This window comes from Sciurus vulgaris, assembly GCF_902686455.1.
Source record: "Sciurus vulgaris genome assembly, chromosome: 2".
In the NCBI taxonomy this organism is placed as follows: domain Eukaryota; kingdom Metazoa; phylum Chordata; class Mammalia; order Rodentia; family Sciuridae; genus Sciurus; species Sciurus vulgaris.
The window spans coordinates 173,024,293-173,168,471 of NC_136462.1; the positions used below are offsets into that span (position 1 = coordinate 173,024,293).

The window sequence follows — 144,179 nt, forward strand, 5'->3', positions numbered from 1 at the left end:
GGCCTTGAGCATATCAGGCAAGTGCTCTACCACTGAGCTACACCACCAGCCTTCAACATTATCTCTTTGGTCTAGCTCATCTCTCAGTGATCCCCCCCCCCCTTATACTGTCCCCTCCCACTGAATAAAGACCATATACGTGACCAATAGGATATTACAGAAATAACAGAGGTTGACTTCTAAGTCAAGGTTGTAAAAACAATTGTGGCTTCTCCTTTGTTCTGTCTTGAATTATGTACTTTGGAGGAAGGTAGCCAACATGTCTGAGAACAATGAAGTAATCCATGGAGAGGTTCTCATAGGAAGAATCTTAAAGTTCCTCATAATTGCCCACACTACATAAATTAGCCATCCTGGAAATGGCTTTTTCAGCCCCAGGCAAACCTACAGATAGCTATAGCCCCAGCTGCCATCTTGACTGCAGTCTCCTGAGAGACCTTGACCCAGAATCACCCAACTAAGCTCCTTTTAAACCCCAGAGAAACCATGACACAAAATGTTTGCTTGTTTTAAGTCAAGAAGTCCTTTTTGGTTGGGGGGTGGGTACCAGGGATTGAACTCAGGAGCACTCGACCACTAAGCCACATTCCCAGCCCTATTTTGTACTTTATTTAGACACAGGGTCTCACTGAATTGCTTAGGCCCTCACTAAGCTGCTGAGGTTGACTTTGAACTCACGATCCTCCTGCCTCAGCCTCTGGAGCTGCTGGAATTATAGGCATGCACCACCACACCTGGTTTAAGTCAAGAAGTTTTGTTTTGTTTTGTTTTTTTGTGGTGCTGGGGTTTGAACCCAGGGCCTCACACATGCTAGGCAAGTGCTCTACCACTGAGTTACATCCTCAACCTCAGGTCAAAAAAGTATTTTTTATTTTTACTTTTTTCCACATTTTATTATTGGTGCATCAAATATTGCTGGGATTTGTCGTTATATATCTGTACATGCACACAATATAACAATGTAATTTGACCAATATCACTCCCCAGCATTTCCCCACTTCCCTCCCTGCCTTTTACCCTTTGGTCCCTTTCCTCTACTAAGGTCCCTTTGATTTTTAGGAGACCTACCCCCACCTTTGTTTTCCTTTTTCCTCTCCAGGTTCCACACGAGAGAAAACATACAATCCTTGACCTTCTGAGTTTGATTTATTTTGCTTAACATAATGGTCTCCAGTTTCATCCATTTTCCTGCAAATGACATGATTTCATTTTTCTTTATGGTTGAATAAAATTCCATTGTGTAAATATCACATTTTCTTTATCCATTCATCCATTGATGGACACCTAGGCTGATTCCATAGTTTGGCTATTGTGAATTGTACTGCTATAAACATAGGTATGCATGTATCACTGTAAAGGGACTTTACAGTGATTTTTATTTTATTTTATTTTATTTATTTTATTTTTTACCAGGGATTGAACTCAGGGGCATTTAACTACTGAGCCACATCCCCAGTTCTTTATTTTTAATTTTGAAACAGGAAATTACTGAGTTGCTTAGGGCCTCACTAAGTTGCTAAGACTGGCTTTGAACTCGTGATCTTCTTGCCTTAGCCTCCTAAACCACTGGGATTACAAGAGTGTGCCACCATGCCTGGCATGACTTTAATTCTTCAGGGTAAATACCCAGAAGTAGTAGCTGGGCCAGGTGGTGGTTCCACGCCTTGTCTTTTGAGGAGTCTCCATAGTGATTTCCATAATGTCTATACTAATTTATCCTCTCACACATCCTCTCCAGCATGTATTATTGTTTGTATTCTCTATGAGTACCATGAAATCTCAGTGTAGTTTTGACTTGCATTTCCCTAATTGCCCGATCCAACAAGATTTGGGGTGAACTGTTTTATAGCAATGGATAACAAATATATCACTGAGATTGAATTACAGGAAGCAGTTCCACACCTCCCAGAGTAGTTTATGTATTTTAAAGAGGATTGTTTTAAATTCAGATATGTAACTGATAAATGTCAGAAAACAGAAAAATTGCTATGAAGGATTCAAGGTAAGGAGATAAGATCATTTTTATGCACATATGTGTGTTTTGAGTTAAGTAGGTCTTGACAGGAGGATCAAGCACCTCCTGTCCTGTATTGGTCAGAGTTTCTTTCTCCCTACACTTTTTTAAAAAGTCTTTTATTGAACTAGATTATAATGGCAAATTAAAAATAACCATTCTAGAAGAAGCCAGTCACCATGGAAGATGACTGACTTTGCTTAGCCTACCATGCTGTGAGGAAGCCCAACTTAGCCACGCAGAGAAGTTCTTGAAAAAGAGATGACTGACCGGTACCAGCTGTTTCAGCAGTTCCAGCTGAAATGTCAGACATGCGAGTAAAGAGGCCATCTTAGACATCTGGTCCAGTCAGGGTTTGAGCCAGTTGAAGCCTCAGCTGCCATTTGACTGCAACTGTGTAAGGAGCCCTGAGCAAGATTCTCCCAGCTAGGCCTGGCCAACCAACAGAGCTGAGGAAGAAAAGGAAATGGTTGTTTTAAGTAACTAAGTTTTGGAGTAGTGTCCTACAACAAAATTAATGAGGGGCTGGGGATATGGCTCAGTGGTAGAGTGCTTGCCTCACAATCATAAGGCCGCAGGTTCAATCCCCAGCACCAAAAAAAAAAAAAAAAAAAAAAAAAGTAATGAAAACAATGAAAGAGGCAAAGACTAGGAATCCTTGTTTAATGCTGCTGGCTGCTGCTGATCAGTTTGTAATGGAGCCATTATCTTTGTGACTTTCTTAACTTAGTTTCTCAGGTTTGGGAATAATAAAGAGTAGGGTTTGTATATGATTTTCTTCTTTTCTCTCTTTCTTTTTCTTTCTTTCTTTCTTTCTTTTTTTTTTTTTTTTTTTGAGACAGGTATTGCTAAATTGCCAAACCTGGCCTTGAATTCACAATCCTCCTGCCTTCATTTCCTGAGTAGTTGGGATTACAGGCCACTACACCTAGCAAGATGGTTTTTTCAATATGAGGCTTCAGCAAGTTCCTCTGACTAGCAACAAGATGGCATTTGAAAGACTGGGGTTTGGGGTTTGAGAGCCCTAGGTTTATTGGATGAATGGTTTCTACTGAATAGTCAAGAACTGAATACTTACTTTCAAGAAGCAAGGATATCCTATTAAGGGGGTCAGGACAATTCAAGTTGATTCTCTTGGTTTGTGCCACGCTTATTTTGAGGCTGTTCTAATTGGAAAGTGAAATGTGAGACTTGTTGTCTAGTATTTCTATGAAAGCAGTTTCAGTGTTTGCTGAAAGTTACCAACTCCACAACCACCACTCCCAAACTATTAAAACAGGCCTAAACCCATCCAGTCCGGTAAGCAGTTGTGATTTCACAAAACGAAGTGAGAAAAGTAAATGCTAATAGAATCCAAGATTTCCTTCGATAACTGTATTGACTAGGAGGAACAGACAGGTGTCTGCAGAACAGAGGTTTTAATCTCACCAAGTACCCAGATTCTCCCAACAGATTTGGGACAGAGACAAGAAAATATAAATACCTTACTACATTCACCCAAGCATGAGCCCATCTAAGTAGGAAACACTGACTTTCAATTTCATAAAAGGTTTAAAAAAAAGTCATTTTCCACATTCTTTTTCTTTAATTAAAATATTTTTTATTTTTACAGACACATTTTGATTCATTCTACACAAACAGGGTACAACTTTTCATTTCTATGGTTGTACGCAATGTAGATTCTACCCTGAAAATCAAAGCAGTCATAATTCTATAATCCTATTGCATCCAAGGAAATATATGTATAGGATAGTTTGTGAAACTCTCCTTCAATTTGAGAAACATTTTTTTTTTGTCATTTATAGAACACTTTGGAAGGCAAGAGTATTAAGTAAAATTAACTTTAAAGTTTGTTTTGTTTTGTTTTTCAGTGCTGGGGATCGAAACCAGGGTCTTGCACATACTAGGTAAATGCCCTATCACTGAGCTAAATCCCCAACCCCAAAATTTATTTTAAAAGGTATGATTTAGGGGGTTCAAATTAAGTTCCAATCTAGTATCTACCCATCTATTTGATGGACAATATTTTTAATACATCATTACAAGTGTTTAAATTCCAAGCTCTCCTCAATTCACAATAGCAAAACTATGTAACCAACCTAGATGCCCTTCAACAGACGAATGGATAAAGAAAATGTGGTATATATACACAAAGGAATATTAGTCGGCCTTAAAGAAGAATGAAATTATGGCATTTGCAAATAAATGGATGGAACTGGAGACTATCGTGCTAAGTGAAGTAAGCCAAACCCAAAAAACAAAGGTCAAATGTTTTCTCTGATAAGCGGATGTTGATCCATAGTGGGGTGTGGGTAGGAAAGAATGAAGGAACTTGGGATTGTGCAAAGGGGAGTGAAGGGAGGGGTGGGGTGGGTGGGGAGGGGAAGGACAGTAGATTGTGAGACAGGCATTATTACCCTATATACATGTACAAAAAGAATTAAAAAATATTTATCACTCAAAAAAAGTTAATGAAAATAAAATAAATTAATAAATGAACACCAAGCTCTCTCTCTCTCTCTCTCTCTCTATATATATATATATATATATGTATATATATATATATATAAACACATATACACAGATATCTGTGGAAAAAATAAAAATTTGTTTCCCCCACTATAGTCACTCAGCACAACACAGAATGTTTCTGTGACCTTGGGTTAACAACAAGAGGAAAGTATAATAAATTTGTTTGATTTATTATAAATAAATAAATAGTTTCAAGTTTCACTTGAAGGGAACCTTCAAATAGAAGATCCAAAGATGCAGGATGACCTATCCATTTATAATCCTTTTTATTTTTTATTTTGAAACAGGGTTTTGCTAAATTGCTCAGATTGCCATTGAATTTGTAATCTTCCTGCCTCAGCCTCCCATGTAGTTGGGCTGACAGGCCTGTAACTAAATGCTAATTAAATGTTTAAGTTTCATGAGGCAGGAGGACAAAAAATGATTTGTGCAAATGGAAGAAGATTGAGTGGGGAAACCCAGCAAGGCCTGTCCATTCAGATTTTTCTTGGGCCCTCAGCTGTAGTATTCCCTCGTTCTGGATATTGGGCAGGATGCCAATCAGAGTCTTAATTTCTTTTCTCTCTCTCTCTCTCTCTCTCTCTGTTTTAGTACTGGGGAATTGAACCCAGAGACAATTTACCACTTAGCCATATCCCCAGCCCTTTTTATTTTTGAGACAGGGTCTGGCTAAGTTGCTTAAGGCCTCACTAAATTGTTGAGGCTGGCCTCCAACTTGTGACCCTCCTGCCTAAGCCTCCTTAGTCACTGGGATTACAGGTGTGCGCCATCACACCTGACCAGAGTCTTAATTTCTTTACAGGCTGCTTTTTCACAGAAAGGTGGGAAAGATTAGAGTAATATCTTTAGGTTTTATGGCTGGTTTTTACAAAAGGGATTCTGATTTCTAGGACATGCCTTGGGAGGATTCTATTTTCTATGGCTTGCCTTGAGGGAAGATGAAGAGTGAGAAAGAGAGCAGAACAAGAGATCAGAGGGATATTTTGCTTCTGACACTGCTTCTGAGATCCTCACTTTGGGGTATCTTTTTTGAGCCCCAACATCAGCTATAGAAATAGCGTAAGTGGGGCCAGGTGTGTGGCACTTACCTGTAATCCCAGTAGCACGGGAAGCTGAGGCAGGAGAATTGCAAGTTCAAAACCAGCCTCAGCAATTTAGTGAAGCCCTAAGCAACTTAGTGAGACCACCTCCCTTTTATTTATTTATTTATTTATTTTTTGATATCAAGGATTGAACCCAGGGGCACTTAATCTCTGAACCAAATCCCCAGTCCTTTTTATATTTTATTTTGAGACAGGGTCTCACTAAATTGTTTACAGCCTCACAAAATTGCTGAGGCTGGCTTTGAACTTGGGATGCTACTGCCTCTGCCTCCTGAGTTGCTGGGATTACAGGCATGGGGATATGGTTCAGTGGTTGAGCGACCCTGGGTTCAATCCCCGGTACGGAAGGAAGGAAGGAAGGAAGGAAGGAAGGAAGGAAGGAAGGAAGGAAGGAAGGAAGAAGGAAGGAGGGAAGGAGGGAGGGAGGGAGGGAGGAAGGAAGGAAGGAAAGAAAGAAGAAGGAAGGGAGGAAAGAAGGAAGGGGAAGGGGCAATACCACTAGAGTTAGGTCAGTTATTCAAGGTCTCGCTACAAGTATGATTTGGAAAAAGGTGAATGGAATTGGAAGATATGATACAGTCTTGATGTTTGGTATTACCTTCTGTGTAAATATTTTCCCACTTTTGGTTTGTTTTCATGAGTCATTATGTAAAGTGACCAGTTAGTCAGCTGGCCTATAAAGATTGAGGAAGAAATATAAACCCAGGATTACAGCACCGGGTAATCTGCAGTGACTAGTACTTTTGTGTAATGGGTAACCCAATGATGTTGGATGCTACTATAATATTTTTTTTGTTTTGGGTACTGGGAATTGAACCCAGAGATACTTTAATACTGAGCCCCAGCCCTTTTTATTCTGAGACAGTGTCTTGCTAAGTTGTTTATGGCCAGGCTAAATTGCTGAGGTTGGCCTTGAACTTCTGATCCTTCTGCCTTAGCCTGCTGAGTTGGTGGGATCAGAGGAGCAACCATCACCGCCATCTATCTTCAGCATGTTTTCAGATTTGCAAACTGACACTCTACCCATTAAACGATTCCTGATTGCCCCCGTCCCTATCCTTTGGCAACCACCATTCTACTCCTAGACTACTTTTGGTTTCAGTCTCTCTTTCGCCTAATAAGAAAGAGGGTCTACTGCTGACCAATGCATATACATGATTTGAGTTTATTGTAGAGAAAGAGGTGGAGACAAATGATGTGGGCCTCCAATCCACGTTTCAGCAGCCCTGCCATGGATCTGCCCCATTCTTTCGCATCAAAAAGTTGAGCTTTCGAGCCATTTCCATGTTGTAGATCCACCGGCAGTTTTCATGGCTTTCTGGCTGTCCTTTGAGGCAAGGTTTCTCATAGTATCTGTTGTTTAATGTCCTCAATGAGCCCATCCATGCTGAGGATTCTGTTCAGGGTCCTGTATGCACCCTCCACGCTCCCTTCCTTTACCATCACAGTCCTGGCAATGAACTTCAGGTGTTTTGCCATGACCTTTGGATTGAAGTCTTTGCAGGACCCCGTCGCCCTCAGCACTGGCCAGACCTCCGGGCCTCGGCTTGTACAGGCATCACCTTGAAGTTTGGTCAGTGCTCCATCAACGAGAGCTCTTGAAAATATATTGCCCAAATCAAGTGCAGTGGTGCACGCTTATAATCCCAGAGACTGTAGGCTGGGAGGATTACAAATTCAAGGCCAGCCTCAGCATATAAAAAATAAAATAAAATAGAAAGGGCTGAGGATATGGCTCCTAGGTGCAATCCCCAGTAACAAAAAGAGAAAATATCTTGTATAATCCAAGCACCTAAGGGGACAGATGGAATCATAGGTGCAAAAGGCATCATTTAGAGCTTGTAAAGAACTGAAGAATTCCAAGCTTCATTTTGGAAATACTAATCCACAGTCTGCATTTAACAAGATCTCTGGATGATTTACCTGCATGCTAAAGTTGCTGGTAAAGGCACCACGGTTTGAATATATGTGTCCCCCATCCACATTCACCTGTTAAAATCCTAATCCCAGCCAGGCACAGTGGTGCACTCCTGTAATCCCAGGAGGCTACAGCAAAAGGACTGTGAATTCAAGACCAGCCTTGGAAATTTAGCAAGACCCTGTCTCAGAATAAAAAATAAAAAGCATTTGGGAGACAAAGCCTTTGGAAGGTGATTAAGTCATGAAAGAGGAGACCTTATGAAGGAATTTGTACCCTTATAAGAAGAGACCCCAGAGAACCATTTATGAACCAGAAAATAGCCCTTACCAGACACCAAATTTTGCCAGTATCTTAATCTTGAGTTCTTCAATCTCTAGGATTGTGAGAAATAAATTCCTGTTGTTTGTAGGCCACACAGCCTGTGGTAGTTTATTATAGGAACTCAAATGGAGAGGTAGGGTGGGATTTTTCAGGAACTGGGAATAGCTGTAAAGAAATAGCTGCGAATCAAGCTCTGAGAAGTACAAGAAAAACAGCACAGCTTAGGAGCTGTAGGAATGTATGAGCTTTCTGGTCAGAGAGCTCTATTAACAGAACTCAAGACAAGTATTCTCTGATTCTGGCAAGGTGCACCTGTAATCCCAGTGACTCCGGAGGCGGAGGCAAGAGGATGGCAAAATTCAAGGCCAACCTCAGCAATTCAGTGAGGCCCTAAGCCATTTAGTGAGACCCTGTTTCAAAATAAAAAAAATAAAATGGGCTGGAGATACTGCTCAGTGGTAAAGGGCCCCTAAGTTCAATTGCCTAGTAACAATAAATACATACATAAAGCCCTGTTTTCTAGGAAGCAGATTCTATTAGTGCCCCTGTGGTCCTCAACCTGCCCTACACACAACTCCCTTATGTTTATGGCTTCCTGCTTCTTCTCTCTGCACAGAAATATTCTCTGGCCACTGCCTTAAGTAGGGCAAGCCAGCAGGTATGCAAAAGTCATGCTTCCATAAGAGGCCCTCTAACAACTGTCTACACAGCAAGGAAGGCAGGTGTGGAAGGATTGGGCCCCAGTCTCCCAGAGCAGTAGGTCTCTTATGGGTTATGCTAGAGCCAGCTTACAGCAGCTCTCCATGGGAGACATTACTAAAATAAAGTCTATTAAAAGCAAAGGTAATACATATGCAAACTCACCAATGCTAATCACTCGTAAAGTTATTCATATCTATTGTATTCATTCGACAGGAATACTAAATAATGGTACAAAATCTCGCCTCTTGTCTCAACTCCACTCAGTAATGTCACATTGACGGCTGGAAAATGGCCATGGCAGAAATATCTATGTCATGAAAATCGGCAAATCCTACAAATCAGATTTTTTTCCTAGAGAGCCCGTATTAAACATTTACCATCTTTACACCACTGATTTACACACTCTTTACTGGCATTTCTCCTTTCCTGTCCCCTTCTTTGTGCCAATACTTCCCAAGATCATGTCATAAGCAAACTACTTTCCATACAAGACTTTGCCTCAAGTTTGCTCTGGGGGGAAATGCAAACTAGAACATCAGGAGGATCTGAGCCTGGTGGTATACACTTGTAATCTCAGAGACTCAAGAACCTGAGGCAGGAGGATCCCATGTTTAAGGCCAGCCTCAGCAATTTAGTGAGACCCTGTCACAAAATATTTTTGTGGGGAGAGGTTGTACACTGGAGATTGAACCCAGGGTCACTTAACCACTGAGCTATATCCCCAGCCCTTTTTATTTTTTAATTTTGAGACAGGGTCTTCCTAAGTTGCTTAGGGCCTCACTAAACTGCTGAGGCTAGTCTTGAACTTATAATCCTCCTGCCTCAGCCTCCAGAGCTACTGGGGGGATTATAGGTGTGCAGCATTGCACCTTGCCAACTTCTCATTTTTCTTCTGGTTGGTGAACATGCTTTTAGGAGTCACCTTTTGTTCCATAATGACTTTGGAAAAGTCATTGTGGTCAGGGTTCCAATGTTTTTACAGTATAGAAACAGAAAGTCACTCAAGTGAACAAACATAAAGAAGAAAATGGGCGAGTGAGTGGGGAAAGTGATGGAGTGGAAACTGCACTTTCCATTTTTCAGGGCTGTCCTGTTTTCCTCTGGACGTATGTTCTGCCTATTTCTCTGTTGATTCATGTTGGATTTGGACTGATTATTCACAAAGAATCTTCCTCAAATACTTTCTTCTTAGTATGTTATCAGGGTGAATTGTGTCCCTCAAAAGATTGTTCGAGTCCTAACTCCTTATCAGTGAATGTGACCTTATTTGGAACTAGGGTCTGAGATAAGATGATCGGCTTCCTTCTGATCAGGTGGTTACCCCAGAATCAATCGGAGCTCAGCCTAGCTTTGCTTCCCAGTCTGGGTAACTATGGATGAAGCAGAGTGATCTCTATGTCAAAATACAGGAAAGATGGCAAGCTAGGACCCACTGGAGAATGGTCAGCAAGCACAGCCAGGAGGTTGTGTGACAGTGGTCCACTTTATGCTTTGGATGTGGCCCTTGCTCCCCTGCCACTTTTTTTTTTTTTTTTTTTTTGGCGGTGCTAAGGATTGAACCCAGGGCCTTCTGCTTGCAAGGCAAGCACTCTACAGACTGAGCTATCTCCCCAGCCCTGCAACTTATCTTTAAAAGGGCATGTTTCTTTCTCTTCCTCTCTTCCTGCCTGACCCCACCCACCCAAATCTCAGAGGACACAAGATTACCTTTCTTCCCCATCCGAGGCAGAGAGTCATCTGTCCTTGAGCACACACCCACCTCAGGAATGAAGTAATCCAGATTTGGGGGATGGCACCTGAAGATCTAAGAAATGACTCTCTCCCAAATTAACAAATGAATTACAACTCCAACAGAGAACCGGTGAAATGTAACCTTCCAATCGCCTCTTTGAAAAATTCCTGATGGGGAGACTCACAGGAGATCCCCCGTGCTTTTCTTTTGCTTAACAAAGCAATAAACCCTTTTCCTTTTCCTTAAAACCATGTCCTCATTATTGGATTGACTTCGGGGACAAGGACCAAGTTTTTGGAAACAGTTGAAGATGTGGGGTGGGAGTGGGGAAGTAGGACTCTTACCTTCAGTCCCCTACTGCATTTAAGCTTGAGTTTCAGGAGGTCCTCAGTGAACCAATAGTTTCTCCATTTCTTCAGCCAGAATGAGGGAGGCACCAACGTTTTATCAGAGACAAAGCAAACTTTTCAGGGTTGAACACCAACCACTGAAATGATGTCAACTAATACTGTCCTGTTTTGATAAAATATCTTCATTTCCTTTGCCAACCATTCCTACAAGTATATGGTCCCACAGGAGAAGAAATATTGTCTGGTTAATGAAGTAGCCACTCCAAAGAACAAGTATGACAAACGAAATGAGTTATTCATAAAAATTATTAATCCGGGCCCTTTTGGGCAACAACAGGCAGTAAAGAGATTTAATAAAAACAAAAAAAGTTCATATCAACAAACAGGCTGTATGTAGAATATTGTGTTTTCCTAATCAGATTTAAACAGCTGAAATGAGAAAAAGTCTTTTTTTTTCTTTTTTTTTCTTTTTTTTTCTGGGACTGTTTTGCCATTCTTGGAATTCCTTCACTGGGAAAAGAGGCCTCATGACATATAAAGCCAAATTATGAATCACTCCACCTAAATAAATAAATAAAGCCTGAATTTGAGCCAGACTAGTATATCCATCATCTCTCAATCTAGGAAGTGTGGTGTGCTAATAAATATCGAACAACAGGCTCTCCAGGGAGAGAGGACCTGATTTGTGGGAATTTGTTTCTGACCCCCAATGTGGCCAATTTTAAGACTCCACACTGAAGAGAGTGGGCTTTAAGTTCAGAGGAGATGTAGTCAATCAGCATCTGAGCTAGCTCTTGCACACCTCTGCTGAAGGGTCTATTTTAATTGTACTCGACACCTGCAAAGAATTTAAAAAGAAAAAAAGTGCTGTTTTTTTTTTTTTTTTTTTTTTTCTAGACCAGGTGTTTCACACGAGAACTCCCTCACAGTTGGCATTCTTTTTTTAATCTTACATCTGATGAGGTAGATCCTATCTTAGTTTTATGGCCTATAAAACTGAGATCCCAAGAGAATTAGCGGTTTGTTTAAAGCCAAGCAGCCAAGCCGAACCAGGTAAGTTATTTAACCTCAATGGCTTCTGTTTCCTTTTCTGTGAAGTGGATTAATAATAGTATCTCAAAGATGGTCAGGAGAATTTAAGAATATAATACATGTAAAATTCCTAGCACATTGCCTAGTGTGCAATTTATTCTCTATTTGAAATGCAACAGATGTTCCTTGTAGTAAATGCCAATATGCCAAAAAGAAGAAAATTTAAAATACTATTAACTGCTAACAGAATTCTCTTCTGGCATGTTATGGTTTATGAAGGATCATCCCAGCAAATAAAATACTTCTTCAATGATGAAGCATTTGAGCAATTGTTGAAGGCAATTCTTTTTGAATTTTAATGGGACCTTAGGTTATGTACTGATGAATGCCAATTACTTTTTAAACAAATTAGAAGGGCTGGGGATGTGGCTTAGTGATAGAGTGCTTGCCTAGCATGCATAAGGTCCATCCCCAGTACCAGAAAAAACAAATAAACAAATACATAAAGTAAAGCCAGCATAGTGGTGTGTGTCTGTAATCCCAGAGACTCAGGAGGCTGAAGCAGGAGGATTCCAAGTTCAAGGCCAGTCTCAACAACTTAGCCAGGCTCTAAGCAATTTAGCTAGACCCTGTTCCAAAATGCAAAATTAAAATAAATAAGCAAATAAATAGAGAAGTAACAATAAAGTCATTGTCGCTCACATGTACCATGAAGTTCTCTCTGGAGTTGGAATACTAAAAAAGGTGATGCATCCAAAGTCCTGGATAGTTAATAACTGTGGATCTAATGTCTTTAAATATTCTTCATGAGTGCCACAAGAAGCAGGGGAAAAGAAATGAAGTTGAACACGTCAGGACAGTTTTACACACCTATAATTCCAGTAACTCAGGAGGCTGAGACAGGAGGACCATGAGCAGGAGGTCAGCCTCAGAAATTTAGTGAGACCCTGTATCAAAATAAAAATTAAAAGGGGTTGGGGGTATAGGTCAGTGGCAGAGTAGCCCTGGGTGGTTCAATCACTAGTGCCAGGGTCAGGGGAGTGAAAGAATGAAAGAAATTCCCAGCTAGACAGGGACAGCAAATGTATTTCTGCCAAGCCCATTCTGTGCCCCAGATGCTCCTTGGGGCACTCTTTTGAATTGGACTGCAGGGTTCTTCCTAGGGGCGGAACCGGGACTGTGTGAATTACCTCCACCTCTTCATCATCACACTAGGTTGAGGCTATAAAAGTGGAGAATTACTTAAGCTAAGAAAGGGGAAGAACTTAGAAACTACATATTCCTAACATAGTTATGGCACATCCTTGGCATATAAAATACAGAGAGAACGCACCTATATTATTTAAAAAGAGAAGTGAAAGGAGAAACATCTAAGAGGGAATCTTGGTTTGGCTCAGCCCAGTGAATTGCTGAATCAGCACTATTTTGAAGCCCGAGATTTCTGGGTGTTACAGGATATTCAGATTGTAAATTCAAGGCCAGCCTGGGCAACAAGGTGAGAACCTGTCTCAAAATGAAAAATAAAAAGGGGCGAGGGATGCAGCTCAGTGGTATAAAACCCCTGGGTTCAATTTTCAGTACTGAAAAGGAAAATTAAATAATTTTTAAAAAATCACTCTAGTGGGGTCACACAGTGTTGTTTCGTTATTTTAAATAAATAAAATGTAGACATCTAAAATTGACTAGCTCACTTAGTACTTTTTTCTGAAAATTTCGTTGCTCTCTATAAGCATGTTTACACTTGCTGTGCAACAGGCACTGTGCTGGGTGTGAAGAGACGCATGTCATAATTCTTGCCCTTCAGAACCTGATTATGGGAGGGCAAAATACAGATATGACAGATAAAGGCAACGAAGTGTTAGTTCTACCTCTCATTTTTGTTTTATGGGTAAAATAACAAAGGTATGATGTGTGCCGGCAAGTTAGGAGCAGAATAGAGAGCAGCAACATGGCCTCTAATCTTCTCATCAAAATCATGCACATAATTAATGTACCACCCGTGCCAAGAAGCCCCAACTCCCTGATTCCAGTCCCAGCTCGCTTTGGCTGGCTGCCAGTCTGGAGTTGGCAGCTGGGTTTTTGAGCCCAGCGCTGTTAGGCATCTTTTGTTCACAGGAAGGATATGTCCTGAGAACAGCAGCTCATTCTGTGGACAGTCATCAGTATTTTCACAAAAATGACAAAATGATGACTGACCAATTGTTGAGCCATTTAAGCAGGAAAGGGAATTACCTCCTGGAATCCATTTGAATAGGAATGCACAAGACCAGGAAACATTTGGAAAGATAAAATGGTAATAATAATAAATAGAATAGGCGGGACACAAAATGACTCAGTTCAGTGTCTTCCAATGTAACTTTTGCCTCTTAGTTTAATAAGGTCTTGACTCCTAAAGAGTCTATAGGGACGGTGTGTTCTAGTGTTACAGTTATGTTCATTTATGTTATATGTAGTAACATTTCTTTAAAGTTTCATGATATTGCTTTTACCTTATCTCACTATTTGGGATATTTCTGGAATGCTATGCTATCAAAACATGAAAACTTGAACTAACACTTTTATGGGTCAGGTAATCCTCTAGATGAAAAATTAAGTTAGTCAAAACTGAATGGAAAGTTTTTCCAATCAGTTGTGAAAAATAGTTATCCCATTGTCCCTTTCTGTGGGGAAAGAAACGCCATAGTAATGACAAATATTTTAAGAGTATTCTTCTATTAAGTAAAATTTAAAAATTCTTTTATGGTTATATAGATTTAAAATATGGGTAAACAGCCAGGCACAGTGGCACGCACCTGTAATTTCAACAGCTCAGGAGGCTAAGGTAGGAGGACCATGAGTTCATAGCCAGCATCAGCAACTCAGTGAGACCCTGTCTCTAAATAAAATATAAAAAAGGGGTTGGAGATTCGGCTCAGGGATAAATCACGCCTGGGTTCAATCCCTGGTACCTAAACAAATAAATAGTAAAAAATATAAAATATAGGAATTAAATCTAATTGGTAGATATTTTTATCTTCTTTCTGTAATCAAATAGCTTACTTGCTATAATTCTGTGATTCAGAGTGGGTATTACGTTGCTCCAGCTACTCTCAGACCTTCATAAGTTTTTCCTAAGTTATAAGAAAGTATAAAGGTATAGTTTAAAGAATAGCACATATGGATTCTTAGTATTGTCTTACAATCAAATCAAATTTGATGAACTTGGTGGTTTTGATAGGGAGGTTGGAGAAATAGCTCTATAAACTGATCCCTACATGTTTTCTTTTTCTTTCTTTCTTAATTTTTTTTTTTTTTTTTTAATGGGTACTGGGGATTTAACCCAGGAGCACTTTACCACTAAGCTATATCTCCCAGCCCAGTCCCCCCCCCCCCTTTTTTTTTTTTGGTACCAGGGATTCAACCCAAGGGTGCTTAACTATTGAATTACATTCTGAGCCCTTTTTAAAATATTTTATTTAGATGCAGGGTCTTGCTGAGTTTCTTAGTGCCTTGCTAAGTGTGCACCACCGTGCCTGGGTGTTTATTTTTTAAAAATCATTTACCTGTAGTCCTGCCTGGCTTGTCAACTGGATATGTTATATTGCAAACAATCTGTCATCCACAGGAGAAATGTAGGCCTGAAGTGCTGATGAAAAGAAAACAAGTTACCCCAGAAAGGGGACTTTTGTGACCCTTACACAGACCAGATCCCACAACTCAGGGAGATAAAGATAATTCTTCCTAATCATAAAATCTGTAAGAACTGGTTACAGTCTGCTGCAGTAACACACACCTGTATTCTTAGTGACTTGGGTGACTGAGGCAGGAGGCCCCTTTGGCAATTTGGAAAGGCCCTAAGCAATTTAGCAAGACCCTGCCTCAAAAAATAAAAAAGGGTGAGGATATAGTGGTAAAGTGCCACTGGGTTCAATCCCCAGTACCAAACAAAACAAAACACAAAACAAAACAAGCCACCACCACCACCACCACCCAAAATCAGGTTCCAATTAGAACTGGTCAGTGTGGGTCAAACAGACCTACAGGTGCCATGCCAGTGGGGACTTGGAAGTCTGTTATCATTTGCTGTAACTCAAGAGGTAGACCTGGGCCAAACTCTCTGGAAACTTCCTTGGGACCCTATAATGGTTAACTTGAATTGTCTACTTGATTGGATTATTAAGAGATGCAGAAGATTAAGAGACTTCTGGGTGGGTCAATGAGAGTATTTCAGGATGATAGGCATGTGAGATAGTGAACTAAAGTGGAGACCCTCCCTAAGTGTGGGCAGTGCCATCCAAGAGGTTGGAGGCTTAGGGGGAATAAAAGTTGGAAGAACAAAGAAGCAGCCGCAGATGCAAGCTCCACTGTTCTTGAGTGGTTTCTTGATTGCTGCTGCGATCACCTGAGGATATCAGACACTCACTCCTTCACTCTTCCAAAGCAGACTCTGCCCGTGATTCTCCAGGGAGTTTCCAGACGCCTTGGTCTCAGACTAGGGTATCTCCGTTGATCCCTCTTGCTCTGAGGCTTCAGCCTCTTGGACTGCGCAGCTACTGGTTCCTCCAGCTCTCCAGCTTGCAGACAGCCATTGTGGACTATCCAGCTTCTGGTCATGTAAGCCAATCTAATAAATCCCCTTTTTATAATCATACCTCCTGTTGGCTCTGTTCTCTAGAGAACCCTGATTAATACAGACCCCCAGTAAAACCAGAGGGCAGGAAGGGCATGCAGTTGTTTTCCTTTCTGAGAGGACCCACTCTCTCCCTTGAGAGTGTCCCCTATCCCTTCAATAAACTCATGCCTGCTCCTCTTAGCCAAATCTTTCTGGCATGATCACAAGAATTGGGGTAAAGAGGGGGGTCTTCATGTCTGCTTCAGTTTTATGGCAAGTCCCTGCCCCAGAACTAACTGTTCCTGTATGGAAGTGAGGTTCAGTGAAGCCTGGAAGGGACGTCAACATTTTGGAGGAGCAGGCACTGTGCTAGGTAGCTGCTGGGTGCCTTTTCAAACTTCATCTAAAAAACCTTGTGGTGCCTGAATTTACATTTCACTGAAGAGGAAATGAATCAAGAATGACAATTGAGCTTACCATTTGAACCTTTCTTGCTCCAAAGATTTTAAACCTATAATGGGCTGGGTTCAGTGGTATATGCCTGTAATCCTCACAACTTGGGAAACAGGAGGATCAGGAGGATCACAAATTTAAGACCAGCCTCAGCAATTTAGTGAGGCCCTAAGCAACTTAGAGAGATCCTGTCTCAAAACAAAAAAAAATGTAAAGAACTGGGGGATGTGGCTCAGAGATTAAGCACCCCTTAAATACCAAAATACAATAAAATGAACCTAAAATGAATTTGAGAACTCTGAAAGCAATATATGAAAAAGCTATAGTCAGTATGAAATTGTTTTAAGGTTCAGGTTTTTATTTTTGGTATTGGGGAGCAAACCTAAAGGCACTTTACCACTGAGCTACATCCCTAGCTCTTTCATTTTTTTTTTTTTTTTTTTTTTTTTTTTTTTTGAGACAGGGTCTTGCTCAATTGCCCAGGTTGACCTTGAACTTGCAATCCTCCTGCCTCAGTCTCCCACTTTGCTGGGAATTCAGGCATGTGCCACCACACCTGACTTGAAGGCTTACATTTAAGGCACTTGAATTGCTTTGGAACCCAGCAGTTACTTTGATTTCCTCTGATTTCTGGAGTGATCTTTATATGAAAGAATGATCAGAGTCAACACAAATATTTTGTCACTTTCATGAAGCATGAGTACTGCATATTATAAGATGGGAAATTACTCTATGGAGGCGAACAGAGGAAATGAATCCCTGAATTCCATAGAAAGGTTCTTTGAGGTAGAGGGCTACCAGTGAGTTGCACAAAACGCACAAAAGTGATAGCATTTGAGTCTGACAGAGGAGCAATTGAATTATCAGAGGAATATTCACCATGTTTCATAGATCGGGCAAGAGATAAGTATCAGCAGTTAGTCTTTTATCTAGTCATGATGAATGTTTCTGGGAGAACAATCAGAACAAAACTGATAATAGTTAAAACCGCCAAGGTAAAAATGTGCTATTATGTAAACATTGTTGGAAGAATCAATACTTCATGACAAAATACAGACTTACAAAATTAAACTCGGTAAAATAATGGCCACAAAAACAACTCACAGTGGTAGAAGCTATAGTTGGTGGTTTGTTTAAAAAATAATGGTATGAACATAAGGTAATTTTCTGTGGTAAAAATGCATATGAAAAATTTGAACCCAATATTTCAGCAACAAATAAAAATGGAACATATCTAAAAGACATAGTTTAAGCATGTCTTCTAGAAAAACTAGTCAGAAAATTAAATGGACTTACCAGTTTTCTATCAACATTTATCAATGGCAGTAAAACGTACTAAAAGTTTTATTTAAAATGTCACAGACAAAATGATGTAATAGTAAAAAAATAAAATGTCACAGACAGGGGATGAATAGAATACAAGTCAGGAGGCCTGGTTCCTAATCTTGCAGTTCTGATTTTAGCTGCAGCTCTAGTGGAAACAGTGAGGTAAGATTTAAATTAATGTCATCAACCATGCGCCTAAAATTTTACAATATTCCACAGAAAAGGCAAGAGGAAGGAACATGTTGTCTATGTTCTACTTCAATATCTGTATCATAACAGAATAAACAGGATAATCTAAAATATACTATATTAACAGTTTGTAAGTAAGACTGTAAACTAGCATCTCAGGAATCTCTTCTTTTCCTGTGTGGGTCCAAGTTCTATGTATAATTGAATGCTAGTGGCTTTTTTCATATCTTATAGAAATTCCTTAATTTTTGGCCCAGTGAGGAAATTTTTTTTTGGTTGTTGCAGTGCTGGGGGTTAAATCCAGGACTTTGCATATGCTGGGCAAGTGCCCTACCACTGAGCCACATCCCAACCCTTAGGACAGCTTTCAAAGTGTGTATACAGTTGTCCCTCTATATCCATAGGGGATTGATTCCAGGACTTCCTGGGATACCAAATGATCAAGTAAGTTCCTTACATAAATGATACCGTGTTTTTGTCTAACTTATGCACATCTTCCTTTATACTTTAATATCATCTCTAAATTACTTATAGTACTCAATACAATCAATGCAAATGCTATAGAACTAATTTTATACTCTGTTATTTAGGAAATGATGAAAAGAAAAAGAACTCTTTGCATGTTTAGTACAGATGCAACTTTTTTCTAAATATTTTTTATCTGTGATTGGTTGAATATGCATATATGGAGAGTCAACTATAATTGTTATTTCAAGAGGATTTAGGGAAGGAATGTGGTTTAGGTCTCTCATTTTGAACTATAAACAATTAGGCAAATAATAGCTTGAATTAAAAAAATAGCTTGACTAAATGGTGAGTACAGAAAATAAAGATCTACTATAAACCCTTAAAGGAAGCAAACATGAAAAACTTCATCACTTAAATATGACTAACAGCAGAGGAATGAAATCGATTCCAAGTTATTTAAAGAAATTGACAGTAGCAGAGTTCAACAAATAAAGGTAAATAATTAGGAGGAGAGTTTAATTCTTCAAGAGATTTGGGATTAAAATGAGTGCAATAAGAATGAAAAAATTGTATCCTGTGCACAGCAGAAAGCAAGCCCCCATTAATTATTTAATAACTGAATAAACGACTTTGTCAGAAATGTCCCAGGATCTAATCCAAGTTCAAATATCAAATATGTCCATAAACAATGCTGATTTATAAGACTAGAAGCTGTCTAAAGTGAGAGTTCTTTTAAGTCAAATGCCTTTTCAGAAGGCTCTCTTGAACTAATTTATAACTACATGTATCTCTTACTGAAGACCTTCAACGTCTCCCAAAAAAGTGGTTAATTTTCAATATCTCACTTTAAATGAAATATGCTAACATAATGTTTACATTAGAAGTTAAGCAGAGATTAACCTTGATGCTGGTTAACAGTTTGATAAATACTGATTAATTTGTTGAGGACCACCAAAGGAGAGGGAAGTTTGTTTTTTAATACGGTTTATTTTTAGAACATAAGGGACTACAATTTCTTCAGAAAGGGTCTTTCTACTTTTAGAAAAGTTCCTTCTTACTTTCCTTTGCATACAAATAACCTTGGGGTGTTGTTAAATGCAGATTTGATTAGGCAGGTCTGGGATTAGGCCATTCTGACTGCTGGCTCTTGATGATGCCTGCCTGTAGAATATATTTTGCATGGCAAAGGTATCAACTCTCAACTACCTTAGGTTGCCTGATCTTTATCTTCAACTTTAATAATTTGATCCCAAAGCGACTGCTTTGTAACGAAAGTTTCTAGGAAACATCAGGCCTTCTAATCTCCCTCACTATTACATGTGGAAGAACTGCAGCTTCAGCTTCCACCCTGACTGTTCCTAACGCGGCCTGAACTTGCTCAACCACGGCACGCATCTACCACCCCAAGCCCGGGACCCGAGTAGTCAGCGGGTCGCGGGGAACCTGGGAATACCCGTCCACCGTCGGCCGCCGTCGCGGGCCCTTTCCAGGAACGCGCGGGCCCGCCCCCCGCGCGCGGCCTCTGATTGGCCGGGACGGCGCCGGGAGTGACGTCAGGCCCCGCCTCGCCGCCCTTCGGCCCCGCCCCATGGGGTGGCCTGGCCGTTTGGTCTGGAGCAGCTGAAACCGGTTTGAGCGGAGGCGCTTCCTACCGCTCGGCGCTGCCGCGGGTCGCCTGGAGGAGCGCTGGCGAGGCGTGGACGGCGGGCGTCCGGCACCTCGGCCCGCGGCCCTCGCTCTCCGGCGCGGCGGCGGCGCGGACCCGCTGACCCCAGGACACGGCAGGTAGGGCTGGCGGGCCGGGCGCCGGGTGCGGGCCGCGGCGGCCGCTCACGTGGCAAGCCGAGGCGCAGGGCAGTCCGGGCCGGGGGCGCGGCGGGGCGGGGGGCGCCGGGCCGAGGGGCGGGCGGGGTCCCGCGGCTGCGGCCGGCGCCTCGGCGGCCTTGACGTTCGCTGCGGCAAGTCGGTGGTAGGAGTACTATCCCGCTTTTGTTCGCGACCACGATTCCGCCGGACTGTTCAGTGCTTAGTTCCCTTTTGAAACATATGCGGCCAGAATTTATTATAGAGCATAGGACCACCAAGAATATACACAGTACTAAGTTAAGGAACAAAGAAACACAAAATGCAGAAGTCCCTCGGGTCCCGCTTTCCCACAGCAGTCCCCTCTCCCACCGCCTCTGTCCCTAAGTAACTCAGTGTCTTGACAACTGTTTCCCCCCCCCCCCCCTTCCCACCAATTGCCTAAAATTAGTGACCACGGAAAGAAAACTCAGAGTGGCAGAGTGAGCATTTGATGTGGACTAAAAGTCTTGGGCTTGCTTGTGTAACTCAGTTATTCCGAGGAACCACAGTGCCTTACTTTACTAGGAATATTCCTATTCCAGGAACAGTCATCAGTGCCCTCGATAAAATTTTGAGGCTGTTGTCCTCCTCTTCTCTTAAGCTTTGCTTATTCCAGAGCTCCCCAAACCATCATGCTGACTTTTCGGTGGAAGCCTCAGTCTATTGGGCCCCTTCCTCCCTCACGCACTGCCTAGTTGCAAAGGAAATCTGGCATGAATTGTAGATACTTCTTTCACCTTGAGGCAGCTGTTGAGTCTTATGTAGTGCCAGCATAGAGGAACTGATCAAACCAAGCAAAAGCAGGATGTTTGGATGGAAGGGTGTTTTCACACTCCTTTCTGTCTCTCCCGATTTCTGCCGTGCTCCTACCAACTTACTCTACCTCTTAATGCTGCTCCTTCTATTTGCTACATTTCTAACAGTTATTACATAACTGAGAAAAATACAAGCTATCAGTCTGTTTCCTATTTTTAGTGCTGTAGATACAAATAGCACAAAATCAACAGAGGTAGAAGTGCACAAAGCCTAGTTCATTCCTGGTTTAAGATCTAGGCATTGGTTCTATACAAAATTTAAATCTGCAAAGTAAGACATAGGAAAATGGGCTAAAGAAGTGATGACCACAAAAGAGAATCCATAGTGAATAAAATTTGATACATACAAAAAGTAGATTGATGAAGCAAATTTTGTGTATAACTCAAACAGGAAAAGTGTATGAAATGCATAACAACATACATGTTATGAAAGTGTATGAAATATATATCAGAAAATGAAGTGGAAAACATTCGGAAAATGTTACTGCATTGTTTAGAAATTTGATTTGCAATTATTAATGTAGCTTAATGAAATCTTCAGAAATGCTTCCTAAATAAAAAATTGACTAATATGTACATATTTGATTAAAACATTGACTTAAAGTATGCAGAGGTCAGAAAAGTGGGATCATGATATCCTTCATCAAAAATAACAGCTATTAATGTAGGGATTTCATATGTTCTTTTACTGTAGCTAGTTAAGAGGATCAAAGTTGTTGGAGTCTAGGAAAGAGCAAGGCTAATTGGAAACAACTTTTTATTCCTTGAAGAATTTTGAAGGAAAACATTCTTTTTGGCCAGACTTACACACTTTAGCTAAAAATATCTGACGTCAGTTCACCTCTAAACTAAATGTTCCTGTACTTTGGTTTGCTTAAATCTTCCTTTTGTTTCCCAAGCTGATGAACTGGTAAAGTCAAGTGTTGGGAAAGTTTGTTTGACAAAAAGAATACCGTAAAGTTTATTTTGACAGGTAGTGTGAACTCTGAAATTTCAAAAACTCCAAGTTAATTATAATATTTTGCTAAAGTCTCCAGTTTTAAAAATGTTAAAATAGTTTTAAGTACTGCACAAACTCTTGGATGAGAATGCTGTTTATCTTTTAAAAGTGCAGTTTTTAAAAAAAAATTTTTTTTAAACAAAAAACAAAAACAAAACCTGTCTCAAGAAGTGTAGTCTGTTTGTGAGGTAATAAGTGAATTGGTTAAAATAGCTACATGGTCAGCTCGTGTGCCTACAGTTACTAGCATTTTTTTCATCTTATTTTTGTTTGCTGTTTATCTGGAAGACCTCCCCCTCCATGTTGGGATATTTTTTGTTTGTTTGGGAGAGGAAGAAGTACCAGTGAGTATGTAAATTTTGTGGTCCACAGTAGATCTGTTTTTTACTTCGTCATTGCTGTTTTGGTGGTAGCTGGGTGCCAAAACTGTATGCTTCAATCCTGCACCAGAATTTTGGCCTGTGTCCACGATCAAGTAAACTGCCCTCGAAGCAGCTCTTCAGGTTTTTTTATTTGGTATGGTATTTATTTTGGGGGGATGAAAATTTGAACTAGCTTGCTTGGTTGACTTGTCAATTCAAGTGGAAGGTGACGCTTTGTTGACTTTTGGGGAGTTTTTTTGGGGGGTGATTTTGTGCTGTGTATATAACTTTGTATAGTACATTTACTGCAGCTGTTTACTGCCAAGTTACTATAGCCACTTTATTAAATCAGCTGATTTATTTCCCTTTTATTTATATACATTTCCTGTTTGTCTTAATGTATTAGAAATCTAGAGATAATTTTATACCAGTTATTGGTTTTAAGACATAGAAATAGTTACATCTGATTCTTCTTAACTTGGTTGAATTGGTTTTTTAAAATTGGTCAGCAGTTAGCTATCAACTGTGTAATCATGTAGATGAGATTATCCTTAGTTGAGAAGTGTGGCAGTAAACACTGAAAGTACAAGTTATAGTTTAAGATTGAGGTTGACTATTCAGCCATTTTGTTGGATGATGAGGTTTATGCTCTCTCTTAAAATTAATTCAGTTGCTTAAAAGTCAAGATTTTCTTTCTTTTTTCTCTAGCTGTAAGTTTTCTTCTTGGTATGGTAGAGATGTTCAATTAAATGTAAGATTGCAGTGCTTCAGTGAACCATTTTATTAGAATAAAATATACTCTTAAGGTTATACTCAGATTCATATCATGTCATCTTAATAAGAATTATTATTCAGATAACAAACTAATGAGAGGGTGACAATCTAGAGTTCCAGAATTGGATGTATATACTTTAAATTGATGGAGTTTACTCTTAGACACAGAAAGTAGAACCATATAGCTTGGAAATTATTTTGATCAAGGACAAGTTTTCTCCAGTGCAGTCTTGAATTTACTAACTGAAATAGTAGAGTCATCAAATATGGAATTCTTTGTCCATGTACATCATGACCTAACAGTATTTTACATATATAAAATATATTTTCAGTACTATATTTTATAATTGATATAAATGTGATGATATACAGTTTGTAGCTCATATTGAGCTCTGACTCTTGATCCTGTTTAACAGCTCTCTATAGATATTATAGGTCAGGTTTCTGAACTTCAGCCCTATTGATATTTGAACCTGGATATTTACGTGAAGGGCTGTTCTGCGCACTGTAGGGTATTTAGCAGCGCTCCTGGCCTTTATCCTCTAGACTTTAGGAACATCCCTCCCAGTTGTGACAACTAAAAATACCTCCTGATATTGCCCGTATTCCCTAGAGGGCAAAATTGCCTTTAGTGAGAAACACTGATAATGGATCTGTCTCCCTTGACTTGGAGATGTGGTTAACTGTTGGATAGCAATATTTATTAAATGACCATTGTAGAGTTATGTATTTGTTCAGAGGGAGGGAAAGGGAGCAGAGAAGAAATAGAGGAATGAATAGCTATAAAAAGTACTTTAGGATTATCTTATAATTTATAGATGTAAATGAAATTTAGGTGGTTCATTAATGGAAATGATGCAGAATAAAGACATTATGATTCTTTTAGGAACTTTGATGGATTGGTATGTAAAAGTCTTGGAGGTGTTGGAGAAGTTATATAGAACATGATGTGTCCTTATGTAGAGTATGTTTTTTAAACTATGCGGCTATTTATGTGTGTATGTATTTACATATGTATGTATTAATATATATGTATGTATTTAAAACTATTTCCTGTCTTCCCTCAGTTGGTTAAGGAGGAGATGACTTATTTGAGAAAGGGAAGAAAGGAAAAAATGAGAAAATGTGCAAAAAAAGCAGTAAAAGACTCAAAATCTTAGAGGTTTAGATTTCTATAAATAATCAAAGTGATTCAAAAAATCACAAAGCTAAGGAAGAATATTCTAGTTGACATAAAATGTGTTACTTGGAAGAGATTTGGAAGCCAAAAGATTTGTATGTACTTAAGTGTGTGTGGTTTTTGTTTTGTTTTTTTTTTTAAACTGGGGATTGAACTCAGGACTTGTGGCATACTAGACAAGTGCTCTGTCACTGAGCTGCGTCTCCAACACTTGTACTTACGGTTTTGGTTTTGTTTTTGGTACTGGGAATTGAACCAAGGGTGCTTAACCACTGAGCCACATCCCCAGCCCATTTTATGTTTTATTTAGAGACAGACAGGGATGCAAGGTTGGTTCAACATCAGGAAATCAATAAACGTAATTCACCATATTAATAGACTTAAAGTCAAGAATCACATGATTATTTCAATAGATGCAGAAAAAGCATTTGATAAAATATTTAGAGACAGAGTCTAGCTAAGTTGTTGAGGGCCTCACTAAATTGCTGAGGCAGGCCTAGAACTTTAAATCTTCCTGCCTCAGCCTCCCAATCCACTGAGACTACAGGTGTGCACCACTGTGACCAACACTGTACTTATGATTTTAAATGAAGTTGATAACTAGAGAAGAATGGCATGGATGCAGGATCATTTAGAATCAACAGAATTGAAGTGGATTGTGTCAAAAACTCTAAATTCGAAGCTTGTAGAACTTGCTTAATAATATGGTTAATAAAGAGAAAATCAGATTATTATTTGTGGGAAAGGGTTGTTTTTCTTAAATTAGTTACATTGTGTCTTAGAAGCAGATTCTGAAACTTGTTGCAAAAATAACTAGTTTGTGTCAGTGAGAGATACTTTTCTTTGGTTGTTTCCTTGTTATTAAGTTCACAGAGCAGTGTGACCTGTAACCCCAGCAACTAAGGAGGCTGAGGCAGGAGGATTACATATTTGAGGTCAAGTTCAACAGCTTCACAAGACCTTGACTCAAAAAATAAAAAGGTCTGAGGATGTAGCTCAACATTAAAGCATCCCTGGATTCAATCTTCATTATCTTACACTCTGCACATCTTAAAGTAGAAGACCTCCCGAGTCAAACATTTTTCTATTTATAGTCCCCTCCCCACTACCACAACATGAATCTGCTCAGGAAAGATAGGTTGAATTCAGAACAGCTGCTTATCAGACGAGAAAGTATATTGCAGGAGACACTTAACTCCTTACAAGTTTGGACAGTTTTCTTAGCGATATTTAGGTAGGTACATCTTCCAGAAAAGGTTCGTTAAATCGTGTTAGATACTTCCCAATTAATGCAGTCGTTTTATGTATAGGGACTGTAAAATGAATCTTGTAGTCATAGTTGAGATTCATTTTCATTTTTTTGCTTTTTGACTTCTTTTCCTCTTAAAATGACTTTTTGAAAAAAATTAACTAGTATAAAGCTCCAAAGACATTAAATATTCTGTTAAAAAATGGAAACAGTTCCTGGATTAACTTGTTTTGTGATGGTGACTATCTAATGTTAGTGGTTTCATGTACTGTAAGTGACAACTTTTCTTTTTCTTCTTAGCAAGACATCCTAAAATAAATCCATCAGAATGACACCTTCTCAAGTTACCTTTGAAATAAGGGGAAATCTTTTACCAGGTATTGTAAATTTTACCTTAAAACAATTTTTAAAATTAAATGAGCATTTTTCTTATCTAAGTTATTTTAAACATGGAGTTGTTATTAGAGTGGTCCTAATTTCTAGACGAAAATATCTATAACCTTGCCTATCAGAAATGTCCTCTGAGAACAGTAAACTCTTGGGGAAAAACCCTCCTCGAAGTCTTATTCTCATGTTTGAGAAAAGCTTTAGATTCATTTAATTTTGCACAGAATGAAGATGGTTGGGCTGTGATTTTTACATTAACATGAAAATGAGGGATAATATGTTAGCTAGTACAAGAAGCTGGTGAGATATTTGGCTGAAATAATTTTTTTGGGTACTTGTAAATTATCTTTTGGTCTTATTGTATTTTTTGCTGTCTGTGGAAGCACTGTGAGATAATTTTTAGTTTAGATAGCATATCAAAACAGTGCTACACCTGAGTCGCGGACCTCCCTATTTCATATACTCTGGATATACTGGCCACCTTTCAGTTCCTCAAATCTGCTATGTTCCTTCTCCTTTCCTCTTGAATTTTTCTCAAATGGTTTCCTCTGTCTAGATCTCTGTCCCACCCCTCCCCTACCTCTTAACTCTCACATTCCACAAGGTGAGGACCCCTGCAAAATTTTCTCAGGTTGCTGGCACTATTTTGTAGCATATTCTAAAGAGTTTATAGAATCACTTTAGTAATTTTGTTTGTAAACAGATTGTAAGCTCTAAAAACATGACCTTGTCTTATTTATGTCAAATTCCTGCACCTAGCACAGTGCTTGGCACAGACTATGAATATAGTAAACATGTATTCAAAGAATAAATTAGTGACTCACTCTATATCTAACATCTTTGTACTAGCAACCTTCATGGCAGGTGGCAAAGTGTGTTGTGTGTGTGTGTGTGTGTGTGTGTGTGTGTGTGTGTCTGTCTGTCTGTCTCCAAGTTCATGTTCTTTGTCAAGATAATCTGGTACAGCTCTTCCTCTGGGTAGATTTTGCAGATTGAAGTCATCTGGTGTATTGACTCTCCAGAGGACCAAGTGCTCACCTCTGATCCCGTGTGTAGCCTCCTAGAGAGGAGACAGCAGAACTATATTATACCCTTTAAGGGAGTTGTAGATAGGCAGTTTTCGTTTGAAGGAGCTGGCCACATCAGGCAAGTAAACGAACCACAGAATTTCAGCTTTATGAGGGGAACACATTCTCAGGAACCAAGAAAGGAGATAATGGTGCCTATAAATGTAGATGATTCTGTAGGTGGGAAGGAAGAAGTAGAGGGACAGGGAGAGGGTATCGAGGGAGACCCCCCCCCCCCCCCATAGCATCCCATCATCTTGATTTCCTCTGTAGCACATTCTCTGCTGAATGTGGAGAGTAGGAAGGGCAGGGAAGGATAGTTAGAAAGAACAAGCAGTAAAAAGGGAAAGAACAAGTAAAAAGAACATGTAGGGAGTCCCTTTGCAAATATCTTTAGTTAGCAATCAAGTCTTTGTATTCTTTTAAAAATGAGGGCCAGTTGAAGAGAGAGGTGGATTTGTTTTAGTAAAATGTTTTCTTTTTTCAGAAGTGTATTCCCAGGGAATCAACAGAAAGACAAAGTAATACTGCAGGAGGGAATTGGTAAAATGCAGGCATACCATACAGGAACAAAGTGAACCACTGATTCTCGAAGTTTAATTATTTTCCCTTTGGGATACACCATTTTGGAACAAATAGTAGGAGCTTGTTTTGAACCAAATTGGCATTTGGACTCAATTCATTTTTTTTTTCCTTTATGAATTTTAAGTACATTAATTCAGAATGTGTTGATATAAGTCAAAAATTTCTGCACACTTATATCTAAGAAATTATAGACATCTACAAGCCTATACTGGATAGCAATATAGTGACTTTTACATTCTATCAATGAGAAGTGTTCAGGTGAAATAATAGTCATTATTGGAGTGAGGAGTACTGGATTTTTCCCCGTGTCTTTGTTTTGAGGGTTTTAAAGTTACATTGCTGCTGTCTTCTGACTTGGTCAAAGGACACACACCCAGTTGAACTAGTGCAATTGATTAATCTTGTTTCCTAAAACTGAAATTTGAAAATTTTTCTACTTAGGAAAAGACTCTTGTGTTTCTTTAGGTGAAGTTTTTGCAATATGTGGAAGCTGTGATGCTTTAGGAAACTGGAATCCACAAAATGCTGTGGCTCTTCTTCCAGAGAATGAGACCGGTGAAAGGTAAGCATGGCAATGTCAGATTACAGAGTAATTGTGGCATTCACTTTATAGATGTAGGGACTGCTAAGGTGCTTTACATATACTTTTTCTTTCAGTTTAATTGTCAGAATATCACATGTACATTATTTAAGGAGTGAAATAGTTTTACAAAGTTTTTGTAAAAAACAGGTTTCTCTGTTCCTCCATCTCTTCCTCTCAACCATGTAAAATTCTTGACTGGGTCTTTGGATACTTACCATCATATTCCTAAAGAGCAAAACTGAAGCATTATCTTTTTGCCTTCTCAGTATAACTTTTTTAAATTCTGGGGATCAAATCCTGGACTTCACACATTCATGTGCTCTACCCCTGAGCTATATCTCCAGCCCTCAGTTTATATTCTTGATAAGAGATCTAATTAATTTTGTTTTCACCTATGAGATTATATTCTTGAGAAGTATAAGATATTAATTAAAAAGAGTAGAGAGTGGAACACACACTTAGATAGCTTAGCTAATATAAAGGAATGCAGCATTGAACAGCATAGACACAGTAGGGTGGGTAAAGGGGAATCTGGGTGTTGGTCACCAATGTCCAGTTAACTAATGTTGGGCAAGTCTGATGTCTCAGCTCATCTACATAGTAAAGAGGTTAGACTAGTAGAAGTCAACAGAGGTGGCCTTTATCCCACTTCTTGATATTTGAAAGTGTTATGCATTGTCATAAATAGTGTACAAATACATCCAGTGCCACTAAATAGAGAAATACCAGCTAAGCCAAGTGCAATGGTGAATGCCTGGAATCCCAGCAACTCTGGAGGCTGAGGTAGGAGGATTGCAAGTTCAAGGCCAGCCTCAGCAACTTGGTGAGACGGTGTCACAATAAAAAATGAAAAGGACTGGAGATATAGCTTAGTGGGAAAGCATCTGTGGATTCATCCCCAGTACCAAGAAAATAAAAATAAATAAGAGAAAAGAAGCACCAGCAGAGGTGATTATTTAAGACTCCTTAGGCTCAAAGTTAATTTTCCCATAAAGCAGTGCAACTAAAAATATGGCCTGTTTATTTCTTTGTTTTAATTTATTTAATAGTTTTTATTAACATTCATCTAGTAAACTGAATTGACCTAATAGACAACGGAAAATAAAGACTAGATCTCTTGAAGTGCAGGGGCTAAAACAACTGTTACTTGTTTTAAAAAGCAAACATTGGATGGTATGACTAGGGTTTACACTAGTTGAAAAATAGGCCAAATATTGACACTATATTCCCCTCATGCATTGTTCTTCTAAAATAGTGAATATTAAAATATGTGAGTGCTACATCTAACCCACAAAAGGCACTCACAAATCTTAATGTACAGTGTATCAATTATCCACCTCATGTACTATGAAAGTTTTATTTATGTCTCATCATTAAGTCAAAGGTAATGTAAATAGTCAAATTATAATAGGCTAATGACCTGCATAATTTCATATGGATGAATGTCCATATATCTAAATAGGAAATAAATGGCAATCCTATATACCTATATTAAAAAAAAATAGAATATCTTTCCGGATTTTGCATACTCTTCACTTTTTAAAGATGAGGTACACAGGTTTTGAGGTTTCACAATCTGTCAGAAAAACAGCAGTTATTCCTACAGTATCTCCTTAGTATCTGACCCACTTATTTTTAGATGACATGATTTAGAAGACATATAAACCCATGAAAAAATTTGCAATTATTCTGAGATGGTTTCAGTGTTAACCCTAGAATCATTATTGGAAAGAATAGCAATGTGATGTAGAAGAACAACTAATCAACATTACTAAAAATATGCTTACTTTCAGAAAAACAATCTGGTCATCTGGAAAAAAATCACAGCTACAACTTGGGGAACACTCCCATGTAGGATACTGTTCTGGCCAAGGCACACGATTTCTAAGCAGAACTATCAGATCAGGGTGAATTTAGACCGCCTCTAAGGAACAGTCTATAAGATAGACCATAACTGGTCCAGTTCCCTTCAAACCATTATCTGGTACTATCCTTACCCACTTCAAAGTTTGAAGTTAAACTATGGCATATATATATACAATGGAATATTACTCTGCCATGAAGAATGATAAAATTATGGCATTTGTAGACAAATGGATGAAATTGGAGGATATCATGCTAAGTGAGATAAGCCATTCTCAAAAAACTAAAGGACGAATGATTTCGCTGATAAGCGGATGAGGACATATAAGGGGGGTTAGGAGGGGTTAGTGTTAGGGTTAGGGTTAGGTGTAGGGTTAGGGATAAGGAGGGTGGTAAGAATGGAGGAAGGAAGGACTGTATAGAGGGAAAAATAACAGAATGAATCAAACAATATTGCCCTATGTAAATTTATGATTTTTAATTAAGATTAAAAAAAAGTTTAAAGTTAGTTCAAACAAAAGAGTATATTGGAGCAAAAGTGAGCAAATGTGTAAACTCTAGCACATTCTTTTTGCTGTGTTAAGTTTGAAGATGAGCATACTTACTATAGCAGTATTGTTCCAGGAAGCAGGGTAGGAGGAACAGTGGTAAATTGGAAAACACTATTAATTGCACAAGTAATAGAAAAGTAAAAACATGTTTCAAAATCTACAATCGACCTGTATCCAAAGGAGTCTTATACAACAGCGAGGTGCTGGACTTTAGTTCTGTGGTACATCTTTGCAATGGACTCACTGGCCTATGGGTACCGCTCACTTCCTGCCTCCTGAGGGTGAATATGCTACACAGAGCTATGATGGTTTCTACTGAGTGGTAAAATTCACAGAAGTTCCAGATTATTCATATCACAATCATTCCTTGTGCAAAGTTTGATGTAGATGAAGATAAAGTGGTTACTTGGTCATTAACTGCAATTTCTTTCTTTTAAAGTCAGTGGGTTTCTTATATAGTTCTATTACAATTGGCCCAGGTTTAATCTCATCCATCTCCATGAAAGCAAAACACTTGGTGCTGGTAAGCCTTTTTTTGGGCTTGCAGTGTTTGAATTCAAAGAAGATAGCTGCACCTTTGGTTAATTTTTCAGTATGCTTCTGGAGTTCAGTGTCCACGTTAAAATGAACATATGTATCTTCTTTTCTTGAAGCCACAGGAGTATCTTGCACAGGAGTTAAATCTGTGCCATTCATATCCTTTACACTAACTGTGATATATGGATTGATACACCGTCCGGCGTCTTTCAGACCAGTTTTCTCAGTCCTGATAGTGAGCAATGTCATTCTGGGTTCTGATGGCAACTTTGGAACTCTAGCAGGAAAAGAATCAGGAGACCGTGCTCCAGCACCACCTTCTTCATCTTAAAATTCCAAATGCTCTTCCTCTCCAGGTGCTAAAATTCTTCTTAATGGGACAGGTTGAACATTAAGTGAAAATTCTTTATTATAGGTGAGAATATTCTTTAGAATTGGTTCTAACTTCTTCAGGTCCTTCAGTTTAAATTCTTCTTGGGACTGTGTGGATGGACTACAAAGCTGCACTTTGCAATTCCAAGCATGTTGCAATTTTGCCTGTGGTTTTCTTTTGCTCGTCTGTGAATTCAGAATTATTGTGTTGAGCTTGGGCCTCTTTTTGTAAATGTCTTGCCAATATCTGATACTCATCTATCGTCTCCACCAGCTGGCCCCAAGAGTCGAAGTCGGCGCCTCTCCTAAAACTGGCGCCCTAGCGCTGCAGTAGACTCTGGGTCACCTCCAACGTGGTGGGTCCTCACCCTGTCCTCTCCTGCCCCTACCCTAGCAAGGCAAGGCTCTAGGGCACCATCCTCCCTCCCCAGGCCTGATCCCAACATGAATAGGGTCAAGGAGGAACTGCTAAGGCCACCACCGCAACCCACCGAGGAGCCACCCAAGCCCATTTTGCCACCACAGCCAAACTTTTTCTCCACTGTTTTTTTAAGTAGAGTTCTATTGGTAGATGGTAGTTGGTATATATTCCTTATTAGATTCTCACAGAGGAACAAGATACTTATTTCTTTGAAGTGACCATTTTTCTTTGATTTTTCAGATCAGCCATTCCTATCTGAAGTGAAACCTTATGTCTTTCTGAACTTGTTTCCAAAACACCTCTGCTTGTCTTGAGCTGATTTCAGCCTTCCTAGTCAAAGTGATGTATACAGAATGAGACAGCACTTACCTACTGAATCTTAAGGGACCAGCCATTTATACATTGCTGATGTACATTGAAATAGAGTTGAGTCGTATACAGCAGATAGACAGTACTTCACAGGGAAGAAGGAAGTGCTTTTCCAAGAGTATAAGAGAGTCTACTTGCCTTCAGATGACTTTTTTTGTGTTTAGAAGTATGGCATATCTTTGGGATTTTAATGTGCTCTACCTCTAAGGCCTCTGTGTCCCTCTTGTTCATATTTTCTTTAAACTTCTTACTAGCTTTTGTCGCCAGATGGTAGCTAGAGCTCTGTTGGAACTTTTTGCCTACTTACAGATCATTTCAAGGTTATGGTATTGTTTCCTAAGAAGGGTGAAGATGTGAGTCACTTATGATTTTATTTGCTCTTTTTGGGTATTTTGTAACACTTTGGGGGTGGATAGAAGGGCATTTCAACCCTGTACTCAATCTCATTGTCCTTTTTCCTGAAATTTAATCAGAATACATTCAGTCTTGAATTCACTGAACTCATGAAATAGTTCTGGTTCTTTTTTTAACTTAAGCATTTGGTTCAAGAAGTGAGGTAAAAAGACTTGGCAACTTGCTTTTTCCATTTATTTAGTAGTTCTTAACCAGGGGATACAACAGAATCACTTTTTTAAAAATACACATACCTAGATCCTGCTGCTAGAGACTGAGAATAGTGGATGGGAGAGGAACACCAGAACATTTTTCAAAGCTTACCACTAATTCTTCTGTGCACATCTGGGGTTAGTTCCATATACTCTGGCTGACTGGATGAGATATTCCTGGAAATCTCCCCTGCCACCCACCCTTTTTTAGTTGTTTTGTAGCAGCAGAAATGAGTTAATGAATCTGCCTGAAGCCCTCTGTTGAAAAGGATTCTGAGGCTTATCAGGGGAAAAGTAAGGGTACCCGTGTAGAGTATTTGCTGTCTTTGTTTTGTAGCAGTGATAGGCAACTGGCCGTATACATTTGATTGGCCTGTAAAATTTTGTAAGTTCTATGTGGCTAGGTATCACCTAAGATCCATGAAGTTAGAATCTCCGAGGGTGGATCCTGGGCAGACAGGTGTACACACAGGCATCATTTGGAGCTGCAACTACACATGCTGAATATGATTGGGTAATGGGCTATGACAGTGGCACTCAACCTTAAGTGTTCGTCAGAGTCACCTAGAACCTTGTTAAAATACAGATTATAGGACCCTTAAGCTCAGGAAATAGTGCCAAGAGTTAATAAAATGGATGGCATCAAATTAAAAGTTCCTGCACAGCAAGAGTAACAGTTAGGAATGTGAAGAGACAACCTACAGGATTGGAGTAAATCATTGCTAGCTATTCTTCTGACAGAGGATTAATATCTAGAATATATAAAGAACTCAAAAATTTTTATATCAAAAAACCAAAATAACCCGATTAATAAATGGGCAAATGAATTAAACAGATACTTCTTAAAAGAAGAAATATAAGTGGCCAAAAAATATGAAAAAAATAATGTTCCAACATCATTAGCATTTAGGGAAATGCAAGTCAAAACTACACTGAGATTTCATCTTACTCCACTCAGAATGGCAGTCATCAGGAATACAAACAATAATACACACTAAAGAGGATTTGGAGAAAAAAAGAACACTTTTACACTGGTGGTAAGATTGTAAATACTATGGAAAACAGTATGGAGGTTCCTCAAAAGAGTAGGCATGTGACCCCCATATGACCCATCCGTACCAATCCTTGGCATTTATCCTAAAGAACTAAAAATCATCACACTACAGTGATACATGCATACCCATGTTTATAGCAGTGCAATTCTCAATAACCAAACTATGGAACCAGCCAAGGTACGCATCAGTGGATAAATGGATAAAGAAAATGTGGTGTATATACACAATGGAGTTTGATTCAACAGTAAAGAAAAATGAAATTATGTCATTTGGAGGACATTGAATGGAACTAGAGACCATTATGTTAAGAAAACAAGTCAAACTCAGAACATCAAGGGTCATGTATTTTCTCTCTCGGAAGCTCGAGAGGAAAAAGAAAGATGTGTAGTGGGGGGAATCTCTTGAAAATCAGAGATCAGTAAAGGAAAGGGACCAAGGGGCTGAGAAACAGGAAGGGAGTAGGGAAGTGCTGGGGGTGGGGTGATATTGGTCAAATTATGTTGTTGTGTACATGCATGAATATGTGACAAAATCTCATCGTTATGTGTAATTATAATGCACCAATTTAAAAATGTGAGTTTCTAATTCAGTAGGGCTGGATGAGGCCTGAGAATTTGCATTCACATGTTCCCAGCTGATAATGCTGTTCCTAGGACTCCACTTTGTATGTCAGTGGTCTACCATTGAAGCTAAAAAATCAGTTAAAATCACGAGTAACAGGGAATTATTTCACTGAGACAGCTGTTGAGCCAATGTTGTTTGAATAGCATAGTTCAGAGGAGAACATTGAGTTGAAGCAGGTTACAGATACTAAGTCCTTGACCTGTAGTATTGTTTGTTGGGCATGAGTGTAACTTGCCTGTGTTCATTCCTCACTTGTGACCTTAACCTTTGGTCCCAAAGCCTCTTAACAACCATGTAACATCCCGAGCTAAGTAGGAAGTCTAGAGAGGCTTTTGCCTTTACACTACTTGGATTTCTGTTTGGTGTATTTTTGCTCCATGTATATTTGGTTCTTTCTCATCATTTAGATTTCACTTCAGATAGTTCTTAATCACTGAGGCCTCTGTTCCAAAAAGCCTTCTCTAAAACTTGCAGTTTATCTTGTTTGCTTATTTGTCCACATAGGAAAGCAAATTCCTTGAAGATGGAGCTGTCCTGCATTATCACTATGTTTCCATTGCCTGTTGTAGAGTAGGCCTGTGTTAAATTTTGTATAGGAATAAATGGGTGGTATTGGTCACAGACTGTATTTGAGGGGTTTTGTCAATTATGAGTTATTTATACATAATTTTAGTTTGATATTGATGCTGCTTCTTTTGATTTTTTTTTTTTTTTTCCTCACAGCATGTTATGGAAAGCAACCATTGAACTCACTAGAGGCATATCAGTTCAATATCGCTACTTCAGAGGGTGCTTTTTAGAACCAAAGGTATGTTTTCTTTATCTAGTTTCCAATTTCTTTATCACTTGTTTCTTTCAAAAGCCACTAGCTTAATTCTGAAACCATTAAAAGTAAAATGAGTTTGTTTTAGTCAGTAAGGAATGGAATTCTCAATAACATTTTAGTAACAAAAAGCAAGTAAGTAGCCACTTCAGAGGCAGATGTTGTCTGCCTTGGAATTTTTAAAAGACTGATAGTAAGTATATTCCGGAATATTCTTACCATGAAATTGGTTTTAATGATGAAAGTTCTATAGGTTTGCATTTTTGGTAACTTTTGTAAGTTAGTTAGTCATCAGTTGCAAAGGTTTTTCTTTTTGTTTTTAATTTTATACTGTGTAGATATATTTAGAGGAGTACATAGCCAGCTTTAGATGGTTAATTGTTTTTAAAAATTATTTCCCAGCAGTCATCTCTTAGTGACTGTGTTGTTTAACTCCTTTCATTATTGAAGTGATTCCTCCTAGATTTTTTCACAAGGTAGTATTGACAAGCCAGGGTCTTTTCTGAAAGCCTTTGGAATATCTGTTAATTCTCAATCTGCCTGTTCACAGTGATTTATTATTTTGGGATTGTTTTCATATTTAGAAAAGAATAAAAGTTGATTCTTTTTCTCTTAGTCTACAGATACTTTTTTTGCTGAAAGGATTCTTTCCCTTCAGATTTTTGCCTTTGACACTCTTGGGCTGCATGTGAATAAGGGTTTTAAGCAGGGATCTAGGAAACAACATGGATTAGACCTTTTTAAAAAATGTATTTCCCTTGGGAGTCATTGGATACTTTTGCTACATGTGAGAAATGCAAGCAGTCACTGTTACCTCATTTTCTTAGCCACCATTACAGAGAAGAAAGATAATTGACAACCCCATTTCAGCTGTCTTTTGCACCTATTACGTTTTTTATTCCGAGTACTTTGTAAATACTCAGTAATTGAACTTGAATTACATTATGGTTGATCTTTGTGTTGGCTTATCTTGACAATGGTCTCACTTTAACAACCTAAGAAAAGAGCATCTTTTACTTATTAGCATAATGCTACAACACCATGGTGAAGTTCTTCAGTATAAATTGAACTGTTGTGTCTAGAAACATAGGCTACAATACTCCTGATATTGGAAGTCTGAGAATTCTGGTATGTGAAATCTACTTTTGTATCTTAAAAAAATCAACTAAATTTTACTCGGAATTTGGACAAGAAAAATCACAATTTGGACAAGAAAAATCGAGTCCTGGGGCATAGTTTTCTAAAGTAAGACTATTGTCAACACAGGTGAAATAAAGCCAACCTGTAATATTTTTTTCCACTTCATTGAAAATGTAACCAAAATAGCAATCAGTCCAAAATGCTTTTTGGAAAAATTGGCAAGACATCTCCTGAACAGTAAAAACAAAACAAAACAAAAATCCAAAACAAACAAACAAAACAAACCACAAGTTTATCCCCATGTAATACTTGCAAAAGTTTACAGTATGTGTTGGTGAGTGTGTTTCTTTAAGTAGGTGCTTGCTCTGTATCGTGTACACATGTACCGTGTGATGCAGGGGCTGCCATGGTAAGTATGTTTTTCATGGAATAGAGTAAATAGCTACATAAAATCCCATGTATATGGCTATTTTTCCACATGCTGGCTTAAAGTGATACTTATTTTAAAAGTTGGTGGCACTTTTTAAATGAAACATTTTTATTAGAACTATTATGAAAGTTTGTCTCAATTGTATATTGTCAAATGATTAATGTGCAGGGAATCTTAAATCATGAAATGAAGTAAATTAATGGATTACATTTTTATGACCATAAGTAATGATAGGAAAGCAAAGTAATGATGAAAATATTAAAAAACTGACATGGGAAATAGGATTAATTTTTTTGGGTCAAAAGTTTTAGGGGGGTAGTGTAACTTGGCAGTTGTAGAACCTGAGTTAAAAATCTGTTATTTTTGGACAAATCACTTTACCTGTGTAGTTTAGCTGCTTCAACTGTAAAATGAAGGATTTGAACTCCTAGGTTTCTCAGATTCCTTTCATTATTAAAATTTTATTATAAGCAAATGAAATTTTACCATTCATATTTTCTCTTCCATACTTTGCTTTTTCTGGCATTTTCCTTTTAGTTAGAAGTTGGGCTCTGAAGTCCTTTTTCTCAGTTTTTCTCAGCTCTATGTTCTCTTACATTTGTGAAAATAGAGTAAGGTGTTAATATGTTGAATTTTAAAATAATTTTACAAGTGACAAGGCAAACTACTATCTTATTTAAACTTGGCAAACAAAAGTAGTGAGTATTGCAGAATGAAAACATTTGTTTGAGTCTGCAGTCCATTAATTTTACATCTTCACAACAGATATTTTTGAATTGGCATGTAGTTTAAACTTTTTTTTTTTTTTTTTTTAATTCATGTTCACCTCTCTCTGCTGGTAGCTAGAATTAGGAAGTAGAATGATGAAATGTTAGCCAGTTTTTAATTATATCCTTTGAAGGTTTTATTCATTTTTTGTGAAAGTAGGTCTTTATGTTTTAGTAACATGTTTCTGATGTTTAGAGGTGCTAACATTCATTCACTTAAATTCATTACAGATTCTTATTTTGATCTTAATCTCCCTTGATTTTTCTTAAGAGAATCATTTATGAGAGGTTGATAATTATTCATTTTCAAAATAACTTAGGTTGTCATTTTGTGGAATGGTTTCTTAATACACAGTGAAGTTCTTCTGTATGCTAAATGCTCTAGCTATCAACTTGAGATTTGAGCCTTCTTAGAGATATCTGTTGACCTAGCTTCCTTTGTTCTAATCATGCTTAGGTGACCATTTTTCTCTGGTCTTACTAAAAGTAGTGATTTTTAAAATAACACGGGTTTGGATTCTTTATGACTTCTTAAATAAAAATTCCTCAGTTCCCTTTTACATACAGGTTGCTTTCAAAATTGTGGAAAGGAAACAATAATAAAAGTGTTGAAAGTTCACATCTGCAATGATATTAGCAGAATTCACTGATAATTTTGCTTCTTGGATTGTTCAGAAACAAATCCCCAGTCTACATGTTGGATTATTTTTTATTTACTTCTCAGTGCTTGATGTAGCCAAGTAATGTCAGTGTTTAAGAAAGCAAAATAAGATTTCTTCTACAGAAGCAAATTGATTTTTAAAATGTTTTCATTAATATACATATTCTAAAACATTTCTATAGTCATCTGATTTTAGATACATTAAATTGTGAAATAACTCATGTAGTACTGTTAATGGAACATTGTCTTGGATTGATATTCTTACTTTTTTCTTCCAAAGATCCACCATCTACCTTACTCTGAAAATTTAAAACCATTGCAGTCTTTTGCGAATAGAATTGTTCTTTTTCTAAGACGTTGGAGAAGAATGCGTTATTATAATAGTATTTTTCAAAGGATTGCATGTTCGAGAATTTGAATTTCCCAATATTTAGGCTTTAGTTTTTATTTTTTTAAAAGAACTTCAACAAAGCTTAAATTTAAGATTACTTTCTTATGTTAATAAAGTAGTAATACCAATTTTGGAAGTTAGATGTATTTTAAGACTAGGTTGTTTTTTTTTGGTATCATACCACTTTGTATGCTTACCAGTCAACATGGATTTGTAATGTGAATATTAGTAAATATGGTTAGAAATCATCTGTTGAGCTGTGCCTATGGACTGTCCCTCTGACACTCTATTCAAGGACTGGGGATATAGCTTGGTGGTTGAGTGCTTGTCTAGCATGCACAAGGCCCTGGGTTTGATCCCTGGCACTGCAAAAAAGAAACAAACAGAAAAACAATTCTGTTTATGTCTAGGTGATTTTATGGCATGAGTGGTGGGTTTGTTATTAAAATAGAGGAGAGTGGGAATATTAAAGTTTCTACTAAATAAGTTTCCTATCAAATATTTAATACACAGGGCTGTCCTTACATGATTAAGTACAGATAAACCAGTCAAAATATTATGTTCCTCTGACACTTGAATTAAAACAAAACCAAATATCCTTTTTTTCTCTATCCACATTTATCCCTGTTGACATATTAACAGAACCCTTTCAACCCACCTTTGCTTAGTAATTTTTATGAGAATATAATCCCACACTGTCTTTGTAGAAAAGAGAAATTTAGGGGAGAGGTGAAGAAAGGCATAGATTATTTTGGCTGCTTATCATTGGTTAAAAAAAACAAAAAACATTGTTTCTAAGTTTTTTGTTGTTGTTACTGGGGATTGAATCTAAGGGTGCTTTACTACTGAGCTGCATCCCTGGTCCTTTTTTTTTTTTAATCTTTTTTTCCTTTTTTTTTTTTTTAAATTTGAAGGCAGGTTCTCACATAGTTGGTTAGGGCCTCACTAAATTGCTATTGATCCTCCTGCCTCAGTCTCCTGAGTTGCTGGAATTACAGGTGTGCATCACCATCCCTGGCTTTGTTTCTACTTTTAATGTATACGTGTTTGTATCTTTTATGAGTTAAAAGTTAAATGTTGTAAAAACCAAATTTAAAATATTTGTCAGGAAAGAAGTTGTACCAAAAAATATCTAGCAGAAGGAAAGTTAAATGTATCTCCTCTTTTAATATAACGGAAATGATATTCACCATATTTTAAGATGAGCAGTTTGACATTACATTTTATTAAAAAAAAAAAAATCTACTCATTCTACCAATTTTTAAGTGAACCCTTATAGCAAGGAGGTATTCAGCCAGAGAAAAAGCATTTCATTTAGTATTTTAGGATTAATGATTTTAATGAATAATGCTGTTACAGTTTTTAAGTTTTTAAAGTTTGCAGATTTTAAAAAGAATGTAACCTGGTTATTTGAAGTGACTGAATTAGCTCATGTTTAATAATATGCCTATTTCGTTACATACTTGCTATCATTTGGCACCCATCAAATAAAATCAGTATTAAAATCCAGTAAGACATGTAGAAGAGTGTTTGATGTCATCTAAAGATGCACACTCTAGAGACAGATGCTTATGTGTCCCAGGTTTTTTAAGAGAATAGGTAATACATGCCTAGAAAAGGGCTCAAAAGATTTATATGAAAATATTGGTAGTGATTATCCCAAAATTATGTGCTAATTGATTTTTGTATAGCCTTCTCTGTGTAATTAAATTTATTTATAGAATATATAAAGAAAAAATAGCAGTGTAAGATTTATTTTGAAAATTTTGCTTTTAAAATGTGTATTTAGCAGTTTTATTTTGGCACATAATTTTAATTAAGTTTTTTAAATTAAAAATTGAGCTCTTTCAGCTTTCAGTCTTTTAGGTATACAAAGGGAATCTTCTGTGATAGTTCTTTTAAAATTGTATGTTAACACATACAGCTTTGTTTTTCTTTTTTGGTAAGGGAATTTGATATCAGAATACAGTATTAGGAATTGTCATAGTGTATGAATTGATAAACTCATAGGCATAAGAATTAAATTTGGACATTAACTCCCTTATTATCACACTTGATCTTCAGATTTACTTGTCCTTGTGTCCTTTCTTTTAGGGTTTCCTGTTCTCTTTAGTGACACTGGTCACAGTGATGTGAGAAATCTGATGTTCTTATTATTTCCCACTTAGTGTTCTTCAATAAATGTAATGAAGAACTTTATTATGCCTTTTAATTCCTTGAATAACTTGTGATAATTGATCTCAAAGTACTCCTTCCTAGTATTTCTGCTATTGTAGGCTTGTTTAAGACTTTTTCCAAACACTTGGAGCTGAGCAGGAGGTGAATATTTTATCTGGCAATTCCTCTGCTTGATGACACACCAGAGTATATTTGGTATTAACTTTAACTTATGACAGAATTAATTCAGATCAAAATTAATTAATTAATATCAGATCAAAATTAAAAATTTTTTGGAAAAAAAATGAGTATTGTAGGCTGATTTATGAACGGGGTTAAGAGAGTTTTGTGTGCCAGTTCATCTCTTTTTTCTTTATTTACTGCCTCACTCTTCATTTTCTTCCAGCATTACATCATGTTTTGTAACCTGGGTACATTCCTGATTTTGGCATATAATATTGATAATTAGCAAGATGAATCTCTTGGTCTCATATTTAGTATAAGATTTAGGCCACAAACATCTAATGGAGTCATGGGTAGAAAAATAAGATATAAGAAATTATTGCAGACGTTTAACTTTTAAATTGCAGACTATCGGTGGTCCATGTCAAGTCATAGTTCACAAGTGGGAGACTCATCTACAACCACGATCAATAACCCCTTTAGGTATGGGCATTAACTGCATCTGTTTGAGGCATATGCATAAAGTTACTAATATGCTGCACAATGGCTTAGTGGGATTTAATAAATTTTTATTCTAAAGTTTAAAGTCAATGCATTGTTAGTACTACAAATTTCACTTAGCATTTCATGGATCTTACTTTCAAAACTAAACAGTTCTTAATTGCCTTTACAAATTTTATTAGAAATGCTTGCCTAGTTATTTTTGTTTTCCTGGATTAATTTATTATGAAATACTTGTTTTCATTTGGAGTGGCTAGGAAGTTTATGACATTCTTCTTGACTGAGCATCCATGACTTTGATTACTTACGCAGGCTTAGAGAACATTTGAGGAATGAATTAATCGAAAATAAAAACTTTGTAATTTTTAGCTTTGACTAGTAAAGGTACTAGAATAAATTATTCTATTTTTAAACTAGTAAATACTTGAATAGACTTGTATGAGTGAATTCAAATATCTTTGTTGTAGTTGACATAGATTCTTTCCAGTTTACCTAAATTCCCTGCTGCCTATGGTAGAAGTGATGCTCAAGAGTTAAAAAAAAAAAAAAAAAAAAAAAAAAAAATTTCAGCTTTCTTATGCCTAAAAATGGCATTTCTCTTTATACAAGTATTTTTGAATTTCCTTTTCCGTACTGAAAGTAGAATTTGAAGTTCATTTACATACATTAAATTACCCACTTGTGTTCATCTGTATATTAACTTAATGCCGAAAAATGTATCTTTTAGTTCCAAAGTTAAAAATCTAAGTATATTAACTGATTTGCTGATTTACTAGCTTAGATTAGTAAGGAGTGGGAGTTTCTGCTTTACCCTATATCAGCACACATCTTGTTTAAACAGATGTCTCATTCCATCCTCATTATTGGATTTTTTTAATGTGTTTTAATGCATTTTTAATAGTGTATTTAGAATCTTTATGGTAGCATATTTAGAATTATAATAGTCCCATACTGAGGTTGGAACTTATTAGGTATTAAACATTTTTAAAAATAATTTGCACTTTGAAGCATCTTTTAATTAAATACATTGTCTTATTGTGAGGAGTGGAATGATTTTGTTTCTTTTCTTTTAGAAAGAAATTTATTCTTTTGGGAAATATAACTTCTAAACTTACAAGCTGTGTGAACTCTATCAGAAAATCTGCATTAGGAACTAATATTTTAACAAGTATTTCAAACTTATGTTTAAATTGGAAAGGGAAGCAGGAGGGAAAGACAATTAGTATTTAGAGGGTTGGATCTTAAAGCTTTTCTCATTTACTTGAACGTTAGGTGAAGGGGATATGCTAGCATTTATTCTCTTTTTGGTAGTTCCTCACAGCTCTGTATATACAGGTAAGTTTATACTGTTTGTAAAGCTTTAGCTGACTATAGATTATCCTTGGAATTTGAGGAGAATTATATTTTAGACAAGTTCAGAATGTGCACTACATAAGAATAAGCATTTTAATTGTGCCAAGACTTTTGGTTTGAAAATCCACAAGGAGTTATCATTGTCCAGCAACCTGTTAGTTTTGTACATTGATGGGTGTAGAAGTTCATCCCAGTGCCTCTAGAGCACCTCTCTGAGGAATTTTTTTTTGCTTCCTTATGCTATGATGAATAATGATCCAAAGTCTGTAAGAACTGTACTACTTGCAAGTATCTTTAAAAGGGAATTCTTTATTGAGGGCTACAATAAATATGCTTATTCATTTTATGCTGCTTTTAAGTTGTAGATTTAATATTTTAAACAGTCCTTAATGTTGGTAATTTCTCAGTTGTTCATTCTTTAAACATTATGAATTTTAACAATGTTTTCTATTTTCCTTGAATTCTAGAAAGTGAAATTATTATTGATGATGGACAATTTGGAATCCACAGTAAGTGAGACTGAATTTTGGAAATGTCTACTGATAAGATTATATGTTGTTTCGCATTTCCATGGAAATACATAACACAGGAAAATAGGACATAGTATGATTTTGAAAATAGAGACTAGATCCAAGAAACACAAATACATTCTGCTTAATAATAGTTTCCAGTATACTTCTTAGTGCTTTAAATTTCTATCCTTATGGTGTTTATTTGGTTATTTCAGGTGTATGACTTTATATAATTAACTTTAAAGTAGTGTACTTATTTGAGAAGGTGGAAATGCTAATTACCCTGATTTGAGCATTGTATACATATATTGAATTATAATACTGTACTCCACAAATAAATGTAAATATTAAAATAAAAATTAAAATTTAAGAAAAATGTATTTAATGGTTAATGTATCATCTCTTTAACACTATTCTTCAAAAGTTTGTAGTTTACAAAACATTTAAAGTGTGAAACATTACTCTTACACTATTTGTGTATTTCGTATGTTTGTATATGCATTTTCAGTAAAATCCAGACTAGCCAGAATGTTCTAATAATTCTGAATCTTTAAAACTTAGAAAACACCTTAAACAGATTAAAGATATTCTGCATTTATTTGCATACTTTATTACTGTAATAAATACTATATCCTGAGAATTCCAAATTTTTTCAATGATTGGAATTCTCACAGTGTATCAAGGTTATCATGCTAACTTGCATTCTGATTTGTAGATACTACTTTTAGGAGTAAGAAGTAGAAAGGGGGTGGGCAAAATGTGTGCTTGTACTGACTGAACTAGAGGTAAATTACTGATAACCAGTTTGCTTTCCTGGCAGGCACAAGAAAGAGCAGGGCCTGAATGTTTGGATTGTGGTTTAGCTATGTACATATGTTTATACACATCGGCAAAGTGCATGTTCTGGCAGATAGGAATTAACTTCTTTTCCTTGATTTTGTTTGAAGTTGTTTATAATATATCATAATATAGTTAAAATATTCAAATAGCTTTAGTATTTATTGTTTTAGTCTTGTCCACTTTATTATTTACGAAAGACAACGTTTAAGCTACATGTTTCAGAGAGCTTTTTTTGTGGAGGAGTTTTGTCATTTTCTTAGCTGTAATGCATGATATCATGTCCCTCTATTAGATGTTAATTACTGTTTATGTCAGAAGATTTAAACCTACCCACCCCCACTTTGTTATCATTCTAAATTTAGCATTACTTAGCTTTCAGGATGGAAAGCCATTCTCTGACTTGTCCATTTCTGAAAGCAGTGTTTAAAATTTGATAGTTCTTAAACATTTTTAAGACTAAGGAAAAAACATTTGTGTGTGTATGTATATAACATTCAATATTATTGTATATATACTGTGTATGTTTTGTGTGTATACACACGTTTGTATACATATTTTTTTAAAAAATCCTGTTGATGAAAAACCTTAGGTCTATTGACAGCTTCTTTGCTCTTTATGAAAATTTTATTACATATATTGTTTAACTTTAAGTTAAACAATGGTTACACAATATTACAATTGTGTAATTTTTTTTTTAATGACAGGATATATAAATACAAGTATGTAAAATTGACTTACAGTTTTGTTTTTACCTTCTAATATCTCACACCCAGCACTAGTGGCATAATAAGTTTCAACTGAAAATTTCTTAGGGAGCTTTGAAAATGTAATAATCCCCAAAGGAACATTTGCTAAGTTAGGAACCATCTTGGAACATGTTCTCTTTCAATATAGATGTGGATTACTTCAATAATTGATTTGATAAAAACAGTTTAATTTACTTAAATTGTTAAAGCACAGATACTTGTTACTAGTCATTTAAATTTTTCCCATTCATATAAAAGTTCTTTTTTAATGACAGATTTAAGTCTTTGTGTGTATTTGCTTTGGGGATGGGGTGGGAAAAGGCCAGTATTTTATAACGTCAGTGTATTAAAATGTAAATTTGAACGAGCATTAAAATAATTATTATTCTTCCTATTTACTATGACAGATGGTGTTGAAACTCTGGATTCTGGGTGGCTGACGTGTCAGACTGAAATAAGATTACGTTTGCATTATTCTGAAAAACCTCCAGTCTCAATAACCAAGAAAAAATTTAAAAAGTCCAGATTTAGGTATGACGGTGCACTTTTTATTACTTAGGCCATGTGATTTTTTTTTTTTTAATTAATACTGTAGATTTTTAACCCATTGGTTTTAGACTTTAAGAGAATAAAATATACACACTTATAAAGATATTGTCATATTTTCTAATAACCATAGAATTCTGTGCTGTTACATATATTGATCCTTTTTTTTCCCCCTGTGGTACTGGAGATAAAGGATGGTCTATCACTGAATTATATCCAGAGTCCTTTTTATATTTTATTTTGAGATGGTCATGCTAAGTTAAATTGCCCAGGCTGTCTGTGAACTTGGTATCTCCTACAGCCTCCTACATTATTGGTTACATGTGTGCATCACCACAAACCTGATCCCAGCACTCACATGAGTATTAAATCTCTAAATTTGGAACCAGAAAAGTTATTTTTTTAAAGATCGGTTGTTTCTAAGCTTAGTATTTTTGTAGTTTGTATCATTTAATATTTCCTAGCATAGTAGTAATTGTTTTAAAATGCATATAAATGATTTTGTGCTGAGGAGGGAATGGCATAATAGAAAAAAAAATGATTATTGGAAATACCATTCAGAGATTTAAACTTTACTGTGACTTGAAAATGAAAACATTTCCATGAAATAAGGTAGCAGTTTCAGAGTTTTTGTTTTTTGTATCCGAGAATAAACACCTAGCGGCACCAACCACTGAGAAACATCCCCAACCCACCCCGACCCCTTTAAAAATTGTTTATTTTGAGACAGGAACTCAATAAGTTGCTGAGACTAGCCTAAAACCTGGATCCTCTTGTCTCAGCATCCTGAGTTGCTGGGATCACAGGCATGTGCCTGTGCAGTATCCTGGGTAGATTTTTTTTTTTTGTAAACTTGTATCAATTTTATAGATATAAAGTTTTCATTTTCCTGTGATATCATTGTACATATCTCTGAGTGAGCTGGCTTCTTTAGGGCCCAGGGAGTCCTACATGTGAATTTTTGTGACTTTATGGGATTGAAATATATAACAGCTTGATATGTAGCACAGCTTTTTCAGAACAGGATGTCAGGACTATGTTGAAAGTTTCATTTTCAGTAACTGAAGCTGTTCATTTTTATAATAAAATTCATAATTATACTGAGTCTGTAAGTCCTTAAATGTTTTATTGTAAACTGTATAAATATTATAGTACTTATGTATCCCAATCACTGACAAGGAAAAGTGTGAGCGGCACTTCATAGCCCTTTGTGTTGGCTACACTGATATAGTAGAGAGTTTGGGGTGTGTGTATCTTGTCCCCTTACTTTAGCTTTTCTAGATATTTGCTTCTGAAAAACTGAAGTAATTGAACCACATGGTCAATCTACAAGATCCATTGTACCTCAAAAAATCTTTGTTATCTATACACATTTGAATATTTTGCTTACATGTTATTTTAAATTGTGTTACAGCTGTGAACTGACTAATAGAGTAAGACATTGAAATGACGATAGAAATATGAGGTAAAGCCTTGGTTGGTTAGGTTATTAGTACTTTTATTTTTTCCTTGGACGCAGTTAAGCAATAAATAGCCAGCAATTAATAGCCAATTAATAGCACATATCTGCAGTCTCAGTGATGGAGATTGGGGGACTAAGGCAGGAGGAGGATTGCAAGTTTGAGGCCAGCCTCAGCAATTTAATGAGACCCTCTTTCAAAATAAAAAGGACTGGGGATGTAGGTCAGTGGTAAAGCCCCCTTGGGATCAGTCAGTCCCCAGCACAAAAAATAATAATAAATGTATGGGGATCTGATTTGGAATACGAATGACTACTGAGTCTTAATGTCATTCTTGTTTATGTAGAAATTGCTTTGTATATATTATTGAGTTGCTTAGGCTTACATTAAACTGAAATGTACTTAGTTGGAGTCTACCTATTAAATGTCTTAATTCCTGTTGAAATAATTGTGCATGGCTAGAAATTATTGTTCTTTCCAATGATCTTTTTCCCCACATTCATATTAGTGCTAGACTAAGCCTTCATAGGGTAGGAAGTAAATTTATCTGTGAGAATGTCAGTATTTTAAAAACTCGGTAAAAGCTTGGGTATTTTATTTTTTTGTGCTACTAGGGATTGAATGCAGGGGTACTCTACTACTCAGGGACATATTACTGAGCTATATCCCCAGCCCTTTTTGTTTTTTTAGAGATAGGGTCTCAGTAAGTTGTAGAGGGTAACCTGAAACTTAACTATCCTCCTGCCTCAGCCTCCCGAGTCACCGGGATTACATGTGTGTGCCTCTATACTGACCAGTTTATACATTTATAAATAAAAGAGTGAACATGCACTTTATTATTTATTATTTGTTTTAAAGACAAATTTCTTTCTTTCTTATTCTGTATCAGGGACAGGGGGCATTCAACAACTGAGCCACATTATCAGCCCCTTTTGTATTTCTTTATTTTGAGACAAGGTCTCACTAAGTTATTGAGGCTGTCTTTGAACTTGCAATGATCTTGCCTTAGCCTCCCCAAGATGGTGGGATTATAGGCATGCACCACCATGCCTGGCCCACACGTTTCTTATTTATTGGTTACTCCAATAAATGGAAAGCAATGGTGGTGTCTCTTTATGACAGAGTATAACATTTATATAGCTATTTGAAGAAAACCTTTAACATAAATAAAATGAACTAAAAATTCTTTCATATATTCCAATTCTTTTTTTTTTTTTTAATAATAGCTGTCTTGCCTGCTCATTTCTGTCCATTTGTAGTTTGTTCATGTACCCCAGTGGAAAATGTTTGTTCTTTCAGGTTTACCAGTAGAATCAATCATCCAGAATCATTCCTAAGAGAGTTTGGTTTCTGGAAAGATAGTGATTTTTGTTCTGAGTTATTGAAATACTAGTTTAGATTACAGACAGTATTATTAATGGAAAAAATCTGTATGACTGATCCCTCAGGAAAACCTCAGAATTAGGTGACTGTTAAGACAAAAACCTCAGTATTGATTAGGGGGAGAGAGGTCAGAGTGGGCCACCCTAATATAATTCTTTATTTGCATTCAAGTCAGATCTCATTTAAATCTCAAATGAAAAATTTTTGTAGTTTACCTGTTACGCTATATGATAACTTTGCACCATACATTAGTAATATTCAAGTTGTTTATTTATGATTTAGTTAGTAGAAGAAATATTCCACATTTGAGTTTACTTTTGGTATTACAAATATTTTGTGCAAGTAATTGCTTTTCATTTGAAGTAAACCAGTCTTTGAGGCCCTTATGGCTTGGGTAACTGATATTTGTTTTCATTACTCTGAGCCCAATGAGAGGCCGTCTTGGATTATTTGCTTCCTTCATTAAAAAAGCATGTAAACAAATACATTCTCTCTAAATCCTGCACCAAATGAGACAGGAAGCAGGGTGCACAGTATTAGTTTCAGTGTGATTGTTCATCATAAACTTTAACATCAGAATGAAAATGAAGCATTTGATTTTGACATTTAACACCCTCCCCTGTCCAACCCTCCCAAACTGCCTCCATCTCTAATAGCTAAAGTCTCTTATGAAATGGAAAAGAGTTGTTGATATCTTAACTCCTTCTATTAAATTAATAAGTACTGACCTCCTAATATTTAAGTGTTTATTATCTATTGCTGTAAAGTTTTGTATATTTTGTAATTTTTTTCCTCAAATAGATGTTTAAAATCCTTGCACATCTGATTCTTTTATATTCCACTGTTCAGCACAAAGTGTGGTTTTTATTTAAAATTAAAAAAAAAAGAAATTTGAAAAAAAAATACATTCACATAGGAAACATCCATACATACGTTATGTGTGTGTATGTATATATATGTGTGTATATATACATACATAAAATATACATACATAATATATATGTTTAATATTTTTCTTTAGTCACGTACTTTTTACAAGGTACCTGGACTTTCACTGTGGTGTGGTAGAGGAAAGGGATATATTTTCAGTTTAAACCTCCAGTTCTAAGAGTCTTTTAATATACACTAACAGAATATGATCCAGTTTTGTGCTTGTTATATATACACTTATAAGACCTCTCCAAAAGGGGTTCTTACTGTTATTTGAAGGCTAAGAAATTGAAATATCAAATTATAATTGAGATAATAGCAAATACCTCTTTTAAAACAAAAAAACCAATGAATCAAAACAACCTTAGTAGGCGGCGTAATGACCATTTATCTCATTTTAATCCTTGTAGAAATATTTGTAGATAAACCACATTTAATGCCTTAACCTATGTGTAATCTTAATGTGATATTTTTGTTGGAGCATGTTTGAAGAACTTTACATTTAAGTAACATTTCTATAAAGTTTTCTTCTGTGCCACTTTTGCATTTCATTGTTATTTCCTATTTTTCAGGGTAAAGCTTACACTAGAGGGTCCAGAGGAAGATGATGATGATAGGGTATCTCCCACTGTTCTTCACAAAATGTCCAATACCTTGGAGATATCCTTGATAAGTGATAATGAGTTCAAGTGTAGGCATTCACAGCCAGAGTGTGGTTATGGCTTACAGCCTGATCGTTGGACAGAGTATAGCATACAAACAATGGAACCAGACAACCTGGAACTAATCTTTGATTTTTTTGAGGTGAGTAGTTTTAGGGAAGGGGTTGACAAAGAATGCAGGCATGAGCTTATTGGTTTGTGTAAAGCCATGATTCATAATAACTCTTTAGGTATTGGCTCCTCTATAAATTTGAGCAAGTTTAAAAAACTTGGAGGCAGCAAATTCAAGTACTGTTAAGAAAATTGCAGAATTGATGTTTTAAATCAAGACTGGATGTTTTGTTGTACATGCCTATTAACCTAAACATCAGAAGGAGCCTTCAAAGATAAGTAGAGGGCCAGGCAGGCTGTGTACCTCTTGGTGGACAATCTGATGTAACTAGCATGATGGAGTCCTCTTCATGGTAAAAATCTGTCTTTCACTGAGGTGTTTTATTATGAAGATTTGTTGTGAAAGTGGACTGCCTATGATTTTACTCAGTGTTATAAATATGTAATAAATCTAGTTATAAAGGTTGTGCCAGTTACGCAGAAACAGTGCTGCCAACTTTCCAGTGCTGTTTGTGTTAACACTAGAACTTCTTAGCTCACTGGCTGTTCAGATGGTCCCACAAATAATTCCTAGTATCTCCCCTAATGTCCTTATTATAGTGTGCCTGGCCCAACCATGAAGTGTACTAGTGTTCTTAGCCTCTGGCTCCTTTGCCGTCACTATTCTCATTAGAGCTTAAATCTTTCAGAATGGGTAACATGCCTGATTAGCAGTAGTACCTAGCCACAGTTTCTTGGGAACAAAAGAATTTGGGGATTTAAACCTGCTGAGTAAAACTAATTACACATAATTAAAATTCCTATAATAGTCTTTGAATTGTTCGATTTGATATCTTTAAAATCCTTTTTTTTTAACTTTTTAGGTTTTTATACTTTTATTTATTTTTCATTATCTTTTTTTGACAGTTATAAGTATTTAAAAAAATTTTTTTTCATATATGTATGTGGGGTAATGTCTGTCTCATTCTACCTAGACATCCTTTGTGAGGGATTTTTTGGCTCTTTTGCATTATATGGAATTTAAAGTATTTCCTCTAGGGCTATATTTAAAAAAAAAATATTGGATCTAACTTAAACAATAAATATGTAGGACTTCATTTTTAAAATACAGTATGAAGTTTTGATTGAATGTTTCCTTTTTGCCTAAGCACATTATATGTGTGGTTTTTTTGTTGTTGTTTTGTGGTGGTGGTGGGGGGGTCCGATTTGGTACTGGGATTTAACCCAGGGGCACTTTCCCGCTGAGCTATATCCCCAGTGCATTTTGTTTTTTTTATTTTGAGACAGGACCTCTCTAAGTTACTTAGGGCCTCACTAAATTGCTGAAGTTGACCTTGAACTTACTAACCTTCTATCTTGGCCTCCAGAGCCACTGAGATTATAGGCATGCACCATCTCGCCTGGCTGGCACTTACTTTTTAATAATTTCTTGAACATTGTAGTAGGTGCTGTGGCACATGACTGTAATCTTAGTGTTCAGAAGGTTGAGGTAGGAAGATTGCAAGTTCAAGGCCAACCTCAGCAACTTAGTGGGGCTCTAAGCAGTTTAGCAAGATCCTGTCTCAAAATAAATAAAAGGGCTGGTGATGTGGTTCAGTGCCCTGGGTTCAGTCCCTCCCCCCACCCCAAAACAAAACAAAGCTCTTAAATACCTAACTTAGTTTCCATTTGGTTGGCATTTTTGGAAAGAACTGTTTTTTTCACAGATGAGGCTGATAAAATACCAATTGTAATCTCAAAATGGAAACATGTGGACATGTTTGTAGAGAATATAATTTACATTAAAATTCACTACAAGTATATCTTGTTATTTCAGTGTAAAAGTTCTTAGAGATTTTCAGAGAGTGCTTTAAATTCACCTAATACATACTACATCAGAAGTGCAAATCAGCAGACTTATGATTAATAAAATCTTACTTGTATTTTATAAGAAAATATATCATTTAGAATAAGCTATCTAAATTACCTGAATATAAATTTGATTATTTCTTTCCCATCAGTCCTCTGTAGACTCTCAGTTGATTTTAAGGGAGTTCTGTGATCATGAATTAAAAACATTTAAGAATTCAGAACGTTCTAAACCTCATTTTTTCAGGAAGATCTCAGTGAACATGTAGTTCAGGGTGATGCCCTTCCTGGACATGTCGGCACAGCCTGTCTCTTATCATCCACCATTGCAGAGAGTGGGAAGAGTGCTGGCATTCTTACTCTTCCCATCATGAGCAGAAATTCCAGGAAAACAATAGGAAAAGTGAGAGGTAAGTTTAGAGGAACAGGCAAGTCCTGACAAGTAAAGCTAATTGGTTAACTTAGAATTTTCATTAGTTTTAAACTGAGTATTTGAAAATGGCAATGATTAATAATTTACTTTATTATTAATTAATAGAATAAGAATTTAGATTATTAACTAATAAGAACTTAAGCATGTTTATAATATTTTCTAGAAGCTTTACTTTGAATCAATTTTTACTTGATTATTTTCTATTTGATAGAGATTAAACTGGTTTAAGTGCTTAAGTGCTTTTTAAATGTCATTGAGCTCATAATGAACTTTTTAACCATTTTTATATTTGTCCCTCCTTTTTTTCCTATGGAAGTTGACTTTATCATTATTAAGCCATTACCAGGATACAACTGTGACATGAAATCTTCATTTTCCAAGTATTGGAAGCCAAGAATACCACTGGATGTTGGACATAGAGGTGCAGGGAATTCAACAACAACTGCCCAGTAGGTTGAATCTTTGGGTAGGATTAGCATTCAGTAGTTCATGTTCAATAAGGTTAGATTGGTTTAACCCACAAAAGGGTCAGATGATGCTTTTATTATTGTCCTGGGAATTAAATGTAATTTGGCAATCAGGATTGTTATTTCAAAAAATTAGAGACCAACTCTAGTCTCCTAAGATTCTGGTTAGTCTATTTAATATTATACTGAATTGATGATGAGAAAGGCATTAGAAATACAAAACCAGGAGATAAGCTTGTTGCAGAAAGCTTTTGGCCTCTTTACCATCGGTGTTGTCTTCCTTGATTTGGGCACATTGCCCTTTCTTGACTTTATCTATAAAATGGAAGGGTTTGGATATTCCCTAGTGTTCTACTCCAAGCATCCATGACTCCAAGAAAGTTTAAGTAAACTCAGAGCAATTTATTTATTCAGCAGACACATCATCAGAAAGATGCATCATCTCTTCTCAACAGACATATTTTATCCTGGTATAGTCGGTGGTTCCTTCCATTTTGAATTTTATTTAATTATCTGCTATAGTTTATTGCCATTGACTTTTCTCTGTAAATTTTAATCCCATTCCTTTTATTTTAAACTGATGCTGCTGGGTTCCATGGCATATGCCTATAATTCCAGCTACTCAGGAGGCTGAGGCAGGAAGATCACAAGTTCAAAGCCAGTCTCAGCAACTTAGTAAGATCCTAAGCAACTTAATGAGACCCTGTCTCAAAAAATAAAAAGGGCTGGGTCTGTGACTGAGTAGTTAAGCACCTCTGGGTTCAATTCCTGGTACCATAAATACATAACATACATACATACATACATAAAGTGATGATGGGATGGCTTTAGCACCTGTGGTCATGATTATGATCTTTTAAGTCTATAAAATAAATCAACCTGTTTAAGAAAGAAGCACACTTAGGCTCCATCTTAGTAAGTTGTTTTCCTTTCTGTTCTTGTTCGTTTTTTTTTTTTTTTTTTTAATTAAAAATCATAAATTTACACAGGGCAATGTTGTTTGATTCATTCTGTTATTTTTTCCCTCCCCCCACCCCTCCCACCTCTCTTTTCCCTCTATACAGTCCTTCCTTCCTCCATTCTTACCACCCTCCTTATCCCTAACCCTAAACCTAACCCTAACGCTAACGCTAACCCCTCCTACCCCCATCATCTGCTTATTATCGAGATCATTCGTCCTTTAGTTTTTTGAGATTGGCTTATCTCACTTAGCACGATATTCTCTAATTTCATCCATTTGCCTGCAAATGCCATAATTTTATCATTCTTCATGGCAGAGTAATATTCCATTGTATATATATGCCACAGTTTCTTTATCCATTCATTAACTGAAGGGCATCTAGATTGGTTCCACAATCTGGCTATGGTGAATTGAGCAGCTATGAACATTGATGTGGCTGTATCTCTGTAGTATGCTGATTTTAAATCCTTTGGGTATAGGCCAAGGAGTGGGATAGCTGGGTCAAATGGTGGTTCCATTCCAAGCTTTCTGAGGAATCTCCATACTGCTTTCCAGAGTGGCTGCACTAATTTGCAACCCCACCAGCAATGTATGAGTGTACCTTTTTCCCCACATCCTCGCCAACACCTATTGTTGCTTGTGTTCTTGATAATCGCCATTCTAATTGGGGTGAGATGAAATCTTAGGGTAGTTTTGATTTGCATTTCTCTTATTACTAGAGATGTTGAACATTTTTTCATATATCTGTTGATTGCTTGTACATCTTCTGTGAACTGTCTGTTCATATTCTTAGCCCATTTGTTGATTGGATTATTTGTATTCTTGGTGTAGAGTTTTTTGAGTTCTTTATATATTCTGGAAATTAGTGCTCTATCTGAAGTATGAGTGGCAAAGATATTCTCCCACTCTGTAGGCTCTCTCTTCACATTACTGATAGTTTCCTTTGCTGAGAGAAAGCATTTTAGTTTGAATCTATCCCAGTTGATGATTCTTGCTTTTATTTCTTGGGCTATGGGAGTCCTGTTAAGGAAGTCTGATCCTAAGCCAACAAGTTGAAGGTTTGGACCTACTTTTTCTTCTATAAGATGCAGGGTCTCTGGTCTGATTCCGAGGTCCTTGATCTATTTTGAGTTGAGTCTTGTTCATTTTAATAAAGTTTACATATGTTCCCCCACAATCTGCCAGTATTTTTCATATAGAGGCTTTATTGCAAGGAACAAGTTTCTATGTCTCTTATTTCTTCATGACATTGAAAAGGATATTTTTTTCCTTAATTGGTCACCTTAACTTGTTTCCAAGGGGGGAAAAAACAGTCCATAGTACAGGAGAGGTATATGTTGTGGTGTAGCATATGGCTAAATTCAGCTTGTCAGTACTTATACAGTTGTTTGAGCTTGCATTTAAGGAATAAGTGTACACATTAGCTAAGAGTGGTTGCAGTCATCTTTTTTTTTTTTTTTTTTTTTTTTTTTGCCCCCAAGTCATATTTTGGGGATGGCAAAGTTAGGTTCAAAATAGAGAATAAATACTATTTCCATTGTCAAAAATACAGTTGACTTTATTGCATTTGTTTCTTTTTTGTAGTTTGTGATAACATGTTTCTTCTCTATTTCAGGCTGGCTAAAGTTCAAGAAAATACTATTGCTTCTTTAAGAAATGCTGCTAGTCATGTAAGTAACCCTTCTTTCTTTAAAGTATTTTGGGCTATTGAGTTGGAAAAATGTGACTCAGGGTGATCTCCTACAGTCTGCATTGGTATGTTAAGGAGGAATATTTATCCTTCTTTCTGACATGTTTCTAAGTAAAGACTATCTCTTGGCATTTATATTTAGATCCATGGTAAACAATAAGATAATAAGCATCTTTTTTTGATCTAACAGATTTTGAGTTGTTGGGGAAAGAAAAAATTTTCCACTAAGCATCAGTATTTACTATCTGCATCATGTACTTATTTAGGTATTCATTTTTTTTTTTTTTAAAGATCAAAACCAGGCTGTTTTTTTTATACAGTGAAAAATGGATGTACAACTGGGGCTATGTATATAACAATACAAGAGACAGTTTCTTTCAGGTGGCCTCTAATAAATTAAGATTATAAATAGAGGGGTTGAACCTGAGCCTGCTGGCTCAAGACCTTTTTTCTGAGTTCTCAGTGGTCCTTTTGTTCCCTCCCCTATACTCCTCTCTGGACCCTGGGACTCAAAGCAGCCAACCAGCAATATGGCAGGAGTTGGTCAGGGCAGCCATGACTTCAGTCCTAAGAATGTGGTGCACAGGCTGTGTGCACCTCAGTAGACCCTATAGAGCTCTTCATGGTCTCTGCTATTCACCTTTTTTGTGGGGGGCGGGGGGGCAGGTAGGGGACCAGAGATTGAATTTAGGGGCTCTTAACCACTGAGTCATACCCCCAGCCCTTTTTTATATTTTTTTAGAGACGGTGTCTCTGAGTTGCTTTAGGACCTTACTAAGTTGCTGAGGCTGGCTTTGAACTTGTGATTCTCGTTCCTCGGGCTCTAGAGCTACTGGGATTACAGGTGTACACCACTGCATTTGTCCCCTGGTATTTACTTTTTTGTGGCGGGGGGAATGGTGGTTGAACTTGGGGGCACTCGGCCACTGAGCTACATCCCTAGTTGTATTTTGTATTTTATTTAGAGACAAGGTCTCACTGAGTAGCTTAGCACCTCTTTTGCTGAGGCTGGGTTTGGACTCATGATCCTCCTGCCTAAGCCTCCAGAGCCGCTGGGATTACAAGCATGCCTACTGCTCCTGGCTGGTATTTACTTTTGATATAATATTTATAAGAAGGATTTAGTGGTTTTATGTAACACTTTTTTTTTTTTTTAAGTGTTTAAGTTCCCATTCCGCGTACCAGATTATGTTACATTACTTAACTCTTTCCTTTATCCAGTCTGATTTTTAGCAACTACAATTTGACATTTTTAAATTGAGAACCTGGGATTTTCTCCCTCATCCCTTCCTCTGTGCCTTCCTCTGTGCCTTCTGAACCTGAAGTCTCAGGTTCTGAAGTTAAACTAGGGGTAAATGGAGCAAGATCTTATTTTTGTATTTCCACTTATTTCCGTGTCTTCCACCTGACTTAAACTTTGCCTTCTTACAATTTGTTCAGCAAGTAATTGGGTGTTTATCACTATGTGAACCAACATTTATTCTGACATGTTTTCATATCTTAACCTCTCTGAAATTGGAATAGGTTCTACAGTTTATCCTTGAGTTACGATTTAACTGGCAGCACGCCCCAAGTAGTATATAAAATGATATATTTTATAATTCATGACATCCTAAATTAATTATAGCAGTTGTTTTGATATTAAAAATCTTAGTAGTTTTATCTTTGTGTTGAATGGATAATACTAGCTGCTGTGCTTGGTGGCACATGACTGTAATCCCAACAGTTCAATCCCCAAAACCAAAATAAAAAAATAAAACCCTATTTATGAGCATTCTGGGATATTGTTCATAATTTGGAATTGGTTTTAAACCATTGTAACCAGCTAGTGTAAGTATCATTTAACTAACTGTAAATACATGGTTGGCTGCTGTTAAAAGAATTTTCAGGGTCTCCATGTGTTTTGGGAAGAGGATTTCATTTAGCCTTCTTTTGTATTCTGACAAAATCCTTATAACTCACATGGATCACATGTGGTAATGTCTTATTTTGATATTTAATTGCTTATTGACTTGTTTTAATGTTAAAAATGTAACTTTGAAGATGTTTTGGTCTATTATTATTTCTTAAATTTCACACATGAATTTTGGGATTAGTTTTTATCTCTTAGTAAAGTTTTTTCCAGAAGGATAATGATTATGTAAAATTACACATTTGAACTAGAAAGTTGTACCATGTGAGCCCAGAAGGTGAGTACCATTCCATGACTTAGAGCAAATTTAGGGATGGAAATACATCTGTCCATTCTCAAATAGCACTTCTGTTTAGTCACAAGTCAGTAACGTTACAGAATTCTCAAACCTTGCTTCCTTTGATCCCAGCTGTTGTTCTTTTGGTGAATGTACACATTTATGCATCAGTTTGTTTTCAGTCTTTATTTGAATTAATTCAGAGGATAGATAGAATGATATTTTTGGGGGGGTGGGCGGGGATAGGTCTCTCACCATATTGCCCAGGTGAGCTTCAGACTCATTTTCCTTTCTTTAGTCCCCAGAGTAGCTGGGATCACAGGTGCTCACTATGTCCAGAAAGTTTGACATTTAAAAATATATTCTTAATGCTAATTCGTGTCTTCCTCCTAATTTGTTTAGGTCTCCATTCAGGCATTTGGCACTGCATCATTTTTGTTGCCTGATTCTGTTTTGTCTATCTGTTCAGAAATAGGTATAGCTTCTTTAATCCACTATTGACATTCTCCAAGAAAGGCTTTAAAACATACTATTTAAGTGTACTAGGGTGCAGAGTAAAGGGGCTCTGTGACTTACTCTTTTCTTCATATCATCTCTGAGGTCCAACTGTTGCTAAGGTATGCAGGGGCAGCAAGAAGGGGAAACCCTGCATTCTAGGCTCCTATTTGATTCCATTTCTGCTAATAGCAGAAGCAGAGGTGATACCTATGAATGCTGTCACTGTTACTGAGATGCCCCTGGGTGTTGATCAGTGGATTCATGCCCACCCCCACTTTTGGCCAGGAAAAAGTTATGCTTTTACAAAAGAGAGAAGAGAGGCGGGGAAAGAAAAAGAAGAAGAAAGAAACAAAAGACAATAAACTGCTTTTTAGAAGAAGCTCAACATGTAGTATTAAACAGTGTGGATGTTTTATGTTTTTGTATACAGATCTACTCATTTTATAGTGAACATTAAGTTTCTTATGTTCTTGTACTTTTAGATGTATTATACACCAGATAATGTTTTTTAATTCTTGTTTTCCTTCTGTCAGGGTGCAGCCTTTGTAGAATTTGATGTTCACCTTTCAAAAGACTTTGTGCCTGTGGTATATCATGATCTCACCTGTTGTTTGACTATGAAGAAGGTATGTTGAAATTCCTTATTTTAAACTCATTGTTAGCTAAAAGGTATAAAACCAGGATATTTGTTATATTTTTAGTGATTTATTAACTAGAGTCAATTCAATTCATTGTCTTGGTGAATTATTGTCAGTCCGTTTCTGTTTCTAGCTCTAGCAAATTTAAGAGAGTGAGGAGATGCGTACTGATTTCCTCAAGTAGAATCTCCATATTGCTCTATTTATATTTTTATTCCAGGTGGTATCTGTACCAGTGTTTGTTTTCTAACCTCCATGTATTTCTGCTTTATGCTATTTCTCAAATTCATAGGCTAGTTTGGTATAGTTAAAGCAAGAGGAGTCACAGCAAAAAATTGAAGTGTTTAGAGATGAGTGATAGATGGTTTCAGTGAAGGAGGAATAGACTTAAGAGCTAGTAAGATATGAAGAATTTTTAGCTGAGAAGGGAAATGTTAAGAACTAAACTTAAAGATGAATCTTTTGGTGACTGACGTAATAGAAATTTAAGAAGACATAGGCTGGAGGCAATGGAAGCAGTAATATGTGTGCCATAGGTACCGTAGGTAAAGGGAGAATGCAGAAGAGACCTTATGATGGTGAGGAGAGTTCAGAATGAGATTTTGAAATCCATGTAATTTTAAAAAATTTGTCATTGTAACATACTGTTATTTCAGTATTTACAAATTACTAGGTGATTTCTCAGGAACTTAGGAAGGTTCATTTGGCATCTTCTTTAAAATTTTGTTTGTTCTCAGCTGGGTGTGATGGCGGACACTCATGATCCCAGGGGCTTGGGAGGGTGAGGCAGGAGGATTGCAAGTTCAAAGCCAGCCTCAGTAAATTACTGAGGCCCTAAGCAACTTAGACACTGTCTCAAAATAAAAAAGAGTTGAGAATGTGACTCGGTGGTTAACCTCTTAGGTTCAATCCCTGTCTACCCTCTGTGCCAAATTATATTGGTTCTCATTTTCATTTGAGTTCATTTAAAGTTAAGGCCAGTTTATGTAGAACACTGTATCAGATATGTTGTATAAAAGAGCGTGACAAGGCACCTGGGTCCACCTGCTAGTGGACTTAAGCAGAGTTCTAGGGGATTGCGTAGTTAAAAAAGACACTTCTGTTTTTGTTAAGTGGGTATCAGGAGAAGGGAGGGAAGAAAGGAGATACATGTATTCAGATGAGGAAAGAAGTAGAATAACCAGAAAGAAATGGAGCAACTAGTTTTTGCTGTCTGAGAACAACATCTCTAATAATGTCAGTTTAGTCAAGAGTTATTACTGATCTCCTATTTTCATCAGTCTTGCTCTGATGTTGAAGCTGAATGAGTTAATTAGGAAAGTAGTGAAGTATGTATGTTTTAGTTAATTTTTAATTTTTAAGCTAGCATTTTTCTTAAAATTTGTATGCATTGAAAAATAAACCTTCCTTTCCCCTTTTCCTTGATCTTATTCCCTTATTCTTAATAGTTTCTTATGTATCCTTCTAGAAAAACTTTATGCATACACAGGTTCGTACCAGCGTACATGAATGAATTTATATGTACTTAATGACTTCTAGTGTGATTGTTGAATTGATGATTCATTGGTGGTACCTGAACTCATTTCCTAAATATAATGGTACCTCTAACAATGTGACATTTGATATGGCATTAAGACCTACTAGAGTATCTTTGCTTTGTGGGGAATCATGATAGATAATGAGTTCTTATTAAATAGTATTGCTTATAGCTAATTTGGCAGTTTTGTTATGGCAATTTCTTTGAGTGGCTGCTATTTTTAACCAAACTTAAATTTTAAAAGTTTAGAAACTTATGAACAGAAATTAATCCCTTCTGGTTTTTGCATGTTGATTTCCTAGGCATGTAGCATGCATTATGTGTCAAATATGAAGCATTTAGCATGATAGGAAGCAGGGGAAATGATGACTGACAGACAGCTCCTTCTGTCCTCAGCGTGTCTTCAGTGTCCTGACTTTCCCCTGGCAGGCCTTTTTGTCCTGGCATTCCTGGACTGCTTGAACAATAAAAGCCAGGGACTGGGGGTAGGCTCATTTGTAGAGCATTTGCTTAGCATGTGCAAGACCTTGGGTTTGATCCCTAGTACCACCTTTAAAAAAAAAAAAGAGTATAAAGCTGGGAGGTTTGTTAAGTTAAAATGGTTTTTCTGCATGGGGCTAATAGTTTCATCATTCAGTAAATTGAAATTATAGGCCTATCCAGTGTAAACATTCAGTAATAATGAAATAGGCCCATTTCTCCCTCTCTTTTTGTTTGTTTGTTTTAGAAATATGATGCCGACCCAGTTGAATTATTTGAAATTCCAGTAAAGGAACTAACATTTGACCAACTCCAGTTGTTAAAGGTAGTGACAGAAGCATAAATGTAAATTTCCATTTCACTTTAGTTCTGCTTACTGATAAATGGTTATGTTCTCCTTGCCACATGGTTAACTAGTTAATATTATGTAGAGTGTGCTCTGATTTGGAAGATGCTGATTCATCTATCTACTCTGTTTCTGTGGATGTCATTGATTTTTGTATTTATGAAAGAACTAGGCTGTATGTAAGTCTTTGTATGCCATAGGGGTTACCTGCCTTTCACATTCATAATCTTAGAATGCCTTTATTCTGCAGGAGCCCTTCTCTTTATAACTGTCTCTGTTTTACAGTTGACTTTTTATTTGATAGTTGGTTTTGTACAAATGTTGATTTCTAGGATCTTTGTATTTTTGGTTGTATGACGTAGTTTTATGTGGTTCCTTTTCCCATTCTCATTAAATATGTATAGTTAAGTATGAGCAGTTTCCTAACTTATTATTTTTTATATTCTGTCTTCCCTACTTGGGCATTTGATCATGACCTTGGTGTATGTGAACACATATAAAATAAGTAGACTAGTTAGTGTTTATTCTAATAAACTGGTAATTCTACATTTTATATTCCTTTCTAAATTCCTGAGTTGTTACAGTTTTATTGACCATCTCTTCATAACCTAGGATTTTTTTTTTCCTCATTGCATTTTGTGTGTTTGTATTTTCTAGCTCGCTCACGTGACTGCATTAAAATCTAAAGATCGACAAGGTATGCACCAATATGGAAACCAGTTCACAGTCATTTTAACAAATAGAATACTGGGCCATCTGAATATAATTTTACAGATGTGATGGCCATACATATATTAATTTTCAACTGAATATATGTTGTATATAATAACCATTTTATTATTTTTCTTAGCTAAACCATCAGAATTCTTCACAATATTTGTACCTATACATGTTTTCAAACATTTAATCGTTATAGAAAATATACAAGTACAGAATTTGGCTGCAGAGCCAAGAATTTGAACCAGTTCTGTCATTGATCATTTATGACTTTGGGCAGGTTTTTACTTAAGCACTCTGTGCCTCCATTACCTCAAAACTTATCCTTGCCTGCCATGTTCCTTTGTAATTGCACTTTGCTTTCTACTCACATAGGGTTAAATAGGTGACCATTCATTTGAGGCTTATTGTATCCTTTTTTGTGTTTATGTCCTTGCTCTAGAATGTAAGCCTATCAAGGGTAGGAAAATATTTTCATATTTCTAGAGATCTACTTTCACAGTGTTCTACATATGGTAGGTACTTTAGTAGTTTGTCTGCAGTTGTGTCATTGACACAATTTGAATGCCCTTTATGAAGAAACTGTGAGATGCTTATGACTTAAAGATTATCTCCAAAGCATTAGTGTGACTGCATAGTCTTACAGATATTTAATGACAGTAAATTTTGCTCTTAATTTATTCAACTGGGAAATTTTGCATTATTTTAGTTTTGTAATAAACATAAGTTGGGATTTGTTTTAAAGAAAAGTTTAATATTTTAATTTTTTTCTCAGTAAAAATGTCATCTGTGTCTCTATATGATTCATTTGGATTCAGTAACAACACAGTAGTATCTATAGATTATCTTAATCTCTAATTTCTGAGCTGATTTTGATATTTCAAATAGAAGTCTTAGCAAAATGACTGAACTCAATTCCATTAAGAAATAACACATTATTGCTTTCGACTACTTTTAAAAGAGTAATATTATGGCCAGGCACTGTGATGCACACCTGTAATCCCAGCTCTTTGGAAAACTGAGGCAGGAAGATAGCAAGTTCAAGTCCAGCCTGGCAATTTGGGGAGATGCTGTCTCAAAATATAAAGGACTGGGGATACAGCTCAGTGATAAGAGTGACCCTGGGTTCAATCCCCAGTGTTTTTTTTTTTTTTTTTTTTAAAGAATGTTCTATAAGAAAACAATTACTCTTGGGACCACAGTCTATGGTATTTATATTAAATGTTACACACTAGTCTTTGTGAAGGATACTTGTTTAGAAAATGGGGTTTTCAACATTAAGAATAATGCAGGAGGGCTGGGGAAATAGCTCAGCTGGTAGAGTGCTTGCCTTCCAAGCACAAGGCCCTGAGTTTGATTCCCAGTACCGCAAAAAAAAAAAAAAAAAAAAATAATAATAATAATAATAATAATAATGCAGGAGACTTCAGAAGTGCTACACATGAAAGGATCTTGTGATCATTTCAACACGTTCATTCTCTCTTTTTTTTAGTGTAAAAGATCTTAGTGATACAATGTCATTTTATTTACTAAATTTGTTATTTAATTTCAGAATCTGTGGTTGAGGAAGAAAATTCCTTTTCTGAAAATCAGCCATTTCCTTCTCTTAAGATGGTAAGTTCCTTGAGGAAACCTAGGACAAGGCTATCTCATTAATCTTCTTATTGCCTGAACAGTTTATTTTGTTCTTTTAATTGGGTACTAAAATGATGGTGTCAACGATGTCATTAATGAAAATTTATTATCATTGGTGCTTCTAGAAGGTGCACTTTTGTGTGGTATGCTTGTGCTACTTTTTATTTTTTTTTTAATTTTTTAAATTTTTTTATTTTTAGTTGTAGATGAACCACAGTTCCTTTATTTTATTTATTTTTATGTGGTGCTGAGGATCGAACCCACTGCCTCTCACATGCTAGGCAAGTGCTTGACCACTTAGCCACAATCCCAGCTCCTACTTTTTGATTTTAAGAGTAACTTATCTGCTCAGATGAATAAAAATTTCCTCAGTGGGTTCGTTTGGTAAGAATAGCATTTGTTCATATTTATGTATATAAACAGGAAGGATTAGGTAAAGAAAAATGGGTCCAAAGAAGGTGAGATGGTTCCAAAAACTAGTTTTGGGAAAGAATTTAGATTCTGTACTAGAGAAAATGAGTGCCCTCATGACTTAAAATAAGATAGATTTCAAAAATTCACTGAGAAAGAAATGAGCATGAAAGTTTTAAAAACTAGGCAATTTATACAGGAATCCTTGTAGCAGCAGCAGGAAAGCCCTCATAGGGCAAGAGATGGTGAGTCTCCCTTGGTTCCTACAATTCCTCTTGTGAACATCTTTTCTTCTGTGCTATTTTTGTTTTGTCTTTGTTTTGGGGTCTTTTGTTTTTGTGTTTGTTTTTTGGTACCAGGGATTGAACCCAGGGTCACTTAACCACTGAGCCACATCTCCAGCCCTTTTTTATATTTTTTAGGTAGACACAGAGTCTCGTTGAGTTGTTTAGGGCCTTGCTAAATTGCTGAGCCTGGCTTTGAACTCTGGATCCTCTTGCCTCATCCTCCCCAACTGATGGAATTATGATGTGTGCCTCTGAGCCTGGCTTTTCTTTGTTTCTGTTTTTTCTGACAGTGTCAGATATAGTAGATTTCTTAGGCAAAAACAGGTGATTTCCATTTATTATGATGTGAAAATGTATGTTTTGGGTATGGGGCTTATTAGTGGAATATCTTTTTTTTCAGATCTCCAGAAGTCATGATTTATTGTCATTTTCTCTCCCCCCCCCCCACATTTTTTATCCGTGCATTATAATTGTACATACTAAAGGGGTTTGTCATTACATATTTGTGTATGCATACAATATAAAAATATAATTTAGCCAGTATTACTTCCCAGCACTTCCCCATTCCCTCCCCACCTCCCATACCTTTCGGATCTTTTCCTCTACCGATCTCCCTTTGATTTTTAGGAGATGCATGGCCACCTTTGTTTTCCTTTTTCCTCTCTAGCTTCCACATATGAGCGAAAAACGTGACCCTTAATGATCTGAGTTTGATTTATTCTGCTTAACATTATGGTCTCTACTTCCATCCCATTTTCTGCAAATGCCATAATTTGAGAATTTTTATGATTTTCTTTATGGCTGAATAAAACTCCATTATATTATTAGTGAATTTTTATCTAGTATGTCATTTGGTTGCTAAAATATGAAGATAAGTGATTTAGGAAAGAAGTGACAGTAAGGAATCTGTAATGAGGTATTTTGCTAAAACTTTTAGGTATGTATTACCTGAGAAAGGAGTTCATAAAACAATCTAAATAGTTAGAGTGTAAAGTGGTTAAAAAAGTATTGATTATTTACTCTGCAAAAAGGGTTTCACAGAAGAGCCCTCAAGTCATTTTTTTCTCAGAAATCTCATGATTCCCAACCTTCTGAATTATTGAACAGAAAAACAAATTTTAAAAAAATTTTATTCTTTTTAGTTATACATGACAGTAGCATGTATTTTGACACATTGTGCATACACAGAGTATAACTTCCCATTCTTGTGGCTGTGCATGATGTGGAGTTACGTGGTCATGTACTCATATAGGGACTTAAGAAAGTTATGTCCCATTCATTCTTCTCTTTCCCATTTCCATCTCTCTTCTCTCCCCACTCCCTGTATCTATTCTGGTGAACAACCCCACTCCACCCACACTCCACACTCACTTATTGTGAGTCAGCATCTGCATATCAGAGGAACATTTGGCCTTTGGGTTTTTGGGATTGGCTTATTTCACTTAACACGATAGTCTACAGTTCCATCCGTTTACTGGCAAATGCCATAATTTCATTCCTCTTTATGATTGAGTAATTATATTCCATTGTATATATGTACCACATAGAAAAACATTTTAATTGTGTATTGAATGTTTGACAACTTTTGTTTAGCCTAATAAGTGACACACAGATACACTGACATACTTAATTTGCCATCATTATCATGTAATAAAGACATTTTTACAAAAAAAACTATCAAATACAATTTCACTGTAAGGAAAGGACAACCTTTTTTGCAAATTTTAATGCTTAATAATCTTACCACTAAAGCACACTTATTTTTCAAAAAAGTACAGTAAAAACATACAGAAGCATTGAATAAATAAGACTTTAGGTGTAAGAGAAGAAAGGGTAAAAGCCCCACACAAAATGGAATGCATGCTGTTTAAGGCATGTGCTTTTTATATGCAACTGGTTCATAGAGACCCCAGGTTATTAGTCTTCCGGGTGGTGGTTTGGGTTTTTTTTTTGTTTGTTTGTTTTGTTTTGTTTTTTTTTTTTTGGTTTCTTTTTTGGTTCAGGGGATTGAATTCAGGGGCATTCAGCCACTGAGCCACATTCCCCAGCCCTGTTTTGTATTTTATTTAGGGCGAGTGTTTTACTGAGTGGCTTAGCCACCTCGCTTTTGCTGAGGCTGGCTTTGAACTCATGAATCTCCTGCGTCAGCCTCCTGAGCCACTGGGATTACAGACATGTGCCACCACACCTGGCTAGGCGGTGTTCTTAACACTAAACTTTTCTGTTGATGTCCTTTGATTTGCTTTATAAAATTAAATACCAAGTATTTTAGACATGTTAATAACCCTAAAGCTTTGAAATCAGTTAAAGACAATCTATGTCAGATTCATTTTGGCCTAAGCATGTTTGTGTATTCACTTCTTTGTAGGTTAATAACCAAGCTTCATATTTTTTTTTATTTTTATTTTTACAGTCTGCATTTTGATTCACTGTACACAGATGGGGTACAACTTTTTGTTTCTGTTGTGCCACATGATGTAGATTCACACCATTCATGTACTCATACATGTACATAGGGTAATGATATCTGTCTTATTCCACCATCTTTCATACCCCCACCCCCTCCGACATCTCATTTCCCTCGAAGTTCCTCCATTCTTCTCTTCCCCCCACCCCCCACCCCCATTATGTATCATCATCCACTTATCAGGGAAAACATTCAGCCTTTGGTTCTTTGGGATTGGCCTATTTCAGCATGATATTCTACAGTTCCATCCATTTACCTGCAAATGACATAATTTTATGCTTCATTTCTCGGTTTATACCCAAAGGACTTATTAAAATTAGCATACTATAGTAATGCAGCCACATCCAATTTTTATAGCAGCTCAATTCACAATAGCTATATTGTGGAACCAACCTCAATCCCCTTCAACAGATGAATTTATAAAGAAACTGGTATATATACACAATGGAATATTATTCAGTCATAAAGAAGAACAAGCTTCATATTTTTAACTTGATTTTCTAGTTATGACTGTCCAAATAATCTGATTGGAAAGTGTGCAGATTGTTTGTTTTTTTTTTTTTTAAGATAAACAGAACAACTTATTTGTTTATATAGATTATTGTTTTCTGATTTATGTGCTTTAGCATATTGTTTTCTTTGGGGATAACTTTCAGGGGGTTATCACCATGGTATTTTTAAAGTATTATCATCTTCAAAACAAGCTAAAAATCATGGGTTTTCATATAATCATACCTTAGTATACCAGCATACCTGAATGTGATTTAGAAAACCTAACAAATGTCTTCTTGAATTCTTAATGTTCTAAAGGAATGGTGAGAAGGATTTTAGGTTAAGGATCTTTCTGGTGCTACTTATCATTTATTACAGATATTTCTTGAAACTGCTACTTTCACTGTTTTAATTTGTGTTATTTAATGTAGTAATCATTAACCAGTTTGTCAGTTTGATGATGAGAAAAGATAGTTTATACTGAAGATATAAAACATTTTATCCTTACTAGCAATGTATTCTTTATTGATTGATTGCTTCTTGTAATAATTCTTTTTCCTTTTTTTTTTTTTTTTTTTTAATTCTACCATTTCACCAAAAACAAAACTCCAGGTTTTGGAGTCCTTGCCAGAAGATGTAGGGTTTAACATAGAAATAAAATGGATCTGCCAACAAAGGGTAAGTTATTCTCTGAACTACACATTCTTCTTTCTTTCTCCCTCCCATTTTTAAAGTTGTTTAGTTTCTATCTTTTTATTTTAATGGAATTAAGTGAAACTGAAAATTTTCAGCTTTATCCATCAAAGCACAGTACTTGTTGAATCATTTTACAAAAGTCTTACACATAGCAAACATGTGAGTACTTTTTAAATTAATGATGATGTATTGTAGAAATTTTGATTTACATGTGAATGGATTCCAGACAGATTTATAAAGTAGGCAAATCTCTTTGATTTAGTTATTACTTTCTAATTTCTCATCTAAATGTTTGTTTTAAATAATTTCCTAAGCAGTTTTCTGTTGAAGAACGATAGTTAGTAGTAGTTACCCAGGAAAACAAATTTCTACAGCTGTGCTTTTAATCATTTCCTTTCTCTCTCTCTCTCTCTCTCTCTCTCTCTTTTTTTTTTCTTTTTTTTTAATTTTTTTAGTTGTCCAATACCTTTAGTTGCACAATACCTTGTTTCATTTATTTTTATGTGGTGCTGAGGCTTTAACCCAGTGCCTCACGCCTGCCAAGCAAATGCTCTACCACTGAGCTATAACCCCAGCCCAAATCATTTCCTTTTTCAACAAAGAGAAAGCTGCTGTAGGCTAGGCTTTTTCTGAGTGCAGTGGATTAGTAGTGAACTTTAATAAGGTCCTGTGTTCTTGGAATTTATATTCTAATTGAAGAAAACAAGAACTAACTATGGAATCGGGGAGATGTGTAAATTGATGAGATGCCTGGTGAGTAGACTGAATTGTGGTTAGGCGTTGAAAGTAGTTTATTCAGGTATCATAATTGGTCAGTCAGACTAATGTCCTGTATTTTGTTTTGGTCAGAATATTCTAACTCTTCAAATCATGAAGCTGGTCCTTGTTCACATAGTAAATGCTGAACCAAGATTTTCCTAATATGTGATTTTTAGCTTTCTTTGCTTCCAGAATTGTTTCAATAACTCGTATGTAAAAACATTCATCAGTATTTGAATGTTAGGACTCTTTGTATCTTGGTTATTTGTTGAATTATTTTTTATTTGTTCTTTTTATTTATACATGACAGAGAATGTCATGGAGTATAACTTCCTATTTTTGGGGTTGTTTATGATGTGAAATTACAACTGGTCGTGTATTCATATATAAACCTAGGAAAGTCAGGTCCAGTCGTTGTACTCTCTTTCCCATTCCCATCCCCCTCACTTCCCCACATTCTGTCTGCCCTGTCCATTCCAGTGAACCTTCTCCTTCCCGACACCCCCTCCTCTGTTGAATTATTTTAACTCTTTCAAAAGGATAGTTGATAATGTCTGAGACCCAAAGGAGATTCTGAAGTGTTTTTTTTTTTTTTATTAAAACAACTATTTATAATGTATAAGGTCATTTTGATGTTTCTTGTTGGTAAAATTAATAGGTTCTCATTTAGCAAATGAAACTTACAGATTTATGAAGATTATACTAAATATTTTTAAATCAGTAGATTATAATTTTCTAGAATTTCATCTTTAAATATTAAAGTGAAAGCCTATTAATGATATAGTTACTTTTTATATAAGAGTGTCTGTACCTGGGTTATGATTTCTTTACCATCACTGAATAACTGTAGTTTTGGGCAAGTTACTTAGTCTTTTCGGGTCTTTAATTTCCTCATCCTTGAAATCAGAGTTGGTTAAAACCATTAAGAGATACTACTCCATACTTGTTAGGGCAACTGTTATCAAAAACTCAAAAGATAAATATTGGTGAGATCATACTTAGAATTCTGAGAACTCTTATACACTGTTGATGGAAATGTAGGTTGGTGCAGCCATTATGGAAAACATATGGGGGTTTCTAAAGAAATTAAAAACAGAACTACCATGTGACTCAGCAGTACTTCTTCTGGGCACAAACTCAAAGGAAATGAAATCATTGCCTTGAAAGATATCTGCACTCCTTTATTCATTACAGCATTATTCGTGGTAGGCAAGGTACAGAAACAACCTCAGGGGGCTGGGGAGATAGCTCAGTCGGTAGAGTACTTGCCTTGTAAGCTCTAAGGCCCTGGGTTCGATCCCCAGCACCCAAAAAAAAAAAAAAAAAAAAAAAAGAAACAACCTCAGTATCCTTCAGTGGGCAAATAGATAAAGGAACTGTGATACATTTATAAGATGGAATATTATTCAGCCCTAGAAAAGAATGAGCTATTCCCATTTACCACAAGATCGTTGAGCCTGGAGAGCATTATATATTAAATGAAATAAGCCAGACATACAAAAATATTGTATTATCTTACTTATATATGGGATCTGAAAACTACTTGGAATTCAATTACAGAAAGAGAAAAAACAATGGTTACTAGGGGAGATGGGGAGATATATGTCAAAGGATAAAAAATATCAGATGTGTAGGATGAACAAGTCTAGAGCACTCATGTACAACATGAAGACTATATGTAATGACATTATATTATACACAAAATAAATAGATTTTGGCTGCTCTTGCACACAGTGGAGAGTGTTGGGTGTAACTGGGTGGTAGCATGTGTTCTCAGTATGTGCAGGGCCCTTGGTTTGATCCCCAACACCAGAAAAAGAGAAGGGGGAAAACTATGTGAGATGATGGATATGATAATTTGTCTCATTTAATTACCTTTTTTCCCTCCCTTCTCTGGTCTTTGTGTATTCCATAATATTCTGTGGTATGCTTTAAATGAGCACAATAAATATATTGAAAGCAATTTTCTAAAAATATGAATTAGATTAGATGTTCTTAATGTTGTTCTTTTTTTTCAGCTCTGTAATTGTAAGGTGTGCAATAGCTTTTATTTTCTTTTTTCCACATAGGATGGAATGTGGGATGGTAACTTATCTACATATTTTGACATGAATGTGTTTTTGGATATAATTTTAAAAACTGTTTTAGAAAACTCTGGAAAGAGGAGAATAGTGTTTTCTTCATTTGATGCAGATATTTGTACAATGTGAGTAATATTCAGTATCTAGCACTCAGTGCAGGTGGTGGTTGGAGGTTGGGAAGTTGTCCACCTTTCCCTTAATTTGACCTCAGTCAAGTTGCCTGTGTTTTCATGACCCTTTCTGATGGCTTTCTGGAGTGCCCTCTGCTACTGTGAAATCTTGAACCTCACACCTGTGCTTCATGTACCTGCATGTCATGTCTTCCTTACCTGATTGTAAATCCTCCTGGGTTTTCTTGTTGCTCATGTCTGAGAGTATTTTATATTTTTCTTTAGTTAATGGTGGTTATGTCAGAGTAATGGGAATGCTTTTTTTCTATTTCTTTGTTTTTCTAAAATTTCAAATCAATATTACAGTTATCTCCCTACAGAAAGTATTGTTTTGTCCTTTTTAGGGTTCGGCAGAAGCAGAACAAATATCCCATATTGTTTTTGACTCAAGGAAAATCTGATATTTACCCTGAACTCATGGATCTCAGATCTCGGACAACCCCGATTGCAATGAGCTTTGCACAGTTTGAAAATCTTCTGGCAAGTTGTTTGAATTTTTACTTTTTGCTTTCTATTGTTTTGTATAACAATAGTAAATAAGGTTTCATGTTATTTTACATACCTAATGGTTGAAGATTTGACTGATGTATAACAAGCAGGTAGCTCTCTTTAGAAATGAGAGTGACCATACATTCAACATGTGTGTTTATAAATTACTTACGTTAGCACTGTATTGTAACTGTATGTATATGTTGAAAAGAATAAGGGAAATTAGAAGAAAAAAAAAGAATTTTTCTACATTTTCTTTCCCTCCCTTCTCTAGTCTAGAAAGCACTGACCTAGAAAATAGTATTTAACATTTACAGTACACACATTACTTTTTCACGAACAACTAATTTTTCTTCTTTTAGGGGATTAACGCACATACTGAAGACCTGCTCAGAAATCCGTCCTATATCCAAGAGGCAAAAGCTAAGGGACTAGTCATATTCTGCTGGGGTGATGATACCAATGATCCTGAAAACAGAAGGAAATTGAAGGAATTTGGAGTTAATGGTCTAATTTATGATAGGTATTTGGTTTTCATAAAAAATTTCCATGAAATGTTAGGAAAAGTGTAGCTTTCATCTTATAAAATTATAAATAAAATTAAACTTAGTTAAGTTAAAATTCTGTAGTTTGGCCTGAGGTTTATCTTGACATTTGTCTGTCCGTGAGTTTTTTCAAACTTTGAAGTCAGTTGAGAAGCTTGCTAAAAAATGCAAATGAGTAGGCCCTAACCTAGATGTACCAAGTCATTTTAGGGTTAATGGTTACTGTCTGACACCTGTTTTCTGTCTATACCAGCTTTCTCAGTTCTGTGGCTTTTCATATCTTCAGTATATTCCTAATGTTGTGTGTGTCCAACTCAGACCATTTCCCTGATGTCTAAATTTTATGTCCAGGTACCACACCTAGTCCTCCTTTCATCTTCCTGATTTCAACATAAATGAAAAGTGTGGTTGTTCCAGTTTCTTATATCCCAGATCAAGTGAGACAGAAAATCTGTTTGACTCTGACTCAAGATAAGTCCCGAGTGTGTCCCCTCACAGTGTTTACTATTATCACTCTCAGCTGAATCACTTCATCTGTGTATATATTTTAGTAGCCTGGTGACTGCCTCCACACTGTCTCTTCTCACACTGCAGCCAAAGGGAGGCTTTTAAAACATATATCAGATCATTTTGCTGCCACATGGTTTTCTGTGCCACCTAAAAGGAAAAGCCAGAGTACTTTGTAAGGACTTGTATGAATTGATCCCTACCCCACTTTCCCTGTACCACCTTTCAGTCCTCTTTCCCTCTCTGACCCTTTTTCCCCACAACTTGCCCCCAGAAAGACTCCAGCCTCTGTTTACTGTGTGCTTCCTGACTTCATATCATTTATTACCATCTGACACACTACATATGCATATCATATGGCACTTGACTATTTTTCTTCTTGACCCCTTTCCCTTAACTCCTGCACTCAAATAAGAACATAAACTTCATGAGAGCAAGGCTTTTCCCTTTTTTTTTCTTTTTTAAAACTGCTTCCAGAGACTAGGCTGTGTAACACACAATAGGACTTCAAATATTTGTTGTATTTTTACATTTTTTTTTTAAGTTGGCTTCCTGGGTGTTTAACTTTGACAGGCACTACCTTGAGAGACACAGAGGTTTCTTTAGAGTAAAGAAGTTTGGGATTAGAAAGGATGTGATTAAGCTGGGGAAATTGTAGGCATGTAGCATCATACAAAGAGGAAGTAATAAAATCCTGACTGGACCTGCTTTAAAATACTTTCCTTGAATTTAGTTCGTATTATTACTTGTTCTACAAAGTTATATCACTTTCTTAATAAAGCCTTTCCCCCCACTATTTTGTCTGAATTAGTCTGGTTTTTAAATTGCAGCCAAGATCCTCCCTTCCTTGTTAATGATTGGTTTCATTTTGCATAAAACAATATGTTCTACAACTTTTAAAAAAATAATGTCCAACTAATCAGATGAAAATTTAAATTTTAAATGAACAGTTTGAAAGAAGTGCTAGCATCAGCAAATCTTTGAAGATTTTATGTATACATATATGTGCACACATAATATACATATATGTATGTATGTGCACATATGTAGAGAAAGGAGTGATTGCAGATATTTTCAGGCAAGAAAATTGTACTGTGAGATTATGCAATGTATGGCTTTATAAGGTGTACAAATTTTAGGCAACTCTTTCATCTCATGGGCCTTGATTATAGGCATCAATGTTCACATGTAATGGAGAACAGGAATGATGTGTAATATAATCAGCACTAAAGGTAGTTTTTCCTAGCTTGGAATCTTGAAAGAAGAAGAATTGAATTGGAATTTAGTTGAAGATACTTAAATTTGCTTTGATAAGACTGACCTTTTAGGTAGTGGCAAGAGCATAAATCAGAACAGCCTGTTGAAGGTGTGGAGGGTTTTGAAGAGACAGCTTGGCACTGGCCTCTTAGGGTTTAATGAGAGATAAGTTGGATTATGTTAGTGTGGATTTTCTTTTTAAATGTAATCAAAGCACTTCATGTGTATAATTTAAAAGTTAAATAGTTTTATAAGGCTTATAATAAAAAAAGTTGTCCCTTGTGCCATTTTTTTTCACTGTCCCTGGCCAAGTTCTTGTCTCCTAATATTTTTTTAAGTGTTCCCCGCCCCCCTAGTGTTTACCTCACTATTTCTGATTAATATACTTATTGCTGTTATTTTTATGTTATCAAATTTAGACATGAAGCTGGGCGAGGTGGCTCATGCCTGTAATCCCAGCAGCTTGGGAGGCTGAGGCAGGAGAATTACGAGTTCAAAGCCCAGCCTCAGCAAAAGGAAGGCACTAAGCAACTCAGTGAGACCCTATATCTAAATAAAATACGAAATAGGGTTGGGGATGTGGCTCAGTGGTTGAGTGCCCCTCAGTTCAATCCTGGGTAACAAAAAACAAACATGAAGACAGTTTTGAATGCTTAGTGATTTGAAGTCTGAGGTGTTTAGGAGAGGTGCAGTGAGAGTGGGTGTTTTAGATTATTAAAAGCTATTTTACTTTACAGAGGTATTAAAACACAGATTTCATGTTTAATCATGGTTTTGTGATATGTAAACTGCATTATTTTCTAATATTTTGTTTGAGAGTTTTACATTTATGATAAAGAGTGGGATGGCCTTTAATTTACCTTACTCAAACAGTTGTCTAGGTTTGGTATCAGGGATAGTACTGGCCTGATAAAGTAAATAATTGCTCTTTTTTTTTTTTTTTTTTTTTAAGGTGATAGGAATAAACTCAGGGCCTGACACATGCTAGGCAAATGCTTAACCACTGACCTATCCACTGAGTCCCCAACCCTCCATTTTTAATGGTTATTTGTCTACATAGATGATTAAAATAGAAGATAATACAGTAACAATACAACAGATACCTGTGTTTAAAGTAAACACCATCATAGTTTTTAAGTTCTGTGTTCTTCTATATAATCCCATTCCCTCATCCTTCATACATTCCCACTCTTTCATACATAACCCCTTATGAAATTATTCTTAAGTTTGATCTTGTTTCTTTCCTTAAATAATTTGCCATTGAGTTTTACATAATTTTAAACTTTATACTTTCATCAGTTATGTTCTTAAAATTAAATATTTTGCATGTAGCTATTATTCATTTTCAGAACTATGACATTCCATTGTTCTGCTTTTTAAGAGCATTTAGGTTGTTTCCAAGTTTTTGTTGTTATGCACAGTGTTGCTGTGAACTATTTACTATTACTGTCATCATCATCATCATCATCATCATCGTTGTTTTTGCAGTACTGGGAATTGGAAATTGAACCCAGAGCCTTACACATTCATGTTAGGCAAGGGCTTTGCTACTGAGCTACATTCCCAGTCCTTGCTGTGAACATTATTGACCAGGTTTCCTAGAATATACGTATAAGGTTTCTCTGGGACAATATCTTCTAGAACTTTTTGACCCCCAACCCATTTTACATTGCAACCCATTACACACCATAGATACGTATATTTACAAGTGTCTGCTTAACAATATTAAGAAGTAATGTGCCTTGAATATTTCCTATTCATGAGTATGTATTTGTTAAATGCAAATGTTAACTTTCTAAACTGGTTTTGTGACCCACTAGGTCTCTAGCCCAGCACCATCAGGCATCTGCCTGTGGGTCAGGCATTGGAAGTACAACAGGAACTATTTATGGTCACCTGGAGTGGGCTGTTCTGTATTTCCTGCTGCATTGTAGCCCACCACCAGTTCTCAGGAGTAGGGCCAAGCATTCTAATCCTGTCAGGTATCGTAGAAATTGCATCAGTACATACATGGTTCAGATGCACTGTACTTGAGTAAGACTGGTTTATGCTCACTAGGACACCCTGTCCTTAGGTTACTGGGCTGCTACAGTGGCAGCGGTTCTCTTGGAATGATAGCCTTAATATGCCTTTCTCTTTACTGGGACTGCTCCCGTCTAAATTGGTTGACCTCTGTGGCCACAAGTGCCATCCTGAGAACAGCCACTTGCTGATGTTCTCTGTGTCCTCTGTAAATGTTTTTAGGTACTATGTGTCTGGAAATTTGACTGGGCCCAGATTCTGTATCAGAAATTATTTTCTATTAGAATTTTCCATAAGAACTTTAATCACTCTGGTGCTAAGGATGAAACCCAGGTTACATGTCAGGCAAGGATTCTACCACTGAGCTACATCCTTAATTCTGCTCTTTCATCTTAAAAGCTTTCTAAGTTGTTTGAAATCCAAGGCTTCCTTCCATGATAAGGTTGGGACTTGCAAAGCTTATTGGAAGATGTGGAGGTATGAATGGGGTTGTTGACCTGGTGTTCACTCTAGGGTTACCAGATTTAGAACTTTACCCACCCCCACCCACCCTACTGCTAGGAATTGAACCCACTGGCACTCTGCCATTGAGACAGGGTCTTGCAAAGTTGCTGGCTGACTTTTAACTTGAAATCTTCCTGCCTCAGCCTCCTGAGTCCCTGGGAGATGAGTGCCACCATGTCTGGCAAAACTTTACTTTTTGACTGATCAATTCCTCATAAGAAAATCTGTATATTCTTCCTGGGGGATCCAAGGAATCAAATGAAGGAAGAGAGATAGGGTAGGGAGGGCATCTCTGTGTTTAACATTTGGTATTTGCCGTCTCTAAATACCCTTGGTGCTGTGACCGTGGTGGTGGTTTTGTAAAATGTCCAAACCCTCACCTGGTCCACTTATTTTCCATTTTAAGAGGCATCCAGTTAAATTCACAGTCTGGTGTGGAGGGGGCACAGCCCCAGCAGATGGGAGTAGAGGAAGGAAATGCTCACTGCTTCTCCATGCCTTCATCTCATCCTGTCTTTATTTGCCCCCTTCCCTTTCACTGCAGTTCAAGAGGAATTTGCTGCTTTTAGCCCAGCCTTTTCGATTTTCCTACTCCTGGCTTGCGATTTGGTCTTTTTGGTTGTGCTGAGAAATTTTTTGGTGGTTGTTCATTCATCTGTTTTCTAGCCTTCAATTTATTGCTGTCTCTTGAGTTTTTCCTCATACTCATGGATATTGTGTGTGTGTGTGTTTGTGTGTGCATGGTGGTACTGTGGAATGAACTCAGTGCTCTACCACTGAGCCATACCTACCATACCCCGAGCCTTTGTATTTTTCAAAACAGGGTTTCACTAAATAATCCAGGTTGACCTTGAACTTGCAATCTTTCTGCCTCAGCTTCCCAGTAGCCAGAGTCACAGGTGTGCACCTCTGTATCTGGCATACTCTTCTCATTTTTTTTTTTTTTTAAAGAAATTCCCTTTATATTTAATGGAACATGGGGAGGGAGTAAAGTTAGATGCTTCTGTTCTCTCTCATACCTTGACCCAGAGGTCACTTTTCATTCTCTCACATGTCTAATTAACAAAAGCTGTTGTGTTAGAATCAGATATTTAAAGATCCGTTATTATTATTTTTTAATCTTGTTTAAGAACTTCTTCTCAACTGTGAAGTGTGGGAAGATTACCATACTTCCCTGCACTGTTACTTGGCTTTCAAGTGTGGTATAAGAAGCTGTTCTGTCCTCTGTCTGCTGGTGGGTGGTGTCAGTGCTCCTCTGAGTCATGGGAGACTCTTTCTGGGCTTTGTACTACCCAAGATAGGGTTACTTTCTCACACTGGTGGGCAGTTTTTTCACCTTGATCTTCAGCGAAGTCAGAACAGGGTGTGAATTCTAGCTCTTGGGAGGTTTCCATCTGTAAATTAAGACATTGCCAATTGAATCGCTTGAGTGGCAGATTCTTTCAAAGTCACTAGTAATCTGTAGATTTCACTTTCCAATTCAGTTGCTTATATTCAGCTCTTTTATATCAGGGATATGAAGGGGCAGTGCTGCTGTTTGGGGGTTATTAGACTCGGAAGAAAAAAACATTTTAAAATAGAACTGATGCTTTTGTCTTTAAAATAACAAAAGAAGAACTCAGTAATACGGATGTTCCAGACATTTGTAAATGAATTCTCATGACAAGGTTAAGTCAGGCAGGTCTTACATAAGCCATAAAATTACACTATTTTATGTATTCTGTGTTTGTTTCACCATAGGATATATGATTGGATGCCTGAACAGCCAAATATATTCCAAGTGGAGCAGTTGGAACGCCTGAAGCAGGAATTGCCAGAGCTTAAGAGCTGTTTGTGTCCCACTGTTAGCCGCTTTGTTCCCTCCTCTTTGTGTGGGGATTCTGATATCCATGTGGATGCCAATGGCATTGATAACGTGGAGAATGCTTAGTTTTTGTCGCATAGAGGCCATTTTGGGGCATGCACCTCTGTTCTGGGTAATCAGTTTTCATCATTGAGCATTGTTTATCTATGCCTTTTGGGTTTCTCAGTTCAATGAAGCAATAATGAAGTATTTCACTTTCACTACAATTCTTGCAAGAATTTTGAATATGCTATTTAAATCACTTGGCCAGGTATAATTTCTAGTCTCTATACAATGAGAAAATTTATTGGTTGGTAAATATTTTTAAACTAAATATTTAAGCCTATAATGTTAAAGAAATCTTCATTAAAAGTATAGCACTTTGAAATTAACTATATAAATATTTCATATTTACTCTTAGAACTTTTCATTTGATCAGGTCTGAAATCTTTAGCACATGAGGAAAATGACTACACATAATTATACCTGACCATGGAAAAATAAGTACCTCAAATGCATGCATTTGCACTGGTGATTCCAACTGCACAAATCTTTGTGCCATCTGTGTATATAGGTATTTTTTACATGGATTGACATACGCATACCATTTTCATTCAGTATGAACCTTGAGGCTGCTGCCATTTCCCCACTTAACCAAACCAGCCTAGAGGTGAGCCTTGAAACTCATTTCATAAATCTTTCAAAAGTTGTTTTGCATAAATGTTAAAATTTCAAAATGCTGCAGGGTAATTTAATGTATAAAATATTAGAAGTACGAATTACATACTTAGAGTAGATCACAATGTATAAATTTGATTCAGTGCATGCTTTAGGTTTTAAGCATGAGATTCTACATGTTTACTGTTAAGTCCTTGCATCTGTGGTGCTAGGTAAGTGTGAGAAGATGTCAAGGACTGAAAATATTTTGTTGCCTAAAAAAAAAAAAAAAAAAAAAAAAGCAAAAAGACTATTCTTAGGCATTTTAAATATGCTTATTTTAAGTCTCTCTCACTACCTATTACTTTGCTTTGTGGGTTTGTTTTGTGTGCATATTGTACAGTAGTTAAATCTCCATGGAGAAAAATAAATGTCCTGGATTCTTATATTAGTTTTCTTTATTGGTTAATATATATCATGCATGTAATTTATTTAGAAATGTGGAAGATCTTACTGAGTGTATATGCATGTTTTTAGGATTATATTAAGGTTGCTTTCATTAGAAGCACATTGTATTGACATATCTGTAACTTAAGAATGAATGTTAAATAAAATGACAGATTTATTTTCTTCATTATAAAATGGAATTTCAAGAAGTTATTACTTTTGTAGGATGGTTTTATAATGTTATTATGAGAAATTGATATTTAGTGTTTACCCTATAGGGATGGCTAATTTCATCTACCTTCTATATGTTTTTCACAAGGCAGCTTATTTATGTATTGACAAATTTTAGTAGTGTCTGAGAACCTAAGACTTGAAATTACACCTCATCATCTTTTTTATTTTTTAAGCTAAGCAATGCACTTTTTGTCAGATCTTAGTTGTGTGAAGATTGGGTTGGAAATCCTATGGTATTATTTATTCCACTGATATTTAGTGGAAAATAGTCTATAAGGGTTCTATATACATTTCCCACATAGAATGAGAATTTTAACATTTTGGTGTGAATTGGCACTTTTAGAAAACTGAAAAAGGATTGGTTTACTTCATCTGCAGATCTTTTTACAATGCAGTGACCATTCCCTTAGAATAACTTGATCAGCCATGTATTTGTGTTTCTATTTCTGTTCTGCTGCTCTTCCCTGGGCCTCTTCACTTCCTGTTCCACTATGACAACTTCGGAACAGGGGGAAAACAGATTATAAGGGGGAGATAAGCAGAAACAAGGTGTCAGGAAAGGAGATGGGGGGATGGGCTGCCGAACCATTTAATTTGCTGAGAGGAGCTTATAGTAACTGCTTATGATACACTTTGCTTCATAACTATCTGCTCACTTAATTTCCTATCTCTTCCTGATTAACAAACCAGAGAGAGTAGAGGGTTAAAACAAATGTGTATAGGGCTAAGTCCAGGCCTCTGTGTCTCCCTCTTTTACCCTTTATGCTATGCTCCAGCCACGCTGTACCTGTGCTAGAACTTGCACAGGCCATGACCCTGCAATTAAACCCGTCTGTGTCCAGAAGTCCTCTCCTTCCCAGGCAGTTCTCCCTGATACACTGATTTCTCTTTGACCGTTCACTACTCCCTTATGTGCCCTTGCCAAATCCATCAGAGGGAGGAATCCATCTTTTTAACTGATAACTTTATGATCACACGTTCATCGTGCTGTGCCTCACACTATATTCCAGGTAGATGTAGCTGATGTCTGCTCACCTACGAGACTGCAGGCTCTTCAAGGGCAGGGTCCTTGTCTTACTCATTTTTATTTCCACAGTACATGGAACATAATAGAAAAAAATGTTTGGAATTACTGGGTTAATACAATTTGTATCAAATGTCCTTTTGAATTAAGAGGCAGTCGTTATATTTAATATGAATGTAAACTTTGAATTGGTTTACATTTTGACAATTGGGACAGCTTATTGATGTCAATTTTGAAATGAAGAGTTGTAATGCTTAATTATTTTATACTTTCTGGAAATAGAGTGAAATGTTTAAAATGCTGCCATTGTTCTCTGGTATTTTTTCCCCTTTGGAATTGTGTTCTGTAGCTACTGGTTGTGAATGTGAGGCACACAGTTCACTTCTGTGTGGGTGGTATCTGAAGGCTACTACAGCTGGCTTCCTGCCACCCACTTACCTCTCTCTATTGTTCTGTGTGACACTTGTCTCTTCTCCCCTCCAAAGCCACGCTTACGCCTACCTCAGTGCCGCTTTCCTTGTCTGAAATGCCTTCTCTGCCTTCCGTCAGTATCCCGCTTGGGTGCCACCTCCTCTATAAAACTTGCCTCAGCTTTTGATCCACATCATGATGGAAACAAGTGCAGACAGCCTCTAAATCTCACTACTACGTTTTTCTGCTGGGGTAATAATCCCAGAGAGGTTATCTCTGACTTACAAGGTTGGGACTGGAACCTGGATTCCATGACTTCTAATCCTGCATTCTTAAACTACGCTGCCTTCTGAAGTCTTATGGCACTTGGCATGAGCTTTCTTACTGTCCAGCTTGTTTGTGTACCTTCTACACTTTCCCTAATAAGATTGTAAGCCCCATAAGGGCAGGCACGACTACACTTAGTTGTGAACTAGATAAATAAACAGTGGTGGCAACAATCCTACTTTCCTAACTCCAATTGTTTCACAATAAATATGGTTTTGTGTGGCATGCTTGACTGTATCATCTGGAGTGTGTCTGCTCACTTGTTGGTGTGTGCATGTGTTTGTGTGTTTTCACCTGGCTCTGCCCCAGTTGCTTGGAGTCACATATTTGACAGGTCACCCTAACCAATTTTCTGCTTCTTGGTTAATGAGAAGAATTACAGGAATAGTGATTATTATTTCATTGACTTCAGTGGGAAATAAGGTGCCATTTTCCCACAGAACTTGATTGTCCCCTTCCTGGGTCAGAACAGTATACCCCAGAGTCCTACTGATGGACTGGTAGTGAAGAAGGTGCTTCCTTGGTTAGGACTCATGTGACCTTTGGAACAGGCCTTCTGTCTTGGTACTTTCCCTTTACAGCTGTGACTGAATTGTGTCTTCCACAGTATTACTGGTTTGGTACTCTAGGTTGACAATGGAGTCCTGTGAATTTAAACTTGTATAATTGATTTACTCCTTGGATCATGTACTTTGGTGGTGGAAAGCAAGTTATTCATATTAGAAAAATACTGTATTATTTGGCATTCATGATCAGAATTTTATTCAAGTATAACTTCTTAGTGGGCATATACAGTTTGAGAAGTAGATTTGAGATGCTTAAATGCAAGGTAGCTTATTAAGGCTGCCAAGTGTGTGTTGGAAGTAATGGGATCATGAGTTGGAACAAAGACTTCACGAGCTCACAAGCTCTAACAGAATGAGGTGAAGATCAAGACAGTTGTAACACCAGTTTGAGTCACAGTCAATGGCCAGGGGGTGTAGTTGGTGCATTTTTTGAGGAGTGAATGAGCCATTTTGACAATGGAGAAAATACTGTGAATGCCAAATAGAGTCTTGGTGTATGTGTAAGAGATAAAAGCTTGTTAGTGATTTTAAAGAAGGAAAATGACATGAAAGTGAAGTGTTTAAAAATAATGAGGAAAGTAGTACAGGAATAATAAAAGAAGTACTTTAATTAGTCTGTCTAGTCCTCTATTAGATTCATCCAATATACTTCTACCCATTTCCTCAAATGGAAAACAGAAATATGGGTGGGCAAACTTCAGAGACTAATTTGAAAAGCCAAACGATATCATTTCAAGGAAGAAAGCAATAAAGGCTTAGCAAAAGTTCAGTGGTTTCCCATGGTTTTAAATGTCTCTATGCAGCCTGCAGCCCCGACCTCTCCCCAAGTTCCATATTCACCTGTCCAGTGCTGTTCCCATCTCCACTTAGAGGATGAGCAGGCATGTCTTGCTTACTGTATTTCAGCAAAGCTCTTTCTCCTTCCCTCTTTTCATCACTCTGCTCCCATCCCACCCTTCCCATGTTCTGTTGCACCTGGACTGCTCCATGATTTTTCTCTCACTGAGTCCATATGCTTATGTGCCTTGTATTATGATATGTGATAGGGCAGTTACCAGGTTTTTTTTTTTAATTTTTAAAAATTTCATCACTTATCTTTGATACTTGAGAATCACTTTATATTAAGTGACGGAAAAATCCAAGTCCCCATGGGATTTTTATGAGTGTTGGATTGATTTGCTGCATTAAAAATATAAGACGCATAGATTGTTTTAAAATCATGATGTTCTATCCAGAACATGGTATGCCTGTATTTACTCAAAATGTTTTCCAGTAAAATGAGTTTTCATTTATGTGCAGTGTGCTTCTTAAAGTTTATTTCCAGATTTTATTTTGAGTTTTTGGTACTGGGGATTGAGCTTAGTGCTATATCTGAGCAATATCCCGACTTTTTTTTTTTTTTTTGGTGTGGGGAGAACAGGATCTTGCTTAGTTGCTCAGGCTGACCTTGAACTTAAGTTCCTGCTTCAGCTTCCCAAGAATTGCTGGTATTACAGGTGTGCACCACTGTGCCTTCCTATTCTTAGATTTTAAAAGACTACTCAAAATAGGTTTTTAAAAATTTGTTTTCCATTTCCTCAAATACTTAAGTAACAAGCAGTTAATTTTTGTGAATTGATCATAGCTCCAGCTACTTTGCTGAATTCAGTTAAAAAATTCAGAGTTTTGAGAACAATGGAGAGGGTGGGATGGGAGGAGGTATGTTTTTTAGGCTTCTGGGATTTCTAGATAATTGATCATATTATCTACAAATGCCTTTTTGTTTCTATTTTTTTAAACTACCTTGTTTCATTTTGGTAGCTAGTAGTAATCACAGGCATCCTTGTATTTTTTCCTGATTGTCATCTGAATGGAAGCTGTTCCATTTCTTTTACTGGAGGTGTGATTCGAAGGTGGTGTCTTGTGTCTGAAAATTTGAGTTGCCTGTTAGACATCTAAGTGGAAAGGAGGGACGTGTGTATTGTGTGTTGCATTTGAGGTAATTTCCTCTGTTCTAATTTGCTTATTTACTCTTTTACAATATCTAGCATACTGTTTATTTTAAATACTAATTAAGCCTTTTTTTTTTTTTTTACAAATTTTCTAATTGATTCTTCTCTATGTTCATCTGATTTTCACTCTTTTTTAAAAAGAAAATAGTTCACCATTCTTTTTGTAATGAAAGTGTAATTTCTGTTTATCTCTTTGAATACTCTCAACTTATTTTGTTTTAAATCTTCTTCAGGATATTCCAATTATTGATTTTGTTTTTTCTCCTAGCATGTCATTTCCTTATTCATGTTGTCATTTTGTGATTGTGTTTTTGTCTCTTTCCTTTCTCTTCCAACTTCTGCCTTGCTATTGCCTCACTTGAAAGCTCCAGAACCTCAATCTGAACCCAGGTAAATGATTTATAACTGGTAGTTAATGAAGGACACCTGGAACATTGCACATCACCCTAGTGTCATCAGGTGGCTTCATTTTGAATTTTGGTCCAAGGGCATTTTTATATTCTGTTTTGGTCAACTTTATCTTTTTGTAACTTGTCCATTTTTCCTGGACATAATTTTCTTCTAATATTAAAGGCAAATTCTATTGCCTACGTCCAAGAAAATTTGACTTATGGAATATGTCCTCTAACAGACACACACATATATATACATCTGTAGTGTATTCAGAGCCAGGATTTGCTTGTTTGGCATGATTCCTTGATCATCATAACATTGTGAAAAATCGCCACCCTCCTAGAGGAGTGTGATGTGGGTGCCTTCTTCCTGCAGGAAGCCAGAATTAAGAACAGGCTGTGTGTAGTGGAGAGGTTTGTGGTTCTTCAGCTGCCGAGCACCCACCTTCTTTCAGAAGCAGCATTTCCTTTTTGGAAATTCTTTCTCACCTCTCAGGTGTAGTCTTTAAGGGCTATAAGACAAAGTGCACTCCTTTCCCCCAGCCAAGGACTAGGTGCATCAACAGAGCCAGACCAGCTGAATTTTTTAACTCTTCTGGATCATTTTGTCTTAATCAGAGCAGCCAGCAGCTAGAACAAATGTTTAGACTGTTTCCATTCCAGGATAAGTGAATTTTGCCAAGAAACCCATTGGATCTTCCTGACTCTTGTTGTTTCTGACCTTGCTCTTTGGCCTTCCCTCCAATTCTATGAGATCTTTCACATCCCTCTATTAAGTTCCTTTCTTTTAGAAATGTGAATTTCATACACTGTTCTTCAGTTCAGCAGCTTGCATTTCCTTCCCACGTGAGATAATCTGTGTACTCAGTATTAACAGGAAGCATTTATTAATTCAAGTAAGTTCTAATCTGACCTAGTGTGCTGATAAGGTAACAACTGGCAGATTCAGTGTCTAAGTGAATCGGGAGCCCAGCCTGTGCTCTTGCTGTATTAAAAGCAGAGTGGCCATGAGCCCCTCTACTTCCCTGTTGCGTCCCAGCCTTGTTTCCAACCATCTTCTTCCACCAGTGCCTTCCTGTCCTGCTCTACTGCTCACTAACTCAGAAGTCACTTGTACTTTGTTTCCATCATTTTTCTTTTATTTCATCTCCTTGCAAGACCAGTTCTATAGTCTTAGACAGTGCCTTTCCTTTCCCTCTCCAAATTCCCATAGTGGCTGACTACTGTTCTCTTGATAGTTGCTTGCTTGTTACCTTTTTGTCTGAGTCCAGGATATAAAGAATAATGAGATATTCCTTTGATGATGTGAATATTTCATCTCTTAGGTGCTGAGATCAGAGAGGCTTGTTAGGTGATACACACCCTTGTCTTTTGAGTTTTGAGTGCTTACCATGACATTATATCTTTGCCATTTGGTCCATTGAGTTGGTTGAAGACACACACACACAATTTTTCATTACACATAGCTAATGATAGGGAAAATGCCCAATAAGGGATTTGACTCCACTTCTACCTCAGAAACCTGCTTCCTGAAACTTCTAGCCTGTAACCATCTTCTCAGCATCTCTCTCACCCAGCCATAGTGACTTACCTTCTCATGCCAACCTGTCTTGTCTTCCCATTTCATCCCTTCCCAGACTTTCTCTTTTGCCACCTGTCTCTGGCCCTAGATTATCTTTTCATTTTTATTTATTTTGGTACCATGGATTGAACCCAGAAACAGGGAAGGCATCAAAGACTTATGGGATGAAGTCACCCATAAGTCACTCTGAAAGGGACTTCAGAGAGGTCTTAGCACCAAAATGGATGTCTGTGAACTAAAACATAGCATCCTGATACAATTACAAATTCAAATGACAACCCAAAACCCTGCATTTGCCACCACCAGAATCTAATGGGGCACAACCCCATTCTCTGCCAATTTATAAACAAAGGGGCAGAATCAAATATTTATCCTCCCTTTCTGTTTCAGTTATATTTCAGGAAAATCAAGGGGTTGATAAGGAAAAGTTTTCCTTTATGGAAGAATTCCAAGTAAAAAAAGCAAAAGGAAGACTGTAAGGAATCCCACGAAAACCACGCTGGACTCGGGAAATCATATAAGGGAGTTTATTAAGCAAACAGAGTGTGTCTCTGCAGGGTAAGAGAGAAAATGAGGGGAAAAGAGAAAGGGCGCGTGCTGGAGAGAGTGGAAAGCAAGGAGGAGAAAGAAAGCGAGTCAGAGAGAGAAAGGCAAGAGAGAAAAGATGGCGGTGAAGCTATCTAAGAATCCCGGGGCTGGGGAGATAGCTCAGTCGGTAGAGTGCTTGCCTTGCAAGCACAAGGCCCTGGGTTCGATCCCCAGCACCGCCAAAAAAAAAAAAAAAAAAAAAGAGCATCCCGCCGGGCTAACAGGACCAATATTGGAGGAGGATATTTGCAAGCTGACTGACGAACCAATAGCTAGACAGGATGTTCACAGACTGACAGTAGTTGAGAGGTGGGGAAATGGCTGCATCAGAAAGAGTGGGGAGAGCAGCTTTGTACATTACAATGACCAAATTAGACAAATTGTCACCTTGCAGACATCAGTGGAACGGTGAATGTAGGCAGTGCTTGTCAAGAGATGCTTGGACCCCAAAGTGAGAAGTTTATAGCAAGGGATGAGGTGTAACATTCCCCCCACCCCCCGCCTGCCCCGAACCTCCTGAGCATTTTGACTTTGGCATCAGTAAGAGTAGCAAGAAACTATTTTTTTTGGACAGGGTGGTGGGGGGTGGGGTTACCAGGGATTAAATTCAGGGGCACTCAACCACTGAGCCACATCCCCAGCCCTGTCTTGTATTTTATTTAAAGACAGGGTCTCACTGAGTTGCTTAGTGCCTCACTTTGTGTGTGTGTGTGTGTGTGTGTGGTGCTGGGGATTGAACTCAGGGCCTTGTGCTTGCAAGGCAGGCACTCTACTGACTGAGCTATATCCCCAGCCGGTGCCTCACTTTTTGCTGAGGCTGGATTTGAGCTTGTGATCCTCCTGCCTCAACCTCCCAAGCTGCTGGGATTACAGGCATGCGCCACTGCACGTAGCAGCAAGAAAATTTTTTATATGTTTTCCAGTGGATGGCCACAGGAAAAGTACAATATCTATTATCAATTCTTGTTTCCTAAACAGCTAAAACTGAATGTGAGTATGCCTTTGGCCCTGACTTCCACTGTTCAGGAAATATAGGATGCCATAGGTCATATGACACCAAAGGATGCACAAAGCCACACACAGGATACGGAACATTCTAGTATGCATTCTGAAAGATGCATTTTTGATTCACACTGTACAAAGGGAAGAGTTGTGTCTGTATGCCTTAAGTTCTCTGAACTTGTGTATGTTCTGATAGCAGACTCCCAAGTGTGCCAGTTTTCTGTTTAAGGGAGTAATTGAGAGTAAAGAACTGGAGTGGTATGAGGAGGCAAGTACAGGGAATGGCCTGGGTAGAAGATCTGCCTTGTTATTTCACAAATGCCTTCAAATACATGCAATGAAACCAGCAATTTTTATACATGCCTTGGTGTGTGTGTGTATTGAAAAGTGCCATCTTTTCATCTACTGTCAACTTAATGGCAGGAATGGAGGCCACCAGCTGTTGATGGAGCACCAGAAGATCCCAGAGGCACTTGGAAAGGATTCCTGGGATAGGAGAGAATTATGGTGTGGAATATGATCTTGCAAGTGGTGGGGGTCCCCAAGCTCCTGGTGGGCACCATGCCCCATGAAACTGGTGTGGCTGCCTCTGATGCTTGGTGAGGAGTAAGAATGAGATGGCCCTGGAGATGGCTGTGGCACATTAGGGAAAGGATACTGTCCTCCCAGTTCTGCTGCACAAAGTGCAGAAGACGTGAATCCCACGGTCCTAAAAGACCAGCTGCTGCTGGATCTGAGGGTGCACCATATGGTCTATACGAAATTCTGGAAGGGGAATATTTGGTATACTATATGGCTCTATGGGGCCTGGCATAGAAGGGGCTGGATAAGAACCACCAGATGGGGAGGCTGATGATCCTGAAGGAGGAAAGGGTGCTGGGGGTCCTGGAGGTGGGAGGCACAAAAAAGATGCATTCCGGTAGGTGCTGGTCCAAAAAGCACAGTGGAGGGCGTAATACTTGGTGGGAGTCCAGATGGCACAGAAGGCTAAGGGTTGGAGCCTGGTCAGCCTGGAGGAGGTTGGACAGTTTTGTGCTGTTCACAGCAGGGGTTTTGGCAGGAGAGTGTTCAGAAAATTAATCAGACATTTTCCTGGCAAGACTGAAGCCCACTGCAGGGAGTAGCAGCACGAATGGGTCCAAGGGAAGTGGGCCCTGAAGAACATGGGCGCAGCCTGACTGAGGGCAGTGGCAGCAGCACCCCTGGAGAGCATTTTTTAAATGCCTTCCCAGATAGGTGCATGGGGATACCTGTAGGGACTCATGGAGTTTTCTGGAGGGAAGTGGAATGCAGAAGCAATCCAGGGTTAAACAGTGATAATCAAGAGTTTGTGTTTTCTTGGCCAACTAGGGAAATTCAAAAGGGAAGAATGATTCATCTGGTGCAATTTCCCTTTTCTTCTTTGCAATGTAGGCTGTTGGTTAATTCTGGGCAGAGAGCACTGTGCTGAGGGTCTAAACTGGAGATTTGCCTGTTCACCAGTTGACCTAATGCATATATATGGGTGTTGTGGTTGGTTCAGTTCAAATAAGATTCTCACTCAACATTTTGTTCACTGTAGTAAGATTCCAGGTGTGTAGGGAAATGTTCACAATGAGGCAGGAGCAAGGTGAGGGTGAGCAGAAGGTACAAAAGTTCTGGATGAGCAGCTGTAGTTTTCTCTGAATGACAAATTGTAGAAACACCAGTCTAGTTTCTGGATCCTTGTACTATCTATAAGCTGGTGTGTGTTCAGAGTATACACAAGTCACTGTAAAATTACATTGAGCCAAATATCATTAGATACATACACCTTCAAAAAAATCACCCTTAAAAATGAATTGGGAGTTATTTATACTATGGCTAGTCAAAATGATAAAAGTGACCATGGATCTTTAATTGATATACGATTCTTTGATCTCAGAATTCACCGTCCATAGCTTTAAAATACCATCTAAATGGTGAAGATGCTCAGATCTATCTCCAGTTTCATATTTCCTTTCAATTACAGACTCCTGTTGCCATGTACCTTTTAGACTTCTAGTTGGAGGTCTAGCAGGAACCTCAAACTTCACAAGTCCCAATGGAACTCATGTCTCCCCTCTGTGCACCCCAACATTTTACCAGCCATCTTCCCCATCTGGTGACAGGCAACTCCATCCTTCCAGTTGCCCAGGTCAGTTTCTTAGAGTCACCCTGGACTTCTCTTTTACTTTCAGACCCCACCTCCAATCCATCAGCAAACCCTGTCCAGTTTTTCTCCCTCCCCTCCTTCGAAAGAATAAATTGGATTCCGTCTAGCACTGGACTCCTCCCCTACATGAAAGTATTCACAGCCTCACACCATGTCTGGTTTGAGAAAAATAAGGACTTACCTCTTTTATGACTTTTGCTGCTTATTCATTCCAGGCCCATGAGACTCCCAGGACTCCCTGGAAAGTCCCTCAACCTTGACCACACTTGTCCCCATGTGACTGTGCATCTAACTCTCTGACCCTTCTTTCTTCCAGAGCAGACCATCCCTGAAGCTTTTTCCTCCGCTGCTTGGTCATTTGTCAGTGAAATGCTCAATGTCCTCAACTTTTCCTTTTCTTTTTTGTGTCACAGCACCGTTTCCTGGAGATACTGTAACACCAGTTTGATTTGCATGGAGAAGACAGCAAGCTCCTATTCCATCTCCTATTTCCAAAAATCCATTTAATGTCCATATCAGATATAAGCTGATAAGAACAGAGACTACACTTGATCTTAGCCAAAAGACTGAGAAGCAATCTCAACCTTTTGAGATTGCTCAATGTTCCCTTCATCTTCTTCTCTAGGCTAGCACTGAACAACAGAAATGTAGTGAAAGCGACATATGCCATTCCAAATCTTCTAGTAGTAAGTAAAAAAAATAAATAACAAAAGGAGCAGGTGAAATCAATTTAATAATACATTTTTTGTAACCCAATGAATTTCACACACAAAAAGTATAAAAGATCAGTGACAGATTTATATCCCCCACACTAACTCTTAGGAATCTGATATGCATTTATAGGTAGAGCACATCGGTTTGGATTTCCAGCAGTTAAAGTGAAATGGAATCCTACCAAACCAATAAAACTGTTCAAAGAGAAAAGCATTTGCTGTAGTATGGATCTGGAATGTCCCCCACAGGTCCAGTGCTAAAGGCTTGGTCCCCTGCCTGGTGCTAGTGGAAGGAGTTGGAACCTTTAAGAGGCCTAGTGGGAGTTCTTGGGGTCGTTAGCAGAGTGGCCTTGAAAGGAATGGTGAGACCCTCTCTGGTCCTCTCCTCCTTTCTTTGCTAGCTGACTGCCATGACATGACCAGCTTGCTCCACCACACATTCCCTGCTAAGATGTGTTGCCTGTGGGCCCCAAAGCAGTGCGGCCAAACAACCATGGGCTGAAACCTCTGAAACAGCCAAAGTAAATCTTTCTTCCTTATAAGTTGATTATTTCAGGTATGTGATACAGTAACTGAAAGCTTTTTTTCCAATTTTAACTTAATTTAAATTAAGTTCAATTAAAATTCAGTTCCTCAGTCACACAAGCCACCTTTCAAGTGTTCAATATCCAGATGTGGCTGGCTACCATATTGGACTTCACACCTCTACGTGAAATCCCCTTTTCCTTTCTTGTTCTCTCAGAATGCTGATGTTGTCTTTCATGCCTTGTTTGCATATCCCTGGGCCTAAAGGTGGGTGAGTGTCTTCCTCACCATTCATTGCTCCTTTCCCAGAATATTCTCCCTGCTTCTATGATACCCTGTTTCTCCCCACCACCCTCATGGTGACAGTCATCTACCAAAACCTTACTGGCAGAGGACTTTATTCCTTGAAGGTTTCGCTTCCTGCCTCACTGTCACTTTCTCAAACACTCTCCTGTCCTTGGTGATATTGATATCTTTGTAAATAACGTTTCCAATATACTGGCATCTCAGTTCTCTGCCAATGATCTTGTCTCCTCAGCCATTCATTCCCAACGTCATTTCCCAGACTTGTTCTGACCAATATTGACACCCCCCTAATAGCAATCTCATGTGCCTTACTATCACTGCTCATCCCTCTGCCGCTCTCCCCCACGAGACCACCTACACCCATCCATCCCCTTTGACCATGGCCCACCTCCTCTCGGGCCCTCACCTTCTGCCTCTCCCAGCTTTAATCACAGCCAGTTGTTGGAATCACTTCCTTGTATGTGCCCTGTCTTGCTTCATCACGTTCTGTTTCCATTTCACCTCCAAGCCATCGTCTGTATCCACACAGCTGAACAGAGCTGGAGGGAAGCGAGCAGCCATCTGATCGGTCTCACGTGGCTAAACTCACCTCAGAGGATCTGCAGAGCTGGTCCAAAATCTGACAGTCCCCTAGTCACGCAACCTGTTTCACGATGGAGATCGAACGCAGGGGCGCTTTACCACTGACCTACATCCCCAGCCCCCACCACCTTTTTAAGACAGGGTCTCACTAAGTCGCTGAGGCTGACTTTGAACTTTTGATCCTCCTGCCTCGACCTCCCCAGTAGCTGAGATGACAGGCATGCAGTACCATACTCAGCTAGATGATGTTTTACTAGACTTAAAGGGCACAAAGGCTTCACTTTCCTGAATTCATTTTTCCCCAGATATATCACTTAGGAAAGTTACATGTTTCTGGATTTGTAAAAGAGAGATAATGCCCACCTTTATATAATAACTTCATATCACATACGGAAATCACATATATCATAAATGTGCAAGTAAAAAATTAGAGATGTTATTTTTAGTGAGAATTCACTTTGATAGGATTTGGCATTTTCAATGAAAAAAAGAAGGGGGGTCTGATTCCCTACTTACTTTATCCTAAATTAATCTTGTTTCCCCTCTTCCACCAAGTTGTCTGAGTTGGGGGTGGGGAGTGAACGTGAACTGCTGAGCTGGATGGCAGTGAGGCAGGATCCCCAGGGTTATTCTGAATAGAAAGAGTAGAGGTGTCAAGTAGACCTTTCCTGTCTCCCTCCGACCTGCTTGCCTATCTTTGCTTTTTTTAGCATTCTATCTTTTTTAGCATTCTATCACTTAAGTACTATGGAGTATTTAGCATCTTGATACCTCCATACTCCCAGATAGAAATAGAAATTGGAAAAAGTCGACTTTGTAAAATTAATTTTAAAAAAACGTAACTCTTCATATCCAGTCATCTTACTTTCCTCCTGCTCAATACCAAACCAAACGTGGCTGGAAGCTGCCATTTGAAGGTAGCTGTATATGCTACCTGGGATCTGTCACTTCCAGGACCTGTTTATTCATGGCATTTTGGATATGTGTAATTTTAGTTGTGCAATTGAAGTGAAAAAAAAATCAAGTACTCTTGTAAAGAATCTTATGAACCCTTTTTTTTCCATATATTTTATTGGTGCATTATAGCTGTACCTAATGGTGGTGTTGTTACACATTCGTACATACATAAAATATAACAATATAACTTGACCAATATCATTCCCCAGTATTTCCCCTTTTCCTTTCCTTCTTCCCTCCCCTGGTCCCTTTACTCTACTCTACTTATCTCCCTTCAGTTTTCATGAGATTACCCCCAGCTTTCTCTTTTTTCTTCTGTAGCTTCCACATAGAGAGAAACAGACAATCCTTGACTTCTGAATTTGACTTGTTTTGCTTAACATAATGATCTTTATCTAGTTCAATTTTCCTGCAAATTACATAATTTCATTTTTAATGACTGAGTGAAAGTCCCTTGTGTATACATACCACATTTGCTTTATCCATTCATCCATTGATGGAAACTCAGGCTGGTTCCATAATTTGACTATCGTGAATTGTGCTGCTATAAACATGGGGAGCACATATTGCTATAGATTGCTGACTTTCTTTTTAAAATGTTTTATTGTTTATTTGTTCTTTTTAGATATACATGATAGTAGAGTGTATTTTGACATACCTACATGGAGTATAACTTCCTATTCTGTGGTCTTACATGATGTGGAGTTACACTGGTTGTGAATTCATATATGAACATATGAAAGTTATGTCTGATTCATTCTACTGTCTTTCCTTTTCCCCCTCCCCACCTTTCCCTTCATTCCCCTTTATCTAATCCAATGAACAACTATCCTTCCCTCCCCGCTTATTGTGTATTAGCATCCACATATCAGAGAGAACATTTGGCCTTTGGTTTTGGGGATTGGCTTTTTAAACTTAGCATGATAGTCTCCAGTTCCATTTATTTACCAGCAAATGCCATAATTTCTTTCTTCTTTAAGGCTAATATTCCATTGTGTATATACCACTTTTTATTATCCATTGATGACTTTAACTCTTTAGGATAAATACTGAGGAGTGGTATAGCTGTGTCAATATGGTGTTTCCTTACCGCGTCTTTTGAGTAATCTCCATACTGATTTCCATAGTGGCGAACTAATTAACAATCCCACCAAGAGTGTACAAGTGATAAAACTTTTTCTTGATAATAAATTGCTAACTGCTGTTATCACTAATTCCAAGATAAGGGATATCATCAATTGGTGGTTAGAGTGAACATATAAATAATTAGTTGCAAAATATTTTTGAAGAAAAGTTCATTCTGTCTAGAGTGTTGGACAGACAGCTTCAAGGATCACCAGTCAGTTTAAACACGAGCGCCATCTAGCGGAGATGTTGTGTACTGGAGGATTGTTGGAGGTCAGGCAACAATGTAATGTAAACCACGTTACATCTCAGTCTTGACCAGCTATTTTCCATTACCCAAACTTCTAACGGCTCTAATCCTTCTCCCCATCTGTACATCTGTAAGAAGACTAATTATCAGTATGCCAGATGGCAGCAGTAAAGTTTAATGATATAAAGTATGTAAGGACTTAAGGACTTGACTATATGCCGGACATGGGATTAAATTCTTCCCTTTTTTTTTTTTTTTTTTTTTTGATACCGGATTGAACTCCGGGGCACTTGACCACGAACCACATCCCCAGCCCTATTTTGTATTTCATTTAGAGACAGGGTCTCACTGAGTTGCTTAGAGCCTCGCTTTGCTGAGGCTGACTTTGAACTCGCCATCCTCCTGCCTCAGCCTCCGGAGCCGCTGGGATTACAGGCCCACGCCACCGCGCCCAGCTGGGGTTAAATTCTTAATAAACGAACTACCGCAATTATGAGAGATGACCAGTAGGTCATCTGTGATGAACAAATTCTTTTATCAAGTATCATTCGCTTCTGTCTTCAGGAGCAAAATTTACTGAGCACCATTTGAAGAATTTTAACTGCTTGATGTCTTGTCATCTTTAAAATCTTTGTATTTAGCTTAACTAATGCTGCTCGTCCTTGAAACACATTGTCATACAAACAAGCACTATCAACCTCGGTGTGCAGGGTTTTTCCAGGACCGCCGGGGAATTACCAGTGGACTGTTGAGTTTCAACATTTTTCTCAGTGGAGGAGAACTCTAAATGCTGTGTTTATGTGCTGCCATCTGGTGGTACTCGGAGGGGAACATGTGTCTGATAAATACCGGGGTCCATTAGCTGACCTGGGAAGTTCTATCCTTTTGGATTCCACATACATGTTACATACTTAAAGATACCACATAGGCATCCATGACCCCACACACAAAAAAGCGTGTTCCACACAACGGGTCACTTCACCCACGAAGTGACTCACAGGTTGTTCTATGTATAGGAAAGTAGGTAGTAAGTCACATCCTGCTAAGGAAAAAAACACATGGCCCTTCACCACCAAGGAGGCTGCCATATTGAGGCAGTATTCACGGATCTGGGAAACCTGTGACTTTAAATTCGGTTCACAATGGACACAACCCTAGACTGAACTCTCAGGTCTGCTAGTGCCTGGTCACTGTTCTCTCCTCAACGCACATCCTACTCTGCCCCAGGCATGCGCTCTCTCTGGAAAGGTACACGTTCCACATGGGAGCTTCTGCAGCTGCTGGCTTAGCCCACTCTGGACACTCTCCCATTGATGGGTAACTGGGTTGTGACCCATTTGAGTTCTTATGAATAAAGCTGCTAAGGACATTTGTGTATAGATTTTTCGTGAACATACACATTCTCATTTTTCTTTCTTTTTTTTTAAGTTTTCATCTTTCTTTGATACATTTCCAGGATATAATTACTAGTTTAGTTTTAAAAAGAAATTGCCAAACTGTTTTCCAGAGTGGCTAGCATTTTACATTTCCACCAGCATGAGAGATCCAGTTGCTCCTCATCCCCACCAACGCCTGGTATCTCACTATTTTTTCCTTCAGTTGTGCTGGTAGGTATATAGCAAGCTGTCATAATGAGCTCAATTTGCATTTCCCTAATGGCTCATGGTGTGAAACATCTTTTTGTGTGTTAATTTTGCCATCTCTATATTTTCTTTAGAGAAATGTCTCTTTAGGTCTTCTGCCCATTTCTTCGGCTTTTTTTTTTAACTTTAAAGTTGTACATGTTGTTGTTATTATTGTTTCAGTACTGAGGATTGAACACTAGGGGCTCTCTATCACTGAGCTACACCTCCAGCTTTCTTTTTCTTTCTTTCTTTTTTTTTTTTTTTTTTTTTTTTTTTTTTTTTTTTTTTTTTTGAGGTAGGATCTCACTAAATTCCTGAGCTGGTCTGGAACTGGTGATCCTCCTGCCTCAATTTTCTAAATTGTTAATTACAGGTGTGCACCACAGTGCCTGGCATGAATTTCCTTTATATAGTCTGTATTCGTTTTTTGTCAGGTACATAGTTTGAAAATTTTCTCTCAATCGGAGAGACTTGCCTTCTTAAAAGGATCTCTTGCAAATGGAATGTTTTAGTTCTGGCAAAGTCCAGATTATTCTTTCCTTTTTCAGATCAAATTTTTGGCATAAAATTTAACAACTCTTGCTGAAACCTAGATCTTAGAGATTTCTCTTCATTTTTTTTCCTTAAAAGTTTTATAATTCTACAATTTACATTGATGTCCATGTCCATTTTGAAGGTTTTGTTTGTTTGTTTGTTTTGAGACAGGGTCTTGCTAAGTTGCTTAGGTACTCACTAAATTGCTGAGGCTGACTTTGAACTTGTGATCCTCCTTCCTCAGCCTCCCAAGTCACTGGGATGACAGGTGTGCACCACCATACCCAGCTTTGTAAACATTCTTTATCAACTTGATGAAGGTCCCTTTATTACTATTTTCATAAGAGGCTTTTTTATCAAATGGATACAGAATTTTGTCAAATGGTTTTTCTGTGCTGCCCAGAATGTTCACGTGATTTTTCTCTTAAGACTATTAATAGGGTGGATTACATTAAATTATTGATTGATTTTCAAATATTGAACCAGTCTTACATTCCCAGCACTAGCCCCCAAAATTTTATAAATTGTATAATTCTATTAGTTAACATTTGGTTAAGAATTTTTTGCATCTCTATTCTTGATGAATGTTGATCTTCAGTTTTCTCCTCCCTCCCCTCTTCCTTCCTGCCCCTCCTGCTTCTTTTGAACCATATTCAACTGGTTTTGGTGGGAGGGCAAGGCTGGCTTCCTAGGATGAGTTGGGAAGTTTCCTTACTCTCCTATTTCCTTTAAGAGAGTTTGTAAAATTGGACTTACCTCTCTTTGGAATATTTGGTAAAATTCTCCAGTGAAACCATCTGGGTTAGAGATGTCTTTTTGCAGAAAATTAAATATAAATACAGTTTCCTAATAGTTATGTGGCTTTTCAAATTATCTACTTCAACTCTGTGTGTTGTGATAGTTTGTGCTTTTTAATCGGTCCATTTCTGCTACATTATCGAACTTAGGTATGTAGAGTTGTGCCTGGCATTCCATTATTGTACTTTGGATGCCTGCAGGGCCTATAATATCCCCTTTTTTCACTCCAGCATCAATATTGTAATATCTAAAATCTATACTCTGAGAGATATATGTGATTTCGGCTTTGTCAATATTGCTGGATCTTATCAAACAGCAAAATTTCCATTGATTGTCTACATTGTTTTTCTGCTTTTAATTTCATTGATTTCTCCTCTTTGTTATAATATCTTGGGTTTCTTTTGTTCTTCTTTTTCTAGGTCCTTGAGGGAGAGCTGGGTTGTTGCTTTGAGACTTTCTCTCTTTGCTGATGTATGCATTTAGTGCTATAAATTTTCCTCTTGCAACTGCTTTATCTATGTTCCACAAATTTTGATAAGTTCTATTTTCATCTTCATTCATTTAATTTCATTTTATAATTTGCCTTGAGACTCCCTCTTTGACCTATAGATTACTTAGCATGTGCTGTTTAGTTTCCAAGTTCTTGGGAGACTTTTTGTTATCTTCCTGTTGTTGATTTCTGGCCTGGCTGCCGGGCAACTAGTCTTCAATTTCCTCTCAGCCCATCGGCCACCTTCATGACCTCTCTGCCCTTCCCCCAGTTACTTGATTCTGAGAATTGCCTCTTAGCCTTCCTTTGCCCACATCCTAGTCTCCAAAGGCCTTTCTTTCAGTTCCTGGTTCCATCCAACCACAGTCAACACCGGTTTGTACAGTGTGAGTCAATTCCATGGCCCAAGTTTGCATAAGAAAAAACTGAGACTCAGTTAACCAGGACTGGGGTAGGCTCATTTGTAGAGCATTTGCTTAGCATGTGCAAGACCTTGGGTTTGATCCCTAGTACCACCTTTAAAAAAAAAAAGAGTATAAAGCTGGGAGGTTTGTTAAGTTAAAATGGTTTTTCTGCATGGGGCTAATAGTTTCATCATTCAGTAAATTGAAATTATAGGCCTATCCAGTGTAAACATTCAGTAATAATGAAATAGGCCCATTTCTCCCTCTCTTTTTGTTGTTTGTTTTAGAAATATGATGCCGACCCAGTTGAATTATTTGAAATTCCAGTAAAGGAACTAACATTTGACCAACTCCAGTTGTTAAAGGTAGTGACAGAAGCATAAATGTAAATTTCCATTTCACTTTAGTTCTGCTTACTGATAAATGTTATGTTCTCCTTGCCACATGGTTAACTAGTTAATATTATGTAGAGTGTGCTCTGATTTGGAAGATGCTGATTCATCTATCTACTCTGTTTCTGTGGATGTCATGATTTTGTATTTATGAAAGAACTAGGCTGTATGTAAGTCTTTGTATGCCATAGGGGTTACCTGCCTTTCACATTCATAATCTTAGAATGCCTTTATTCTGCAGGAGCCCTTCTCTTTATAACTGTCTCTGTTTTACAGTTGACTTTTTATTTGATAGTTGGTTTTGTACAAATGTTGATTTCTAGGATCTTTGTATTTTTGGTTGTATGACGTAGTTTTATGTGGTTCCTTTTCCCATTCTCATTAAATATGTATAGTTAAGTATGAGCAGTTTCCTAACTTATTATTTTTTATGTCTTCCCTACTTGGGCATTTGATCATGACCTTGGTGTATGTGAACACTATAAAATAAGTAGACTAGTTAGTGTTTATTCTAATAAACTGGTAATTCTACATTTTATATTCCTTTCTAAATTCCTGAGTTGTTACAGTTTTATTGACCATCTCTTCATAACCTAGGATTTTTTTTTTCCTCATTGCATTTTGTGTGTTTGTATTTTCTAGCTCGCTCACGTGACTGCATTAAATCTAAAGATCGACAAGGTATGCACCAATATGGAAACCAGTTCACAGTCATTTTAACAAATAGAATACTGGGCCATCTGAATATAATTTTACAGATGTGATGGCCATACATATATTAATTTTCAACTGAATATATGTTGTATATAACCATTTTATTTTTTCTTAGCTAAACCATCAGAATTCTTCACAATATTTGTACCTATACATGTTTTCAAACATTTAATCGTTATAGAAAATATACAAGTACAGAATTTGGCTGCAGAGCCAAGAATTTGAACCAGTTCTGTCATTGATCATTTAGACTTTGGGCAGGTTTTTACTTAAGCACTCTGTGCCTCCATTACCTCAAAACTTATCCTTGCCTGCCATGTTCCTTTGTAATTGCACTTTGCTTTCTACTCACATAGGGTTAAATAGGTGACCATTCATTTGAGGCTTATTGTATCCTTTTTTGTGTTTATGTCCTTGCTCTAGAATGTAAGCCTATCAAGGGTAGGAAAATATTTTCATATTTCTAGAGATCTACTTTCACAGTGTTCTACATATGGTAGGTACTTTAGTAGTTTGTCTGCAGTTGTGTCATTGACACAATTTGAATGCCCTTTATGAAGAAACTGTGAGATGCTTATGACTTAAAGATTATCTCCAAAGCATTAGTGTGACTGCATAGTCTTACAGATATTTAACGACAGTAAATTTTGCTCTTAATTTTCAACTGGGAAATTTTGCATTATTTTAGTTTTGTAATAAACATAAGTTGGGATTTGTTTTAAAGAAAAGTTTAATATTTTAATTTTTTTCTCAGTAAAAATGTCATCTGTGTCTCTATATTCATTTGGATTCAGTAACAACACTAGTATCTATAGATTATCTTAATCTCTAATTTCTGAGCTGATTTTGATATTTCAAATAGAAGTCTTAGCAAAATGACTGAACTCAATTCCATTAAGAAATAACACATTATTGCTTTCGACTACTTTTAAAAGAGTAATATTATGGCCAGGCACTGTGATGCACACCTGTAATCCCAGCTCTTTGGAAAACTGAGGCAGGAAGATAGCAAGTTCAAGTCCAGCCTGGCAATTTGGGGAGATGCTGTCTCAAAATATAAAGGACTGGGGATACAGCTCAGTGATAAGAGTGACCCTGGGTTCAATCCCCAGTGTTTTTTTTTTTTTTTTTTTTAAAGAATGTTCTATAAGAAAACAATTACTCTTGGGACCACAGTCTATGGTATTTATATTAAATGTTACAACTAGTCTTTGTGAAGGATACTTGTTTAGAAAATGGGGTTTTCAACATTAATGCAGGAGGGCTGGGGAAATAGCTCAGCTGGTAGAGTGCTTGCCTTCCAAGCACAAGGCCCTGAGTTTGATTCCCAGTACCGCAAAAAAAAAAAAAAAAAAATAATAATAATAATAATAATGCAGGAGACTTCAGAAGTGCTACACATGAAAGGATCTTGTGATCATTTCAACACGTTCATTCTCTCTTTTTTTTAGTGTAAAAGATCTTAGTGATACAATGTCATTTTATTTACTAAATTTGTTATTTAATTTCAGAATCTGTGGTTGAGGAAGAAAATTCCTTTTCTGAAAATCAGCCATTTCCTTCTCTTAAGATGGTAAGTTCCATGAGGAAACCTAGGACAAGGCTATCTCATTAATCTTCTTATTGCCTGAACAGTTTATTTTGTTCTTTTAATTGGGTACTAAAATGATGGTGTCAACGATGTCATTAATGAATTTATTATCATTGGTGCTTCTAGAAGGTGCACTTTTGTGTGGTATGCTTGTGCTACTTTTTATTTTTTTTTTAATTTTTAAATTTTTTTATTTTTAGTTGTAGATGAACCACAGTTCCTTTATTTATTTATTTTTATGTGGTGCTGAGGATCGAACCCACTGCCTCTCACATGCTAGGCAAGTGCTTGACCACTTAGCCACAATCCCAGCTCCTACTTTTTGATTTTAAGAGTAACTTATCTGCTCAGATGAATAAAAATTTCCTCAGTGGGTTCGTTTGGTAAGAATAGCATTTGTTCATATTTATGTATATAAACAGGAAGGATTAGGTAAAGAAAAATGGGTCCAAAGAAGGTGAGATGGTTCCAAAAACTAGTTTTGGGAAAGAATTTAGATTCTGTACTAGAGAAAATGAGTGCCCTCATGACTTAAAATAAGATAGATTTCAAAAATTCACTGAGAAAGAAATGAGCATGAAAGTTTTAAAAACTAGGCAATTTATACAGGAATCCTTGTAGCAGCAGCAGGAAAGCCCTCATAGGGCAAGAGATGGTGAGTCTCCCTTGGTTCCTACAATTCCTCTTGTGAACATCTTTTCTTCTGTGCTATTTTGTTTTGTCTTTGTTTTGGGGTCTTTTGTTTTTGTGTTTGTTTTTTGGTACCAGGGATTGAACCCAGGGTCACTTAACCACTGAGCCACATCTCCAGCCCTTTTTATATTTTTTAGGTAGACACAGAGTCTCGTTGAGTTGTTTAGGGCCTTGCTAAATTGCTGAGCCTGGCTTTGAACTCTGGATCCTCTTGCCTCATCCTCCCCAACTGATGGAATTATATGTGTGCCTCTGAGCCTGGCTTTTCTTTGTTTCTGTTTTTTCTGACAGTGTCAGATATAGTAGATTTCTTAGGCAAAAACAGGTGATTTCCATTTATTATGATGTGAAAATGTATGTTTTGGGTATGGGGCTTATTAGTGGAATATCTTTTTTTTCAGATCTCCAGAAGTCATGATTTATTGTCATTTTCTCTCCCCCCCCCCCCACATTTTTTATCCGTGCATTATAATTGTACATACTAAAGGGGTTTGTCATTACATATTTGTGTATGCATACAATATAAAAATATAATTTAGCCAGTATTACTTCCCAGCACTTCCCCATTCCCTCCCCACCTCCCATACCTTTCGGATCTTTTCCTCTACCGATCTCCCTTTGATTTTTAGGAGATGCATGGCCACCTTTGTTTTCCTTTTTCCTCTCTAGCTTCCACATATGAGCGAAAAACGTGACCCTTAATGATCTGAGTTTGATTTATTCTGCTTAACATTATGGCTCTACTTCCATCCCATTTTCTGCAAATGCCATAATTTGAGAATTTTTATGATTTTCTTTATGGCTGAATAAAACTCCATTATATTATTAGTGAATTTTTATCTAGTATGTCATTTGGTTGCTAAAATATGAAGATAAGTGATTTAGGAAAGAAGTGACAGTAAGGAATCTGTAATGAGGTATTTTGCTAAAACTTTTAGGTATGTATTACCTGAGAAAGGAGTTCATAAAACAATCTAAATAGTTAGAGTGTAAAGTGGTTAAAAAGTATTGATTATTTACTCTGCAAAAAGGGTTTCACAGAAGAGCCCTCAAGTCATTTTTTTCTCAGAAATCTCATGATTCCCAACCTTCTGAATTATTGAACAGAAAACAAATTTTAAAAAAATTTTATTCTTTTTAGTTATACATGACAGTAGCATGTATTTTGACACATTGTGCATACACAGAGTATAACTTCCCATTCTTGTGGCTGTGCATGATGTGGAGTTACGTGGTCATGTACTCATATAGGGACTTAAGAAAGTTATGTCCCATTCATTCTTCTCTTTCCCATTTCCATCTCTCTTCTCTCCCCACTCCCTGTATCTATTCTGGTGAACAACCCCACTCCACCCCACTCCACACTCACTTATTGTGAGTCAGCATCTGCATATCAGAGGAACATTTGGCCTTTGGGTTTTTGGGATTGGCTTATTTCACTTAACACGATAGTCTACAGTTCCATCCGTTTACTGGCAAATGCCATAATTTCATTCCTCTTTATGATTGAGTAATTATATTCCATTGTATATATGTACCACATAGAAAAACATTTTAATTGTGTATTGAATGTTTGACAACTTTTGTTTAGCCTAATAAGTGACACACAGATACACTGACATACTTAATTTGCCATCATTATCATGTAATAAAGACATTTTTACAAAAAAAACTATCAAATACAATTTCACTGTAAGGAAAGGACAACCTTTTTTGCAAATTTTAATGCTTAATAATCTTACCACTAAAGCACACTTATTTTTCAAAAAAGTACAGTAAAAACATACAGAAGCATTGAATAAATAAGACTTTAGGTGTAAGAGAAGAAAGGGTAAAAGCCCCACACAAAATGGAATGCATGCTGTTTAAGGCATGTGCTTTTTATATGCAACTGGTTCATAGAGACCCCAGGTTATTAGTCTTCCGGGTGGTGGTTTGGGTTTTTTTTGTTTGTTGTTTTTTTTGTTTTTTTTTTTGGTTTCTTTTTTGGTTCAGGGGATTGAATTCAGGGGCATTCAGCCACTGAGCCACATTCCCCAGCCCTGTTTTGTATTTTATTTAGGGCGAGTGTTTTACTGAGTGGCTTAGCCACCTCGCTTTTGCTGAGGCTGGCTTTGAACTCATGAATCTCCTGCGTCAGCCTCCTGAGCCACTGGGATTACAGACATGTGCCACCACACCTGGCTAGGCGGTGTTCTTAACACTAAACTTTTCTGTTGATGTCCTTTGATTTGCTTTATAAAATTAAATACCAAGTATTTTAGACATGTTAATAACCCTAAAGCTTTGAAATCAGTTAAAGACAATCTATGTCAGATTCATTTTGGCCTAAGCATGTTTGTGTATTCACTTCTTTGTAGGTTAATAACCAAGCTTCATATTTTTTTTTTTTTATTTTTACAGTCTGCATTTTGATTCACTGTACACAGATGGGGTACAACTTTTTGTTTCTGTTGTGCCACATGATGTAGATTCACACCATTCATGTACTCATACATGTACATAGGGTAATGATATCTGTCTTATTCCACCATCTTTCATACCCCCACCCCCTCCGACATCTCATTTCCCTCGAAGTTCCTCCATTCTTCTCTTCCCCCCCCCCCCACCCCCATTATGTATCATCATCCACTTATCAGGGAAAACATTCAGCCTTTGGTTCTTTGGGATTGGCCTATTTCAGCATGATATTCTACAGTTCCATCCATTTACCTGCAAATGACATAATTTTATGCTTCATTTCTCGGTTTATACCCAAAGGACTTATTAAAATTAGCATACTATAGTAATGCAGCCACATCCAATTTTTATAGCAGCTCAATTCACAATAGCTATATTTGGAACCAACCTCAATCCCCTTCAACAGATGAATTTATAAAGAAACTGGTATATATACACAATGGAATATTATTCAGTCATAAAGAAGAACAAGCTTCATATTTTTAACTTGATTTTCTAGTTATGACTGTCCAAATAATCTGATTGGAAAGTGTGCAGATTGTTTTTTTTTTTTTTTAAGATAAACAGAACAACTTATTTGTTTATATAGATTATTGTTTTCTGATTTATGTGCTTTAGCATATTTTTTCTTTGGGGATAACTTTCAGGGGGTTATCACCATGGTATTTTTAAAGTATTATCATCTTCAAAACAAGCTAAAATCATGGGTTTTCATATAATCATACCTTAGTATACCAGCATACCTGAATGTGATTTAGAAAACCTAACAAATGTCTTCTTGAATTCTTAATGTTCTAAAGGAATGGTGAGAAGGATTTTAGGTTAAGGATCTTTCTGGTGCTACTTATCATTTATTACAGATATTTCTTGAAACTGCTACTTTCACTGTTTTAATTTGTGTTATTTAATGTAGTAATCATTAACCAGTTTGTCAGTTTGATGATGAGAAAAGATAGTTTATACTGAAGATATAAAACATTTTATCCTTACTAGCAATGTATTCTTTATTGATTGATTGCTTCTTGTAATAATTCTTTTTCCTTTTTTTTTTTTTTTTTTTTAATTCTACCATTTCACCAAAAACAAAACTCCAGGTTTTGGAGTCCTTGCCAGAAGATGTAGGGTTTAACATAGAAATAAAATGGATCTGCCAACAAAGGGTAAGTTATTCTCTGAACTACACATTCTTCTTTCTTTCTCCCTCCCATTTTTAAAGTTGTTTAGTTTCTATCTTTTATTTTAATGGAATTAAGTGAAACTGAAAATTTTCAGCTTTATCCATCAAAGCACAGTACTTGTTGAATCATTTTACAAAAGTCTTACACATAGCAAACATGTGAGTACTTTTTAAATTAATGATGATGTATTGTAGAAATTTTGATTTACATGTGAATGGATTCCAGACAGATTTATAAAGTAGGCAAATCTCTTTGATTTAGTTATTACTTTCTAATTTCTCATCTAAATGTTTGTTTTAAATAATTTCCTAAGCAGTTTTCTGTTGAAGAACGATAGTTAGTAGTAGTTACCCAGGAAAACAAATTTCTACAGCTGTGCTTTTAATCATTTCCTTTCTCTCTCTCTCTCTCTCTCTCTCTTTTTTTTTTTTTTTAATTTTTTTAGTTGTCCAATACCTTTAGTTGCACAATACCTTGTTTCATTTATTTTTTGGTGCTGAGGCTTTAACCCAGTGCCTCACGCCTGCCAAGCAAATGCTCTACCACTGAGCTATAACCCCAGCCCAAATCATTTCCTTTTTCAACAAAGAGAAAGCTGCTGTAGGCTAGGCTTTTTCTGAGTGCAGTGGATGTAGTGAACTTTAATAAGGTCCTGTGTTCTTGGAATTTATATTCTAATTGAAGAAAACAAGAACTAACTATGGAATCGGGGAGATGTGTAAATTGATGAGATGCCTGGTGAGTAGACTGAATTGTGGTTAGGCGTTGAAAGTAGTTTATTCAGGTATCATAATTGGTCAGTCAGACTAATGTCCTGTATTTTGTTTTGGTCAGAATATTCTAACTCTTCAAATCATGAAGCTGGTCCTTGTTCACATAGTAAATGCTGAACCAAGATTTTCCTAATATGTGATTTTTAGCTTTCTTTGCTTCCAGAATTGTTTCAATAACTCGTATGTAAAAACATTCATCAGTATTTGAATGTTAGGACTCTTTGTATCTTGGTTATTTGTTGAATTATTTTTTATTTGTTCTTTTTATTTATACATGACAGAGAATGTCATGGAGTATAACTTCCTATTTTTGTGGTTGTTTATGATGTGAAATTACAACTGGTCGTGTATTCATATATAAACCTAGGAAAGTCAGGTCCAGTCGTTGTACTCTCTTTCCCATTCCCATCCCCCTCACTTCCCCACATTCTGTCTGCCCTGTCCATTCCAGTGAACCTTCTCCTTCCCGACACCCCCTCCTCTGTTGAATTATTTTAACTCTTTCAAAAGGATAGTTGATAATGTCTGAGACCCAAAGGAGATTCTGAAGTGTTTTTTTTTTTTTTATTAAAACAACTATTTATAATGTATAAGGTCATTTTGATGTTTCTTGTTGGTAAAATTAATAGGTTCTCATTTAGCAAATGAAACTTACAGATTTATGAAGATTATACTAAATATTTTTAAATCAGTAGATTATAATTTTCTAGAATTTCATCTTTAAATATTAAAGTGAAAGCCTATTAATGATATAGTTACTTTTTATATAAGAGTGTCTGTACCTGGGTTATGATTTCTTTACCATCACTGAATAACTGTAGTTTTGGGCAAGTTACTTAGTCTTTTCGGGTCTTTAATTTCCTCATCCTTGAAATCAGAGTTGGTTAAAACCATTAAGAGATACTACTCCATACTTGTTAGGGCAGCTGTTATCAAAAACTCAAAAGATAAATATTGGTGAGATCATACTTAGAATTCTGAGAACTCTTATACACTGTTGATGGAAATGTAGGTTGGTGCAGCCATTATGGAAAACATATGGGGGTTTCTAAAGAAATTAAAAACAGAACTACCATGTGACTCAGCAGTACTTCTTCTGGGCACAAACTCAAAGGAAATGAAATCATTGCCTTGAAAGATATCTGCACTCCTTTATTCATTACAGCATTATTCGTGGTAGGCAAGGTACAGAAACAACCTCAGGGGGCTGGGGAGATAGCTCAGTCGGTAGAGTACTTGCCTTGTAAGCTCTAAGGCCCTGGGTTCGATCCCCAGCACCCAAAAAAAAAAAAAAAAAAAAAACAACCTCAGTATCCTTCAGTGGGCAAATAGATAAAGGAACTGTGATACATTTATAAGATGGAATATTATTCAGCCCTAGAAAAGAATGAGCTATTCCCATTTACCACAAGATCGTTGAGCCTGGAGAGCATTATATATTAAATGAAATAAGCCAGACATACAAAAATATTGTATTATCTTACTTATATATGGGATCTGAAAACTACTTGGAATTCAATTACAGAAAGAGAAAAAACAATGGTTACTAGGGGAGATGGGGAGATATATGTCAAAGGATAAAAAATATCAGATGTGTAGGATGAACAAGTCTAGAGCACTCATGTACAACATGAAGACTATATGTAATGACATTATATTATACACAAAATAAATAGATTTTGGCTGCTCTTGCACACAGTGGAGAGTGTTGGGTGTAACTGGGTGGTAGCATGTGTTCTCAGTATGTGCAGGGCCCTTGGTTTGATCCCCAACACCAGAAAAAGAGAAGGGGGAAAACTATGTGAGATGATGGATATGATAATTTGTCTCATTTAATTACCTTTTTTCCCTCCCTTCTCTGGTCTTTGTGTATTCCATAATTTCTGTGGTATGCTTTAAATGAGCACAATAAATATATTGAAAGCAATTTTCTAAAAATATGAATTAGATTAGATGTTCTTAATGTTGTTCTTTTTTTCAGCTCTGTAATTGTAAGGTGTGCAATAGCTTTTATTTTCTTTTTTCCACATAGGATGGAATGTGGGATGGTAACTTATCTACATATTTTGACATGAATGTGTTTTTGGATATAATTTTAAAAACTGTTTTAGAAAACTCTGGAAAGAGGAGAATAGTGTTTTTCATTTGATGCAGATATTTGTACAATGTGAGTAATATTCAGTATCTAGCACTCAGTGCAGGTGGTGGTTGGAGGTTGGGAAGTTGTCCACCTTTCCCTTAATTTGACCTCAGTCAAGTTGCCTGTGTTTTCATGACCCTTTCTGATGGCTTTCTGGAGTGCCCTCTGCTACTGTGAAATCTTGAACCTCACACCTGTGCTTCATGTACCTGCATGTCATGTCTTCCTTACCTGATTGTAAATCCTCCTGGGTTTTCTTGTTGCTCATGTCTGAGAGTATTTTATATTTTTCTTTAGTTAATGGTGGTTATGTCAGAGTAATGGGATGCTTTTTTTCTATTTCTTTGTTTTTCTAAAATTTCAAATCAATATTACAGTTATCTCCCTACAGAAAGTATTGTTTTGTCCTTTTTAGGGTTCGGCAGAAGCAGAACAAATATCCCATATTGTTTTTGACTCAAGGAAAATCTGATATTTACCCTGAACTCATGGATCTCAGATCTCGGACAACCCCGATTGCAATGAGCTTTGCACAGTTTGAAAATCTTCTGGCAAGTTGTTTGAATTTTTACTTTTTGCTTTCTATTGTTTTGTATAACAATAGTTAAGGTTTCATGTTATTTTACATACCTAATGGTTGAAGATTTGACTGATGTATAACAAGCAGGTAGCTCTCTTTAGAAATGAGAGTGACCATACATTCAACATGTGTGTTTATAAATTACTTACGTTAGCACTGTATTGTAACTGTATGTATATGTTGAAAAGAATAAGGGAAATTAGAAGAAAAAAAAGAATTTTTCTACATTTTTTTCCCTCCCTTCTCTAGTCTAGAAAGCACTGACCTAGAAAATAGTATTTAACATTTACAGTACACACATTACTTTTTCACGAACAACTAATTTTTCTTCTTTTAGGGGATTAACGCACATACTGAAGACCTGCTCAGAAATCCGTCCTATATCCAAGAGGCAAAAGCTAAGGGACTAGTCATATTCTGCTGGGGTGATGATACCAATGATCCTGAAAACAGAAGGAAATTGAAGGAATTTGGAGTTAATGGTCTAATTTATGATAGGTATTGGTTTTCATAAAAAATTTCCATGAAATGTTAGGAAAAGTGTAGCTTTCATCTTATAAAATTATAAATAAAATTAAACTTAGTTAAGTTAAAATTCTGTAGTTTGGCCTGAGGTTTATCTTGACATTTGTCTGTCCGTGAGTTTTTTCAAACTTTGAAGTCAGTTGAGAAGCTTGCTAAAAAATGCAAATGAGTAGGCCCTAACCTAGATGTACCAAGTCATTTTAGGGTTAATGGTTACTGTCTGACACCTGTTTTCTGTCTATACCAGCTTTCTCAGTTCTGTGGCTTTTCATATCTTCAGTATATTCCTAATGTTGTGTGTGTCCAACTCAGACCATTTCCCTGATGTCTAAATTTTATGTCCAGGTACCACACCTAGTCCTCCTTTCATCTTCCTGATTTCAACATAAATGAAAAGTGTGGTTGTTCCAGTTTCTTATATCCCAGATCAAGTGAGACAGAAAATCTGTTTGACTCTGACTCAAGATAAGTCCCGAGTGTGTCCCCTCACAGTGTTTACTATTATCACTCTCAGCTGAATCACTTCATCTGTGTATATATTTTAGTAGCCTGGTGACTGCCTCCACACTGTCTCTTCTCACACTGCAGCCAAAGGGAGGCTTTTAAAACATATATCAGATCATTTTGCTGCCACATGGTTTTCTGTGCCACCTAAAAGGAAAAGCCAGAGTACTTTGTAAGGACTTGTATGAATTGATCCCTACCCCACTTTCCCTGTACCACCTTTCAGTCCTCTTTCCCTCTCTGACCCTTTTTCCCCACAACTTGCCCCCAGAAAGACTCCAGCCTCTGTTTACTGTGTGCTTCCTGACTTCATATCATTTATTACCATCTGACACACTACATATGCATATCATATGGCACTTGACTATTTTTCTTCTTGACCCCTTTCCCTTAACTCCTGCACTCAAATAAGAACATAAACTTCATGAGAGCAAGGCTTTTCCTTTTTTTTTCTTTTTAAAACTGCTTCCAGAGACTAGGCTGTGTAACACACAATAGGACTTCAAATATTTGTTGTATTTTTACATTTTTTTTTTTAAGTTGGCTTCCTGGGTGTTTAACTTTGACAGGCACTACCTTGAGAGACACAGAGGTTTCTTTAGAGTAAAGAAGTTTGGGATTAGAAAGGATGTGATTAAGCTGGGGAAATTGTAGGCATGTAGCATCATACAAAGAGGAAGTAATAAAATCCTGACTGGACCTGCTTTAAAATACTTTCCTTGAATTTAGTTCGTATTATTACTTGTTCTACAAGTTATATCACTTTCTTAATAAAGCCTTTCCCCCACACTATTTTGTCTGAATTAGTCTGGTTTTTAAATTGCAGCCAAGATCCTCCCTTCCTTGTTAATGATTGGTTTCATTTTGCATAAAACAATATGTTCTACAACTTTTAAAAAAATAATGTCCAACTAATCAGATGAAAATTTAAATTTTAAATGAACAGTTTGAAAGAAGTGCTAGCATCAGCAAATCTTTGAGATTTATGTATACATATATGTGCACACATAATATACATATATGTATGTATGTGCACATATGTAGAGAAAGGAGTGATTGCAGATATTTTCAGGCAAGAAAATTGTACTGTGAGATTATGCAATGTATGGCTTTATAAGGGTACAAATTTTAGGCAACTCTTTTCATCTCATGGGCCTTGATTATAGGCATCAATGTTCACATGTAATGGAGAACAGGATGATGTGTAATATAATCAGCACTAAAGGTAGTTTTTCCTAGCTTGGAATCTTGAAAGAAGAAGAATTGAATTGGAATTAGTTGAAGATACTTAAATTTGCTTTGATAAGACTGACCTTTTAGGTAGTGGCAAGAGCATAATCAGAACAGCCTGTTGAAGGTGTGGAGGGTTTTGAAGAGACAGCTTGGCACTGGCCTCTTAGGGTTTAATGAGAGATAAGTTGGATTATGTTAGTGTGGATTTTCTTTTTAAATGTAATCAAAGCACTTCATGTGTATAATTTAAAAGTTAAATAGTTTTATAAGGCTTATAATAAAAAAAGTTGTCCCTTGTGCCATTTTTTTTTCACTGTCCCTGGCCAAGTTCTTGTCTCCTAATATTTTTTTAAGTGTTCCCCGCCCCCCTAGTGTTTACCTCACTATTTCTGATTAATATACTTATTGCTGTTATTTTTATGTTATCAAATTTAGACATGAAGCTGGGCGAGGTGGCTCATGCCTGTAATCCCAGCAGCTTGGGAGGCTGAGGCAGGAGAATTACGAGTTCAAAGCCCAGCCTCAGCAAAAGGAAGGCACTAAGCAACTCAGTGAGACCCTATATCTAAATAAAATACGAAATAGGGTTGGGGATGTGGCTCAGTGGTTGAGTGCCCCTCAGTTCAATCCTGGGTAACAAAAAACAAAACATGAAGACAGTTTTGAATGCTTAGTGATTTGAAGTCTGAGGTGTTTAGGAGAGGTGCAGTGAGAGTGGGTGTTTTAGATTATTAAAAGCTATTTTACTTTACAGAGGTATTAAAACACAGATTTCATGTTTAATCATGGTTTTGTGATATGTAAACTGCATTATTTTCTAATATTTTGTTTGAGAGTTTTACATTTATGATAAAGAGTGGGATGGCCTTTAATTTACCTTACTCAAACAGTTGTCTAGGTTTGGTATCAGGGATAGTACTGGCCTGATAAAGTAAATAATTGCTCTTTTTTTTTTTTTTTTTTTAAGGTGATAGGAATAAACTCAGGGCCTGACACATGCTAGGCAAATGCTTAACCACTGACCTATCCACTGAGTCCCCAACCCTCCATTTTTAATGGTTATTTGTCTACATAGATGATTAAAATAGAAGATAATAAGTAACAATACAACAGATACCTGTGTTTAAAGTAAACACCATCATAGTTTTTAAGTTCTGTGTTCTTCTATATAATCCCATTCCCTCATCCTTCATACATTCCCACTCTTTCATACATAACCCCTTATGAAATTATTCTTAAGTTTGATCTTGTTTCTTTCCTTAATAATTTGCCATTGAGTTTTACATAATTTAACTTTATACTTTCATCAGTTATGTTCTTAAATTAAATATTTTGCATGTAGCTATTATTCATTTTCAGAACTATGACATCCATTGTTCTGCTTTTAAGAGCATTTAGGTTGTTTCCAAGTTTTTGTTGTTATGCACAGTGTTGCTGTGAACTATTTACTATTACTGTCATCATCATCATCATCATCATCATCGTTGTTTTTGCAGTACTGGGAATTGGAAATTGAAACCCAGAGCCTTACACATTCATGTTAGGCAAGGGCTTTGCTACTGAGCTACATTCCCAGTCCTTGCTGTGAACATTATTGACCAGGTTTCCTAGAATATACGTATAAGGTTTCTCTGGGACAATATCTTCTAGAACTTTTTGACCCCCAACCCATTTTACATTGCAACCCATTACACACCATAGATACGTATATTTACAAGTGTCTGCTTAACAATATTAAGAAGTAATGTGCCTTGAATATTTCCTATTCATGAGTATGTATTTGTTAAATGCAAATGTTAACTTTCTAAACTGGTTTGTGACCCACTAGGTCTCTAGCCCAGCACCATCAGGCATCTGCCTGTGGGTCAGGCATTGGAAGTACAACAGGAACTATTTATGGTCACCTGGAGTGGGCTGTTCTGTATTTCCTGCTGCATTGTAGCCCACCACCAGTTCTCAGGAGTAGGGCCAAGCATTCTAATCCTGTCAGGTATCGTAGAAATTGCATCAGTACATACATGGTTCAGATGCACTGTACTTGAGTAAGACTGGTTTATGCTCACTAGGACACCCTGTCCTTAGGTTACTGGGCTGCTACAGTGGCAGCGGTTCTCTTGGAATGATAGCCTTAATATGCCTTTCTCTTTACTGGGACTGCTCCCGTCTAAATTGGTTGACCTCTGTGGCCACAAGTGCCATCCTGAGAACAGCCACTTGCTGATGTTCTCTGTGTCCTCTGTAAATGTTTTTAGGTACTATGTGTCTGGAAATTTGACTGGGCCCAGATTCTGTATCAGAAATTATTTTCTATTAGAATTTTCCATAAGAACTTTAATCACTCTGGTGCTAAGGATGAAACCCAGGTTACATGTCAGGCAAGGATTCTACCACTGAGCTACATCCTTAATTCTGCTCTTTCATCTTAAAAGCTTTCTAAGTTGTTTGAAATCCAAGGCTTCCTTCCATGATAAGGTGGGACTTGCAAAGCTTATTGGAAGATGTGGAGGTATGAATGGGGTTGTTGACCTGGTGTTCACTCTAGGGTTACCAGATTTAGAACTTTACCCACCCCCACCCACCCTACTGCTAGGAATTGAACCCACTGGCACTCTGCCATTGAGACAGGGTCTTGCAAAGTTGCTGGCTGACTTTAACTTGAAATCTTCCTGCCTCAGCCTCCTGAGTCCCTGGGAGATGAGTGCCACCATGTCTGGCAAAACTTTACTTTTTGACTGATCAATTCCTCATAAGAAAATCTGTATATTCTTCCTGGGGGGATCCAAGGAATCAAATGAAGGAAGAGAGATAGGGTAGGGAGGGCATCTCTGTGTTTAACATTTGGTATTTGCCGTCTCTAAATACCCTTGGTGCTGTGACCGTGGTGGTGGTTTTGTAAAATGTCCAAACCCTCACCTGGTCCACTTATTTTCCATTTTAAGAGGCATCCAGTTAAATTCACAGTCTGGTGTGGAGGGGGCACAGCCCCAGCAGATGGGAGTAGAGGAAGGAAATGCTCACTGCTTCTCCATGCCTTCATCTCATCCTGTCTTTATTTGCCCCCTTCCCTTTCACTGCAGTTCAAGAGGAATTTGCTGCTTTTAGCCCAGCCTTTTCGATTTTCCTACTCCTGGCTTGCGATTTGGTCTTTTTGGTTGTGCTGAGAAATTTTTTTGGTGGTTGTTCATTCATCTGTTTTCTAGCCTTCAATTTTATTGCTGTCTCTTGAGTTTTTCCTCATACTCATGGATATTGTGTGTGTGTGTGTTTGTGTGTGCATGGTGGTACTGTGGAATGAACTCAGTGCTCTACCACTGAGCCATACCTACCATACCCCGAGCCTTTTGTATTTTTCAAAACAGGGTTTCACTAAATAATCCAGGTTGACCTTGAACTTGCAATCTTTCTGCCTCAGCTTCCCAGTAGCCAGAGTCACAGGTGTGCACCTCTGTATCTGGCATACTCTTCTCATTTTTTTTTTTTTTAAAGAAATTCCCTTTATATTTAATGGAACATGGGGAGGGAGTAAAGTTAGATGCTTCTGTTCTCTCTCATACCTTGACCCAGAGGTCACTTTTCATTCTCTCACATGTCTAATTAACAAAAGCTGTTGTGTTAGAATCAGATATTTAAAGATCCGTTATTATTATTTTTTAATCTTGTTTAAGAACTTCTTCTCAACTGTGAAGTGTGGGAAGATTACCATACTTCCCTGCACTGTTACTTGGCTTTCAAGTGTGGTATAAGAAGCTGTTCTGTCCTCTGTCTGCTGGTGGGTGGTGTCAGTGCTCCTCTGAGTCATGGGAGACTCTTTCTGGGCTTTGTACTACCCAAGATAGGGTACTTCTCACACTGGTGGGCAGTTTTTTCACCTTGATCTTCAGCGAAGTCAGAACAGGGTGTGAATTCTAGCTCTTGGGAGGTTTCCATCTGTAAATTAAGACATTGCCAATTGAATCGCTTGAGTGGCAGATTCTTTCAAAGTCACTAGTAATCTGTAGATTTCACTTTCCAATTCAGTTGCTTTATATTCAGCTCTTTTATATCAGGGATATGAAGGGGCAGTGCTGCTGTTTGGGGTTATTAGACTCGGAAGAAAAAAACATTTTAAAATAGAACTGATGCTTTTGTCTTTAAAATAAACAAAAGAAGAACTCAGTAATACGGATGTTCCAGACATTTTGTAAATGAATTCTCATGACAAGGTTAAGTCAGGCAGGTCTTACATAAGCCATAAAATTACACTATTTTATGTATTCTGTGTTTGTTTCACCATAGGATATATGATTGGATGCCTGAACAGCCAAATATATTCCAAGTGGAGCAGTTGGAACGCCTGAAGCAGGAATTGCCAGAGCTTAAGAGCTGTTTGTGTCCCACTGTTAGCCGCTTTGTTCCCTCCTCTTTGTGTGGGGATTCTGATATCCATGTGGATGCCAATGGCATTGATAACGTGGAGAATGCTTAGTTTTTGTCGCATAGAGGCCATTTTGGGGCATGCACCTCTGTTCTGGGTAATCAGTTTTCATCATTGAGCATTGTTTATCTATGCCTTTTGGGTTTCTCAGTTCAATGAAGCAATAATGAAGTATTTCACTTTCACTACAATTCTTGCAAGAATTTTGAATATGCTATTTAAATCACTTGGCCAGGTATAATTTCTAGTCTCTATACAATGAGAAAATTTATTGGTTGGTAAATATTTTTAAACTAAATATTTAAGCCTATAATGTTAAAGAAATCTTCATTAAAAGTATAGCACTTTGAAATTAACTATATAAATATTTCATATTTACTCTTAGAACTTTTCATTTGATCAGGTCTGAAATCTTTAGCACATGAGGAAAATGACTACACATAATTATACCTGACCATGGAAAAAATAAGTACCTCAAATGCATGCATTTGCACTGGTGATTCCAACTGCACAAATCTTTGTGCCATCTGTGTATATAGGTATTTTTTACATGGATTGACATACGCATACCATTTTCATTCAGTATGAACCTTGAGGCTGCTGCCATTTCCCCACTTAACCAAACCAGCCTAGAGGTGAGCCTTGAAACTCATTTCATAAATCTTTCAAAAGTTGTTTTGCATAAATGTTAAAATTTCAAAATGCTGCAGGGTAATTTAATGTATAAAATATTAGAAGTACGAATTACATACTTAGAGTAGATCACAATGTATAAATTTGATTCAGTGCATGCTTTAGGTTTTAAGCATGAGATTCTACATGTTTACTGTTAAGTCCTTGCATCTGTGGTGCTAGGTAAGTGTGAGAAGATGTCAAGGACTGAAAATATTTTGTTGCCTAAAAAAAAAAAAAAAAAAAAAAGCAAAAGACTATTCTTAGGCATTTTAAATATGCTTATTTTAAGTCTCTCTCACTACCTATTACTTTGCTTTGTGGGTTTGTTTTGTGTGCATATTTACAGTAGTTAAATCTCCATGGAGAAAAATAAATGTCCTGGATTCTTATATTAGTTTTCTTTATTGGTTAATATATATCATGCATGTAATTTATTTAGAAATGTGGAAGATCTTACTGAGTGTATATGCATGTTTTTAGGATTATATTAAGGTTGCTTTCATTAGAAGCACATTGTATTGACATATCTGTAACTTAAGAATGAATGTTAAATAAAATGACAGATTTATTTTCTTCATTATAAAATGGAATTTCAAGAAGTTATTACTTTTGTAGGATGGTTTTATAATGTTATTATGAGAAATTGATATTTAGTGTTTACCCTATAGGGATGGCTAATTTCATCTACCTTCTATATTGTTTTTCACAAGGCAGCTTATTTATGTATTGACAAATTTTAGTAGTGTCTGAGAACCTAAGACTTGAAATTACACCTCATCATCTTTTTTATTTTTTAAGCTAAGCAATGCACTTTTTGTCAGATCTTAGTTGTGTGAAGATTGGGTTGGAAATCCTATGGTATTATTTATTCCACTGATATTTAGTGGAAAATAGTCTATAAGGGTTCTATATACATTTCCCACATAGAATGAGAATTTAACATTTTGGTGTGAATTGGCACTTTTAGAAAACTGAAAAGGATTGGTTTACTTCATCTGCAGATCTTTTTACAATGCAGTGACCATTCCCTTAGAATAACTTGATCAGCCATGTATTTGTGTTTCTATTTCTGTTCTGCTGCTCTTCCCTGGGCCTCTTCACTTCCTGTTCCACTATGACAACTTCGGAACAGGGGGAAAACAGATTATAAGGGGGAGATAAGCAGAAACAAGGTGTCAGGAAAGGAGATGGGGGGATGGGCTGCCGAACCATTTAATTTGCTGAGAGGAGCTTATAGTAACTGCTTATGATACACTTTGCTTCATAACTATCTGCTCACTTAATTTCCTATCTCTTCCTGATTAACAAACCAGAGAGAGTAGAGGGTTAAAACAAATGTGTATAGGGCTAAGTCCAGGCCTCTGTGTCTCCCTCTTTTACCCTTTATGCTATGCTCCAGCCACGCTGTACCTGTGCTAGAACTTGCACAGGCCATGACCCTGCAATTAAACCCGTCTGTGTCCAGAAGTCCTCTCCTTCCCAGGCAGTTCTCCCTGATACACTGATTTCTCTTTGACCGTTCACTACTCCCTTATGTGCCCTTGCCAAATCCATCAGAGGGAGGAATCCATCTTTTTAACTGATAACTTTATGATCACACGTTCATCGTGCTGTGCCTCACACTATATTCCAGGTAGATGTAGCTGATGTCTGCTCACCTACGAGACTGCAGGCTCTTCAAGGGCAGGGTCCTTGTCTTACTCATTTTTATTTCCACAGTACATGGAACATAATAGAAAAAAATGTTTGGAATTACTGGGTTAATACAATTTGTATCAAATGTCCTTTTGAATTAAGAGGCAGTCGTTATATTTAATATGAATGTAAACTTTGAATTGGTTTACATTTTGACAATTGGGACAGCTTATTGATGTCAATTTTGAAATGAAGAGTTGTAATGCTTAATTATTTTATACTTTCTGGAAATAGAGTGAAATGTTTAAAATGCTGCCATTGTTCTCTGGTATTTTTTCCCCTTTGGAATTGTGTTCTGTAGCTACTGGTTGTGAATGTGAGGCACACAGTTCACTTCTGTGTGGGTGGTATCTGAAGGCTACTACAGCTGGCTTCCTGCCACCCACTTACCTCTCTCTATTGTTCTGTGTGACACTTGTCTCTTCTCCCCTCCAAAGCCACGCTTACGCCTACCTCAGTGCCGCTTTCCTTGTCTGAAATGCCTTCTCTGCCTTCCGTCAGTATCCCGCTTGGGTGCCACCTCCTCTATAAAACTTGCCTCAGCTTTTGATCCACATCATGATGGAAACAAGTGCAGACAGCCTCTAAATCTCACTACTACGTTTTTTCTGCTGGGGTAATAATCCCAGAGAGGTTATCTCTGACTTACAAGGTTGGGACTGGAACCTGGATTCCATGACTTCTAATCCTGCATTCTTAAACTACGCTGCCTTCTGAAGTCTTATGGCACTTGGCATGAGCTTTCTACTGTCCAGCTTGTTTGTGTACCTTCTACACTTTCCCTAATAAGATTGTAAGCCCCATAAGGGCAGGCACGACTACACTTAGTTGTGAACTAGATAAATAAACAGTGGTGGCAACAATCCTACTTTCCTAACTCCAATTGTTTCACAATAAATATGGTTTTGTGTGGCATGCTTGACTGTATCATCTGGAGTGTGTCTGCTCACTTGTTGGTGTGTGCATGTGTTTGTGTGTTTTCACCTGGCTCTGCCCCAGTTGCTTGGAGTCACATATTTGACAGGTCACCCTAACCAATTTTCTGCTTCTTGGTTAATGAGAAGAATTACAGGAATAGTGATTATTATTTCATTGACTTCAGTGGGAAATAAGGTGCCATTTTCCCACAGAACTTGATTGTCCCCTTCCTGGGTCAGAACAGTATACCCCAGAGTCCTACTGATGGACTGGTAGTGAAGAAGGTGCTTCCTTGGTTAGGACTCATGTGACCTTTGGAACAGGCCTTCTGTCTTGGTACTTTCCCTTTACAGCTGTGACTGAATTGTGTCTTCCACAGTATTACTGGTTTGGTACTCTAGGTTGACAATGGAGTCCTGTGAATTTAAACTTGTATAATTGATTTACTCCTTGGATCATGTACTTTGGTGGTGGAAAGCAAGTTATTCATATTAGAAAAATACTGTATTATTTTGGCATTCATGATCAGAATTTTATTCAAGTATAACTTCTTAGTGGGCATATACAGTTTGAGAAGTAGATTTGAGATGCTTAAATGCAAGGTAGCTTATTAAGGCTGCCAAGTGTGTGTTGGAAGTAATGGGATCATGAGTTGGAACAAAGACTTCACGAGCTCACAAGCTCTAACAGAATGAGGTGAAGATCAAGACAGTTGTAACACCAGTTTGAGTCACAGTCAATGGCCAGGGGGTGTAGTTGGTGCATTTTTTTGAGGAGTGAATGAGCCATTTTGACAATGGAGAAAATACTGTGAATGCCAAATAGAGTCTTGGTGTATGTGTAAGAGATAAAAGCTTGTTAGTGATTTTAAAGAAGGAAAATGACATGAAAGTGAAGTGTTTTAAAAATAATGAGGAAAGTAGTACAGGAATAATAAAAGAAGTACTTTAATTAGTCTGTCTAGTCCTCTATTAGATTCATCCAATATACTTCTACCCATTTCCTCAAATGGAAAACAGAAATATGGGTGGGCAAACTTCAGAGACTAATTTGAAAAGCCAAACGATATCATTTCAAAGGAAGAAAGCAATAAAGGCTTAGCAAAAGTTCAGTGGTTTCCCATGGTTTTAAATGTCTCTATGCAGCCTGCAGCCCCGACCTCTCCCCCAAGTTCCATATTCACCTGTCCAGTGCTGTTCCCATCTCCACTTAGAGGATGAGCAGGCATGTCTTGCTTACTGTATTTCAGCAAAGCTCTTTCTCCTTCCCTCTTTTCATCACTCTGCTCCCATCCCACCCTTCCCATGTTCTGTTGCACCTGGACTGCTCCATGATTTTTCTCTCACTGAGTCCATATGCTTATGTGCCTTGTATTATGATATGTGATAGGGCAGTTACCAGGTTTTTTTTTTAATTTTTAAAAATTTCATCACTTATCTTTGATACTTGAGAATCACTTTATATTAAGTGACGGAAAAATCCAAGTCCCCATGGGATTTTTATGAGTGTTGGATTGATTTGCTGCATTAAAAATATAAGACGCATAGATTGTTTTAAAATCATGATGTTCTATCCAGAACATGGTATGCCTGTATTTACTCAAAATGTTTTCCAGTAAAATGAGTTTTCATTTATGTGCAGTGTGCTTCTTAAAGTTTATTTCCAGATTTTATTTTGAGTTTTTGGTACTGGGGATTGAGCTTAGTGCTATATCTGAGCAATATCCCGACTTTTTTTTTTTTTTTTGGTGTGGGGAGAACAGGATCTTGCTTAGTTGCTCAGGCTGACCTTGAACTTAAGTTCCTGCTTCAGCTTCCCAAGAATTGCTGGTATTACAGGTGTGCACCACTGTGCCTTCCTATTCTTAGATTTTAAAAGACTACTCAAAATAGGTTTTTAAAAATTTGTTTTCCATTTCCTCAAATACTTAAGTAACAAGCAGTTAATTTTTGTGAATTGATCATAGCTCCAGCTACTTTGCTGAATTCAGTTAAAAAATTCAGAGTTTTGAGAACAATGGAGAGGGTGGGATGGGAGGAGGTATGTTTTTTAGGCTTCTGGGATTTCTAGATAATTGATCATATTATCTACAAATGCCTTTTTGTTTCTATTTTTTTAAACTACCTTGTTTCATTTTGGTAGCTAGTAGTAATCACAGGCATCCTTGTATTTTTTCCTGATTGTCATCTGAATGGAAGCTGTTCCATTTCTTTTACTGGAGGTGTGATTCGAAGGTGGTGTCTTGTGTCTGAAAATTTGAGTTGCCTGTTAGACATCTAAGTGGAAAGGAGGGACGTGTGTATTGTGTGTTGCATTTGAGGTAATTTCCTCTGTTCTAATTTGCTTATTTACTCTTTTACAATATCTAGCATACTGTTTATTTTAAATACTAATTAAGCCTTTTTTTTTTTTTTTTACAAATTTTCTAATTGATTCTTCTCTATGTTCATCTGATTTTCACTCTTTTTTAAAAAGAAAATAGTTCACCATTCTTTTTGTAATGAAAGTGTAATTTCTGTTTATCTCTTTGAATACTCTCAACTTATTTTGTTTTAAATCTTCTTCAGGATATTCCAATTATTGATTTTGTTTTTCTCCTAGCATGTCATTTCCTTATTCATGTTGTCATTTTGTGATTGTGTTTTTGTCTCTTTCCTTTCTCTTCCAACTTCTGCCTTGCTATTGCCTCACTTGAAAGCTCCAGAACCTCAATCTGAACCCAGGTAAATGATTTATAACTGGTAGTTAATGAAGGACACCTGGAACATTGCACATCACCCTAGTGTCATCAGGTGGCTTCATTTTGAATTTTGGTCCAAGGGCATTTTTATATTCTGTTTTGGTCAACTTTATCTTTTTGTAACTTGTCCATTTTTCCTGGACATAATTTTCTTCTAATATTAAAGGCAAATTCTATTGCCTACGTCCAAGAAAATTTGACTTATGGAATATGTCCTCTAACAGACACACACATATATATACATCTGTAGTGTATTCAGAGCCAGGATTTGCTTGTTTGGCATGATTCCTTGATCATCATAACATTGTGAAAAATCGCCACCCTCCTAGAGGAGTGTGATGTGGGTGCCTTCTTCCTGCAGGAAGCCAGAATTAAGAACAGGCTGTGTGTAGTGGAGAGGTTTGTGGTTCTTCAGCTGCCGAGCACCCACCTTCTTTCAGAAGCAGCATTTCCTTTTTGGAAATTCTTTCTCACCTCTCAGGTGTAGTCTTTAAGGGCTATAAGACAAAGTGCACTCCTTTCCCCCAGCCAAGGACTAGGTGCATCAACAGAGCCAGACCAGCTGAATTTTTTAACTCTTCTGGATCATTTTGTCTTAATCAGAGCAGCCAGCAGCTAGAACAAATGTTTAGACTGTTTCCATTCCAGGATAAGTGAATTTTGCCAAGAAACCCATTGGATCTTCCTGACTCTTGTTGTTTCTGACCTTGCTCTTTGGCCTTCCCTCCAATTCTATGAGATCTTTCACATCCCTCTATTAAGTTCCTTTCTTTTAGAAATGTGAATTTCATACACTGTTCTTCAGTTCAGCAGCTTGCATTTCCTTCCCACGTGAGATAATCTGTGTACTCAGTATTAACAGGAAGCATTTATTAATTCAAGTAAGTTCTAATCTGACCTAGTGTGCTGATAAGGTAACAACTGGCAGATTCAGTGTCTAAGTGAATCGGGAGCCCAGCCTGTGCTCTTGCTGTATTAAAAGCAGAGTGGCCATGAGCCCTCTACTTCCCTGTTGCGTCCCAGCCTTGTTTCCAACCATCTTCTTCCACCAGTGCCTTCCTGTCCTGCTCTACTGCTCACTAACTCAGAAGTCACTTGTACTTTGTTTCCATCATTTTTCTTTTATTTCATCTCCTTGCAAGACCAGTTCTATAGTCTTAGACAGTGCCTTTCCTTTCCCTCTCCAAATTCCCATAGTGGCTGACTACTGTTCTCTTGATAGTTGCTTGCTTTGTTACCTTTTTGTCTGAGTCCAGGATATAAAGAATAATGAGATATTCCTTTGATGATGTGAATATTTCATCTCTTAGGTGCTGAGATCAGAGAGGCTTGTTAGGTGATACACACCCTTGTCTTTTGAGTTTTGAGTGCTTACCATGACATTATATCTTTGCCATTTGGTCCATTGAGTTGGTTGAAGACACACACACACAATTTTTCATTACACATAGCTAATGATAGGGAAAATGCCCAATAAGGGATTTGACTCCACTTCTACCTCAGAAACCTGCTTCCTGAAACTTCTAGCCTGTAACCATCTTCTCAGCATCTCTCTCACCCAGCCATAGTGACTTACCTTCTCATGCCAACCTGTCTTGTCTTCCCATTTCATCCCTTCCCAGACTTTCTCTTTTGCCACCTGTCTCTGGCCCTAGATTATCTTTTCATTTTTATTTATTTTGGTACCATGGATTGAACCCAGAAACAGGGAAGGCATCAAAGACTTATGGGATGAAGTCACCCATAAGTCACTCTGAAAGGGACTTCAGAGAGGTCTTAGCACCAAAATGGATGTCTGTGAACTAAAACATAGCATCCTGATACAATTACAAATTCAAATGACAACCCAAAACCCTGCATTTGCCACCACCAGAATCTAATGGGGCACAACCCCATTCTCTGCCAATTTATAAACAAAGGGGCAGAATCAAATATTTATCCTCCCTTTCTGTTTCAGTTATATTTCAGGAAAATCAAGGGGTTGATAAGGAAAAGTTTTCCTTTATGGAAGAATTCCAAGTAAAAAAAGCAAAAGGAAGACTGTAAGGAATCCCACGAAAACCACGCTGGACTCGGGAAATCATATAAGGGAGTTTATTAAGCAAACAGAGTGTGTCTCTGCAGGGTAAGAGAGAAAATGAGGGGAAAAGAGAAAGGGCGCGTGCTGGAGAGAGTGGAAAGCAAGGAGGAGAAAGAAAGCGAGTCAGAGAGAGAAAGGCAAGAGAGAAAAGATGGCGGTGAAGCTATCTAAGAATCCCGGGGCTGGGGAGATAGCTCAGTCGGTAGAGTGCTTGCCTTGCAAGCACAAGGCCCTGGGTTCGATCCCCAGCACCGCCAAAAAAAAAAAAAAAAAAAAAGAGCATCCCGCCGGGCTAACAGGACCAATATTGGAGGAGGATATTTGCAAGCTGACTGACGAACCAATAGCTAGACAGGATGTTCACAGACTGACAGTAGTTGAGAGGTGGGGAAATGGCTGCATCAGAAAGAGTGGGGAGAGCAGCTTTGTACATTACAATGACCAAATTAGACAAATTGTCACCTTGCAGACATCAGTGGAACGGTGAATGTAGGCAGTGCTTGTCAAGAGATGCTTGGACCCCAAAGTGAGAAGTTTATAGCAAGGGATGAGTGTAACATTCCCCCCAACCCCCCGCCTGCCCCGAACCTCCTGAGCATTTTGACTTTGGCATCAGTAAGAGTAGCAAGAAACTATTTTTTTTGGACAGGGTGGTGGGGGGTGGGGTTACCAGGGATTAAATTCAGGGGCACTCAACCACTGAGCCACATCCCCAGCCCTGTCTTGTATTTTATTTAAAGACAGGGTCTCACTGAGTTGCTTAGTGCCTCACTTTGTGTGTGTGTGTGTGTGTGTGTGGTGCTGGGGATTGAACTCAGGGCCTTGTGCTTGCAAGGCAGGCACTCTACTGACTGAGCTATATCCCCAGCCGGTGCCTCACTTTTGCTGAGGCTGGATTTGAGCTTGTGATCCTCCTGCCTCAACCTCCCAAGCTGCTGGGATTACAGGCATGCGCCACTGCACGTAGCAGCAAGAAAATTTTTTATATGTTTTCCAGTGGATGGCCACAGGAAAAGTACAATATCTATTATCAATTCTTGTTTCCTAAACAGCTAAAACTGAATGTGAGTATGCCTTTGGCCCTGACTTCCACTGTTCAGGAAATATAGGATGCCATAGGTCATAGATGACACCAAAGGATGCACAAAGCCACACACAGGATACGGAACATTCTAGTATGCATTCTGAAAGATGCATTTTTGATTCACACTGTACAAAGGGAAGAGTTGTGTCTGTATGCCTTAAGTTCTCTGAACTTGTGTATGTTCTGATAGCAGACTCCCAAGTGTGCCAGTTTTCTGTTTAAGGGAGTAATTGAGAGTAAAGAACTGGAGTGGTATGAGGAGGCAAGTACAGGGAATGGCCTGGGTAGAAGATCTGCCTTGTTATTTCACAAATGCCTTCAAATACATGCAATGAAACCAGCAATTTTTATACATGCCTTGGTGTGTGTGTGTATTTGAAAAGTGCCATCTTTTCATCTACTGTCAACTTAATGGCAGGAATGGAGGCCACCAGCTGTTGATGGAGCACCAGAAGATCCCAGAGGCACTTGGAAAGGATTCCTGGGAATAGGAGAGAATTATGGTGTGGAATATGATCTTGCAAGTGGTGGGGGTCCCCAAGCTCCTGGTGGCACCATGCCCCATGAAACTGGTGTGGCTGCCTCTGATGCTTGGTGAGGAGTAAGAATGAGATGGCCCTGGAGATGGCTGTGGCACATTAGGGAAAGGATACTGTCCTCCCAGTTCTGCTGCACAAAGTGCAGAAGACGTGAATCCCCACGGTCCTAAAAGACCAGCTGCTGCTGGATCTGAGGGTGCACCATATGGTCTACGAAATTCTGGAAGGGGAATATTTGGTATACTATATGGCTCTATGGGGCCTGGCATAGAAGGGGCTGGATAAGAACCACCAGATGGGGAGGCATGATGATCCTGAAGGAGGAAAGGGTGCTGGGGGTCCTGGAGGTGGGAGGCACAAAAAGATGCATTCCGGTAGGTGCTGGTCCAAAAAGCACAGTGGAGGGCGTAATACTTGGTGGGAGTCCAGATGGCACAGAAGGCTAAGGGTTGGAGCCTGGTCAGCCTGGAGGAGGTTGGACAGTTTTTGTGCTGTTCACAGCAGGGGTTTTGGCAGGAGAGTGTTCAGAAAATTAATCAGACATTTTCCTGGCAAGACTGAAGCCCACTGCAGGGAGTAGCAGCACGAATGGGTCCAAGGGAAGTGGGCCCTGAAGAACAGGGCGCAGCCTGACTGAGGGCAGTGGCAGCAGCACCCCTGGAGAGCATTTTTTAAATGCCTTCCCAGATAGGTGCATGGGGATACCTGTAGGGACTCATGGAGTTTTCTGGAGGGAAGTGGAATGCAGAAGCAATCCAGGGTTAAACAGTGATAATCAAGAGTTTGTGTTTTCTTGGCCAACTAGGGAAATTCAAAAGGGAAGAATGATTCATCTGGTGCAATTTCCCTTTTCTTCTTTGCAATGTAGGCTGTTGGTTAATTTCTGGGCAGAGAGCACTGTGCTGAGGGTCTAAACTGGAGATTTGCCTGTTCACCAGTTGACCTAATGCATATATATGGGTGTTGTGGTTGGTTCAGTTCAAATAAGATTCTCACTCAACATTTTGTTCACTGTAGTAAGATTCCAGGTGTGTAGGGAAATGTTCACAATGAGGCAGGAGCAAGGTGAGGGTGAGCAGAAGGTAAAAAGTTCTGGATGAGCAGCTGTAGTTTCTCTGAATGACAAATTGTAGAAACACCAGTCTAGTTTCTGGATCCTTGTACTATCTATAAGCTGGTGTGTGTTCAGAGTATACACAAGTCACTGTAAAATTACATTGAGCCAAATATCATTAGATACATACACCTTCAAAAAAATCACCCTTAAAAATGAATTGGGAGTTATTTATACTATGGCTAGTCAAAATGATAAAAGTGACCATGGATCTTTAATTGATATACGATTCTTTGATCTCAGAATTCACCGTCCATAGCTTTAAATACCATCTAAATGGTGAAGATGCTCAGATCTATCTCCAGTTTCATATTTCCTTTCAATTACAGACTCCTGTTGCCATGTACCTTTTTAAGACTTCTAGTTGGAGGTCTAGCAGGAACCTCAAACTTCACAAGTCCCAATGGGAACTCATGTTCTCCCTCTGTGCACCCCAACATTTTACCAGCCATCTTCCCCATCTGGTGACAGGCAACTCCATCCTTCCAGTTGCCCAGGTCAGTTCTTAGAGTCACCCTGGACTTCTCTTTTACTTTCAGACCCCACCTCCAATCCATCAGCAAACCCTGTCCAGTTTTTCTCCCTCCCTCCTTCGAAAGAATAAATTGGGATTCCCGTCTAGCACTGGGACTCCTCCCTACATGAAAGTATTCACAGCCTCACCACCATGTCTGGTTTGAGAAAAATAAGGACTTACCTCTTTATGACTTTTGTCTGCTTATTCATTCCAGGCACCATGAGACTCCCAGGACTCCCTGGAAAGTCCCTCAACCTTGACACACTTGTCCCCATGTGACTGTGCATCTAACTCTCTGACCCTTTCTTCCAGAGCAGACCATCCCTGAAGCTTTTCCTCCGCTGCTTGGTCATTTGTCAGTGAAATGCTCAATGTCCTCAACTTTTCCTTTCTTTTTTGGCACACCGTTCCTGGAGATACTGTAACACCAGTTTGATGCATGGAGAAGACAGCAAGCTCCTATTCCATCTCCTATTTCCAAAAATCCATTTAATGTCCATATCAGATATAAGCTGATAAGAACAGAGACTACACTTGATCTTAGCCAAAAGACTGAGAAGCAATCTCAACCTTTTGAGATTGCTCAATGTTCCCCTTCATCTTTCTTCTCTAGGCTAGCACTGAACAACAGAAATGTAGTGAAAGCGACATATGCCATTCCAAATCTTCTAGTAGTAAGTAAAAAAAATAAATAAACAAAAGGAGCAGGTGAAATCAATTTTAATAATACATTTTTTGTAACCCAATGAATTTCAACACACAAAAAGTATAAAAATATCAGTGACAGATTTTATATCCCCCCACACTAACTCTTAGGAATCTGATATGCATTTTATAGGTAGAGCACATCGGTTTGGATTTCCAGCAGTTAAAGTGAAATGGAATCCTACCAAACCAATAAAACTGTTCAAGAGAAAAGCATTTGCTGTAGTATGGATCTGGAATGTCCCCCACAGGTCCAGTGCTAAAGGCTTGGTCCCCTGCCTGGTGCTAGTGGAAGGAGTTGGAACCTTTAAGAGGCCTAGTGGGAGTTCTTGGGGTCGTTAGCAGAGTGGCCTTGAAAGGAATGGTGAGACCCTCTCTGGTCCTCTCCTCCTTTCTTTGCTAGCTGACTGCCATGACATGACCAGCTTGCTCCACCACACATTCCCTGCTAAGATGTGTTGCCTGTGGGCCCCAAAGCAGTGCGGCCAAACAACCATGGGCTGAAACCTCTGAAACAGCCAAAGTAAATCTTTCTTCCTTATAAGTTGATTATTTCAGGTATGTGATACAGTAACTGAAAGCTTTTTTTCCAATTTTTAACTTAATTTAAATTAAGTTCAATTAAAAATTCAGTTCCTCAGTCACACAAGCCACCTTTCAAGTGTTCAATATCCAGATGTGGCTGGCTACCATATTGGACTTCACACCTCTACGTGAAATCCCCTTTTCCTTTCTTGTTCTCTCAGAATGCTGATGTTGTCTTTCATGCCTTGTTTGCATATCCCTGGGCCTAAAGGTGGGTGAGTGTCTTCCTCACCATTCATTGCTCCTTTCCCAGAATATTCTCCCTGCTTCTATGATACCCTGTTTCTCCCACCACCCTCATGGTGACAGTCATCTACCAAAACCTTACTGGCAGAGGACTTTATTCCTTGAAGGTTTCGCTTCCTGCCTCACTGTCACTTTCTCAAACACTCTCCTGTCCTTGGTGATATTGATATCTTTGTAAATAACGTTTCCAATATACTGGCATCTCAGTTCTCTGCCAATGATCTTGTCTCCTCAGCCATTCATTCCCAACGTCATTTCCCAGACTTGTTCTGACCAATATTGACACCCCTCCCTAATAGCAATCTCATGTGCCTTACTATCACTGCTCATCCCTCTGCCGCTCTCCCCCACGAGACCACCTACACCCATCCATCCCCTTTGACCATGGCCCACCTCCTCTCGGGCCCTCACCTTCTGCCTCTCCCAGCTTTAATCACAGCCAGTTGTTGGAATCACTTCCTTGTATGTGCCCTGTCTTGCTTCATCACGTTCTGTTTCCATTTCACCTCCAAGCCATCGTCTGTATCCACACAGCTGAACAGAGCTGGAGGGAAGCGAGCAGCCATCTGATCGGTCTCACGTGGCTAAACTCACCTCAGAGGATCTGCAGAGCTGGTCCAAAATCTGACAGTCCCCTAGTCACGCAACCTGTTTCACGATGGAGATCGAACGCAGGGGCGCTTTACCACTGACCTACATCCCCAGCCCACCACACCTTTTTAAGACAGGGTCTCACTAAGTCGCTGAGGCTGACTTTGAACTTTTGATCCTCCTGCCTCGACCTCCCCAGTAGCTGAGATGACAGGCATGCAGTACCATACTCAGCTAGATGATGTTTTACTAGACTTAAAGGGCACAAAAGGCTTCACTTTCCTGAATTCATTTTTCCCCAGATATATCACTTAGGAAAGTTACATGTTTCTGGATTTGTAAAAGAGAGATAATGCCCACCTTTATATAATAACTTCATATCACATACGGAAATCACATATATCATAAATGTGCAAGTAAAAAATTAGAGATGTTATTTTTAGTGAGAATTCACTTTGATAGGATTTGGCATTTTCAATGAAAAAAAGAAGGAGGGGGTCTGATTCCCTACTTACTTTATCCTAAATTAATCTTGTTTCCCCTCTTCCACCAAGTTGTCTGAGTTGGGGGTGGGGAGTGAACGTGAACTGCTGAGCTGGATGGCAGTGAGGCAGGATCCCCAGGGTTATTCTGAATAGAAAGAGTAGAGGTGTCAAGTAGACCTTTCCTGTCTCCCTCCGACCTGCTTGCCTATCTTTGCTTTTTTTTAGCATTCTATCTTTTTTAGCATTCTATCACTTAAGTACTATGGAGTATTTAGCATCTTGATACCTCCATACTCCCAGATAGAAATAGAAATTGGAAAAAGTCAACTTTGTAAAATTAATTTTAAAAAAACGTAACTCTTCATATCCAGTCATCTTACTTTCCTCCTGCTCAATACCAAACCAAACGTATGGCTGGAAGCTGCCATTTGAAGGTAGCTGTATATGCTACCTGGGATCTGTCACTTCCAGGACCTGTTTATTCATGGCATTTTGGATATGTGTAATTTTAGTTGTGCAATTGAAGTGAAAAAAAAATCAAGTACTCTTGTAAAGAATCTTATGAACCCTTTTCTTTTTTCCATATATTTTATTGGTGCATTATAGCTGTACCTAATGGTGGTGTTGTTACACATTCGTACATACATAAAATATAACAATATAACTTGACCAATATCATTCCCCAGTATTTCCCCTTTTCCTTTCCTTCTTCCCTCCCCTGGTCCCTTTACTCTACTCTACTTATCTCCCTTCAGTTTTCATGAGATTACCCCCAGCTTTCTCTTTTTTCTTCTGTAGCTTCCACATAGAGAGAAAACAGACAATCCTTGACTTCTGAATTTGACTTGTTTTGCTTAACATAATGATCTTTATCTAGTTCAATTTTCCTGCAAATTACATAATTTCATTTTTAATGACTGAGTGAAAGTCCCTTGTGTATACATACCACATTTGCTTTATCCATTCATCCATTGATGGAAACTCAGGCTGGTTCCATAATTTGACTATCGTGAATTGTGCTGCTATAAACATGGGGAGCACATATTGCTATAGATTGCTGACTTTCTTTTTAAAATGTTTTATTGTTTATTTGTTCTTTTTAGATATACATGATAGTAGAGTGTATTTTGACATACCTACATGGAGTATAACTTCCTATTCTGTGGTCTTACATGATGTGGAGTTACACTGGTTGTGAATTCATATATGAACATATGAAAGTTATGTCTGATTCATTCTACTGTCTTTCCTTTTCCCATCCTCCCACCTTTCCCTTCATTCCCCTTTATCTAATCCAATGAACAACTATCCTTCCCTCCCCGCTTATTGTGTATTAGCATCCACATATCAGAGAGAACATTTGGCCTTTGGTTTTGGGGATTGGCTTTTTAAACTTAGCATGATAGTCTCCAGTTCCATTTATTTACCAGCAAATGCCATAATTTCTTTCTTCTTTAAGGCTAATATTCCATTGTGTATATATACCACTTTTTATTATCCATTGATGACTTTAACTCTTTAGGATAAATACTGAGGAGTGGTATAGCTGTGTCAATATGGTGTTTCCTTACCGCGTCTTTTGAGTAATCTCCATACTGATTTCCATAGTGGCGAACTAATTAACAATCCCACCAAGAGTGTACAAGTGATAAAACTTTTTCTTGATAATAAATTGCTAACTGCTGTTATCACTAATTCCAAGATAAGGGATATCATCAATTGGTGGTTAGAGTGAACATATAAATAATTAGTTGCAAAATATTTTTGAAGAAAAGTTCATTCTGTCTAGAGTGTTGGACAGACAGCTTCAAGGATCACCAGTCAGTTTAAACACGAGCGCCATCTAGCGGAGATGTTGTGTACTGGAGGATTGTTGGAGGTCAGGCAACAATGTAATGTAAACCACGTTACATCTCAGTCTTGACCAGCTATTTTCCATTACCCAAACTTCTAACGGCTCTAATCCTTCTCCCCATCTGTACATCTGTAAGATAAGACTAATTATCAGTATGCCAGATGGCAGCAGTAAAGTTTAATGATATAAAGTATGTAAGGACTTAAGGACTTGACTATATGCCGGACATGGGATTAAATTCTTCCCTTTTTTTTTTTTTTTTTTTTTTGATACCGGATTGAACTCCGGGGCACTTGACCACGAACCACATCCCCAGCCCTATTTTGTATTTCATTTAGAGACAGGGTCTCACTGAGTTGCTTAGAGCCTCGCTTTTGCTGAGGCTGACTTTGAACTCGCCATCCTCCTGCCTCAGCCTCCGGAGCCGCTGGGATTACAGGCCCACGCCACCGCGCCCAGCTGGGGTTAAATTCTTAATAAACGAACTACCGCAATTATGAGAGATGACCAGTAGGTCATCTGTGATGAACAAATTCTTTTATCAAGTATCATTCGCTTCTGTCTTCAGGAGCAAAATTTACTGAGCACCATTTGAAGAATTTTAACTGCTTGATGTCTTGTCATCTTTAAAATCTTTGTATTTAGCTTAACTAATGCTGCTCGTCCTTGAAACACATTGTCATACAAACAAGCACTATCAACCTCGGTGTGCAGGGTTTTTCCAGGACCGCCGGGGAATTACCAGTGGACTGTTGAGTTTCAACATTTTTCTCAGTGGAGGAGAACTCTAAATGCTGTGTTTATGTGCTGCCATCTGGTGGTACTCGGAGGGGAACATGTGTCTGATAAATACCGGGGTCCATTAGCTGACCTGGGAAGTTCTATCCTTTTGGATTCCACATACATGTTACATACTTAAAGATACCACATAGGCATCCATGACCCCACACACAAAAAAGCGTGTTCCACACAACGGGTCACTTCACCCACGAAGTGACTCACAGGTTGTTCTATGTATAGGAAAGTAGGTAGTAAGTCACATCCCTGCTAAGGAAAAAAACACATGGCCCTTCACCACCAAGGAGGCTGCCATATTGAGGCAGTATTCACGGATCTGGGAAACCTGTGACTTTAAAGATTCGGTTCACAATGGACACAACCCTAGACTGAACTCTCAGGTCTGCTAGTGCCTGGTCACTGTTCTCTCCTCAACGCACATCCTACCTCTGCCCCAGGCATGCGCTCTCTCTGGAAAGGTACACGTTCCACATGGGAGCTTCTGCAGCTGCTGGCTTAGCCCACTCTGGACACTCTCCCATTGATGGGTAACTGGGTTGTGACCCATTTGAGTTCTTATGAATAAAGCTGCTAAGGACATTTGTGTATAGATTTTTTCGTGAACATACACATTCTCATTTTTCTTTCTTTTTTTTTAAGTTTTCATCTTTCTTTGATACATTTCCAGGATTATAATTACTAGTTTAGTTTTAAAAAGAAATTGCCAAACTGTTTTCCAGAGTGGCTAGCATTTTACATTTCCACCAGCATGAGAGATCCAGTTGCTCCTCATCCCCACCAACGCCTGGTATCTCACTATTTTTTCCTTCAGTTGTGCTGGTAGGTATATAGCAAGCTGTCATAATGAGCTCAATTTGCATTTCCCTAATGGCTCATGGTGTGAAACATCTTTTTGTGTGTTAATTTTGCCATCTCTATATTTTCTTTAGAGAAATGTCTCTTTAGGTCTTCTGCCCATTTTCTTCGGCTTTTTTTTTTTTAACTTTAAAGTTGTACATGTTGTTGTTATTATTGTTTCAGTACTGAGGATTGAACCTAGGGGCTCTCTATCACTGAGCTACACCTCCAGCCTTTCTTTTTCTTTTTCTTTTTTCTTTCTTTTTTTTTTTTTTTTTTTTTTTTTTTTTTTTTTTTGAGGTAGGATCTCACTAAATTCCTGAAGCTGGTCTGGAACTGGTGATCCTCCTGCCTCAATTTTCTAAATTGTTAAAATTACAGGTGTGCACCACAGTGCCTGGCATGAATTTCCTTTATATAGTCTGTATATTCGTTTTTTGTCAGGTACATAGTTTGAAAATATTTTCTCTCAATCGGAGAGACTTGCCTTCTTAAAAGGATCTCTTGCAAATGGAATGTTTTTAGTTCTGGCAAAGTCCAGATTATTCTTTCCTTTTTCAGATCAAATTTTTGGCATAAAATTTAACAACTCTTGCTGAAACCTAGATCTTAGAGATTTCTCTTCATTTTTTTTCCTTAAAAGTTTTATAATTCTACAATTTACATTGATGTCCATGTCCATTTTGAAGGTTTTGTTTGTTTGTTTGTTTTTGAGACAGGGTCTTGCTAAGTTGCTTAGGTACTCACTAAATTGCTGAGGCTGACTTTGAACTTGTGATCCTCCTTCCTCAGCCTCCCAAGTCACTGGGATGACAGGTGTGCACCACCATACCCAGCTTTGTAAACATTCTTTATCAACTTGATGAAGGTCCCCTTTATTACTATTTTCATAAGAGGCTTTTTTATCATAAATGGATACAGAATTTTGTCAAATGGTTTTTCTGTGCTGCCCAGAATGTTCACGTGATTTTTCTTCTTAAGACTATTAATAGGGTGGATTACATTAAATTATTGATTGATTTTCAAATATTGAACCAGTCTTACATTCCCAGCACTAGCCCCCCAAAATTTTATAAATTGTATAATTCTATTAGTTAACATTTGGTTAAGAATTTTTTGCATCTCTATTCTTGATGAATGTTGATCTTCAGTTTTCTCTTCCTCCCTCCCCTCTTTCCTTCCTGCCCCTCCTGCTTCTTTTGAACCATATTCAACTGGTTTTGGTGGGAGGGCAAGGCTGGCTTCCTAGGATGAGTTGGGAAGTTTCCTTACTCTCCTATTTCCTTTAAGAGAGTTTGTAAAATTGGACTTACCTCTCTTTGGAATATTTGGTAAAATTCTCCAGTGAAACCATCTGGGTTAGAGATGTCTTTTTGCAGAAAATTAAATATAAATACAGTTTCCTAATAGTTATGTGGCTTTTCAAATTATCTACTTCAACTCTGTGTGTTGTGATAGTTTGTGCTTTTTAATTAATCGGTCCATTTCTGCTACATTATCGAACTTAGGTATGTAGAGTTGTGCCTGGCATTCCATTATTGTACTTTGGATGCCTGCAGGGCCTATAATATCCCCTTTTTTCACTCCAGCATCAATATTGTAATATCTAAAATCTATACTCTGAGAGATATATGTGATTATCGGCTTTGTCAATATTGCTGGATCTTATCAAACAGCAAAATTTCCATTGATTGTCTACATTGTTTTTCTGCTTTTAATTTCATTGATTTCTCCTCTTTGTTATAATATGTCTTGGGTTTCTTTTGTTCTTCTTTTTCTAGGTCCTTGAGGGAGAGCTGGGTTGTTGCTTTGAGACTTTCTCTCTTTGCTGATGTATGCATTTAGTGCTATAAATTTTCCTCTTGCAACTGCTTTATCTATGTTCCACAAATTTTGATAAGTTCTATTTTCATCTTCATTCATTTAATTTCATTTTTATAATTTGCCTTGAGACTCCCTCTTTGACCTATAGATTACTTAGCATGTGCTGTTTAGTTTCCAAGTTCTTGGGAGACTTTTTGTTATCTTCCTGTTGTTGATTTCTGGCCTGGCTGCCGGGCAACTAGTCTTCAATTTCCTCTCAGCCCATCGGCCACCTTCATGACCTCTCTGCCCTTCCCCCAGTTACTTGATTCTGAGAATTGCCTCTTAGCCTTCCTTTGCCCACATCCTAGTCTCCAAAAGGCCTTTCTTTCAGTTCCTGGTTCCATCCAACCACAGTCAACACCGGTTTGTACAGTGTGAGTCAATTCCATGGCCCAAGTTTGCATAAGAAAAAACTGAGACTCAGTTAAACACTATTGTAGTATATAATATGATTATATTATAGCACAACACAGAACAACACTAGTATAGCATACAATGTATAATATACATTATAATATATAATAGAGTATGACACTAATATAGTATACTTTATCATAATATATAATGTAGTTATAGTATGACTCTCCTAAAAGAAATAGGAGAGCAGGGATGTACAGATGTAATGAGCAGAAACAGAAAAATGGAACCCCCAGGTAAGTGGCCAGTCCTGGGAAATTAAATGAGGAAAGGCGAGCCTGGGTATCAGGACAGCAGCAATGGGGGAGTACAGGACACTGTGGCCTAAGCAGCTTGATTTGGGGACAATGGATGGAGGTGTGACCAAAGGAGTCCAGACATTCCCGTGTCCTTGGCAGCTGGCACTATAACTGGTCCTAGGAAGACACACCCAGCCCTGCCTACAGAAGCCCTCTGTGCTGGGGGAGAGGAGATATCTTAGAAAAGCAGAGGCTGGAACCTCCTGCAGGGACAGCCATTGGGTAGTAGTCAGGAAAGAGGAACCTTCCTATTATTTTTATTTCTAATCATATTCAAACATTTGCATGGATAGAATAACTTCAAAGAGATCTTATTTAGTTAAAAAATAGTGGGGGATGGGGTTATGACTCAGTGGTAGAGTGCTTGCCTAGCATGTGTGAGGCATTGGGTTTGAATCTCAGCACCACATATAAATAAATAAATAAATAAATAAATAAATAAATAAATATTAACAACTAAAAATATATATATTAGAAAAAAGAACAGCAACTCCCTCCTCTGGCCTGTCCTCATTATCTGCCCTCCTAGAAAACGATCTTTTCCTCTTTGAGCTATTCTCACACAACACACCACCATCCTGTCCACAGCTCTGCCAGCTCCATTTCAAGCTGTCCTGCTGTCTTCCCTTCTGTTCTGTGCACAGGTTGATCTCAGGATTTTCACACTGTAATTTGTTGCAACAACTTAGATCACAGTGGTTTCTGATCTAAGGCAATGCTTTTCTGGTAAGTGCCTAGTAAGCCTTGCTTTGCATTTTTCTTTCTTTCTGATGCTTCTTTTGTAGTATTAAAAAAAAAAAAAAAAAAAAAAAAAAAGTCTCTCCAGCTCATCCTTCCTTTCTTCCTAAGTTTTCTCTGGTTGAGGTAACTGTTTTCCCAAATCATTTTTTTAAGGGGAGGGTACCAGGGATTGAACTCAGGGTCACTCCACCACTGAGTCACATCCCCAGCCCTATTTTGTATTTTTTATTTAGAGACAGGGTCTCACTGAGTTGCTTAGCATCTCACTTTTGCAGAGGCTGACTTTGAACTCATGATCCTCGGCCTCCTGAACCACTGGGATTAGAAAGTTCATCTGGAGAAAGATGGAGCACTGTAACACAGGTTCTCATGAACAATCACTAGAAGCCAAGGGTTTTTTCCCAAGGAATTTTTCTCCATTTTAAAAAATGCAACGCAGCAGCTAATATGAAAGAACATATAAATTGTATATGTGAGGCAGAATCCATTCTGCTGTAGCTACTGCTCAGTTCCAGAAACAGAAGCCCGTGATTATTTCTGCAGATTCCCTTATACCCTCAACCAGTTACATCCCTGGCAACCACTATCTGGAATTTTACCTTTCAGCATCAATTGCCTTTCTTTGTAGTTTGTTTACAGTTCTTTGTGTTTGCAAACAACAAATCGAATGGTTCTGCAGATCTCTTTATGCTGTATTGTTCCTCTGGACCGCCACCCTTTGGGCACTGAAGTGTGGAGCCACGGTTTGCATATCTTTACTGCTGTGAAATATTCCACTGCTGGGAAGTATTCCACTGCAGTAGTTCTACCATATTTTATTTCTTCATTCTTCTGTTAATGCACATATGGAATGTTTTCAGTTTTCCTCCTTTGATCAAGAGTTACCCATTTTCAAGAACACATGTGCAAAATATTACCTGGTTATGGAATTGTATGTTCTCCTTCCTTGGATAAGGTTAAATTGTTTTCCAAAGTGGCCTTACAATTTGCACACCCAGTGAAAAATGAGTTCCTACTAATTCTATTTCCTTGCAAACACTTTGTATTTTTGCATGAATATTAACCCCTTTAGTTTTCTAAGCAACAGGTTATTGTAGGGCTGTTTATAAGAATAAGCCCTGCCTTCCTCCTCCACCAAAAGTTTTGTTTTCAGTCATAGCAATTTTCCACCATCCACTATCACCCTTTACATTTTCTTTGTGGCTGTTTCCCCTCCTTCTTACAATGCAAGTTCAAGGAGGGAAGGATTCTTATGTGGAGGCTTCCACCCAGCTGCCTTTTTGAGAGACTCCAGAGGGCAGGTTGTTTCGAAGTTCCTGCCTGTTACCTGGTCACCTGGTACCTGCCCCTCCTGGCACACTAATGACCACAGGCAGCAGGCCACAAGGACTTGGTGGTCTCTATGAAACTTGTCTACATCAGAATTGCTCCCACAGATGGCTCTGAGCTCTACTCTGAAGACTGCAGGGTCTTGCAGAGGAGAGGTAGATAGATTTCCAAGTCCCAGGAAGTGGCCTGATTCTTGTATCCAGAAACAAAGACTTATCAAGGAAACCAAAGATCAGTATCTTTTATGAATATAGATTCTAAATCCTCAACAAAATGATAGCAAATTGAATCTAGCAGCATATGAAAAAGTTCATACACCAAGACCATGTGGAATTTATCCCAGGAATTCAAGATGCATCAAGATGTGAAAAATGGGGTTGGATTCAAGATGGCGGACTAGAGGGTGGCTGCGTTTCGTGTTGCTCCAGGACTCAGGACTCAAGAAGAGGAGATATAGAGAGCCTTGGGACCAACTCAAAGCAGCCGGGTGAGAGTCCCCCACTGGGCAGGAGTCCCGGACGGGGCAGGAGTCCTGGACCGGGCGGTAGCCCCAAAAGCAGGGATCTTTGCAAAGTAGAACGGCCGGCGAGGCGCCCCTCCCCCCGCCAGAGCAGTGATCGCAGACAGCTGGGAGCATTGAAGAGGGGGCTGCCCAGAGGAGAAGGAGAAATACGGGCTCGGCACGTCGCTTGGAATTGGAGCAGCTGCGCCAGGGCTCCGGGCGGCTATCCGGAGGAGCAGCGTGGACTCAGGACTCAAGAAAAGGAGATATTGAGAGACTTGGGACCAACTCAAAGCAGCCGGGTGAGTGTTTCCCACTGGGCAGGCATCCGGGACGGGGCGGTAGCCCCCGGACAGGGCGGTAGCCCCGAAAGCAGGGATCTTTGCAAAGTAGAACTGCCGGCGAGGCGCCCCTCCCCCCGCCGGAGCAGTGATCGCAGACAGCTGGGAGCATTGGAGAGGTGGCTGTTCACCACAGCGCTTAGACTCGGCGCAACCCACCCGCGCTCTGGGAGGCTGCCCAAAGGAGAAGGTGCTTGGTGAGCTGTTTGGACTGAACGTGACCACCCCTGAACACAGGGGGCTGCCCAGAGGAGAAGGAGAAATACGGGCTCGGCACGTCGCTTGGAATTGGAGCAGCTGCGCCAGGGCTCTGGGCGGCTATCCGGTGGAACAGCGTGGTGAGTGGTTTGGTCCCAGAGCATCCGCTCCTGAACATAGGGGGGTTGTCTGGAGAAGGAGGAGGAGCGCGGCGGGGTGCTTGGGCTCGAAGTGACTGCACCAGGGCTACGGGAGGCAGTCGGGACAAGAAGGTGCACAGTGAGTTCTTGGGACTCGTGACGCACCAGATCTCTGGGTGACTGCCTGGTGGAGAAAGTGGTGCGTGGTGGGTCACTTGGTCTTAGAACGACCGCACGGAACAACAGGTGGCTGCCGGAGGAAAAGGCGTGTGGCGGGTCACTGGGACTCGGAGCGATTGTAAGGGGCTCCAGGAGGCTGCTCAGAGGAGGGGCCGCATAGCCAGGCGAAAAGTGCAGAGCAGGGTCCTAGACGGCTTCTTGGTGGAAGGGCCCCACAGACAAACTGAGGGGCAGAGCGAAGGCTCCAGGACTGCAGGCAGCTTCTCTGAGGAGAGGCAGCCGAAGGAGATTCGTTTGCGAAGGGTGAGGCTTCCAGGCCCAGGAGGTAGGTCCGGGTCCCTGGGAACATTGCAGAAGAAGGCTGCCCAGCCCAGGCGGTAGTTGTGAATTGAACGGAACCTCTGAGAGGAAAACCGACCAGCGAGACCTCCCCACCGGGTGACTCCTCCCTGTTGGGTGAGGTTCTCCCAAAAGGACCGTAAAATCAGAGACACAGGCCCAAACTGGTCTTGCATCAGCCCATAACCTACTTCCCTTCTGGATGACCATTCATCAGCAAGTGAAGGTACCTCTGCCCACTAGCAGGGAATATACCCCACCAGAAGGCCACCACCCCTAGGGAGTCAGCTCCCTTGTGGAGCACTGCATTATCAACTTCCTCCAAGATTTCAGGCTACTGAAGACTAAGAGGGGATATAATAGAAATCTTCAGGGATATTATAAGACAATAGAGGAAATCTGCAATATCACAGCGGTCAACTGATACCTGAACAATATGAGAAAACAAGGAAAGAAAATGCTGCAAACAAATCTAGATGTTACATCAATGAAACCCAACGACAGCATGGCAGAAGAAATGACAGAAAGGGAGTTCAGAATGTACATAATTAAAATGCTCAGGGAAGCAAATGACGAGATGCAAGAGCAAATGCAGGCACTGAATGATCGCACCAATCGACAGTTAAAAGAGCAAATACAGGAAGCAAAAGATCACTTCAATAAAGAGTTAGAGATATTGAAAAAAAAACCAAACAGAAATCCTTGAAATGAAGGAAACAATAAACCAAATTAAGAACTCCATAGAAAGCATAACCAATAGAATAGAACACCTGGAAGACAGAACGTCAGACATTGAAGACAAAATATTTAACCTTGAAAACAAAGTTGAACAAACAGAGAAGATGGTAAGAAATCATGAACAGAATCTCCAAGAACTATGGGATATCATGAAGAGACCAAATTTGAGAATTACTGGAATTGAGGAAGGCTTAGAGAAACAGACCAAAGGAATGAACAATCTATTCAATGAAATACTATCAGAAAATTTCCCAAATCTGAAAAATGAAATGGAAGATCAAGTACAAGAGGCTTATAGGACTCCAAATATACAAAATTACAACAGACCCACACCAAGGCACATTATAATGAAAATGCCCAACATACAAAATAAAGACAGAATTTTAAAGGCCGCAAGAGAGAGGAATCAAATTACATTCAGGGGGAAACCAATACGGATATCAGCAGATTTTTCAATCCAGACCCTAAAAGATAGAAGGGCCTGGAACAACATTTTTCAAGCCCTGAAAGAAAATGGATGCCAACCAAGAATCTTATACCCAGCAAAACTTACCTTCAAATTTGATGATGAAATAAAATCCTTCCATGATAAACAAAAGCTAAAAGAATTTACAAAAAGAAAGCCAGCATTACAGAACATTCTCAGCAAAATATTCCATGAGGAAGAGATGAAAAACAAAGAAACAAATCAGCAATGGGAGGAACCATCCTAAAGGAATTGTCAAATAAAGGAAGAACCAAGTCGTCTCTAAATAAATAAATAAATAAATAAATAAATAAATAAATAAATAAATAAAATGAACCAAATGACCGGGAATACTAATCATATCTCAATAATAACCCTGAATATTAATGGCCTGAACTCATCAATCAAAAGACATAGACTGGCAGATTGGATCAAAAAGAAAGATCCAACAATATGTTGCCTGCAAGAGACTCACCTAGTAGAAAGAGATACACATAGACTAAAGGTGAAAGGATGGGGGAAAACATATCATGCACATGGACTCAGCAAAAAAGCTGGGGTATCCATCCTCATTTCAGATAATGTGGACTTCAAGTCAAAACTAGTCAAAAGGGATAAAGAAGGACATTACATACTGCTTAAGGGAACCATAAATCAGCAAGACATAACAATCATAAACATCTATGCCCCAAACAGTGGCTCATCCATGTATGTCAAACAAATCCTTCTCAATTTCAGAAACCAAATAGACCATAACACAATAATACTAGGTGATTTTAACACGCCTCTCTCACCACTGGACAGATCTTCCAAACAAAAATTGAACAAAGAAACCATAGATCTCAATAACACAATCAATAATTTAGACTTAACGGACATTTATAGAATATACCATCCAACCAAGAGCGAATACACTTTCTTCTCAGCAGCACATGGATCCTTCTCTAAAATAGACCATATATTATGCCACAAAGCTAATGTAAGCAAATACAAGAAGATAGAGACACTACCTTGTATTCTATCAGATCATAATGGTTTGAAGTTAGAAATAAATGAAAGAGTAAAAAACAGAAGCTTCTCCAACACCTGGAGATTAAACAATATGCTATTACATGATGAATGGATAACAGAAGATATTAGGAAGGAAATTAAAAAATTCCTAGAGGTAAATGAGAACAAAGAAACATCATATCAAAATCTTTGGGACACTATGAAAGCAGTACTTAGAGGAAAATTTATTTCATGGAGCGCATTCAATAAAAGAAGTAAAAATCAACAAATAAACAACCTAACACTTCAGCTCAAAGCCCTAGAAAAAGAAGAACAGACCAACACCAAAAGTAGTAGAAGACAGAAAATAGTTAAACTCAGAGCTGAAATCAACGAAATTGAAACAAAAGAAACTATACAAAAAATTGACAAAATAAATAGTTGGTTCTTTGAAAAAATAAACAAAATTGATAAACCCTTAGCCACTGTAACAAAGAGAAGACGAGAGAAAACCCAAATCACCAAAATTCGGAATGAACAAGGAAATATCACAACAGACACGATTGAAATACAAAACATAATTAGAAGCTATTTTGAAAATCTATATTCTAACCAAATAGAAAATTTCGAAGACATCAACAGGTTTCTAGAGACATATGAATTGCCTAAATTGAACGAGGAGGACATACAAAATTTAAATAGATCAATTTCAAGTAATGAAGTAGAAGAGGTCATCAAAAGCCTACCAACAAAGAAAAGTCCAGGACCAGATGGGTTCTCAGCCGAGTTCTACAAAATCTTTAAAGAAGAGCTCATTCCAATACTTCTCAAAGTATTCCATGAAATAGAAGAGGAGGGTACCCTCCCAAACTCATTCTATGAAACCAATATTACCCTGATACCCAAGCCAGACAGAGATAAATCGAGGAAAGAAAATTTCAGACCGATATCATTAATGAACATTGACGCAAAAATTCTCAATAAAATTTTAGCAAATCGCATACAAAAATATATTAAAAAGATAGTGCACCACGATCAAGTGGGTTTTATCCCAGGGATGCAAGGTTGGTTCAACATCCGGAAATCAATAAATGTAATTCACCATATTAATAGACTTAAAGTCAAGAACCACATGATTATTTCAATAGATGCAGAAAAAGCATTTGATAAAATACAACACCCCTTCATGCTCAAAACACTAGAAAAAATAGGGATAGTGGGAACATTCCGTAACAATGTAAAGGCCATCTATGCTAAGCCCATGGCTAATATCATTCTAAACGGTGAAAAACTGAAAGCATTCCCCCTAAAAACTGGAACAAGACAGGGATGCCCTCTTTCACCACTCCTATTCAATATCGTTCTTGAGACTCTAGCCAGAGCAATTAGACAGACCAAGGAAATTAAAGGAATACGAATAGGAAAAGAAGAACTCAAACTATCCCTATTTGCGGATGATATGATTATATACTTAGAGGAACCAGGAAATTCCACCAGAAAACTGTTAGAACTCATAAGTGAATTCAGTAAAGTGGCAGGTTACAAGATCAATGCTCATAAATCCAATGCATTTTTATACATAAGTGAGGAATCCTCAGAAAGAGAAATTATGAAAACTACCCCATTCACCATAGCATCGAAAAAAATAAAATACTTGGGAATCAATCTCACAAAAGAGGTAAAAGACCTCTACAATGAGAACTACAGAACACTAAAGAAAGAAATCGAAGAAAACCTTAGAAGATGGAAAGATCTCCCATGTTCTTGGATAGGCCGAATTAATATTGTCAAAATGGCCATACTACCAAAAGTGCTATACAGATTCAATGCAATCCCAATTAAAATCCCAATGACGTACCTTACAGAAATAGAGCAAGCAATCATGAAATTCATCTGGAAGAATAAGAAACCCAGAATAGCTAAAGCAATCCTTCGCAGGAAAAATGAAGCAGGGGGTATCGCAATACCCGAACTTCAACTTTATTACAAAGCAATAGTAACAAAGATGGCATGGTACTGGTACCAAAATAGACAGGTAGATCAATGGTACAGAATAGAGGACACGGACACAAACCCAAATAAATACAACTTTCTAATACTAGACAAAGGCGCCAAAAATATGCAATGGAGAAAAGATAGCCTCTTCAACAAATGGTGCTGGGAAAACTGGAAATCCATATGCAACAGAATGAAACTAAACCCATATCTCTCACCCTGCACAAAACTCAACTCAAAATGGATTAAGGACCTTGGAATCAGACCAGAGACTCTGCAGATTATAGAAGAAAAAGTAGGTCCCGATCTTCAACATGTCGGCCTAGGACCAGACTTCCTCAACAGGACTCCCATAGCACAAGAAATAAAAGCAAGAATCAATAACTGGGATAGATTCAAACTAAAAAGCTTTCTCTCAGCAAAGGAAACTATCAGTAATGTGAAGAAAGAGCCTACAGAGTGGGAGAATATCTTTGCCAGTCATACTTCAGATAGAGCACTAATCTCCAGAATCTATAAAGAACTCAAAAAACTCTACACCAAGAATACAAATAATCCAATCGACAAATGGGCTAAGGAAATGAACAGACACTTCACAGAAGAAGATGTACAAGCAATCAATAAACATATGAAAAAATGTTCAACATCTCTAGTAATAAGAGAAATGCAAATCAAAACCACCCTAAGATTCCATCTCACCCCAATTAGAATGGCGATTATCAAAAATACAA

General features: G+C 37.8%; 1 protein-coding gene and 3 pseudogenes across 12 annotated transcripts; 2 read left to right on the forward strand and 2 right to left on the reverse strand.

The window, feature by feature from the left end:
- Window positions 1-6,798: 6,798 nt before the first annotated feature.
- LOC306653264 (small ribosomal subunit protein bS21m-like) lies at window positions 6,799-7,128 on the reverse strand (annotated as a pseudogene). Its single transcript has one exon. The product of its transcript is annotated as a small ribosomal subunit protein bS21m-like (transcript).
- A 13,194-nt stretch (window positions 7,129-20,322) lies between these two features.
- GPCPD1 (glycerophosphocholine phosphodiesterase 1) lies at window positions 20,323-79,508 on the forward strand. Of its 9 annotated transcripts, none has more exons than XM_079129085.1 (21): window positions 20,323-20,519; window positions 26,260-26,336; window positions 28,440-28,560; window positions 35,702-35,786; window positions 41,938-42,013; window positions 43,852-43,893; window positions 45,890-46,013; window positions 50,374-50,605; window positions 52,670-52,832; window positions 53,172-53,304; window positions 55,899-55,953; window positions 59,194-59,286; window positions 60,767-60,787; window positions 61,563-61,640; window positions 62,319-62,358; window positions 63,931-63,992; window positions 68,283-68,348; window positions 71,195-71,331; window positions 71,721-71,856; window positions 72,228-72,388; window positions 78,441-79,508. In XM_079129085.1, exons 2-21 carry the CDS (start codon window positions 26,288-26,290, stop codon window positions 78,628-78,630), a joined length of 2,064 nt encoding a protein of 687 aa, XP_078985211.1. In that variant the 5' UTR covers window positions 20,323-20,519; window positions 26,260-26,287; the 3' UTR covers window positions 78,631-79,508. The 9 variants fall into 9 exon arrangements, with proteins under 9 accessions (XP_078985211.1, XP_078985212.1, XP_078985213.1 ...); XM_079129087.1 differs by having other exon boundaries at window positions 20,324-20,519; window positions 28,464-28,560; XM_079129088.1 differs by lacking the exon at window positions 20,323-20,519 and adding an exon at window positions 22,962-22,982 and having other exon boundaries at window positions 28,464-28,560.
- LOC306653725 (axin interactor, dorsalization-associated protein-like) lies at window positions 30,945-32,416 on the reverse strand (annotated as a pseudogene). The gene is made up of 2 exons: window positions 32,396-32,416; window positions 30,945-32,250 (listed from the first exon to the last, which is right to left on the reverse strand). The product of its transcript is annotated as an axin interactor, dorsalization-associated protein-like (transcript).
- An 8,772-nt stretch (window positions 79,509-88,280) lies between the features above and the next one.
- Window positions 88,281-117,051, forward strand: LOC306655362 (glycerophosphocholine phosphodiesterase GPCPD1-like; annotated as a pseudogene). Its single transcript, XR_013766998.1, has 10 exons — window positions 88,281-88,363; window positions 90,563-90,623; window positions 98,534-98,611; window positions 99,281-99,319; window positions 100,864-100,925; window positions 105,191-105,256; window positions 108,080-108,214; window positions 108,603-108,738; window positions 109,105-109,265; window positions 115,305-117,051. The product of XR_013766998.1 is annotated as a glycerophosphocholine phosphodiesterase GPCPD1-like (transcript).
- The last annotated feature ends 27,128 nt before the right edge of the window (window positions 117,052-144,179 follow it).

Bases quoted from the DNA above. Each gene is read 5' to 3' on its own strand.
- GPCPD1 (XM_079129085.1), top strand. From the start codon at position 26,288: ATGACACCTTCTCAAGTTACCTTTGAAATAAGGGGAAATCTTTTACCA. The intron at 61,641-62,318 runs GTAGTGACAGAA...TGTATTTTCTAG, and splicing joins ACCAACTCCAGTTGTTAAAG to CTCGCTCACGTGACTGCATT. The intron at 62,359-63,930 runs GTATGCACCAAT...ATTTAATTTCAG, and splicing joins AAAATCTAAAGATCGACAAG to AATCTGTGGTTGAGGAAGAA.